This window comes from Miscanthus floridulus, chromosome 13, assembly GCF_019320115.1.
Source record: "Miscanthus floridulus cultivar M001 chromosome 13, ASM1932011v1, whole genome shotgun sequence".
Lineage (NCBI taxonomy): Eukaryota > Viridiplantae > Streptophyta > Magnoliopsida > Poales > Poaceae > Miscanthus > Miscanthus floridulus.
In genome coordinates this window covers 28,787,643-28,931,154 of record NC_089592.1, presented here as the reverse complement: position 1 = coordinate 28,931,154, position 143,512 = coordinate 28,787,643, and the positions used below count along the sequence as shown (strand labels likewise).

Below are 143,512 nucleotides of genomic sequence, written 5' to 3'. Positions count from 1 at the left end.
TTCATTTGTTATGCATGATTCTATGAAGCATGTACTATATGCACTAACCGCATACTAGTAAGGGATGAAATGATCATGCACATTACAATGATACCTTTGCTATGTTGGAGTAGAGGATAGTCATATAGATTCCAATTCATTACTCCAATAACAATGTGAAGTCCAATTATAAGCTTCATGAAGACCAATAGATACCATGTTGAATTCCATTCTTCACCCATATGAAATAAATAACACTTATGATCAAGTGCACTTTCTTATTGTGGTTGGCTTGCTTCATCTTTTGATCAATGCTTGCATGAGAGCATCAATGTGAGAATACCACTTGAAATATTATGACTAGCTCTCTTTTGGGTGTTGCTTGCTTTTCTTGATCAACCCTTTTGATTGCTTCAACTAAGCATCTCAAATGTTCCTTGGATCACCACTTCCATGTTAGCCTTCCAAGTACTACACTTGGTTCACCTACACATAGGCAGTAAGCCCCTACACTAGGGAGAAGTGACCTCTCTCCAAGAATCATTCTTAATACTCACTTGAAATGACTTGATTGATTGATCCAAGTGATGGACTTAACTTGATGAGTAACCTTGATTCCTTCTTTAAGTCCTTTTCTTTCTTCTTGTTTAAGTCCTTTTCTTTCTACCAAATGATTTCCAATAGTCACTAGAACTTAAACTTCAACTTCATCTTGAGTTTGATCTTGATCTTCCAATTTGAGTACCAAATATATGCAAAGTACACTCCACAATCAAATGGCCTTGTACTCTTTTCTTGTCATGATTCTAGATCATCTCAAAACCAAACTTAGGTGCATCAATTACTTATTAACATGTTTCCAACTTGAGGACCTTTCAATCAAAGTGACTCTAGATCAATCCAATATTTGTCACTTTTCTGACAGATTTTGTACCCTTCAAAGGAATAAGCATATTTCCCAAAGTACAAATCCAAATACCACAAAATTTGGTGGAGATGTGCATTACTAAGTTATCTAGTAGCTGTAAAAATTTGAGATTCATTTGACTTCTAGATTGCTACCAGATTTCAATTCTTTCACCACTGCTACATGCTGAAAACAGCTGCACTATAGCTGACAGGATCCACTCCAAAACCAAAGCATTTCTTATCTAATTCTCATGAAAATTGTACAGCATCTTATACCATAAGTCTAGAGCATGTACACCAATTTTTATGCCAATCCAATAAGGTTTGATCACTCAAACATGGTTAGGATCGCATCTAGCTCAGATTTTGCAATATAGGACAGATTTCAACAATTGAGCTATACTTTATCAAATATGAATCAAACTTGAAGCTAACTTATTTGAATACTTTCATAAGACATATATCCATTCAAACCACTTACTAAATGTCATCTTATGAACTTATCCAACATAAATCAATCCAAACTTGACTACTAATCAATTATCCATTCAATCATCTCATAGCAAGCAACATTGCATATTTATCCAATTCAATCAACTCATATGCACCCAAATGAAATGATCAACAAGAGATATACCTTGGTTAGCTCATGATCATCCAACTAGCAAGCTTCAACTCAATTATTTGCAAGTCATCAAATATATCCAATAAATTACCAACAACTTGAATTATAGCACTTGCATGTTGATAGCACTTGGACTTCACTCAATTTTCATTTGGTATTGGGTTTGGATGTGCACTAAGCTTCATAACTTGATTCAACATATGATGAACAATGTGAGATCAATTGAATCAAGTATCCAATGCCGATGGTATCTACAAACAATCATCCACTTTTTGATGGTATCCAAACAAGTTTGGGTCCTCTCAAGTTAGGAGCAACATACTTAGGCAATGCCTTAGTATGAGTAGCGGGATGTTTTGCAATAGCAACCATAGAGGTATCATTACCATCCTTTCTAAGCATATTTTTATCAACAATTGAAATAGGCTTAGAAATGTCACCTAGGGGACATGAATGTGCCATGTGTCCCCTTTCCCGGCATGAGTAGTACTTTCTTTTTGCTTGAGCCTTCTCTTCTTTGCTCATGTGGTGCTTCTCATTGCCTTGCCTCTCATGGATTGCTTGAGCCTTCTTCTCAAGCTTGGTAGGACACTTAGAGGCAAAGTGTCCCACACTTTCACACTTGAAGCACTTGATCTGAGCATGATCTTTCTTCTCATCTTCATTCTTGCTCATCATCTTGGCATCTTGAGTTTGCATTGGATGCCTTGCCCTTCCACCCCTTCTAGTTTTCTTCTTCTTTATCATCAAATCACCATCTTCATGATTGATCTTGATTTGAACTTGGGGTGTCTTTTCTTGCTCAACTTGTGGCTTTGGTTGAGGCTTCACTTGTTGCTTCACCAATTGCTTGGTTGGGCACATTGAGGTAAGATGACCCCAAGTACGGCACTTGAAGCACTTGACATGCTTTAGCCTCTCTTATTCTTTTATATTCTTGAGCTTCTCAATGTTAGGGCAACCATTTGCAAGGTGTCCCGCTTCATGACATCGGTAGCATATGGTATAAGAGAGCTTTCTTTGTTGTAGCTTCTTCATCTTTCTTTCTCTCTTTCTTTCGCCCTTTGTCATCTTCTTCTTGAAGCCAAGGCCACACTTGTCACCATAGTTTCTTTGAGTCTTCAACATATGCTCAAAGGTGACTTTTGAGTTGTAGCACCTCTCTAACTTGTTGCTCAATTTCTTCACTTCACTTTTGAGCTCAATGTTCTCCTTCAAAATGTTAGTCTCACAAGACATAGAAGTAGAACAAGCATCTATATGTGAAGAGCATGTCATATCTAATAAATCATCACAAGAGGTGGATACATGCTTCTTGCCTACATCACAAGGGTTAGCAACATTTTGCAATTTATCATTTGATCCATGTGATGAGCTCTCATTATTTTTAACTTTCTTTGTAAACACTTTAATGAGAGAAGCATGTTGTTCTAATAATTCATCATGAGATGCAAGTAGTGTCTCATGATTCAATTTTAGCTCATCATGTGAAGATTTATAAGCATCAAGTAATTTCTTGTGTTTTTCACAAGAGTTCTTTATAAATGAGTTTTCATTTTCTAATTTCAATGTTTTAGCTTTCTCATTTTCTAAAGACATGGTCATCCTAGCAAGTCTACTAACAAGCTCATTATATGAATCAATATGATCAACCACATTATCATTTATTACCTTGGTGTCACCTTGTGACATGAAGCAATGTGGTGATGTAGTTTGAGAGCTTGTAGTAGCATCTTCATCATGGCTTGAGCATGAACCATCATCACCATAAAGTGTGCATGGGTATCATCATCACTTGCAACACTTGTGGCATCATCATCAACCTTGTCAAGTGAACTTGTAGATTGATCATCATCATCATCACTTGACCATGAGGTGGAGCAATCTTCCACAATCACCAAATTGTGGTTATGCTCAACACACTCATGCGCCTCCTTCTTAGGCTCATCTTCATTATTGGAGATCGTCCCATACTTCTCATTTAGATAACTCCAAATCTCATGGGCGATCTTCATGTCAATGATCTCTCCAAATATACAATCATGCAAAGATCTATACATGATGTTAGTAGCTTGGATGTCGAGATCTAGGCATTTCTCTCGTGCTTGAGTTAGATTATCTTCATCCAACACATGAGAAAAGCCTACATCTACCATCCACCACATTTGAGGACAAATAAACTTAAAATTGCATATCATCCAATTTTTCCATCATATAAAGTGTGTGCCATAAAAAATGTGTGGACAATCAACATCTAGCCCATAAGCTGCCATCCTCTCGGGTCAGTGAAGACCACAAATGAGAGACCTAGCTCTGATACCACTTGTAGGGTTGAGATGGCAGACTAAAGGGGGGTGAATAGTCTTTTCTAAAATTAATCACGTCGGCTAGCCAAAACAAGTGCGGAATTAAAACTATCGGTCTAGCCAAGACTACACCCCTCAGTGCCGGGCAAGCTAAAGCACACCTAACCAATTCTAGGAGCAAGGTCATACAAACCTATGCCACTAGTACTTTAAGCAATAAGAGAGCTCCTACACATGCTAGTAAGCAAAAGCACAAAGCCACCTAATGCTCACTAGCAATGCTCAATAACAAGGCAACCAATGCCAAATTAGAGAGCGCAAATACTTAGTTACACAAACTAAGCAAAGTAACTAACAAGGTTACACAAACCAAATTAGCCACGTAAGGGAGCTACTTCTATGCTACACAAGCAAGAAGTTAACTAGTAAGCTACACAAGCTAACTAATTACAAGAGCAACTACACAAGCACAATGTATATGGAAGTAATTACAAGCTTGTGTAACGAGGATGCAAACCAACGGGAAGAACAAGGTTGACACGGTGATTTTTCTCTCGAGGTTCACATGTTTGCCAACACGCTACGTCCCCATTGTGTTGACCGCTCACTTGGTGGTTCGGAGGCTAATTGGCATCACCCGCCAAGCCCGCATGTCGAGCACCACAAGAACCTACCCCAAAAGTGAGGGTAGCTCAAAGACACGCTCAACTAGAGTTGCTCTTCGTGGCTCCCGCAGGGCGAGCACAATGCCCCTCACAAAGCTCTTCTCCGGAGCACCGCACAAGCTTCTTGCGGGATTCAATGGAGACCACCACCAAGCCATCTAAGAGGTGGCAACCTCCAAGAGTAACAAGCACCACCGGCTTGTAACTCGATCACCTAGTGCCACTCGATGCAACCTCACAATGCAATCGCACTAGAATCGCTTTCTCACACAATTGAATTATCACTATCAAGTATATGTGAGATAGAGGGCCCCCAAGCACTACTACACAAGCCACCAAGGCTCTAGTGTGCTCGGCTACCGGCCCAAGGCCGACCATAGCTTCTATTTATAACCCCACGAATAAATAGAGCTGTTACCCCTTCACTGGGCAAAAGTCGGGACGACCGGACGCTCCGGTCCGATCGACCGGACGTTGGACCACAGCGTCTGGTCGTGCGATGCACGCCACGTGTCCCCTTCTTCAAATACTATTCATCCGATCTCAATGGTCATCTAACGACCAGACGCTCTAGCTTGAACTGATTGGACGTAGCAACCCCAGCATTCAGTCATTTCTAGTAAGGTACCGGACATGATCGGACATGTCTGGTCACTTCCAGCTTCTCTACTCTGCCTATGTCATCACATGTCACCTTGACCGGACGCACCCTGTCAGCGTCCGGTCACTTCCAGCGCCAACGTCCGGTCGATGACCGACGCCTGCCCGCTGACTGCCACTACTGACCGGACGCTGGAACCCAGCGTCCGGTCACTACGTGACCAGTGTCCAGTCCACTCTGTGAGACCCTATCTTTTTGGAACATGGCACCAGTGGCACTGTCATACTGTCCGCACTCTACGGGCAGACACTCCGCCGGTGGAGTTCCTAACCCTTCTCGCCACCGTTTCATCGCCAAGTTGATCCACATCAACTCCAACTCCATCTCCTTTGTAAATATGCCAACACCACCAAGTGTACACCATCATGTGTATGTGTGTTAGCATTTTCACAATCATTTTCCAAAGGATTAGCCACTCAACTTGCCACGCCACTCGATCCTAGCGATGATGCAAAGTTAGATCACTCGAGTGGCACTAGATGACCGATATGCAAACAAGTTTGCCCCTCTTGATAGTACGGCCATCTATCCTAAACCCGGTCATAAACTTCTCTACACACCTATGACCGGTGAAATGAAATGCCCTAGGTTATACCTTTGCCTTGCGCATTCCATTCCATCTCCTCTAATGTCGATGCAACACATGCACCAACACAATCAACAATGATATGATCCACTTCATATCATCATGTGATCATATTGGTTCATTGATCTTGACTTCACTTGCTTTTCACCGTTGCCTTCGTCCATCGGTGCCAAGTCTTGCTTAAGCTTCACCGCCACGCGGTCCATCGCTCCAAAGCCTCCGACTTGCCCTTCACGCTTGCAACCGGTCCATCAAGCCAAGTCTTGTCTTGATCTTCTCCACCTTGATCACATGACTCAATGTCATGTCTCATGTGCAATAAGCTCCTTCATCATCACATGTGTGAGCTTTGCAACATCTCCAAGCCATTTTCACCTTCATGGCATATATTGCTCACACACATGTACCTGTGGACTAATTACCTATGTATCTCACATAAACACAATTAGTCCACCTAGGTTGTTACTCAATTACCAAAACCACATAAGGACCTTTCAGCATCCCTCCTAAGCTTCCACTCAGAGCCAGTGTCTTGGTCAAGAACCCAGACTGCAAGTGTTTGAGATGGCCCCCATATCATCTTTGTGGCTAAATCCTCATGCAATTGATCTAGAGAGTACTCATTGTTCCTATCAATCCATAAGTCATGTTGCTGCTCTGCCATGTCCACTAGCCCGTACTCACCATCAACCACGTATTTAGTAACCTTAACAACTAGTCTAAACGCACTGCCAGGATCGATCCTGACATCATCATAAACAATGAAACACATGAGGAACTACTCTGTTACTCCGCACCAACAGTACTACACGGCTAAGTGGGTTAAGGACTTATCAAGGAGGGCAATCACCGCTAGCCATTACGACACGGGAGAAGGCGACCTACTACATCACAAGCCTATGAAGAAAAGAATCGAGGAAGATGGAGTCAGCGGCCATGAACCCTAACCCTAATCGATGTGGGAACTGGCTCCAAAGGGGGATGCAATGCCACATACCTTTGATCCATCGCGGTGGGTTCAACCGGCGGGCACCAAGGTCACTAGATGCGGTCGTCGTCGTGCTGGGACCATGGGATGGGAACAGGAGGCGGCGACGGGCTGGGGAAGAAGGTGTCGACCACGGGGGAACGAAATGAGAGAGGGAGAAGGCGAGGGTGGGCCTAGCGTGGCGTAGTGAAGAAATGGCCAGGGGTCGCACGTGTCGAGGCGACTGGCGAAGGACGAAGATGAATAGGGTGGGTCAATGGAGCATTGAATCAAGATCCAACAACTGAGATTTGTCGCCTGAATGAAATGAAAAATTATAAGCCTGATATGTAGCAGCTCCCTTATATGTATGTAAAATGGCTGCTATAAAACCTATCCGATATTATAATTTGAACAATGATGAGGCACACGAGTATATCACCTATGGCATCTGACTAGAATATTTTGTGTTGTGCACAAGGTCTTTGTCACCTAGCGTTAAGTTTACCATGCATGCACTCCTCAGTCCTCAGGATAGAGGTTATATATTACTCTCCGTTCCAAATTTAAACTGTTCTGATTTTTTTAAGTATATATATATATATATGTATATATATATATATATGTATATATATATATATATATTATGTCTAGAACATCACTCTTTACTGTGTATCTAGAAAAAAACAAAACAATTTTGAATACAAAAACGTAGAGAGTAATCACTTGTTGCCAACGTACGCACACTGTTAAACATGTAATTATCTAAAGTATGGCATGGCTGTAACATGTAACAACACGTGAGTAGTACTCACGGTTGAACCGTCAGGTATGCATGTCACGGTTGAGTTAGGACTCCTAATTATGGTAGAACCAAATATGGTAGAGATAGACCGTGACTTGCTCCTGAAGTTGTAAACGCCTGGATGTAATCTGTTGTCCTTTGGACTATATATAAACACGAAGCCCAAGCCTCGCCAAGATAGGTTGGCTTGGTTCCCTCCTTTCTTTCATGGTATCAGAGCCAAACCCCTCAAGAAACACATATAATCTGCCATGGCTTCATCCTCATCATTGTCGACAAACCATCTTGGTCCGGCGGTCTCTGAAAAGTTGACAAGGGACAACTACATCTTGTGGAAGGCTCAGGTGTTGCCGCCAATCAGGGGAGCACAATTTCTCGGCATCCTCGATGGTACCACGCCTCCACCAGCAAAGACCATTAAGGCAGAAAAGGGAGACAAAACAGAAGAAGTCCCCAATCCAGCATATGCGACATGGCTGGCACAAGATCAGCAGGTGCTTGCCTTCCTCGTCAACTCCCTGTCACCTACAATTCTGGCGCAGGTAGCAACCTTGACAACATCATCTGAAGTTTGGGCGGCTCTGGAGAACATGTACTCGGCACAATCTCGTGCACGAGTGACAAACCTACGTATGCAACTTGCAAGCCTCAAGAAGGGAAGCATGAACGTTGCTGCGTATTTCGACAAGATGAAGACATTGGGAGATGAAATCGCTGCTGCTGGAAAACCCATCGATAATGATGAGATGGTATCCTTTATTCTGAATGGGTTAGATTTTGAGTATAACCCCATTGTATCTTCTATTCTTGGTCGGACAGATCCAATCAGTATTAATGATCTGTATGCCCAAATCATGGCATTTGAGATGCGTCTTGAGATGTTTGATCAAGGTTCAGGCAGCAAGTATCAATCATCAGCAAACTCGGCTTCTTGTGGAAGAGGTCGTGGCTCATTCAATCCATGGGTTCGTGGCAACAACAGCAACCGTGGGCGCCCTGGAGGCCGCGGGTTTCAAGGAAGAGGCAATGGAAATTTCTCAGGAAATAGGAATTCACAAGGTGGAAATCAATCCAACCGTGCCCCTTGCCAGATTTGTGGAAGAACAAACCACTCGGCCATAGATTCTTACTACAGATTTGAGGAGGACTATCAGCCACCCAACAGCAATAATAGCAGCAAATTCAGCACAGCTGCTTATGGCATTGACACCAATTGGTATATGGATAGTGGAGCATCCGACCATGTTACAAGCGAATTGGAAAAGATGACTATTCGAGAAAAATATGGTGGTCATGATCAAGTTCACACCGCCAGCGGCTCAGGTATGAAAATTAGTGGCATTGGTCATTCAACTTTACATACCCCATCTCGCAATTTTTTGCTTAAGAATATCTTGCATGTGCCTAGTGCTCATAAAAGCCTTGCCTCCGTTCATCATTTTACTTCCGATAATAATGTTTTTCTGGAGTTTCATCCCAATTTTTTTCTCATTAAGGACAAGGCAACGAAGAAAACTCTTCATCGAGGAAAGTGTGAAGGCGGCCTTTATCCCCTTGTTCCTGGCGCAACCAAAGAAAAAAAATCCAGAGTGGTGTTTGGAGTCAATAAGCCGTCTATGTATAGATGGCATAGTCGTTTAGGTCATCCTTCCTTTCCCATTGTTAGGCATGTTTTAAAGAATAATGAGTTATCATTCTTAGATGATGCTAGTGAGAAGTCAGTTTGTGATCCGTGTCAAAGAGCTAAGAGTCATCAATTGCCTTATGCGAATACAAATAATATGTCTACCTATCCTCTCCAGTTAATTCACTCTGATGTGTGGGGGCCTGCTCCTGAGTCCGTTGGTAGACACACCTATTATGTAAGTTTTATAGATGACTATAGCAAGTATACTTGGATCTACCTCCTGCGCAAGAAGTCTGATGTTTTCCATGTTTTCCAAAATTTCCAAAGTCTCGTTGAACGCAAATTCAATAGGAAAATCTTGTCCATGCAAACCGACTGGGGAGGAGAATATGAGAGCCTAAATTCCTTCTTCCAGCAAATTGGAATAGCCCATAGGGTGTCATGTCCTCATGCCCATCAGCAAAATGGCTCGTCTGAGAGAAAGCATCGGCATATTGTAGAAATTGGCCTTGCTCTTTTAGCAAACGCTTCCATGCCTCTCAAGTTCTGGGACGAGGCTTTTCTCACTGCCACATATTTGATTAATCTTTTGCCTAGCAGAGTTATCAATTACAAGACACCGGTCGAGCTTCTGTTCAAAGAGAAACCGAATTATTCTTCCTTGCGTGTCTTTGGATGCGCGTGTTGGCCAAACCTTCGACCTTTCAATCCAAGAAAACTTGCTTTTCGATCCCAGCGATGTGCTTTTCTTGGATATAGTTCTATGCATAAAGGATATAAATGCCTTGATATCTCGACTGGCCGTGTCTACATCTCAAGGGATGTGGTCTTTGATGAATCAGTTTTTCCGTTTGAGAGCCTCCATAAAAATGCCGGTGCTCGCCTTCGCAATGAGATCCTTCTTTTGCCTTCTCATCTTTTGAATAATATGGGGGATGTAAGTTGTAATGCTGATGCTTCTAATGATCATAATCACAATGATGCTTCCAGTGATTCGCCATGTGTGCAGGAGCTTGTTGAAGAAAACCATGCTCAATTTGGTGCTCATTTGACTCCAGAACAACACGCTGCAGAAGGGGTTCCTACTAGTGCAGATATCGAGCCTGATTTGCCTGCCAGCAATGGCTTCGATTCCGCGGAGGATTTTGTGAGCGACAGCAGCGCACCAGCCTTGGACTCCCATTCTTCAACCGCAAATTTGCCGAGCACCAGTCCTGCGTCCGCCTCGCCTCCAAGTGCAGGAGGGCTGCCTCGTGTCAGTACGGCGCACGAGCCCCCGGGAGGATCATCTCGCAGCACTGGGCACGGTATTCTCCAGGCCGGATCCGCCACAGAGGACACAACTGTAGGCGAATCAAGTGCACCTCGACCCAGGACACGTTCTCAAAGCGGTATTAGCAAGCCTAAGATTTTTACTGATGGTACTATTAGATATACATTTTTCTCTTCTACAGGAGAGCCACAGACATTACAAGAAGCTCTTGGGAATCAAAGATGGGCAAATGCAATGCAGGATGAGATCACAGCACTTCACAAAAATAACACGTGGCATCTTGTGCCTCCCTCCAAAGGTAACAATCTTATTGATTGCAAATGGGTATATAAATTGAAAAGGAAGGCTGATGGTAGTATAGATCGCTACAAAGCAAGGTTGGTCGCAAAAGGGTTCAAGCAGCGATACGGTATTGATTATGAAGACACGTTCAGCCCAGTGGTAAAAATTGCCACGATTCGTCTTGTTCTATCAATTGCAGTATCACGTGGATGGTGCCTTCGGCAGTTAGATGTGCAGAACGCGTTTCTTCATGGCGTTCTTGAGGAAGAAGTCTATATGCGACAACCTCCAGGATTTGAAGATGCAAGGTTTCCCAATTATGTTTGCAAGCTTGATAAAGCAATCTATGGATTAAAACAAGCACCAAGAGCGTGGTACTCGAGGCTAAGTTCAAAATTGCTTAGCCTCGGTTTTGTGGCGTTTAAATCAGATACGTCACTCTTTATTTATTCAAAGTCAAATACAGTTATATTTATGCTCATATATGTTGATGACATAATTGTTACCGGGTCTTCTATGGAAGCAATCTCCGCATTATTAAGGGATCTTCGAGCTGATTTTGCGCTGAAAGATTTGGGAAATCTGAATTACTTTCTTGGAATTGAAGTCAAGCCGACACAACATGGTATTGTGCTATCGCAGTCAAAGTATGCGTCGGATATCCTAAAACGGGTTCACATGACGAAGTGCAAACCAGTGTCGACTCCTTTAGCTGCAACCGAGAAGCTATCTGTCAGAGATGGGGCATTGCTATCACTTGAAGACAGTACAAAATATCGTAGTATTGTTGGAGCATTATAATATTTAACACTCACACGTCCTGATTTAGCATTTGTTGTTAATAAGGTGTGCCAGTTTCTGCATGCTCCAACCGTAGCTCATTGGTCGGCAGTAAAAAGGATCTTAAGATTTGTAAAAGGAACTATTGATACGGGATTTAAGATTTGGAGTTCTCATTCAACTTTGCTAAGTGCTTTTTCCGATGCGGATTGGGCTGGTGATATTGATGATAGGCGATCTACAGGAGGATTTGCAGTCTATTTCGGTCCAAATTTGATCTCATGGAGTGCAAAGAAACAGCCAACAGTGTCTCGGTCCAGTACCGAAGCAGAATACAAGGCCTTGGCCAATGTCACTGCTGAAACCGTGTGGGTTCAGAAACTATTGACTGAATTGGGCGTAAGACTGAAGGAGCTGCCGTGTCTGTGGTGTGACAATCTCAGTGCGACATATTTATCAGCAAATCCCGTGTTTCATGCTAGAGCAAAACATATTGAGATTGATTTTCACTTCGTAAGAGAAAGAGTTGCAAGGCGTCAGTTGGAGGTCAGATTTATTCCTTCGAAAGATCAACTCGCTGATGGATTTACAAAAGCATTGCCTAGTCGGGAGTTTGAGAGATTTAGAAACAATCTAAATCTGGTTAAGAAACCAAGTTAAGATTGCAGGAGGGTGTTAAACATGTAATTATCTAAAGTATGGCATGGCTGTAACATGTAACAACACGTGAGTAGTACTCACGGTTGAACCGTCAGGTATGCATGTCACGGTTGAGTTAGGACTCCTAATTATGGTAGAACCAAATATGGTAGAGATAGACCGTGACTTGCTCCTGAAGTTGTAAACGCCTGGATGTAATCTGTTGTCCTTTGGACTATATATAAACACGAAGCCCAAGCCTCACCAAGATAGGTTGGCTTGGTTCCCTCCTTTCTTTCACACACAAGAAGGGGCTGGTATGGAAAAGTCAAATTTGCTGATGTCATGTCTTTTATGAAACTAAACAAATATGTTTATAAACTAAGCATCTAAATCAAATTTTCATTTTACAATATTGTTTTTATAATAAATGCTTTGAAATAAGACCATACTAGACGTATTTAGATAAAATTTTATTAAAAGAATCCCATAAAGATAGGACATTTTATTTTATTTTATTTTGTTATGCACGAATACAGTTCTAGGGTTAATGTTCTACCTTTATAAGAAAAATGGTCTAACTTTAGGCAGAAGAATAATATTCAATAGTTAGGTGAATAAAATTCTAGGTTCAAGTTATTAACATTCCATTGAGTAGTAGAAAAAAATAGACATATCATAGATATCAGGGAAAAAATTGAGATATATGTCAAATATCCCATGAATCTGCACGAACAAGAACAACCTATTGTATGAACAATCGAGAACACACCATAGAACATTTCACAGATACCATACGAACTTTGTAAAATACATAATGTATGGGATATGAATAATGTGAAAAAAGTTTAGAATACGTCACGGAACAACTCAAAAATACCATGCAAATATTTCAGAATTCATCATGGAGTATCTCATAATAAATAATATAAACATAATATGCAACAATTCTGAATGTACCTTATAAATATGATAGCAAAATAGCTAACTTTGATCAAAATATACTTATCTTGGCTACACCTAGCAACAAAAGCACCATACCCATACAGAAAGGATGGTCGACACCTTACTCATGTCCGACTAGTCGAACTCAAAGATTGACAAGAGACACTGGAGCTACGACACACGGATAACACAACACGACTTGCTTGCAGAGCAACTAATAATACTGCAAGTGCACAATTTTATCCTTATTATCGTCTCTGAAAGGCTGAGACTGAGCCGATACTAGTGAAAGATCAACGTCATTAAATCTTTAAATACGTGAATCCACATTAAGTCGAGGACTTAAATCGAGATGAACATGTTCCACCACAAAAAAGAAACTGACCAGCTGAGCTACCATCAATTCACAATGTAACTACACAAAATGTACACAACTCCTGACAAATTCGTGCAACTAGCTAGGTTGGAGAACGTCGTTGTACACAACATGACCAAACTGCGCATGCATGCTACTACGCAAACAAGCAGAGCTACAGAATATCTTCTTTATTTTGCCCTTGAATTGGATTATTACAACGGCCAGTGTACCTAGAACCAAAGACGGCACAGAGGTAGGAAAACGTCGACGACATACACACGGCCATGAACATGATGAAGTTGCACATATATAGCAATTATTTGCACCTAATAATGTTTTACAGCAATGCAAAATGCAATGCAAGTGTGTAAGACTCAGGAGCCGTCTGGTGGGTGGGCACGGGCACGGGCACGGTGCCGTGTTGACACCATGTCGTCATCCACCCCTCTCCGGCATATATATTTATGCGGCTCATGCATTCTAGCAGCTAGGCAGCCGTTCCGTTGGTTGCCCACATTCCCCTCTTGCCTTTAAGCTGCACGGACCACGGTATGGGCCGGGGCAACGCCAATTTCCAGTTCCAACCGCCAGTTTTGTTTTATTTATTTATTTATTTATTTCTTTTTAGGTTTGGTGAATGTCCGCTTCTGAACACCTGGGCTTGCTTCTCATCTCACGTCTGACGATGATTTCTAACCTTCTTTTCTTGGGAGCTAGTACTAATTAATTTAGGTCATTGTAATCCAAAATGCTAGGACTCTGCCAGGAATTCATGTTTCTCTCTCTGTACGAAAAGACAGTATTGATGATGTATATACTTACGAGCACACTCGCTTCTATACTTCCTAAGTTCTTTTTTATATGTCGTATTAGCTTTGTCCTAAGTTAAACATTTTCTTATCTTCAACCATCAATTTAAGAGCGGGTTCAAACTAGAACCATTTCGAACCAGTCATAACCTAGTTAGAACTAGATCAGCATCGATCAACTAGTTTCAACTAGACCCATTTTAAACTAGGCATAACTTAGTTCCAACCATATCTGGTTGATAACAATTTCAACCATGCTAGATCTAGACAAAAACTTCCAACTTCAACCAGAGCCGATTGGAACAAGTCAGAACCTAGTTTCAACAAAGACACAGCAACAACCCGTTCCAACCACACCTAGTTTCAAGTTATAGCAAGTTATTATAGCCAAGATGACAACATGCCAGACCCAAATAAAAAGCAAGGTACTATAGCTCGTTGAATCCGGTTCTGATTGTTGTAATTGTTGAACTCCCATTTTATAGTGTCGACACGATACTATCTCCATATATAACCCACTGTTCCAAAAAAAAGTAAGTTACAGTGAGCTGCAAATAACATCTCCCATATATACACACACTTTTTTCTTTGTAAAACACAATGCAGACTCAAACACTCACATACATCCATGCATGCTTACCTTTATCTTTATGTGCACCTTGGAAAGACTTGGTAGCCGGCAGATCTCGAGATTGATGAAGTCAATACAATCACCTTACTATTAATGGGTACGTCACCTACACTGTTAAACCCTATAATAAATCTAGAAGAATATAAGCACTCACATCAAGCCTAAGATCTTGAACCTAGATGACGAGAGTCTAACATAGGAGTATGTTAAGTACCTAGTTACGGACATGACAGTCCGGTTAACACAACCCCCCCCCCCCCCCCCGACTGATTCTCCAAACCAGCCGGGGCCCAGGGACTACACCCGTCGTGTATGCTCGCACGTACACTCCAGGCCATTTGTAATTGGCTTGGTGGGCCTCTAAGGGACAGTTCCTAAGAAGGCCTCAACTGCCTAGAGACAAGGCCTCGACACCTTGTCCCCGTCTAAAGCCATCTCTTGCTCGGGGGCTCGTCCAAGGAGCGGGGATTCCCGACCTAGCAACACTACTAGAAATATCCACTTCTACGACGAATAGATTTCATCACTAAAGAAGTTAAATTCGTCATAATTTCAGTTGTATGACGAAAACCGGTTTGTCATAGAAGTGTCTTGATCTGTGACGAAAAACAGATTGTCATAGAACTGTTTTGGCATGCGTGGCAGGGGGCTGCCACACTGGTGGGCGCTCCATTGGAGATGCTTTTCACGTGAACATGCTATAGCCGGTTGCATTAGAGATGGTTCGGGTACGTGTCACCTTCTTATTGCACAACATGGCCATCTCTGGTTCTTGCACGTTTCAGGTTCTTAGTGGACCACGTGTTGTTTCCCTATTGTTCCATAGGTCAGTTTTCTACTAGCACACATGTCATGTTGCCGTTGGATCATGTGTCACTTCTTCATTGGACCACGTGTCGTATTTTTATTGGCCCATGTCTTCGTTTCTTATTTGACCACGCGTCATGTCCACGTGTCCTATTTTTATACGTCCATGTGGCTTAGACGATTTCCTTCCATGTGTCGAATTTTTAATAGCCCACGTGTCGTGCCCTAGCCAATTCATATGTCATGCACTGGTTCGTCCACGTGTCGCATTTTTATTTGATCGCATGGCCTGTCCTGGTTCTACCGCGTGGTGTACAATCAATTCGTCATAGAAGTACTTGGAGATCATCACTACTACACAGACTGACTACATAACTATTTAGCCTAGCAATCAAATAACAACAATTTACATTTCGCACATCAGTAGCGATCCACTGACAGAGTATCACACATTAAATAGGCATATGAGTCCACACATTAAACCGGCACATGAGTCCACACATCAAACCATAAATGTTCATTGCATCAAACCGTAGGAGTTGAAGATTGAGAATTACCAAAAGAGCTAAAACACGTGCATAGCTCACGGAGACTGTTGTACTACTCCTGTTGTCGTTTCTTCTATTCCTTAAGCTCTCTTTCAGTCTTTTCTGTCTTCCTCTTCAGTTTATCCACTTGATCAACAATGACAGCGAAACTTTCCTATTCAGCAACAAGTTGTTTCTGAAGCATTCTCTCTATCGATGTCTCTGTTCTGGTGGAGCTTGTCCGGATACTAGCATTCTTCAAAAAAGGTTGTTACCGCTTCCCTAGGAGGGGGCCTTGCCCTGGTGGACGTAGAGGACCTTGCAAACAACATCAGCACTTGTAATTTGTTGTTGCCCATCAGCAATAGGTTCTACTTGCATAGTTTTCATAGCTTCCTATGAAATTCAATCAATAAAAATTAGGTTGCAGATAGTGTAAGAGGACTTCAATTGAAAACCCAAGAGATTGATTCATAACAAGTAATGCATATGTCTTCCTCAGCCTACTGCTGATGGAGATTACATAAGCTTCAGTAGATTTTACTAGATTTCCATAACAAAAGAAGGTCCTGCTACGTTTCCTTCTTTTATGGCAATGGCTTCAGTAGATTTCAAGGGAAGCAAAAGAAGGTACTTACAACTACTACTCTTGCAGCATCACTTAGGCCATTTTTCCTACTGGTATGGAAGTCCCTAAAGATTTCCACAGCATTAACATCTTCATCAGGTGGACCATTTTCTTCTTCAAGTCCTTGATGTTGTTCTGCTGCATTCCTCTTGTTCTCCTTCTATTCACATTACACATGAGTTTCGGTTTATATTTATACAAAGGCAAGAGTAACAATAAAATATAACCATCACTTACAAATTTTTGCATCTAGACAACATAGGAGTGAGGTCCTATAGCCTGGTGGTACTTCACTTTTGCATGGTTTCGCTTATTCTTCTCAGATGTTTCCAATAGCTTCATTTATGTTAGACTGCAGCACAAGTAGACCATAGCAAGACTAGACAGGAAATCGATGGGTTCACACACCTTGTTCTTAGCACTAGACCAAATATTGAAAGTTCACACCACTATGCATCATTCATGGATGAGACAAGAGAGGTCATATGGATTTGATTAGTAGGGACGCCATTGAAGTATGTTCTCTTCAACATGTAGCGTTCATGTCGTACCACAGACTGCATTACATTCCGGTAAGCTTTTTTTGTTGGTGAGTGAGCACCATTAACGCACAGCCTTCCCTGCACACAGTAGTGTGAATGAAAAGTAAATTCGTTAAAGTTGCTCAAAGTAGAGTTGAATGTCAAGAGGGGATACCCATACATACATTTAGCCTTTTCACAAGTCTTGTGCAATGGACAACGTCGGGCTTCTCCCCCTTGTATTCTTTCCAATGCGTCAAAATTGGCACTTCCTTCCTAACTACTACACCTGCCTTTGAGGCAAACTTGGTAGCTTGCACTGGATCATGTGGCCTTCTGTTCCCCTCGACAACAGAGATGCGCATCCTCGCTCCTCCTAGTGATTTGCTCATTTTGTCAAGCATAATTCCACAAGTTTGAGGCCTTGGCTTCCTCGCTCTTCCCGGCAATGGTACTACACAGTTTTCATACATTCATATTGTTAGAAAAGTTACATGGATATTAAATAGCTAGTGCAAATTGATTGATAGACATCTATAAGGTAATACCAACCTAATTAACTTTCATCGTTCTTAGGGTGGGGAGAGACAGGAGTTTGCTAAGAGGGCTCCTCTTCAGCAGGGCTATCATCATTGGGCCATGAGGAGTCTCTCTTAGGGCTAGGTAGGGTGTCGTCCCGACCAATGTCTCCAGTCAATTGATGAACTTGGAATTGATCCCTAGGTCTGGGTGTCGGTTGTGATGGAGAATTATGTTCACCTACTACTCCTACCTCCACCCTTTTGCCAACGGAAGACCTCCGAGTACAAAATCCATGAGTAGACTTTTCTGGTGGTGTTGACCTCACTCGCTTGGAGAGCCTTCGTCTAGGATTCATGGCAGCACGTCCTTTTGTCTTGCTGGCAAAGCCTCCTCTATGGCTTCTTCGACACAGACACTGAAATTGGAGATACAAACTTAAGCAGCAAGCATGTACAAATTCCATTGATATCCAAATAGTAAAGCATTGCATGGCTACCTACCCCCTGGCCCCCTCCCCCTCTGAACTAAATACAAGATAGAACAAGCACCTCATCAATTGATAGGGGCACTGGCTCATCTTCTAAATCTGAATCTGTTTCATCTGTATCATCAAATCCCTCAACTACCTCCCCTGGTTCAGGGATATATTCCAAATCTTCATCGTGTCTACCCTTTGTGCTTGACTTTTTTGCCTTTGGAGACATAGGTTTTAGGCCCACACGTCGTATTCCAAGTTCTTCCATCTTTCTATGATTCCTTGCGATTTGTGCATCCCGTGCTCGTTCATAAGCAGTTAGTGGCTGTTCATCTAGATTACAAATTTATTTATTAACTAAAGCTTTTACGGAATGCCAACATAGCAGAGCAAGAGTATGCAAATAAGCGCCTAACTAGTAACTACATCTTATACGGAAGTCACTAATCCAACAAAGCACATGTCAGCTACACTAAACTATAGGAAATATGTAACCCCATCGCTATCTACATATCCTTGGTTCAGCCACTATAGTAGAACACACATCAAAAAAGGAATTTGGGTACCTCTTCCTCCGTGTTCCATGGCTTTGCTTTGTCATCGGCATCGCCGTCCTGTCATCGCGGTCGCAAAGCTGGTGCGGCTAGTGTTGACGAAGGGGTACTAGATCTAGCTCCGGCTAGGGATCAGATCTGGTCGGTCGTGATAGGTGCCGAGCTAGGTAGGGGATCTAGATCCAGCTTGTACCATCATCAAGGCAGTCCTTCCGTCATCAGCTGATCGACTTGCTGTCGACGAATCAAAGGGGATCCGGCTCTGGCTAGGGTTCAAAAATGTATGAGAAAGGGTGTGGCTGAAGAGTGGAGAGGAAGTCGAGCTGCTGTTCCGATGGCGCCTAGGGTCCAAAGCGGGGTGGCAGAGGGGGCGACTAGAGAGTGGAAAGAGAGGCCATGGGACTAGGATTTGGAGCTGGAGGAGAGATGGTGCAGCTAGAGAATGGAGATGGAGGCGGAGATGATGACTCTTTGCGCTTTTATGTGGCCATCACATTACCACAAATGCCCTTGTCTAAAATCGATGGCGTGGTAAACCTATTTTCCACGCGGAGGGCGAAAGAGAGACATCTAATTTTTGGTGCATGTTGGTGGGACTGCTCGGCGCGGTGTGAAATCAAAATTTCAGGCAAGCAGACCACCCCGTCTACTCAACAGAGACTAGAATTTCAGGTGGGTCTTAGTTGTTGCCTTTTTGTTTTTTTTTTCATAATATAAATAAACATAAAACTAAAAGAAGATGATAATAAACAATTAAAAGATCCATGAATTTAACACCTAAAAATTACCAAAAAAAGAAAAAAAATAAACCTGCTTGCTGCAGCTTATTGCGCTGCAACTGATGATTTTTTGTGTGTGTGACTGCATCTGCGGCTGTTTGAACTAAGGCCTATAATTAGGAAGCAAGGAGAAGGCACGCTTAGGGATGGAAAACCCTCCAAAAAATAAATGGGTTATTCAAATGATATTCCGAAGGATTTCCCACCCTGAAAAAAGTAGTCATGGATTCTAAGATGCTTTGAGTTTCTAGAGAAGAGAAAAAATTAAGGCATCCTCCTAGCTAGCGCTCTTACGATTTGCTGACTCGCTAGTACTCCAGATCGTCCTCCTCCTCGCTAGAGTCACAGTCAGTGCTATAGGACTCCTACGAGATCAAATATACAACGGCCAGACTTTCTCGTTCGTAGTAAAATTCAACAGCAAAACGACCCTGTTGGTTGGTTTTGCCTACAGGTTTCTTTCTGGTTCTCTTTTTGATCTGTAGTATGGTAAACATGTATAACGGAATTCATCTGATCAAGTCTCGTGTCGGTGTAATGCCTAACGGAGGAGCCACATAGCTATTCAAATTTTACAGCACACGCAAGAAAGTTCGAGCATTGTAAATTTGATCGGGCCCGACACATCTTACATTATACTAGAATATTCCTAACTTGTCTAGTATTGGAAACTGTTCGAACAACCCCTAGAATCCAGGATGGCATTTACTAGAAGTCGTCTAAGGTCCTCTACATTCGAAGCGATTCACTTGAAATTGTATCTCGTAACTATCCCCCCCCCCCCGTTCATCCCATAGCTATTTAACACCGGGTTCCCTTTAAATCGTCCTTACTCCAACTCCAAACCAATTCAAATCATAGATACAAACTAAGCCACTAAACCCATGAGCTCCGCCAAAGATCCTACTGCCCAATTTTCCACCTTTCAAACACCACGTCAAGTGTAGAACGACGTCGAAGAACATCTTCACCATCAAGGATCCATCTGGTGGGAGCATTCTTGAAGCATCGTTCTATGTGACCCTAGAATGCACGGTGACCAAGACCCTCAAAGCTGGCGATCACTGGCAGCCGGTGTACCTCCTGTACGAAGGAGGCAGCGCCACCAGGATCTTGAAGGCAAATCAAGCTATGGGAATCGCTGGCTTGATGAGGACATTCACATGGCTACAACAACTCAACCTCACCAACAAGCAGTGGAAGGACATCCTTCCCGAGCCTGAGGTTCCTAAACTCGCGGCCCTGGCACGCGAGGCCTTCCGAGATGGCTGCATCGCCCACACCACGCTTGAGCTTTGGGTCGATGAACAGTTGAAGTTCATCGCATCCAAGGCGCTCTTGACGCTCTACGTGGAGGCGGAGGCGGCGCCAGCAGGGTGTCGAGACAACAGCATCTGCCTAGAGATTGAAACATCTAATCCTATGGGCGGCCTTGCTGTGGAAATGCCTGGCTACAGCCATGCATTCCACCGTAAGTGCATCACCAAGTGGTTCGGCCAGAGATCCACCTGCCCGATGTGCCGACGAGATTTGCATATGTATCTTGACCCGGCAGTGTAGATATTCCTCTCGCACTTCACCGAAGAGGATTATTGATTAAGCTCATTGTTTTATGTTGTATAAAATACTTATTATGCATCATACTCCTCTATATATATTTGGTCAAAATTCAGAATCTTTGAATAAATCTCCGCTCCGTCGCTCTATCCGCCATGATCTCGTCCACAACTCTGCTTGTTTTGTTTCCTACCTTCCTAGAGTTCTCCTATTCCCTCCGTAGATCTAAACCACAAGGAACGTGCGGTTGCCTTCTTGTGCCATCAAGCCAGACACTCAAGGCAACAAAAAAACAAACAGAAACCAACTGATGAAACTTTATCCACTATAGCATCTTCACTATCCAAGGCGTTCAAAAAACGATAGGCGGACCTTCTTGCTTGTTCAGTAACATTTCAACACCAATGGCTCTTCTTTTCTACATTAGATTAAGGCCAGACTTGCTCCTCGGTTCAAGGTTCTGGCAAGTTTAACAAAGTTTGACACAAATATGCAAATAAAACAACATATTATATTAGCAAGGGTTCCTACTACATGAGCTCAACACATACACTACATGACTTTGTGCTATCCCACAAATCCAAGCCAGTCATGGCTACTACTACTAGTACTATTGATACAGGACAACAAACAGTACCCAGAGCACACAAAATCTCAATGTCATCGAATCCGTTTGGTGTTGTTGACATAGTTGAGGTCATAAGGACTTCGATCAAGTTGAGACGGTGAACCGTCCTGAAAATGATGCAGTCTCCACTAATGTCGACACTGTAGTTAGAGAGCCGATGGGCATCCGCAATAGTGCTGCAAAGCACAAAGATTTCTCTAGAATCATGGTCTTCAACAACTTTGGTAATGTGTTGTTGCCCAACAACCGCACGAACAGCAGCTTCAACGATTAGGCTTTGCGTAGCTCGGTCATGTACACGACGCCCCCAAGTCACAAGCAACATGTTTTGTTCTCCTGGCTCCACACCTAGCTACCAAAACACATCATTTGTTGTAGAGTACACATCCGTGGTATGGTAAGTAGTTGCCATCTGTAAACATGATTTTGGTTAGAACAAATGACAATCGAGGAAAGGGAGAAAGCAATGAGGTTAGCAGTCACAATAATAAGTTCATACAAATAATACAGTTTGATATGAAGCACATTACCTTTATCTAGATCCTAAAACCACCAGGGAACGCGATTGGAAACATGCAAACGGGTGAGGGAAGGGGGGGAGAAAGCAGATTGATGCAATGCTATCGGACGAGGGAAGGGGGACGCTCCTTTCATATAGACCTTGCACAGTTAACGAGAGTGAAGTGAATGTGGCAGGAAAGCTGGACACAAGAAGGAATCAAGAAAAGGAGCTTTTAACCACCATGACACGCTTGAGACTTGAATGCCTAGTACGGTTGTGATGGGTCTTTTCTATACTTTTTTACTCCAATCCAAGCAGTCACATCAGTCAAGGGGCAGACTGGTTGCTACGACATTCAAAATTGATGACCCTTTATACTGTGTCCTACAAGATCAAATATACAGTGGTCGGACTTTCTTGCGTTCGCAGTAAAATTCAACAGCTATGTCTCATCCGTTATGCATTAGATCTAAGGTGATACTTGTTGATATGAACTCCTCACTGCATGGTTTTTGCAAGTTCAACAAATTTTATCGAAGACTACTGATACATGTTTGGTTCTTGCAAGATCAAAGGCACTCATGACTACTAGTACTACTGATATGTGTTTGGTTCAACAAACCGAGGCACAAAGCAACCCTTGCGCAGTTGCGATGAGTGAATTGAATGCATGAGGAAAGCCTCTGCAGTTATTTCACTCCAAGCATTCACAGTAGTCAAGGGGCAGACTAAAGAGTGAAGATGAGTTGCTCTTGCTTCCATAAGCAATTTCTCTTGCTTGGTTTTGTAGAGCAGCAGCTAGCTAGAGATGGCTACATGGTTCCATAGGTCCTGATTGTCTGCACTCGCTAGGCTGTGGCTGAAGATGCCGCTTCAAATCCAACTACCTTACTAGTACTTCATTCATGCAGCCATAGCCGGTGTAGTTGTTCTTTGTAGCATAACCGATCTGGCAAAAGTTCTAGTCACAGCTCAGTAGCAGAGTAAAATGTCCAGGTTGGTCAAATTTACACGACTCAGACTATGAGGCGTGCATACGATTTACTAGAAATAGGTAAACATCATTTTGTCAATACTGTACGGAGTACTTGTCTATATATATTTGGTCAACAGAGTTTAACCCACCTAATACAAAGTTCAACAAAAGTCCATTTACATGAATATTATTACAATAAGATAAACTAAACAACATCACAATTCTCTCCAGTGAACATTGAAAACACAAATTAGAACATCAGTGTTATGAGATACTTGAACATCACACCTATTCAAAAACAGAGAACAAGGGCATATCTCTAATGTCATAGATACTAAACGTTAACATCATCAGACCATGTTGCTACTGCTTAGTTGAAAGGAATTGCACAACTCCACCAATCTCTGGATCATTTGGACGGATTGTAAGATAACGGATACGATGAGAAAATACTTCTGCACCACGGAACTCATAGCGGTATGAAAGCAAAGTCCAGAGATCTACATTTGAATAAACTGCAACACATAGGCTCCTAGATGATCCTTAGCAAGACGGTAATTTCGATGGCTAAGAACTTGATGAACAACTACAGAAGCAATGTATCACCTACTGTAAAAGTTAGAATGCACTACAAGCACTACAACCCTTGTTTGTAGGCCATGGCGAACACAAAGCTCGTGGAAGGCATATCAATACACTATCATGTCCCAAGAATGATCATAGTTATCCATGATCTGTGTAAAAAACAAAACAATATGCAGAAAAAAACGAAGAACAAAGATGCCCAGTAGTAGGGTGGAGCAAAAAAGCTTTGGGATGGAACTGAAGTAGGAGCTCTGGAGAGCCTTCCCCTCGCCCCTTGTCTCTATTGTTATATAGTAGTTCGCACCTTCGTGAGTCATGGGGTCAACCACCCCACGAACCACACGCGTGTTGCTGCACGCCCATGACCCCACATATACGGCGCAAGAGTTCACACGATCTGTAATTTGTTGTTTCATCAAAACTATGATCCGGCCTATCAAGATTTCTTTAGTATCGGATTGTCTTAGGCCCTGTTGAACTTGCACGAACCATGCAGCGAGGAGTTTATCTCAACAAGTATCGCCTTAGATCTAATGCATAACGGATGAGACATAGCTGTTGAATTTTACTGCGAATGCAAGAAACTCCGGCCGTTGTATATTTGATCTCTAGGACACGGTATAAAGGGTCGTTAGTTTTGAATGTCGTAGCAACTAGTCTACCCCTCGACTGTTGTGACTGCTTGGATTGGAGTCAAATAAAAGTACAGAAAAGACCCATCACAACCGCACCAAGGATTCAAGTCTCAAGTGTGTCATGGTGGTCAAAAGCTTCTTTTCTCAAGTATGAAGTCATGTTAATCATCTATAGTTAGAACTATTATGTATTGGTAGTAGTTGGATGACATTGAGTACTAGGATTGCACTGCTCTCCTCTTATTTGCATGTATTAGAAAAAAATTGTTGAACTTGCAAGAACCATGCAGCGATGAGTTCATATGAGCAAGTCTCATTTTTTCTCGTTTTCCTGTAATGCTTGTTACTGTGTTGTTTACAATTTTAAGTTTGGGCCTTGTTTTTCAATCTAGGTCGGCACGTAGGATTGTCCAGCCACTGAGAAACAACACGGGCCGGACTTTAGTGCACCATGCAACGTGACATACATCGAATGGAACTTTGTTTACTCCTCTACTAATTTTACAAGAACAAGGGAACATGGAGCCCCTGAACGAGCACCTCGCAAACTTAAAGCACCCCAATCGAGTATGGAGCCCCCTAAATAGAAGAGAACCAGATGATTACAGATCTTCTGTTAACACAAGATTTGTTATGATTCACTTTCCCGAGACACGTTTACATGGACACCTGGAACTCGAGCGATGTGCCGTTTGGTTCCTCGAGAAAGAACCATCGCATTGGACGATTCACTTCCCCGAGACACGTTTACTCGATATACGTGATCCTTCAAGAATGCGGAGTCTCCGCCTACATAAACCATCGGCCCTATTTCCCTAGCGCTCTACGCCTTGTCGTAGTCACGCCTTCGTACTCCGCTCTGACGTCGCATCGACCGTCGTTCATCACGCACGTGCTCTGACTCTGCTTCTTCCTCAGCTATGTCATGATGGACTGGCTCCCGATGGAGTTGGTCGTGGACATCGCTGGCCACGTCACTGAATAGTCATATGCCCCATGGACGAACTTGCCAGCCTATGGGCAACCTACTCGTTCATGCGCAGGGTGTGTGGCACCACCAAAGTTAGCCAGTGCATACCACTACGCCGGGTGCTGCAGAGTCAAGGTTTTTGGGAGCGCCACTGCTACGACGATGACTATCGCGCCCTACTCACCACCAGGCTTGCTAGCGTGGGCAACCTAGAGGCCTGCTTCCTCGCCGACTTGCATCCTGTCTTCGTGGAAGCCCATAGGTCGTTGATGCCACCAATTGAATGGCTTGAGCACTCCACCAAGGCATGCCATAAACTTGGTATGTATGTCTTCACCCTCGTGCTCTATAGGTCTAATACCGGCGACGGCAATGATGACATTGCCCAATGCCTATTAAGGGAGCTCAAAGGTGCTGACGAAGCGGGTCCGGCTGGGTTGCTGGGGAAGAACCAGACCTATACATGGTGCCACAAAGACGTGCACTGGTGGTTGCAGGACATGGTGCCACAGCATGTAGAGCCCATTCTTCACCCCATTCTTCCATGGAACAGGCATTGCACAAGCGACGGCTACGGCGAGCCTGTCGAATTTGAAGAATGGGACTTGTGGGCTAGGTTCTGCAGCGAGGAGTGTAGGATCTCACGGGAGTGCTATAAGTTATTCACATCAGTGTGATAGATTAATTCTGAATTAGTGCATGTTAAGTTGTGTTAAACATCTATGTATATATATCTGAATTCTGTACGAGCATGCACCCCAGCACGCGTAAGAAAATCGGGCCTCTGTACATTTGAACGTGTCGGACAGTATCCTCCGTAGTTTTCCTATTTTTCATGTGATGCTTGTTACTGTGTCGTTTACAATTTTAAGTTTGACTAACTTTATAGGAAATAGTAACAACATTTATGACATAAAAGATCACACCAATTTGAACATAATCTTATCTAATTCGTGTGAATGCAATCACAGGAGTACAATCCAAAACATCACAAAAGATCTCGCCGAATCATACCAATAGAACAACATTTTATACCGAATCTGGCAATGAGCTTAATCAAGAATCTAGATCCGTGAAGTGCTGCTCTATGTATACATAAAGCTAGCATACAGAAGGTCCACCCTGTGTATACATAAAGCCTGGCCTCGCTCCCATTGTTTGATTCCACCTTGCATTGTGCAAAAAACCCTCGCCTCGCCTCGTAAAGTCCCAAACTCCGCCTCCCCATCGCTTGCCACTAAGGCCATGTCCATGAAGCGTTACTCGAGGAAGGGACGCGTGGCTCCGGTCCTCGCTTCCTCCAGTGTACTGGCTCTCCCCGCTTCGGAGGAGGCGGAGTCGATGGTGCGCCCTGCTTCAGTGTTGGCGGAGGCGGCGTCGATGTCTAGTCGTGGGAGGCCGGTGTTCCCGTCACGCTCCCACCTACCATTGCTCTCCCCGTCGTCCTCGACACTGACACTGGCACTAGCGGCACCGGTGGTTCCCTCACCACCGCTACTCCCTGTGCGCTCCATTTCACCGTCGTCGTAGGCTGCGTGGACTCCTCTCTTCTTGCTAGCCACGTCACGAGCGGGTCTCAAGCATCCTCTCGCTCCCGCTCGGCGTCCGCCAAGGACATGTCCGAGCACTCTTTAGGATGCGTTACGATAGACTCAGAGGATGATCGTCGGCATGGGTACGCAACTCCCATCCCCGAGAGCCAGAACATGATGATACGTGCCAGCCGCTATGGCTTGCTGGTCTGCCCCCCTTTGCCTAGAGAGTGCGCCCTATGGTTGGACACAGTCCATCGTCAGGGAGCATGTCCTCGCTTGGGCCAACCATCGCCCACATGGGACGTACGCCTTCGACAAGAAGATTGCCCAGCATCACGCGCTAGCGATGAACCAGGGCTGGATTACCGATGGGAGCAGCCACCGGCGATTCTATGCCATGCGGCACCAGTTAGATTGGTTAATCGATTGCCTTCTAAATCGGATCGCTCTCCCCCTTATCATCTGGTCTTGAACTTGTCTTGCATTGTGCAGTGATTCCACCATGGCGGCGCCGCCCCCTGTCGTGGGGCTTCCCACCGATGGGGACGGAGAGTAATCCCGTCGTGGTTTGCCACCACCAAGCTCGTCTGTCCCTGCACATCCCTCTAGCTCTGAAACGATCTCAATTTTCCACGAAGGGAAAATCCACATATACGAATTATAATATGATAGTCCAGGAGATCGAGCCATCACATTATTAAATAACAGTTGATACCACAATTTATACATAGCGGAAGTACAAGTTTACAAGGCATTACAACACTTGGTTATGCACCTAAATACATCGTTATACTAGCGGAAACGCACACAGGGCTTCATCAGAGTAGACGTGGCGCGTCGGTGGGTGAAGGCTCCTACTTCACAGACCATCATCAGAGTCGATGTGGAGCGTCGATAGATAAAGGCACCTCCTTCACGAGCAATCATCAAAGTAGGCGTAGAACAATAGTGGGCGTAGACTTCATCTTCATCTCCTCAACCAAACTTGAGCGTAGGCATAAGACCATTTAATCCTTCTAATCTCCGTTGTCGTCATTGTAGATGACATCCAAAACCTGTCAAATATCTTTTAGTATGATTTGTACTGACCACTGGCTCCCACCCTATGCTTTGCGTATGCTTTGTGGTAAGTGGAATGGAAGGGTAGAGCAAAAGGCCAATATATGGTTGTAGGTTTCCTATGCAAGTTCATCCATATTTTATAATAGTTCATCAAGTTTTAACCCATCTCATCCACAAGTTCACCCATCCCATCACACACATCTCACCACACTCTCACTCTCTAGGTGGCAAGGACGACTCCCTCTCATACCTTGCCTTATCAGCTAACAGCCGAAGTCCAACAAACCCAGGGGGAGAAGAAGAAAGAACACCTCTCACTAATCAACGAAAGCATAGGTCATAGGAATGTCCATATCCGCGGACGCGGCTATATGTATAGATCAATCAACTCTGTAGAGCGTGTACACCTAGAACCACAAGATCACCATCATCGGCGGTGCGCCCCGCCTAGGATGATACCGACAACCTCCCAACCGGTATGGTGCCATCCTACCACTCAACCCTAGGTCGCCCCGGAGTCAACCAACACGCTAAGACTGTGAGACGTAGTACCAGGCCCCCAGAGGTCACTACGCTGTCTTAAGAGGGTGTGGGCCATATGCCCATACCTCCCTACACTATCCACTTCCAACCTAGCAATAATGGCACCGTCCTAGTTGGTCGGGTAATCGTCCCCCACCCATTCAGGAGCGAGTGGGGTGTACGTAGGGCCTTATGATCCGATTCTCTCGACATACTAGTCCTTAGGGGGACCGGACAGGATATCTTCTCAAAGGGGATAACCAACACCCCATGCCTCGACGACACCTCCATCTCGGGGCTTCATCCCACAAAGACACTCCACCCCCATATCTCCTCATCTCACAAGCACCCGCCATAGGTACCTCTCGTAGGGGAGCCCAGGTCGCACCCCCTCGACATGACTCGTCCAATGACTTGTCGTAAGATCCTGCCCGATCGACTCGACCCTCATCACACACCCAAGACGCACGCTAAGATCTCCCCAAGTTGTTACTAGTTTTAGCGGCACCATGTGCCTTAGCCACTCACAAACAATCCTCCACTAAGCATCACATCACAGATATAATGCGTAGTAGAAGGAAGTAGTTAGTAGTATGCGAGCGTCTATCCTAACAGCGGGTGTGCAGGGGTAAAGGTTGCATCAAGGTAAAGGCTTCAAGCAAATCTACCATGCAACCTATCACAGATCATTTGCATAAGAGTAAAGCACTAGCAGCTACATTGTTGCATGTCTAATAGGATTCTACAAGGTTGGGTGGGATGTGGCACCTATTGATTGGTCATCTCCGAGATCTTCAGTGTACTTGTAGTTGATTTCCTCAAGGTCCTACTGCCATCCGCATTTCCTTCCTCCAACGGGTTCCGACCCGATCAATGTTGTCCTCGATGCAACCACCTCGATAGAGCGACAAGCAAGACAGGAAGCAATCCCTACTTTAAAAAGGCAACAAGACATGGAAGAACAACTACACTGAAAGAACACCAAAGGGAAAACGACTTAGCCCTCTCGACGGATGTCCGATCCCTGGGCCAAAAGAAATAGAAGTGGTTGTTTGCTAAGCACAAGCTTAAGTCTTAGCCTAGCCAGTACTTCCCGGGTCGATCGTGTCGACTTGTATGGCTTTAATAAAAATGGCATAGACCCTAGCTCATCTTAAGCGAACACCACGACTCGCGGTCTTCTGATCCGGGCGTCATGGAGATTGACGGGAATCAAAAAGAGAGGATAAGGGGGAAAGGAAGCAGTTCTGGTCTCTCTCAATCCATACGACGAGAATCAAGAGAAGGGAGGTGGTCTACTTCTTCCAATCCACATGCCATGGCAAGAGACGGGGCATCAAAAAAAGTGACACACAAGAGAACACGAGTGCCCAAACTACTTGTAGGGTACCACGACCTAGGTGCACTAAATCCACTAAGACATCCCTAGGGTTCTTAGCGGTGCGGTTGTCACCGCAAGAACCAAAGAAATGCTACGGTCTAAATAGGTACAAGCATACAAGGGCTTATGCATGACAGAACCAAAAGAGGGGGACACGGGATTCAGCTTCCTTTGATCTACTTGCCATAGCATACGACGGGAATCAAGAGAGCAATAAACACCAAACAAGCGAAGGGCTCAATCCACATCTTACTGGATTGACGGGGATTGATATAGGGGGAGAGAGAGAAGAGAGAAGGACGGTCTCCGTATTCTCTCGACCAACACGCCATGGGAACGGGCAAGGGTTGAAAGAATAGAGACACAAAACCCCGCGGACTCTCGATCCACACCAACTCGTAGTGCTCCACGACCTAGGTGCAACTAAATTGGCACAAGGCTATTCCCATGGTCCATAGCGATGCGGTTGTCACCGCGAGAACCAAGGAAATGCCATGGTCTAGGTGGCACAAGCATACGAGGTGGATAGGAAGGAACAAAATAGCAAAAGAGAGGTAGAGCCCGATGGTCATGGCGAGGCGAACCCACGGCCACAGGCTATACCTAACGAGTTGGCTTCCGTACTTCTACATTCGTCGTCCCCTAATCCTCCCACTAGACTAGGTTGCGGAGGGCACGAGAGGGTGTGGGTAAGAACCGCGTCGATATCGGCATCGAGTCCCCAATAGCCTCGTCTTAGGGCCGAAGATAGGAGCCAACGCTCGTAGTTCAACGGAGACAACTAAAACACGAGAGAACGAGTCACGCTTGGCATCACGGCTACGACGGGACCAACCCACGACCGAAATGGTCAAACGAACTACAATTCCCTCAACCAGCTCGAAGGCACGGTCCACAAGCAAACAACACGAACACACAAGAGAACAAGAACTAAACCGACACAGCAACCGCTAAGTGGAGTAACACATTCCATAGCACAAGGGATAAATAGATAGGTGGGTAGACTGGCGCGAAGGCACGACACAGGCATTCATAGATATTGATATCATGTAGACGATCATGAATCAAGTATGAGAGATCAAGGAAAATGAAAAACAAGGGTCTTGTCGACGTCGAGGATGGCGTCGACGAAGTTCAATAGTTCGACCTTGATGGTGAAGGGCGGCTACGGCGCACTCCAGCAGGATGCGGCCCGCTGCTGCTGCACTCAGTGGGCTGCTGCTTGCTGTCGGCCAGCTGTGGCTTGCCACGGCTTGGCCGCGGATTGCTTCAGCTTGGCCATGGCTTGCTGCAGGTGGCCGGGGTTGGCTGCTGTCGCCAGGAAAGGGGCAGCAGGCGGCCAGGACAGGGCAGCAGGTGGCCGGAGGGGCGACGGAGTCAGCGAAGGGTGCTGCAAGGTCGGCTGCTTCCCTGCGGCAGTGAGGAACAGCAGCATGAAGGCCGGTTCAGCAAGGGTAAAGGCAGGAAGGGGAAAAAGGAGGAGACTTGGGCTGCTGGTGGCTCACCCGAGGGGAAGGGGAGGTGGTCGCCCGCGGCGGGGTAGGCGCTGACGTCCGGCAGCTGCTGCTCCTAGCGGGCGTCCAAGGTGGAGGTCACAGAGACGCCGCGAAACGGCAGCTTGGAGCAGAGGCACGCCGTGGTCGAGGGGTGGAGGTGCGCCTTTCCTGCGGCAGCAAGGAACGACGGCACAGAGGCCGGGCTCAGGCGAGAACAGTGGCGGGGAAGGGAAAAAGGAAGGAGCTTGGCCTTGGGAGCTCACCGGCGGCAGGGTAGAAGCTCCGGCGAGGAAGAAGAGGTGGACGCGGTGGCGGAGCTCCTGCTCGGTGTGGTCGCAGAGGACGACACCGCGGTGGCGAGGCACAGCGTCAGCGAGGAGGAGCACGGCGAAGCTTGCTGCTCCAGTTCGCGGTGCAGCTCGGTGGCGAGGAAAAGCACCGATGGCGTCGCGGTCCATGGAAGAAGACGGCGCCACGGTGTTAGCTCGTCGAGGTGGATGGCGCGATGGTGGAGGCTCGACGCCGCGGCTTCCTAGTGACGGCGGGAAGAGGTGGCCGCGGCGAAGGCGTCGCAGCTCGGCGGCGTGGCTCGACGGCGAGGCGGAGTGGAGCTCGCGGTCGGCGCCGACGCGGACAGGGTCGAGGGGGCTCCGGTGGCTTGGTGGAGACGGCAGACACGGAGGCGCTGCCGTGGCGGCTCGGGGTCGCGGTGGCGCTGCACGGCGAGGCGAGCTGCGGTGGTGGCAAGCGAGGAAGAGGAGGAAGGGAGCAGTGGAGTGCGGCGGCGGCAGCTGTGGTACTTATAGGCCTGCAGGCTAGGGTTCCCGAGGGCACCGGTGATCCTCGTCGTCCGTGCGAGGGCAGGGACACGCGGCGTGCATCCCTCAGCTCCTGGTACGGAAGCCGAGGCAGGGGATGGGACGGGCGCGGCGCCGGTGCGCGTGGTCGGGCGGCGGCGGCGTCGCGAGGGCGGTCGGGAGGGCAGGCGCGCGTGGCCGATAGGGTTAGGAGGGGCGCGGGTGGATGGGCCGGCGGGGACCGACGCGTGGGCCGCGGGGGCCGCGGCATGGACGTGCCGCGGGGGCCGGCGTGGGCCGCGGTTTTAGCTGGGCCAGCGCGGGAGGCCGAGGCCTGGCGGCGGGAAGGGGAGGAAAGGCCGAATGGGCCAGGGAGGCGACCTTCTCGGCAGCTGGGCTAAGAGGCGGGTGGGCCGGCGGAAAAAGGGAGGAAGAGAGGAGAGATGGGCCGCGGGTAGGAAGAAAGGGAGGGTGTTGGCCCAAGAGAAAAGAAGAGGATTTCCCAATTATGACTAAGGGTTTTTTAGATGGAACAAGGAATTCGAGAGGGAGTTTAAAAAGGGGATTTGAGAAGTAATTCAAGAGAGATTGGGAGGAACTCTTGCTATGAATTTGTGCACTCCAAACTCTAACAAGACTCAAACACAGAACAAACTCGAGAGCAGTGGCACACTTCTATAAACAAATCTAAATAGATGCAACGATTTGTTAGCAGGTTAGACTCGGGTTTGACCTAGAAGCTACATGCTTCACACATTTGCAGAATTTTTTTTTAAAAAAAGCTCACATTTTTTGATGCTCGAAAACTTGGGTTGTTACATGAAGTGGGCGAATCTTCAGGCGACGAAAAATATCGTAAGTTATTGAAGCATTACCACGAGGTCCAAGCGTTGTTGTGTGCGTCCAGGCTGCACGCCGACATGCTGCTCGGTAACTTGGTGGCCACACGCGCCACACTTGTCGTGGCCCAGTAGGAAGCCGCCTAGGCGTGAGAAGACAAGGCGACCGTGGTGTTCGAAGCCATTCGTCAAGCGGCTGCCACGGCGCTAGCCGCTGCCCAGCTTCAGTTTGGTGAGGCGGTGAACATCCGGGTGGTGGAGCAGGGTTTTTTGTCAGGATTGGACGACAATGAGATCGATGATCTCATTGAGAGCCTCTGGCCAGCCACCAACGGCATCTTAGCGAAGCTAAACGTGGAGCAGATCATGCATGCCCGCCTTGACCTTTGATCTGTGGGACGTATCAGTAGTTAGAACTAGTATGAAGTCATGTTAATCATCTGTAGTTAGAACTAGTATGTCTTGGTAGTAGTTGGATGGCATTGAGTAGTGGGATGGCACTGCTCTCCTCTTATTTGCATGCATTAGATAAAATTTGTTAAACTTGTAAGAACCATGGCAGCGACAAGGTCATACGAGCAAGTCTCATTTTTTCCTCGTTTTCCTATGATGTTGTTACTATGTCGTTTACAATTTTAAGTTTGGGCCCTATTTTTAAATCTGGGTCAGCACGTAGGATTATCCGGCCACTGAGAAACAACACGGGCTGGACTTTACCGAATGGCAAGGGCAGGGATGACATGAACTTTTCTGCTGTCCATGTGTATATGCGATGATGGTTCTTGTTGAATATTATTAGATTAATTACAAAATATCTCGCTTGAATCTTGCAAAATATATTTTCATTATTTATGATATCAAATAAATATCATTAGATTAATTACAAAATATCTTTGTTGAACTTGCAAGAACCTTGCAGCGAGGAGCAAGTGTCGCCTCAATCTAATGCGGAACAGAGGAGCCACTGATACAAACAGGTATGGACAAATAACACAACTAATTGGCTAATTATTAGAAACTCTTGGAGATGCTCTAAGCGCCCAATCCTGAAGAACGAGCACCTCGCAAACTTAAAGCACCCCCAATCGAGTATGGAGCCCTTGAACAGGAGAGAACTAAATGATTACAGATCTTTTGATAACACAAGATCTGCAATCATTTAGGTCAAGCTCCTGTTCAACGGCTGCACCTCTAAAAAGTCCTAATGGCTAGAGGGGGTGAATAGCCTATTAAAAATTTCTACAACAACACTTAGTAAACCGGTTAGACAATTATGAGGCGAAGCAAGTGTTGCGCTAGCCTACTAAAATTTCAAGCCACCTACCACAACTCTAGTTTCTATAGTCTTTATCCATAGAATGGCTATGTAACTACACTAAGTTAGTGTGCTCTCAAAGGCTAACTAAAGAGCCACACTAATCAAACTAACAAGCTCTCACGACTAGCTACACTAAAGAGCTTGACAACAAGTTTGCGGTAATGTAAAGAGATAGGGCAAGATGGATATACCGCCGAGTCGAGGAATGAACCAATCAATCACAATGATGAATACCAATGAATATCAATCACCTCAGAATCAAATGATGACATAATGATTTTTTACCGATGTTCACTTGCTTGCCGACAAGCTAGTCCTCGTTGTGGCGATTTACTCACTTGGAGGTTCACGAGCTGATTGGCATCACCCACCAAACCCTCAATAGAGTGCCGCACAACCAACATAAGATGAGGATCACACAAGCCATGAGCAATTTACTAGAGTACCTTTTGGCTCTCCACCGAGGAAAGGTCAAGAACCCCTCACAATCACCATAACCGGAGCCAAAGACAATCACCAACCTCCGCTCGACGATCCTCGCTACTCCAAGCCATTTAGGTGGCGGCAACCACCAAGAGTAACAAGTGAATCTTGCAGCGAAACATGAACACCAAGTGCCTCTAGATGCAAACACTCAAGCAATGCACTTGGATTCTCTTCCAATCTCACAAAGATGATGAATCAATGATGGAGATGAGTGGGAGGGCTTTGGCTAAGCTCACAAGGTTGCTATGTCAATGCAAATAGCTAAGAGAGTGAGCTAGAGCTAGCCAAACGGTATTTATAGACACCCCCAAATAATAGAGCCATTGGCTCAATTATTAGGCTGACTGCGGGATGATCGGACGCACTGGTCGTGTGCATTGGATGTGTTCGGCCAGTGACCGGACGTGTCCGGTCGTTGCCTGACTACCACGTGTCCCATTTAAACAAAGTAGCCATTGCTGCCACGAGTACCACACTCAACTACGACCAAACGAGTCCGGTGTGGACGACCAAACGAGTCCGGTGTGGACGACCAGACATAGGAGGGGCAGCGTCTGGTTGAGTCTAGAGAGCTCCTAGAGCCGCTCTGGGCCGACCAAATGCATCTAGTCACACTAGACCGGACGCTCCCAGAGTTCGATCAATTATAGCGCTAAAACCTGAGAGTTGCTCGTTCACACCGGACGCGTCCGGTGTGGCGACCGGACGCATCCGGTCGCTTCTCTGCAAACCTGAACCGAGCTAACTCACATTGATCGGATGCTGGACAGTAACTCCTTAGCGTCCGATCACTCCGCTGAGCCAGAGTTTGGTCGTTAATACCGGACGCATCCGGTCACTCTGTGACCAACACAACTAACTCCTTTTCAACTCTATCTTCTTCACCCTTCCTCAAATGTGCCAACCACCAAGTGTATCACCTTGTGCACATGTGTTAGCATATTTTCATAATCATTTTCAAGGGTATTAGCACTCCACTAGATCCTAAATGCATATGCAATGAGTTAGAGCATCTAGTGGCACTTTGATAATCGCATTTCGATACGAGTTTCACTCCTCTTAATAGTACGACTGTCGAACCTAAATGTGATCATACTCACTAAGTGTCTTGATCACCGAAACAAAATGGCTCCTACTACTTATACCTTTGCCTTGAGCCTTTTATTTTTCTCTTTCTTCTTTTCAAGTCCAAGCACTTGATCATCACCATGGCATCACCATCATCATGTCATGATCTTCTGCTTCACCACTTGAAATGTGCTACCTATCTCATGATCACTTTGATAAACTAGGTTAGCACTTAGGGTTTCATCAATTCACCAAAACCAAAATCAAACTAGAGCTTTCAATCTCACCCTTTTTGGTAATTGATAACAACCCTTACACAAAGATATGAATTGAAATTTAATTGAATTCATGTTACTTGCCCAAGCATATTTACCATGTGTAAAAGGATATGGACAAGTTTTATGAACTCCATATGGTAGCAATTGCTCCCCCTACATATGTGCTAAGAGTTTGTATTGTAGCTTGCAGATATGCTTAGATAGGATATATAGGAGACAATGTCTACCAAATGATGCTAAGGTATAAAAGATGGACCTTTGAAGCGTGATACTAATCGGAGTGCACCAATATATCATCCTTAGCACCATTAGTAACTAGACATACACAAAAACTATAATACCCCATGAGATCAACATTAGAAGTAAGGGTCTAGTTTTCATAATGTGAGCATGAGTCTAGTTACTTAACCTATGCTTGCTAGTTTTTCATTTCATCATTCAAACCTACAACTAGCATACACCACACAAGCAAGGATATTGAAATTTAAAACTTGTGTCATGCAAGTAAATATATGAATGCACATTCAAATGCACCATACAAGTTCATGAGCTTGCTCCCCCTACTTGTGTGCTCAAAATTTTGATTGATCCCCTTTCTTTGTCATGTCTCTCCCCCTATGTTAAATTCTCTCTTGTTGTCTTTTCACTATCTTAGTATACTATTTCTCCCCTTAACACTTATATCTTTGTTTTTCTCCCCCTTTGTCATCATTGACCACAAATGTTTAAAATGTAGATAGATTGAGATTATCAATGTCAATCAATGGGGTGAGGATCATTTTCCCAAATTTGGTCCAATCTAGATCATTTGCCAAAGATATTTAACTCGGTTTGATCCAAAGACAAGTTTCTTCACACCTCCAAATAAGGGTTATCTTGTACCATGTTGAGTTAAACATTTAGAGCTCATTTTCTAGATCAAAACACTAGGTTTACAAGCCCACAAACATGTCATATGCTACCACTAGACCAAATCAAGCATAGAAGCAATAGTGGTACCATACAACCATCAAAATAATTTGATTTTCATGAATGAGCCTATTTAATGTGAGAGATGACTATATGCACTAAACATGTTCTTAGCAAGGATGTATGCCATGGCAATCAACTTTTACCTAGGATTGCTCGAAGGAGAGGCATGTCATATGAGTGGGGGTGCATCAACATATATTTGAGAAATTCAATATGTTCAACTCATTCCTTAGCTTGTAAAATCTTTTCTCATCCAATGGCTTGGTGAGTATATCGGCAAGTTGATCTTCGGTGCTTACACTCTCAATGCAAATGTCCCCTTTTTGTTGGTGATCTCTTATGAAATGGTGGCGGACATCAATGTGCTTTGTTCTTGCATGTTGAACCGGATTGTTGGTCAACTTGATTGCACTCTCATTGTCACATAGCAATGGCACTTTCTTGAACTTGATTCCAAAGTCACTCAAAGTGGTCTTCATCTAAAGTATTTGTGCACAACAACTACCGATAGATATGTATTCGGCTTCGGCGGTTGATAATGCAACACTATTTTGCTTCTTTGATGACTATGAAACAAGTGATCTTCCCTATAATTGACATGTGCACGAGGTGCTCTTCCTTTCAACCTTGCATCCTGCATAATCCGAGTCAGAGTAACCAACTAGCTTAAACTTTGCTCCTTTGGGATACCACAAACCAACATTTTGTGTATGCTTCAAGTACCTCAATATTCTCTTTGTAGCCTTCAAATGACTTTCTCTTGGTGAGACTTGAAATCTTGCACACATGCATACACTAAACATGGCATCTGGTCTTGATGCGGTCATATAGAGTAGGCTTCCAATCGTAGACCGATATAATTTTTGATCCACCATATTTCCACTTGCATCGCTATCCAAGTCGTCATTTGTTCCCATTGATGTACTAATGGCTTTGCTATCACTCATGCCAAACTTTTTGATCATGTCTTTGATATATTTGCCTTGACTCACAACTGTACCATTCTTCAATTGCTTGATTTGAAGACCAAGGAAGTAACTTAACTCTCCAATCATTGACATCTCAAACTCATTAGCCATTATCTTTCCAAACTCTTCACAAAAATCTTGATTGGTTGATCCAAATATGATGTCATCAACATAGATTTGCAACACAAATAAATCTTTTCTAATCTTCTTAATGAAAAGAGTGGTGTCAACCTTGCCCATCATGAACCTTTTAGAGAGTAGAAAGTCTATCAATCTCTCATACCATGCTCTAGGTGCTTGCTTCAAGCCATACAATGCCTTCTTCAACTTGTACACATGGTCGGGCTTCTCTTCATCTTCAAAACTGGGAGGTTGCTCAATATATACTTCTTCATTTATGTGACCATTGAGAAATGCACTATTGACATCCATTTGATAGAGCTTGATGTTGTGGGCACTAGCATAGGCTATCAAGATTCTAATTGCTTCCAATCTAGCAACTGGAGCATATGTTTCTCCAAAGTCAAGACCTTCAACTTGTGTATATCCTTTGCTACTAATCTTGCTTTGTTCCTTACTACTATCCCATCTTGATCTTGCTTTTTTCTAAAGACTTATTTGGTTCCAATCATATTGTGTCCCTTTGGTCCCTCTACCAATTTCCATACTTGATTTCTTATGAAGTTATTCAATTCTTCATGCATAGCATTCACCCAATCAACATTCTTCAATGCTTTATCTATCTTTTTTGATTCAATAGATGACACAAATGAGAAATGCTTACAAAATGAAGCCAATCTTGTTCTTGTTTGTACACCTCTCAAAATATCTTCAATTATAGTGTCTAATGGATGATCACTTGCAATATTGGTTGGTTGGAGTATTGAAAGTTGATTGCTTGCACTTGCTTGATAATTGGGTTGAGATGATGTACTAGCCACTTGATCTTATTCATTATCATGAGAGCCACTTATACTAGCTTGAATTGTATCATCTTGCACATTTGAGTTAGAGAGCACTTGTACTTGATCATCTTCATCATCATTCACTTGCCTAGGCCTCAATTCACCAACATCCATGTTCTTCATGGCATTTGAAAGTTGAATGCCTCTAACATCTTCTAAGTTCTCATTCTCTTCTTGTGAACCCTTGGTTTCATCAAATTCAACATCATGAGCTTCCTCAAGAGTACCACTATTTAAATTCCAAACTCTATATGCTTTGCTAGTAGTTGAGTATCCAAGTAGGAATCCTTCATCACATTTCTTGTCAAACTTGCCCAATCTAGTGCCTTTCTTCAAGATATAGCATTTGCAACTAAAGACCCGAAAATATGCAATGTTGAGTTTTCTACCATTCAAGAGCTCATATGGTGTCTTCTCTTTCAATGGGTGACAATAGAGGCGGTTGCTACAATAGCAAGTCATGTTGATAGCTTTGGCCCAAAAAGGTTGACTCACATTGTACTCACTAAGCATAGACCTTGCCATATCAATGAGTGTTATATTCTTCCTCTCAACAAGGTCATTTGATTATAGAGTGTACTTGGCCGAGAATTGATGTCTAATTCTAAATTCATCACACAACTCGTCAATTCTAGTATTCTTGAACTCACTACCATTGTCACTTCTAACTCTCTTGATGGTTGTTTCAAACTCATTATCAATACCCTTGATAAATGATTTGAATGTTGCAAACACATCACTTTTGTCCACTAGAAAGAATACCCAAGTGTATCTAGTATAATCATCCACTATCACAAAGCCATATTTGTTACCACCAATGCTAGTGTATTGAGTTGGCCCAAACAAATCCATGTGCAATAACTCAAATGCTTTACTAGTGCTCATCATGCTTTTCTTAGGATGGGTGTTTCCAACTTGTCTGCTGGCTTGACAAGAGCTACAAAGCTTATCCTTCTCAAACACAACATCTTTCAAGCCTCTAACCAAGTCATGCTTAACTAATCTATTCAATTGTTTTATTCCAATATGACCAAGCCTTTTATACCATAACCAACCCATGCTAGACTTAGTGAACAAACATGTAGATAATTTAGCTTTACTAGCATTGAAATCAACCAAGTATAGATTCTCATATCTAAAGCCTTTGAAGATCAAGTTAGAGCCATCTACACTTATGATCTCTACATCATCTACCCCAAATATGCATTTGAATCCAAGATCACACAATTGAGCCACGGATAGCAAATTGAAGTTCAAGCTCTCTACTAGAAACACATTGGATATGCTCATGTCATTGGATATTGCAATCTTACCAAGCCCTTTGACCTTGCCTTTGCCATTGTCACCAAATGTGATACTTTCATAATCATCATTGCCATTGGTGTTGATTGAGTTGAACATTCTTGCATCACCGGTCATGTGTTGAGTACACCCACTATCAAGAACTCAATGCCTTTCTCTATCTTTGTAATTGACCTATAAAAGAAGATCAATTTGTTTTAGGTACCTAAATTTGCTTGGGTCCTTGAAGGTTAGTCACTAAGCTCTTTGGTACCCAAATGGATTTCTTCTTTGAGCCCATCCATGGTGCACTAATGAACTTAACCTTCACACCATTTGTACCCTTAGTAAGCACATAGAAAGAATTAATCTTAATTAAGGATACATTAGCATTTTTGCTTTTGTTCTTGCAATCATGCTCTTTGTGACCAACTTACTTACAACTAGTGCAAAATCGACCATTGTTCTTCACAAAACTAGTCTTGTGAGGAGCAAAGGCCGTCTTGCCTTTCTTGGGGATATAGCCCAATCTCTCTTTGTAGAGAGAGGCTCTTTGGCTACCTAAGCACATAAGCAAGCGGTCCTCACCACCATAGGCCTTAGCCAAGGTGTGAGTGAGCTCATTGACCTCCTTCTTGAGAGTCTCATTCTCAATCATTAGTGAGGCATCACAAGTGAAACCATCACTACTAGATGAGGTGGAAGTAGAAGTGCTACAAGAAGGGTTAGTGGGAGCAACAATGATAGGCATAGATGATGATTCATCAATTAGGTCACAAGTTAAGCCTACATTACAAGTCTCAACATGCTTCTTCTTATTTTGTTCATTAAGCAAAGAAGAATGAGCTTTTTTAAGCTTCTTGTGAGCCTTGCTAAGCTTCTCATGGGCTTCCTCTAGCCTCTCATGAGTTGCTTTGAGCTCATCAAGGGCTTGCTTAAGGGCTTTTACTTCCTTATTCAAGCTCTTGCATTCCCTTCTCTTAATGTCAAAGTATTCTTTAGCATCTCTAGCATGTCAAATAGTTCATCCTTAGTTGGTTCATCATCATCACTATCACTTTCATTTTCATTATCATGTTTCTCATCACTTCCATCATCACAAGTTTATACCTTAGTGACCTTAGCCATGAAGCATGATGGAGTGTCGAAGAGAGAAGGCTTCTCATTGATAGCAATGATTGCAAGTGCCTTCTTCTTGGTGGTCTTGTCATCATCACTATCATAATTACTTGAGGAAGCATCACTATCCCAAGTGACCACATATGAACCACCCTTCTTCTTCTTGAAGATCATCTTGTCCTTCTTCTCTTTCTTTTCTTTCTTGTCCTTCTTCTTATTCTTCTTGTCATCATCATTATCACTATTGTATGGGCATTGAGCAACACGATGATCCTTGCTACCACACTTGAAGCATGTCATTGTTTCATCCTTGTTCTTTGATGATGACTTCTTCCTTCTTGCACGATAGCCCTTCTTCACCATGAATTTGCCAAATCTCTTCACAAAGAGAGCCATCTTCTCATCATGACTTAATGATTCTTGCTTTGCCTTGCCCTTGGATGATGTGGCCTTGAATGCCACACTCTTCTTCTTCTCATCCTTCTTTTCATCTTTCTTCTCCTTCTTTTCTTCCTTTCATCATCATCTCTATAAGCATCATCGGTCATGATATCTCCCAAGATTTGGTTTGGTGATATTGTGTCTAAACCGGTCCTCACTAGCAAGGTGACCAACATGCCAAATCTTATGGGTAAGCATCTCAAGAACTTATAAGAGAAGTTTTTATCCTCCACCTTCTCACTGAGTGCTTTGAGATCATTGACAAGCACTTCCATCCAATGTAACATGTCTGGCACACTCTCATCTTCCTTCATCTTGAAGCTAGCAAATTTCTCCTTAAGAATATATGCCTTTGCACCCTTTATTGCCTTGGTGCCCTCGAATGATTCTTCCAACTTCTTCTAAGCCTTATGAGCCATCTCAATGTTCTTGATTTTCTCAAATATTCTCTCATCAATTGCATCATGAATGGCACTTAGAGCAATGTCATTATTTTGAAGAAGCACTTCTTTGGCCATGGTGGGATTTTCTAGATCATCAATCTCAATTTTAGTTTCTACCACCTTCCACACCCTTCTATTGATTGAATTGATATGTGTGGTCATCTTTGATTTCCAATATGGATAATCTATGCCACTAAATTGGGGTGGCTTCTTGGTGTTGTTGATTTGAGCCATTTTTACACCGAATGTTGTTAAGCCTCAAATCATGGTGACCTCGGCTCCGATACCACTTGAAAGGTCCTAATGGCTAGAGGGGGTGAATAGCTTATTAAAAATTTCTACAACAACACTTAGCAAACCGGTTAGACAATATGTGGCGAAGCAAGTGTTGCGCTAGCCTACTAAAATTGCAAGCCACCTACCATAACTCTAGTTTCTATAGTATTTATCCACACAATGGCTATGTAACTACACTAAGTTAGTGTGCTCTTAAAGGCTAACTAAAGAGCCACACTAACTAAACTAACAAGCTCTCACTACTAGCTACACTAAAGAGCTTAACAACTAGTTTGCGATAATGTAAAGAGATAGAGCAAGATGGATATACCACCGAGTCGAAGAATGAACCAATCAATCACAAGGATGAATACCAATGAATAACACTCACCTTAGAATCAAATGATGACACAATGATTTTTTACCGAGGTTCACTTGCTTGCCAGCAAGCTAGTCCTCGTTGTGGTGATTCACTCACTTGGAGGTTCACGAGCTGATTGGCATCACCCACCAAACCCTCAATAGGGTGCTGCACAACCAACACAAGATGAGGATCACACAAGCCATGAGCAATTTACTAGAGTATGTTTTGGCTCTCCGACAGGGAAAGGTCCAGAACCCCTCACAATCACCATGATCGGAGCCAGAGACAATCACCAACCTTCGCTCGACGATCCTTGCTGCTCCAAGCCATCTAGGTGGCAGCAACCACCAAGAGTAACAAGCAAACCCCACAGCAAAACATGAACACCAAGTGCCTCTAGATGCAAACACTTAAGCAATGCACTTGGATTCTCTCCCAATCTCACAAAGATGATGAATCAATGATGGAGATGAGTGGGGGGCTTTGGCTAAGCTCACAAGGTTGCTATGTCAATACAAATGGCCAAGAGAGTGAGATAGAGTCGGCCAAACAGTATTTAAGACACCCCCAAACAATAGAGCCATTGGCTCAATTATTGGGCTGACTGCGGGATGACCAGACGCACCAATCGCCTGCGTCCAGTCGCTGCCTAACTGCCATGTGTCCTATTCAAATAAAGTAGCCATTGCTACCATGAATACCACACTCAACTACAACTAGACGTGTCTGGTGTGGATGACCGGACATAGGAGGGGTAGCGTCCGGTCGAGTCTAGAAAGCTCCCAGAGCCGCTCTAGGCCGACCGGACGCGTCCGAACACACCAGACTGGATGCAGAAGACTCAGCATCCAGTTGAGTCCAAAGAGCTCCTAGAGCTGCTCTAGGCTGACCGAACATGTCCGGTCACACCGAACCAGATGCTCCCAGAGTCTGATCAATTATAGCGCTAAAACCTGAGAGTTGCTGGTTCACACCAGATGCGTCCGGTCGCTTCTCTACAAACCTAAACCAAGCTAACTCACATTGACCGGATGCTAAATAGTAACTCCTTAGTGCCTGGTTGCTCCATTGAGCCAGAGTCTAGTCATTAATATTGGACGCGTCCGGTCGCCATACCGGACGCGTCCGGTCACTCTGTGACCAGCGCGACTAACTCCTTTTCAACTCTATCTTCTTCACCCTTGCTCAAATGTGCCAACCACCAAGTGTATCACCTTGTGCACATGTGTTAGCATATTTTCACAATCATTTTCATGGGTGTTAGTACTCCACTAAATCCTAAATGCATATGCAACGAGTTAGAGCATCTAGTGGCACTTTGATAACCGCATTTTGATATGAGTTTCACTCCTCTTAATAGTATGGCTATCGAACCTAAATGTGATCACACTCGCTAAGTGTCTTGATCACTGAAACAAAATGGCTCCTACTACTTATACCTTTGCCTTGAGCCTTTTGTTTTTCTCTTTCTTCTTTTCAAGTCCAAGCACTTGATCATCACCATGGCATCACCATCATCATGTTATGATCTTCATTTGCTTCACCACTTGAAATGTGCTACCCATCTCATGATCACTTTGATAAACTAGGTTAGCACTTAGGGTTTCATCAATTCACCAAAACCAAAACCAAACTAGAGTTTTCAACCTCGCAAAGGTTGGAGAAGGAGCACCTCGCAAAACTTGCACTAGCTCTTCTAGGCGATGAAGAAAGGTGATTGGCTCACGAGTGTGTGGATTTAAGAGTGTGTGGATTGAGCCCAAGAGGTGCATCCAGACCTAGGTTAAATAGGCCAGCCGAAGATGGAGAAGTGCAAGTAATGGTGATGCAAGTACTAGTAGTTGGGAATTAACTCACTCTGACTTTATCGCCGATAGACCAAATCTGACCGAGCTGATAGACCAAATCTGACCGAGCTAGGCACATATCACTCTTCACTCTTTAGTCTGCCCCTCGACTGTTGTGACTGCTTGGATTGGAATCAAATAAGTACAGAAAAGACCTATCACAACTCCACTAGGCATTCAAGTCTCAAGCATGTCAGAAGCTCTTTTTCTCGATTCACTTCTTGTGTCTAGCTTTCCTACCGCATTCACTTCACTCTAATAATTTACTACGCTTGTAAGAAAGTCCGATGCAGCATATTTCATCTCGTCGGACACAATATAGTGTAGAGCTGTGAGTAAAACTATTGCCTACAGAGTGGCTTTGATCTATATTGAACCCAACTCATCTTATTTTCGTGTATTTGATAAGATTTGAACTTGGAAGAACCATGCATCAAAGATTATTTTTATTCAGAATTTTTATACTTCATAGGACCACACAAGGTTTGGCCGTCTGAAATCTTGACTACTCGGATGACGTGGTCCTGCATTCTCATGTAGGCGCGTGTGTGGATGGCGTCAGCAGCCTGTTATAGCAAGGGATGTCGCTTTTGGCCCATCACATTGACATGACAGGGCGAAGCCCCACCGCCCACCCACACAAACGTCTCGGGCGTGGGGTGGTTGACGGCCCCCAAACTAGAGCAGTAGAGACAAGGGCGAGAGGGAAGGTTATACACCTGTTGTCTTCTCTCTCCAGAGCTCCTGATTTCATCCCAAAGCTTTTGCCTTCCACCCTACTGCGCTGCCGACGCCTCCTGCCAGGCATTCTAGTCTCAAGCGTGTCATGATGCTCAAAAGCTCTTTTTCTCGATTCACTTCTTGTGTCCATCTTTTCTATCACATTCGTTTCATTGTTATATTTTACTGCACTTGTAAGAAAGTCTGAATGTGGCACATTTGATCTCGTCAGACACTATACGGTACAGAGCTATGAGTAAAACTATTGCGTATGGAGTGCACTCGGTCACAACATTCGTATCAGTAGTAGTAGTAGTAATCATGAGTGGCTTTCCCCTTTAGTCGATTGACACTAACTGAAATCATGCTTACAGATGCTAACTAGTTACCATACCATAGATGTGTACTCTACAACAAATGATCACAACTTTTCCCCCGACCATGTCCCTCTAGTATATTCGATGAAATGATGTTTATCTATTTCTTGTAAACCGTTTGCTTGACTGATAGTCCGAGTAGCATAATTTGAATGGGCCGGATATGTAACTAGTTTCAATTTTATTTATTTTTTATTAGGGATTCAATGAATGTATTCGTACGAAATAGGTTACCCTGTATAACATGAGATATGTCCGACCCGATCAAATTTACGATGCTCGGACTTTATTACATGTGCTGTAAAATTTGAATAGCTATGTGACACCTCCATTAGGCATTACATCGATGCGAGACTTGATCAGATGAATTCCATTATGCATGTTTACCATACTATAGATCAAAAAGAGTACCAGAAAGAAACCTGCAGGCAAAACCAACCAACAGGGGCTAAAAACCGACTACCAATTGACCAAAGGACCTGATCTACACCATGGTCAACAGAGTTTAACCCACCTAATACAAAAGTTCAACAAAAGTAAACACAGACATGCAAATCAGACTTCACAAATCAAAACCTCTATACATTTGAACATGTCTGACATAAAATGCAAGGGAAGATACATAAGGAATAGTAACAACATAAGGAAAGAGTAACAACATGTACTCCATCTGTACTCCCAACATAAAGAAGATACATCAAATGCAATGTGAGATACATCAAATGGAACTTTATTTACCCCTCTACTCATCATTGGTATCACTATCCTCGTCCTCGTCCTCGTCGTTGGTATCAATGTCATCGTCCTCCTCCTCTATAGCCATGAGGCCCTTTTGCTCATTAGCGGTGATGCGGTTGGCCACCTGCTCAGCATCGGCATGAACCAGGTTGCGCCAGTGCTTCTCGGTGTTGTGGACGGTGCTGATTCCCTATGTCACGATGCTAGTGTCGAAGCCATCTAAAAGGATCAAGATGCCCAAGAGGGGGGGTGAATTGGGCTAATTCTAAATTTCTTTGCAATAATTAAATCATATGGTTAGCCCAATTAACCCCTTGTGCCTAGAAAGTGTTCCTAATTGTTCTACCACACAAAAGACTTGCAACCTAAGTTCCAATCCTACTCTAGCATGGCAATTCTAAGAATGTAGAGACATGAAATGAATTGCTCAAAGTAAATGCTCAAAGTAAATAGAGAGGAAGGAACGTGGCGATGTTTTGCCGAGGTATCGGAGAGTCGCCACTCCCCACTAGTCCTTGTTGGAGCACCCGCGCAAGGGTGTAGCTCCCCCTTGATCCGTGCAAGGATCAAGTGCTCTCTACGGGTTGATTCTTCGACACTCTGTCGCGGTCACCCATAACCGCTCACAACTTGAGTTGGGTCACCCACAAGCTCCGTCGGGTGATCACCGAACTCCCAATCACCACCAAGCCATCTAGGTGATGGCGATCACCAAGAGTAACAAGCATGAAGTCTCACTTGACCACGACAAGCCTAATGAGAAGGTGGATGCACACGTTGCTACTCTTGATCTTCACTAATGAGGACTCTCTTTTGGATTCTCAAATCTCAATCACCTCACTAGGACCTTGCTCTTCTTGGCACTCTCTAAGGTGTTTCTCAGCTGTCGAAATGAGCAAAAGTACCCCCACACATGAGTGGAGGTGGTATTTATAACACCAGCTGAAAAACGAATCGTTATGTGCCTCTGCGGGGTGACCGGACGCTCCAGTCAGTATACCCCGAACTCTAGTGTTTACAGTGTGACCGGACGCGTCCGGTCATGATTTTCCCTCTCTAGAACCTTACTGGAGTCGACCAGACGCTGGCCCTCAGCGTCCGGTACCACGACCTAGCTGCGTTCGGTCACTTCTAGATGCTTTCACCTTAGTCAAATGAACTGACCGGACCCTGAGCCAGCGTCCGGTCACACCGGAGCCAACGTCCGGTCAGTATTTGACCCTCCATTCACTTCCAACTCTCGAACATATGTGAATGAAGTTTGCTCCATTGGATCATAGGGCTATTGTGGAGCTACCTAGTGCTAGTTTTAACAAGTGTGCACCACACCTAACTCACTAGACTCACCTAGGTCAAGCTACCCATTCATACCCCCCTTAATAGTACTGGCCAAAGAAAAAACAAAGTCCTAAACTACTCTAAGTGTCTCTCCATCTAATCGACACTTAGAACTCATCCATCCTTAACCTTGTCATCCATCCTTTGAAAACCAAAACGATTTCCATCGTAGGGGCATGACAACTATGATTGCCCAATCGATCTCTGTTACCATGACCTAACTCAATTGTTTCTGCAAAACACACGTTAGTCAAAGTAATCACGTATTGTCATTAATCACCAAAACCCAACTAGGGGCCTAGATGTTTTCAATCTCCCCCTTTTTAGTGATTGATGACAATACTACCTCAAGTATGTGAAAGAGATGAGGTTTTTAACATGCTTGGTTCATATAAGCTTTAGGCAATAAGAACAAAGGTGTTAGACAAGCTTATATGATCCAAGCCAACATGATGTACTCAAAAGATATAAAATAAGCATGAGTACAAGTAATAAAGCTCATTTGCATCGGAGTATAACACGGAAGCAAAGGCAAATGAGCAACACACAAGTGATATGACATACAAAGAATTCAAAGTAGAGAGCACATATTTCATATATCACGATCATGTAGATATCACTGTCACATAAATATAGTAAACATGAATGCATAATGTATCTCACACATAAAAAACTCCAAATGTAAATAGATAAGCTAATATAATAACTAAGCTCCCCCTAGATAGGTAGCTCCCCCTAAGCCTAACATACTCGAACCCTCTCCCCCTTTGGCATCAAACACCAAAACCTATGGGTCGATCGGCGGGGCTGCAGCGGACGAGCTGGGCGCTGAGGTACGAGGAGCAAGGTGGAATTGGGTGCCATCATCGTCTGATCCTGAGCTCTGGGCTATCTGACCCTCTAAAGCTAGAAGTGAGGCTAAAGCAGTCTAGGTCAGATCAGGAACTGGTGCTGCTATAGACTAAGCTGGTAAAACTAAAACAGTTGGCTCTGATGATGCCACTAAGGAGGGGAGTGTCTCTGTTGTCGCTGTGATAGGTGCAGCCATAGGAAGACCTAGAACATGCAGGTATGGATGAGTGGGCTACCCTATCAACTCACTAAAGGAGGCTCCAAGACTCCTAGAGACTAAAGTGTCTGGCTCAAGTAGCGACGATGTCTCAGTCGGTGTGAAGCCCGTACGAAATAGTGTAAACTACGGGGCTAGCACTGACATAGCAAACCACTAGGACACCTATTCTGTAGGAGAAGCAAACTATGCTGGTGGTTGTCCCTGACTCTAAAGCCCACTAGGCTATAATGCTGGAGTCGTGGAAGTGGTGGCAGGCTGACCAAGCTGGGGCATAGGCTGTGGCGGTGGAGCCCCAATAGTTGTCACTACATGCTGCATAAATCCAAGAAGCTGCTGCTGCATGAGGAGCTGCTGCTGATGCATGGCCTGCTACTGCTGATGTAGTGCATGTGTTTGCTGCTGAATGACTAGCTGCTGGCGCTGGAACTCATCCTGCTGAGTCTAGAACTATGCAAGTGTAGCAGCTGTCTCCTGAGCCTCTCTGGCCTAGTCCTGCCTCATCCGCTCAAGTATAGCCAGAAGAGCGGGGTCAGTCTGTGGGGCAGGTGGTGCTGAACTGGAGCTACTGGCCTCAGCATCATGTCATCGTGGAGGCATCTGTGGAATGGGCTGGTAATCATCATCAGAACTGTCACTGGGCTCGCTAGTGACCAACCCCTCCTGCTGAGCAAGCTCCTCCTCTATAGCTGTAATACCCTTGATGATATCATCCTACTGGGCTACAGTCTCAGGCACCTCTAGATGACAGTGTGGCTGACTCAGTGCCTGTGGTGTACTATGTCAAATCATTTGAGACAGGTTATAAGTAGGGAACTCTATCGTGGCACCATTGTACTCAGCAATCATCTCAGGCAACTTAATAGAAATAGCTCTATGGATAAGAAAAGTGACCCAGTGAGCATAGGGTAGCTGCTTGTGACCTCTGAAGCCCTTAGCTATAGTATCCTCCATCTCTAACAGAAGGAGATCCTAGATGTCGAAGACTGTCTGCTGCATCAGAGAGTTGAGAAGCCATAGCTAAATCTGAGTCAATCCCTCTCTGTATCCCATTCTCAAGAGTAAAGTCCTCATCATAACAGCCTCAAGCATGCGAGCAGTGGGCATGAGATCATTAGGGTTCCTCCTCGAACCCTCACCAAAAAGCTTAGTGAAGTAGTGACGTACCAAGTCTGTAGGGGGTACCATGCCACCATGAGGACGTCTAGGGGGTGCAGTCTGTCCATAGCACACCTCATGGAGCCTGACTAGCTGCTCCTGAAGCCTGAGAATCTCCCTGACCCTGGTGCTCGTCAACTGATAGTCTCTGCCACCAAATGCAAAGTGAATAAACCTATGGTGGGGGTCAATCCAAAGAGATGCATACAATTGACGAACCCAAGATGGAACATATAATATGGTCCATCCAATCAGATCTGTCAGCCCCAGCAGATATGCAAGGTAGGGGCGAATATGCTCTCCAGCTACTACAACAATAGACTCAATGTTGCATACTCTCTGAGGTCTGAAGACTGCTCTGCTGTTCTGATAAGCATTATAGAAGTCCTCCTATAGGGGTGTATAGAATTTCTCTACTACTCTCTCATCCCTTCTAGGTGGAAACCATACCTTAAAGTCAACAAATCACAGCTGCTGCACCTGCTTGGCCATGGCGGCCCTTAGGTCAAGGTGGGTCACTGGAGGAGGACCCTGTGGTCGAGGCGGTGGATGGGAACCCCTCCGCTGAGTGACTAGCCTCGGTGAAACTAGGACACGAGTATGACCAGAGTGACGTAACTATGGCTATGGTGCCGTCTCTGTCTCCTCGGCCTGCTGGACCTACTCACCCTCCTGAGACTGCTGTGACGGCTGTGCCTCCTGAGTCTGCTCTACTGGCGGTGCCTGCTGCTGTGACTCCTCTTGAGGCTGAATCTCATCAATAGTATGACGCCATCCTGCAACCATGACGGTCCTAGGTGGACCACCATGAAGGCGCTCAACACGCTCAATTCCCTCCATCGCTCCTGGTGGAAGTGGATCTACAATAACAACTCCACTGTGTGCACCTCCTCTCTCGGCACGCTCTGTGGCCTCTGCAACTACTGCTACTCTCGTTGTCTCTGCATCTGGGTATTTGCGCTTCTAGGTTGCTAGCTTCTTCGTCGCCTTGCCTTTAGGATCTATAGGCTGGCGAGGCGGGGCCTCCGATCCTCATCACCGGGACCACCACCGACATTCTTCACGCAAGCCATCTGATAATCTGAAGAAAAACTATCACTGACAAAGAATAACTAACAAACTGTCGCTTCCGAGGCTTGGCCTCGATCCATACTTGTGAGCTTGGCCCTGAGTTAACTGACAACTGCCACATGATCTCAACGGTACCGACTCGCTGCACGATGGAATAGATAGGATATACAAATAAATACAATGTATCTAATCAATGCGAAACCCTAGGAAGCAAGCAATTTAGATATGAAATTGAAATGACGGGCTTTCTACCTAACGAAACGGCAAAGCGGCGAGAGGAGGAAGGGATTGGGGGACACCGAATCGGCTAGGGTTCCTAGTCGGCGAGGATCGGCAATGCAATGAATCAACGACTGAGGGTTCGTAGTGCCAAAGTTAGGGGTAACTAGGGGTGATGGATCTAGGGCACTATTGGGGTGATTGCAGCCGGTGGCGCTGTTGGGCGGTAGTGAAGAGCAAGGAGGCGTGGGAGGCGCTGTAGGTGGCGGTGAGGCACAAGGTGGCGCAGCAAGCTACGGGCAGCGACGACGCATGGTGCTGCTGTGGCGGCGGGGCGGCGACGCATAGGCGAGCGGCGGCGGCATGCGGGCGAGCAGTGGCACACGGATGAGCGGCGGTGGCGCATGGATCCAGCGACTAGGGCGCAGCTGTCGCGGCAGTGGAGGTGAGCTAGGCAGATTAGGGCTCATGGGCACGCACGTGGATTATATGAGGGTCCCCCTTCGAATCAGAAAAGGAAATAGGAAAAGAGACCTGATGTCACACGAAAACTACTGACCGGATCCTCCAATGGCAGCGACCGGACGCTGCCACCTAGCGTCCAATCGATTCTAGAGAGGTCCAAATCCTCTGGAATCATGATCGGACGCGTTCGGTAGACACTGACCGGACACAGCCAGAGTTCGGTCACCTAGCCTTGATGTCTTCATCATCGACCGGACGCTGAAGCTCCTTCTGACCGGACGCTGGAAAAACACTATTTCAGCGTTCGATCATTCCTTTAGCAGCAAGTTCACCTCCTATGAACTGACCGAACGTTGGACATCAGAGTCCGGTACAGCGTCCAGTCACTCCTTCTTCAGCGAATCCTCAAATTCATTCATGCTGCCTGTTCCCAATCAAGTCCCAACTTGAATAAGATCCAAATAAACACCAATTGGGACTGATATGAGTGACCTCTCTCAAACCCTCAAATTTTTCAAAATATTTTGCCTTAGGCTATAAATCTTTTTAAGAAAATAGGCAATAAGAGGGCGATTTAAGATAAACGACAAAACAACATTCATGCATATGCAATACTTGAATGTAAATCTAGTTGCTTGTCAAGTTTGATCCAAGGTTAAGCTTCTTCACACGCTTTACGGTGGTTATCTTAACCATGTTAGACAAGCCCTATATGCATTATAAGGCATTAAACATGTTGTATTTTACAATGCAATGCAAGGGACAACACAAGCTCAATTTTTAGTGAAGTTACTAAAATCAAGCACATTGAGCTCATTCCGCAATCTACAAAATATTGCCTCATCTAGCGGCTTAGTGAAGATATCCGCCAATTGATCCTCGGTTCTTACACCTTCTAGTGATATATCATTTTTAGCAACATGATCTCTAAGAAAGTGATGGCGGATATCTATGTGCTTGGTGTGAGAGTGTTGAACCGGATTATTTGCAAGTTTTACCGCACTTTCATTGTCGCACAAAAGAGGTACTTTATCTAGAACTACACCATAGTCTAGCAAAGTTTGTTTCATGTAAAGTATTTGTGCACAACAAGCACCCGCGGTAATGTATTCCGCTTCGGCGGTGGACAAAGCCACACTATTTTGTTTCTTGGAGGACCAAGACACAAGTGATCTACCAAGCAAATGGCACCCTCCGGATGTGCTTTTCTATCAACTTTGCACCCAGCATAATCCGAATCGGAATAGCCAATTAATTCAAATCTAGCTTCTTTGGGATACCAAAGGCCAATGCTTGGTGTGTGCTTAAGATACCTAAGGATTCTTTTTATGGCAATTAAATGAGTTTCCTTAGGATTAGCTTGAAACCTAGCACATATACACACACTAAACATGATGTCAGGCCTAGATGCGATCAAATATAATAAGCTACCAATCATAGAGTGGTAGAGAGTTTGATTAACTAGGTTACCTCCCTCTTCTAGGTCGAGATGTCTATTGGTTGGCATTGGAGTCTTGATTGGCTTACATTCATCCATCTTGAATTTCTTGAGAAGATCATTAGTATATTTCTCTTGAGAGATAAAAATCCCTTCTCTCATTTGTTTGACTTGAAAACCAAGAAAGAATGTAAGCTCTCCAATCATTGACATCTCGAACTCCTTCGATATCAATTCACCAAATTCTTTGCATGAATTTTCATTTGATGATCCAAAGATGATATCATCAACATACACTTGACAAATGAAGATATGCCCATCAAGCTTCTTGGTGAATAGTGTGGTGTTGACCTTCCCAATGATGATGCCCTTCTCAATGAGGAAGTCCCAAAGGCGCTCATACCAAGCTCTTAGGGCTTGCTTAAGCCCATATAGTGCCTTGGACAATCTATAAACATGATTAGGATATCTAAGGTCTTCCAACCTAGGAGGTTGATCAACATAGACTAGTTCATTTATAAAGCCATTTAAAAATGCACTTTTTACATCCATTTGATAAAGTTTTATTTCATGATGTGATGCATATGCAAGGAGGATACGAATGGCTTCTAATCTTGCAACCGGGGCAAAGGTCTCTCCAAAATCTAACCCTTCAACTTGAGAGAACCCCTTTACAACTAGTCTTGCCTTGTTCCTCACAACAACACTTTGATCATCTTGCTTGTTTTAGAACACTCACTTTGTTCCAATGACTCTTGCACCTTTTGGCCGCTCTTCAAGAGTCCAAACTTCATTGCGAGTGAAGTTGTTCAACTCTTCATGCATGGCATTTATCCAATCCAGATGTTGAAGAGCTTCTTCTACCTTAGTAGGCTCAAAGCAAGAGACAAAAGAGTGATGAGCAATAAATGAAGCAAGTTTTTAAGATCGAGTCATTACACCCTTTGATGGACTCCCTATGATGAGATCATGTGGATGATCTTGAAGTAGAGGTGTATTTCTTCTATTGACCACTTGAGGGGGAGGTTGTGGAGCATCAACATCTTATGCTTGTACCACCATTTGTTCATGGGAGACATGGGTATCTTCATTTTCTACTCTCCCATCTTTTTCATCATCTTGTGGCACACTTGATGAAGAAGGTGGATCAATCACTTGTACATCATCTTCATCATCTTTAGGCTTGATATCTCCAACTAGAATGTTTTTGATGGCCTCCCACAATGGTTCATCACCTACATCATCAAGATTCTCATGTGCTCCTTGGGAGCCGTTAGATTCATCAAATTCCACATCATATGTTTCTTCAACCAAGCCAGTGGCATGATTAAATACTCTATATGCTTTGGACTTTGATGAGTAACCAACAAGAAAGCTAATATCACAACGTCTTTGGAACTTCCCTAGGTGTTGCCGCTTCTTATAGATGTAGCATTTGCAACCAAATACCCTAAAGAAGGAGACGCCCGGCTTCTTCCCATTGAGCAACTCATAAGGTGTCTTACCAAGGAACTTTTGAAGGAATAGGTGGTTGGATGCATAGCATGCGGTGTTGATTGCTTCCGTCCATAGAGCTTCGGGGGTGTTGTTCTCATCAAGCATTGTTCTTGCAAGAGTGATTAATGTCCGGTTCTTCCTCTCAACTACACCATTTTGTTGAGGAGTATATGTTGTGGAGACTTCATGTTTGATTCCAACTTCATCACAATAAGCTTCTATGTTTGTGTTGTCAAATTCTTTCCCATTGTCACTTCTTATCTTCTTGAGCTTCACTTCAAATTCATTTTGTGCTCTCTTGGCAAACTTCTTGAAGCAAGATGCAACTTTGGATTTGTCATGAAGGAAGAATGCCCATGTATACCTTGAATAATCATCAATAATCACAAGACAATAAAGATTTCCTCCCAAACTCTTGTATGTTGTTGGTCCAAATAAATCTATGTGAAGAAGTTCTAGCACTCTTGCGGTTGACATGAAAGCTTTTGTTGGATGGGTATTTGCAACTTGCTTGCCGACTTGACATGCACAACAAAGCTTGTCCTTCTCAAATTTCACATCCTTCAACCCTCTCATCAAATCATTCTTCATAAGCTTCTTGAGTGAGCTCATCCCAACATGAGCAAGTCTTCTATGCCATAGCCACCCAAGTGTTGTTTTGGTGAATAGGCATGTCTTCAAGTTTGCATCTTTGGAGATGAAGTCCACTAGATATAGGTTGTTGTATCTAAATCCTTTGAATATCACATGATCATCATCCTTCTTGGATACAACAACCTCCTTCTCTGTAAACAAGCATTAGAAGCCAAGATCACACAATTGTCCAACAGATAGCAAGTTAAAACTCAATGAAGCAACATATAGCACATTGGAGATGGAATGATCATTTGATATTGCCACTTTGCCCAATCCTTTGACCTTGCCCTTTGAGTTATCTCCAAATGTGATTCTTTCTTGCCCATCTACTTCTTCATCAAGTGAGGTGAACATACGAGGATCACCAGTCATATGTTGTGTGCAACCACTATCAATAACCCAATGACTTCCATCGGTCTTGTAGTTCACCTACACACAAGAGATCAAGCTTTAGGAACCCAAACTTGTTGAGGGCCCTTCACCTTCTCAACAAGTGACTTTGCAACCCAAATTTTCTTAGGCCTATTCTTATTTGGAGGTCCTAAGAACATCACTTTCATCTTTCCACTAGAATCCTTTCTAAGCATGTAGTGAGCATTGAAAGCAAAGGGTCTAGCATGCTTGGGCAAGGGTTGTGGTCATGGAGTTTGGCACTCATGAGCAAAGTGGCCTTCTTGTCCACACTCAAAGCATCTCTTTAGCTTTGGCTTTGATTGTTGTTGTTGAGCTTGAGCCTTCTTCTCTTTGTTTGCCATGTACCCAATGCCACTTCTATCCATCTTCATAACAGTATTCATTAGAAGCTCACTTTGAAGATACTTGCCTCTAGTGAACTTGCCCAATCCAATCTTAAGATGCTCTTTCTCCAACTTGAGCTTCTTGTTTTCTTCCTTGAGTGCATCACTACTTTTATCTTCCTTGAGTGCAACCTTGTTTCTTTCTTCCTTGAGTTTCTTGTTTTCTTCTTTTAGCTTCTCATTCTCAAGAATCAAGTTGCCATCATGATCAAGAGTTTCTAGCACAATGGTGTTATGGGTTTTGAACTCTTCAAACTCTTTCTTTAGCTTTTCATTGTCATGCTTGAGCTTGACATACTCATCATAGGCATTGCACTCAACCACTTGCTTGCCTTTGCCACTAGATCCTTGCTCAATGCTCTCATCAATTAGATCATCACATGATGTAGCTATATCAATCTTAACAACATCATTAGTGGCATCATGTGGCTCATTGGGTAAAAATTCTTGAGTAATAACAAGGGTATCATGATTAACCTTAAGAGTGGTATATTCATCCTTTAGCTTGTTATGGCTAGTGATGAGATCTTTGTGCACCCACTCAAGTTTATCATGTTTATCTTTGAGCTCTTTCTTAGAAGATTTGAGCTCCTTGAGTTTGGATGACATAGCATCATTTGCTTCTCTAAGCTCAACACTAGCCTTTTCGACTATCTCACATTTAGCTAAAAGAGAATCATTCTTAATCTCAAGCTTTTCATTTTTAGCTCTAGTCTTTATAATGATCTTAGTGTATTTCTTTAGTAATTTAGCAAGATCATCATAAGTAGGTGACTCATATTCATCATCGCTATCACTATCACTATCATCATTATGAGCATGATCATCACCACTACTATCATCATCATGTGATACCTTTCATTCACCTTTGGCCATAAGGCATAGGTGTGTAGAGGATGATGGCGGTGGTGGCGGTGAAGATGATGAGTCAATAGCAATGGCGGCCACCTTCTCGTTGTCACTTTCATCATCGGATGATCCACTAGATGAATCAATGTCCGTGAGCCAATCACCGATGATGTAAACCTTTCCACTCTTCTTCTTCTTGTGGAAGTTCTTCTTCTTGCCATCTCTCTTCTTGTATGGCTTGTTCTTTTTCTTCTCACCTTCATCTTCATTGCTTGAGTCATCTTTCTTGCCCTTGTTCTTGTTCTTGAACTTGTCTTTCTTGGGCTTTATGCATTGATGAGCTAGATGACCAAGTTCTCCACAATTGTAGCAATCCATCTCGGAGATTGGCTTCCTTCTAGAGCTTGTGAAGAACTTCTTCTTCTTGCCATCAAACTTGATGCCACTTTTGTTGAGCTTCTTTAGCATCTTGGTGGTCTTCTTCACCATGAGAGCAAGACTTTCATCATCAACTTCATCTTCACTTGAGCTCTCATACTCAAGTCTTGCTTTGCCCTTCTCTTGGCTAGCCTTGAATGCTAAATCTTTTTCTTTATTCTTTGTAGAGGATGAGCCATCTTGAGGTGTGATGTGCATATACATCTCATGAGCATTGATCTTCCCCAAGATTTGTGTCGGTGTAGCGGTGGAAAGATCACCTTAGTGTAGCATGGTCACAATATGCCCATATTTGTCAATGGGGAGGACACTCAAGATATTTCTTACAACATCGGATGGTTGCATTTGAGTAAGTCCAAGCCCATTGACTTCCTCTACAAGAACATTCAAACATGAATACATTTCATTAGCACATTCTTTAGGAAGCATTTCAAAAGAGTTGAGCTTTTTCATGACAAGATGATAGCGTTCCTCACGCTCGCTCTTAGTTCCCTCATGGAGCGCACAAACGTCCGACCATAGTGCATAGGTGTCTTTGTGGTTCCTCACCCGATTAAACATATCTTTGCAAAGGCCTCTAAAGATGGTGTTTCGAGCCTTTGCATTCCACTTCTCATAATTAACCTCATCGCTTTGTAGGTTAGTAGCATCTTGAGGTTTTGGGAAGCCTTGTGAGGCAGCTCTAAGTATACCAACATCTAGAGCCTCTAGATACGCCTCCATGTGCATTTTCCAATAAGGAAAGTCATCTCCCTCAAAGATAGGAGGAGGTCCATCCCCGTGAGACATCTTGCTCTAGGCGGTTAAGCCTAAATACATGAGCACGAGGCTCTGGTACCAATTGAAAGGATCAAGATGCCCAAGAGGGGGGCTAAATTGGGCTAATTCTAAATTTCTTTGCAATAATTAAATCCTATGGTTAGCCCAATTAACCCCTTGTGCCTAGAAAGTGTTCCTAATTGTTCTACCACACAAAAGACTTGCAACCTAAGTTCCAATCCTACTCTAGCATGGCAATTCTAAGAATGTAGAGACATGAAATGAATTGCTCAAAGTAAATGCTCAAAGTAAATAGAGAGGAAGGAACGCGGCGATGTTTTGCCGAGGTATCGGAGAGTCGCCACTCCCCACTAGTCCTCGTTGGAGCACCCGCACAAGGGTGTAGCTCCCCCTTGATCCACGCAAGGATCAAGTGCTCTCTATGGGTTGATTCTTCGACACTCCATCACGGTGAATCACCCATAACCGCTCACAACTTGAGTTGGGTCACCCACAAGCTCCGTCGGGTGATCACCGAACTCCCAATCATCACCAAGCCATCTAGGTGATGGCGATCACCAAGAGTAACAAGCACGAACTCTCACTTGACCACAACAAGCCTAATGAGAAGGTGGATGCACACTTTGCTACTCTTGATCTTCACTAATGAGGACTCTCTTTTGGATTCTCAAATCTTAATCACCTCACTAGGACCTTGCTCTTCTTGGCACTCTCTAAGGTGTTTCTCAGCTATTGGAATGAGCAAAAGTATCCCCACACACGAGTGGAGGTGGTATTTATAACACCAACTGAAAAATGAACTGTTATGTGCCTCTGCAGGGTGATCGGATGCTCCGATCAATATACCCCGAACTCCAGTGTTTACAGTGTGACCGGACGCTAGCCAACGTCCGGTCAGCACTGACCAAACACGTCTGGTCATGATTTTCCCTCTCTGGAACCTTACTGGAGTCGATCGAACACTGGCCCTCAGTGTCCGGTACCATGACCTAGCAGCGTCCAGTCACTTCCAGATGCTTTCACCTTGGTCAAATGAACTGACCGGACCCTGAACCAGCGTTCGGTCACACCGGAGCTAACGTCCGGTCAGTATTTGACCCTCCATTCACTTCCAACTCTCGAACATATGTGAATGAAGTTTGCTCCATTGCATCATAGGGCTATTGTGGAGCTACCTAGTGCTAGTTTTAACAAGTGTGCACCACACCTAACTCACTAGACTCACCTAGGTCAAGCTACCCGTTCATACCCCCCTTAATAGTACGTCCAAAGGAAAAACAAAGTCCTAAACTACTCTAAGTGTCTCTCCAACTCCAATCGACACTTAGAACTAGTCCATCCTTAACCTTGTCGTCCATCCTTTGAAAACTGAAATGATTTCCATCGTAGGGGCATGACAACCATGATTGCCCAATCGATCTCCATTATTGTGACCTAACTCAATTGTTTCTGCAAAACACATGTTAGTCACAGTAATCACGTATTGTCATTAATCACCGAAACCCATCTAGGGGCCTAGATGCTTTCACCATCTATCTAGCTTTGGTAGTAGGCAAGGATGTACTCCACATTGTCTGTGTGATTCTTGTTTAGGTAGGCTGATAGTTCTTCTAGGACATCGGTGAGTTGGTGAAAAATGAAGACGTAACTGCTCACCTTTTCCTCCCGAGGTAGGTTGAGGGTGCCCACCCCGGTGTTCTATAGCACATGTCTAATCTTCAAGAAAGCCTTACTCATGACGCCAACGGCCCAATCATCTCTATCTCCAAAGGGATCCACCAGAGCTTCATCTTGATTCACCATGGGCACGGCGTCATCCCCCTCCCATGTGCGCTTCGTAGAAGGCTCGCCCTTCACCATGGCAGTGGTTAAGAGTGAAGTAGGTTTGGAGAATGCAACCACACATTCCTGGTGATTTTAGATCTGCAGTGGGAATGGGAGGGCTCGGGGAAGGAAGAAAAACAAGTGAAGTTGCGGAAGAGATCATGGCGGTTAATATATCACTACTACAGAAGAGCCATTGGTGTTTATTTGGGAAAACAAAGAGGAGCCATTAGTGTTGAAATGTTACTGCACATGCAAGAAAGTCCGACCTCTGTACGTTTGAACGCGTCTGACACACTGCACATGCATTAGCTTACATTACAAACAAGTTAAAGTTGTTGCAAAATAATGACAACATCCATCCAAGAGGAAATTAACATGGCCATAGTCAATCAAACAACATTGATCCATTTAAACATGTCATGATAGAGAGATACATCAAATGTAGCTTTATTTACTACTTTGCTAATGACTCCAAGTCCGAGAACAAGGGAACATAGGGAAGATAGTAAGGTATGCCGATGATTTCTGGTAGGATGTCACGTCTACCATATGGAATGTAATGTGTAGGGATGAAATGAACTTTTCTGTTGCCATGTTATATGCGATGATGGCTCTTTTCACCCCAAGCCCAACAAAGAAAACCAAATTCCATTCTAGGTGAACTATAACCGTTGTGTAGCATGACTCAAAATCAAAGTAACCCATTAGTTTCTTAGTCTTTCCAAACAACTTACGCAAGCTGATAGTATGCTTAAATGTCCATTTATTATTAGTACCATAGTCATCAAGGATCTAGATCAAAAGCTTGGACATATTGTGACCACCAATAGTTCATTGATACAAGTGACCCTGAGCTTGATGGATGGAGTGTGAAAAACCACGCGGCCAGTTAGGAATTTTTCTCCATGCCTTTCCCTCCATATCCATAGCAAGTAAATGATGGTAACCCTCACAGAACCCAATATAGTGTAGACAACCGTTAAGAAACACAGTTACTGATTTTGACAATGTTCACTCAACCTCCTCGCCCCATTTAGATTCCTTAAAGATCCATGCTATAGTTTTAGATGAGTAGATGTCCACACCCACGCACTGACCATCCTCCTCAATATATTCAAACACATGAAAGTGCGAGGAGACTGTCGAATCGAACCCTAATCGAGCCTCACCAACAGAATGGATTCTAGGCGGCAGTACCTTCAACTCCTAGGTTGCCAGATTGCAGACACATAGCGGTATCCATCAGTCCCAAGGCACCAGCATAGGATAAGGCCGTTGTAGCAATCTGAGATATCTACATTGTTCATGGTGAAGGGCGAGAACAACAAGGAGGGGTAAACACCGGTGATGCCGGTGAAGTTTCTTTGGCCACAGATTCCATCACAGAAGAAGCAGGCCACAGTCTAGGCATCAACTTATGGTTGTCCGAGATGAGGCATCTCCAGGAGCGATAGACACATTTGTAGCAGAACAAGGAGCAGGTGGGGAGGTGGCGAAGGATCTCGACAAAGACATCGTCCATGAGACAGGCTAGTGCGTTCCTCTTGTTGGAGTCCTCCTCCATTTCGTCATGTGCATGTAGTAGGATGAGAGCTTGCTCAGTAATGAGATCATTGAGGAGGAAAATAATCTAATAAAGATCCATCAGTGAAGTCCACAACTCATACCAAAGTGCAACTTTAACAACCATTAACAATTTTCATGGTACGATCTCATCTAAATTTAGAGTAGCACCACATAGATATATATAACTCAAACTAGGGTAGCAGTTAATAGAGTTGTAACCATTACAATTTTAGCTAAATTAAGTCTAACCATCACACTTACAATCAATACATGAGCTCAGAGCTTCTTCTGTAGGAGACAGACAAAGATTAAGAGGACTACAATTACAACAGTTTTGAAGGACGAAGAGGGTGGAGTAGCTATTGGGTTTTGAAGATAGAAGTCATCATCATGAGCTAAGGCTAGATTTGAGTTGGTTCTTGACTTGAAGGCAGCAATTCCTTCTCCATGAAACCTATGAACTTGTCTATGGTAGTCAGGCTAGTTGTAGTAAACTCCTAGCTCATGGCCATTGGACACAACATAGCAGGGATGACTCATCTCAAATCTACACAACCCAAATAGGCTGCCTAAGTTTTCACAAGTAGAATGTCAGTGAATAAGTGGTAGTGATCATCATTGGCATCGGTAGCAACATGTGTAGCCTAGACATTAATTAGTGGCCTTAGTCATGTGAATGATGGACAAAAAACATTGATTTGCTTTCGATGCCTTCATCTTGTTTGGAACCAAATGGATAACTTGGTTGTCAACAAGGAGAAGACACAAAAAGCAAACATATGAGTTGCATCCTAATACATCCAACAGTCATATAGACATCATTGGCACAAAAATGTGGCCTCAGATATGTTACAAGTTCAAAATACCATAGGACTCATTGGTGGCACTGGAGCATACAAAACATAAATGTAGAATCAAGCAAGCACTGGACAGAAAAAATAGTTTAAGGCAGAAGCAAAGGGCCTATTTGTTTGCCTAGATAGATCTACAAGTGACACGTGTCGGCAGAAAACCAACTAGTGCCACCTCCTAGTTCTTTTCATCATCATTGGACTAACCAGATCTGAAATGCTACAATGTTTCTTGTATACCTCATGTTCAACCAAGGACCAAAATAGTGAAGCGAATAGGAAAAGGCGAGAAAGGAGACCTGTGGATCGGATCTGTCACCTCTGCCGTGGCACACAATAGACATGGACGCCAATGCCACTGTGCTCCACCAGGAAGACCCACCGCCTAACCTCCAAAAGGAAGCCTAAGCCACCACAACACACTGGGGATCCTCCATTGCCGCTGCCGCCGACGTTATCATCGCAAGTCCAACAGGCACAGATTTGTTTCCACTTACAGGGGATAGGGACATATCCAATATATAAGTTAACCTATCCACACAGAGAACATATACTACTCCAAAGACATATCAACACAACCAAGCATCTAGCGCAATGGTGAAGACGGTTTATTCCTTGCTCTGGGTCTCGGGTTTGACTCCCAGGTCTCATGGTTTTTTTGAGTTTGAATTTATTAAACCCTGGCAACAACAAGTGGCACGCAAGCCATAGGGTACCACAGTTTGGATGGAGATGGAGAAAGGTCCCATAGGTATACATGACACGTAAGCCATTGGGTCCCAAAGGTCGGATGGTCTCACAGGTACACATAACACGCAAACCACCGGGTCCCACAGGTTGGATGGAGATGGAGAAAGGTGTCATCGGGTCCCACAAGTCAGATGGAGAAGGGTCCACAAGCACAAGTGACATGCAAGCTATTAGATCCCACAGGTTGGATGGACATGGAGAAAGGCCCCACAAGTTCGAGTCCCATAGGTCGGATGGAGAAGGGTTCCACAAGTACACGTCGTATGGAGAAAGGATCGAGCGAAGACTTTTATGATGAACTGTAAGCGTCACGAATGAGTAACTATAGGTCCCATAGGTACACGTCGGATGGAGAAGGTACCGTGTGGAGATCTATGACGAAGCATTGTCCTTACAGATCAAATATTGTTCATCACACATCAGTAATTAATTCAATGATGACACCTATTCATCACAGTTCTGAATAAGATCGTCACAGATGAGCAGGAACAGTCACGCAAGTGATCTATGACAAAATCATGTGCTATTCTATGACATTTTTTGTGACGATACCCGATTTCATCATAGATAAGGGGGTTCGAGGTTTGTCACGGTGATCTATGATGAAACCAAAATTTTTGTCATAAAAAGTGATTTTTATGACGGTTTTGTATTCGTTATTAAAATTTTCATCATAGAAGTGGATATTCCTAGTAGTGCAAGGACTCGGCTAAGCCAAGACCCCTGCAATTGTCCCCAACCTTGGCTAAGGGTGAACGATCGCCCCGAACAAAGCCGGAAGCCAGCTCCGGAATCTACCAGGCGCTCAGAGCCTGACAGTCGCAGAAGCACCACACCGCTACCCCATCCCACAACCATGAGGCACTGTTGGCTACTCCCTCAGTAGGGTCATGTCTGAGCCTACTTGGTAGCCCCTTTGAGCAAGGGGAGGAACCTAGCTTGCAAATGAAGACAGGAGAAGGCTCACCCAAACAAGACGCCACTATGCAGATAACACCTGGCTGTCAGCACTAGGCTATAGCAACAAAGGTGTCAGGGAGTGGTTGTGGTTTTGTGACCCCCCCCCCAACTACAAGACAAATGAGGACCCGACAACGCCAACATGAAGAAGAAGACTGGAGCCTAGGGCGAGAAGCCCTAGATGAAACCTCCCGATTTGTACCCCGATCGCCTTCCTGACATATAAGGGAATGCATGGGCTCCTGTAGAAAGGATCTATCAATTGAATTGATCGGAACCCTAGGCTAGCATAGTGCTTCTAAAAAGTCCTTGTTTGGTTTTAATAATTGAGTGATAACCTTAGGTGGACTAATATGTGGTTGAGTGAGACACACAGGTGATTAGTCCACAGGTACTTGTGTGAGCAACTCATGACATGAAGTGAGGTGGCTCAGAGATGTTGCAAAGGCTCACACTTGTGATGAAGGAGCTCATTGCATATGAGACATGACATGGAGTCATGTGATCAAGGTGGAGAAGATCAAGACAAGACTTGGCTCGATGGACCGATTACAAGTGTGAAGGGCAAGTTGAGTGATGACTTGGCACCAATGGACCGAGGCAATGGTGAAGAATAAGTGAAGTCAAGATCAATGAACCAATACGGTCACGTGATGATATGAAGTGGATCATATCATTTGGTGATTGGTTGGTGCATGTGTTCCATCGACATCGAAGATATAACCTAGGGCATTTCATTTCACCGGTCAAAGGTTGTGTAGAGAAGTGCATGACCGGGTTTAGGATAAATGATCGTACTATGAAGAGGAGCAAACTTGTTTGCATATCGGTCATCTAGTGCCACTTGAGCGATCTAACCTTGCATATGTGTTAGGATCGAGTGGCGTGGTGAATTGAATGACTAATCCTTTAGGAAATGTTTGTGAAAAGCTAACACACTGCACAAGTTGGTGAACACTTGGTGGTGTTAGCACATTTGCAAATGTGTTGAAAAAGGGGAAGAAATGGAGGCAAAACCGAGCTCGGGGTGCTGCCCTGGGGGCACCGACACCCCCTGTCTGGTGCACCACCACCCCTGTGGCGGTGATCGGCTGAGGAGGCCAAGAGCAGCAAGTTGAGCCTGGCACCACCACTAGTGGTCTGGTGGCACTACCACCCCTACGGCAGTGCCCACCTGGACTTGGCTGAGAAGGGCAGCTTGGGCGCGGTCACTGGAGTGTCTGGTGTGCATCGCCACGACGAGGGCGGTGCAGTGCCTGGTCACCGCCGCTAGTGGGGCGGTGCCACCGCCCCTTTATTCTAGAGAGGGGATATTTTGGCTGACTGGTTGGGTGGTCACTGCCCTCCCTAGGGTGGTGCCACCACCACTGTGTCTGGTGCCCCTGCGCTAGTCAAACTAGCCATTGGGGTGACCATTGGGGGGCACCGTCACCCCTAGGGCGGTGCCACCACCGCCATGTCCGGTGCCCTCATAGAAAGAAGAACTTTGCTCCAATGGCTCTATTTGGCTTAGGGGCTATAAATAGAGGTGAAGCTCGGGCATTTAGCTGGTTGAGCACCCTTGGGACTGAGTGTCCATGCTTGGGGAGTGTTGGGAGCCCTCTAACTCACTTGAGATTGATAGTGATCATCCGATCGAGTGAGTGAGTGATTCTAGTGTGATTGCATCGTGTGGCACTAGGTGATCGAGTTGTAAGCTGGTGGTGCTTGTTACTCTTGGAGGTTGTCACCTCCTAGATGTCTTGGTGGCTTGTGACTCCGTTGAAGCACGCGAGAAGATTGTGCGGTGCTCTGGAGGAGGATTTGTGAGGGGGATTATGCTCACCCCGCGGGGATCGCGAAGAGCAACTCTAGTTGAGTATGTCATTGAGCTACCCTCACTTTCGTGGTAGGTTCTTGCGGTGCCTGACGTGCGGGCTTGGCGAGTGATGCTAATTAGCCGCCAAACCATCAAGTGAGCGGTCGACATAACGGAGACGTAGCTTGGTGGCAACCAAGTGAACCTCGAGAGAAAATCACTGTGTCAACATTGTCTTTATCATCTTCTCGGTGGTTTGCATTCCGCGCAACACAAGCTTGTACTTACATTTCATACATTGTACTTGTGTAGTTGCTCTTGTAATTAGTTAGCTTGTGTAGCTTGCTAGTTACCTTCTTGCTTATGTAGCATAGAAGTAGCTCCCTTGCTTGACTAATTCAGGTTGAGTAACCTTGTTAGTCGCATTGCTTAGTTTGTGTAGCTAAGTAATTCGCGCTCTCTAATTTGGCTTGTGTAGCCTTGTTATTGAGCATTGCTAGTGAGCTTATGTGGCTTTGTGCTTTTGCTTACTAGATTGTGTAGGAGCTCCCTCGGTTGTGTGAAGTACTAGTTGCATAGGTTTATATGACCTTGTAAGCTAGAATTGTTAGGTGAGCTCTTGCTAGCCCGACACCTTTGATTCCTATTTAGGATCTTTGTAAGGTGCTTGAGAACTTCGATAGAGGGGTGTAGTCTTGGCTAGACTGATAGTTTTAAATTTCGCATTCGTTTTGGTTAGCCGGTGCGATTAAATTTAGAAAGGACTATTCACCCCTTTAGTCCGCCATCTTGACGCTACAGCTTTCCCTACCCCTCTCTCTCTCTCTCTCTATTCCTCCATGGTAAGAACTCTTATTTTGAGCATTATTAACACGAAGAACATTGTTGTTATACGTAGAGTTCAGAAGCCCAAACTAGGATAAATCCCACGTGTTTTGAGTGCTCGAGGCCACTAGGCACACTCATTGACCCACGCCGAACAACCCGATGACTATTGTGGTTACGAATCCATGATACCTGATAAACAGGTTTCACCATAAGAAACCAAACGGGTTGACTTATGCTTAGTTTGCATACATATACACTCTTACTCTAAAGCGACATAGCATTTAGATAGAAACATGCAGCCTGTTCGGCTGGTGCTGATACGACCGTATACGATCGTGGATTATTACTGCTGGCTGGTTTGGTGAGAGAAAAATATTATTCTGGCTAGAAATTTACGATCGTTTACGACCAAGCGAACAGGCTGATGAGTAATTATGTAAGAGTATACATCACAGAGACAAGACACTTTCAATTACAGAAGTTTCCCCTGACGTACTTATTATTATTGTAACGGCCAAAGTATAAATTTATGCTTAGTTTCCATCAACAGTTAGTTCATAAGCAACAACATGATTTGTTCTCGTCGTAGAAATAAAACTAGAGATCGAGTATCAAGCTTGTGCGGGTTTGTCTGTGTCCCCCTTTGTCTTTACACATACTGCTTGGTGATGATACTTTCTTTCCTATAGCGAGGATAGTTGGCTTAGCCTAATCATTCATAAAAAAATATGCATATTAATCACTACACACCCTCATGTAAATATACCGGATGGTGGAGACAAACTAACAGGTAGTTTTCTACCTAGTAATAAGGGCAATCCTATGTCTGACGCTAATAAATACTCCCTTCGTTCTAAATTATAAGATATATTTATAGTTTTTACTATGTACTTAAATATACATTATGTTTAGATACATATTAAAATTAATGTATTTAGAAAAGTCAAAAGTCTTATAATTTGAAATGGAGAGAGTAGTTTTCATATCATGTCACATCATATGGAAATCACTCTGGAAATTAGTGTTCTCAGTGTAGTTAGGGTCTGTTTGGATCATCTAAAACTAAAGTTTATAGATGGACTAAAGTTTAATCCAAGATACATAGACTAAAAGCAAGTAGCTTTCTTATATAGACTCATATAATAGTCCATATCAGCTCACATTTGTCAATTAATGAACTAATTGCTAGTTGGGTTGAAAACTAAAAACTAGTCCACTTTTAGGTGAGATTTAACTACTGGAGCAGAAGATTAAAGTTCAAGTTGTTTCGTATACAAGTCAAAGTTCAAAGTAGAGTTCTGCCATTAGTCTTGAGTATATATGTTCGTATCAGTAATCAGTGCAAGTTTGTTTAGGTCTCTCTGGCAATGCAAATTGCTGTTGCTGCTGTCCGGTGGTTGGCTTGGCTCTGTGGCAAACAGTGAATCTTATTTGATGAAATAGCGTGTAGACTCTTTTTAGGCCATATAATGGTGGCGTGCCCCTGTTTTTGTGTTTCTTATTGGCACTAAGTTAAAAGTTTGCATGTTAATGACCTTCGAAAGCATCAAAAGGTGAGAGATTATTTTTGAAGGGAAACTATGCGTTTTTGGGACCTTGTGCTCCGTGGTTAGAACCTCTAAGGGCACATTCAACAGTTTAGACGGCTGCCGTCTGCAAGCACGGGTTATGTCACATAGAGACAGCAATACAGACAAATTATACAATGAGTTGTCTTTTAGGCTATCTGCAAGATAATTAATTCTTGTACAGACTCATCAATTAAGGTGATCAAAAATGGCTTGGGAGCACGAGCCCCCGTCGTACAACGGTGCTGAAGCGGGCGATATAGCTTGGGAGCACGAGCCCTCGTCGTCTCTTCGCGAAGAGACGGCACACCCGTCTATTGGCTGAGTCGAGGAGTTTTTTTTAGAAATGACATCTCCCAGACAGCAAAAAGACGTTGTACGTGCCCTAAGGGCAGTCCCAATAAAAAAACTAGTAGTTTCTATAACATAGGATACCGCACCAAAAAAGTACTGCTTTCAAACCCATGGTTTCTATGAGTAATAATTATTTTCTCTTTCTCTCTCCCAACTCTATCTTCTTCCTCCAATGAGAGTGCGGCACGAACCCCCTGAAAACTGGTGGTTTCTCCCCAATGGCGATTTCATGGTTTCTTAGTGCATTGAGAAGACCTGATTTCTTCATGAGGAAACCATTTCTAGAATTTTTGCTCTCTTTCTTCATTAATTACGTTGTCATGTCAGCGTTTTGCCTACATAGCAAGTCATTTAATGAGGTTAATGAGGATAGAAACTATCATCAATACACCATTGGGACTGCCCTAAGGGACCCAACGGTTTGGACTTGAGTTGGTTGAAAAAAGACATCCAACTTTGACAACAACGACGTTCAGCAGAATATATGACCCATGCTCCTTTTAGACTCTTTAAATTCCATGGGTGGCGTAGCTACCAAGATCAATGCTGCGACATCTAGCTCGTTCTCTTCCTGATTTAGAATGATTGCTCGATCTTAAGTGTACTTTAATTATTTCTTCTGTTCTGGGGGTATACCCTATGAAGAGCTGCTGCTGCTGCTGGAACATGCTCCTTTGAAGCAACAGCTTGGTCAGATCACGCATAGATTCTGACAATGACCTGAAAAGGATTTTTCATCAGCTATTAAATGCTGTGGTTGTGTAGGCTGACGTCTTAACCTTGAAGAAAGGAGATAGATTGTTTGCAAGGCATGCAATTCAAGCTGCTTGGTGCAGTGCATTTCATTTCATCATGTTAAAAGACCCCCAAAATCCAACGATCGAATAGGGAATCCAGTTCATCTGTGCAGATGAGCGCCAAGATCAATGGGGCAGCAGCAGCAGCTGCTGCATTTCTGCTCTTCTACACTCACCTGTACTTCCCAACCACTGCTCATCTCTACTCCTCAACCACTCCATTGCTTGCAGCCCTCGTTAATCTTACAACGCCTTCCCTTCCATTATATCCACTTTCGGTTGATTCCACCTCTACCCATCATCAGTATGACTGTAAATACAACCCGCTATGCGATGACTTCCCACCGGATTTCCCCCCGCCCGACACATCAGTAGTGTCCATCTTCTGTGTCGACCCCAATGGCTGTTGTGAATTCACAACCGTGCAGGCGGCGGTCGATGCAGTTCCAAACCACAGCAGCAAGAGGAATGTTGTGTGGATCAACAAGGGCATCTACTTGTAAGCAGTTCTCCTTGCTCAGGCTTTTAGATAGAGATTTCCTTCCCAGAATTCAGCATTGCGCTGTTACTGAGTGTACTGCTACTGAAGCTGCAGTATTGTTACAGTGAGAAGGTGACAGTCCCAGCATCCAAGCCCAACATCACATTCCAAGGGCAGGGGTTCGACCTGACAGCGATCGCGTGGAACGATACTGCCAAATCGGCGAACGGCATGTTCTATAGTGCCTCAGTCTCTGTTTTCGCATCAGGATTCATTGCGAAGAACATAAGCTTCATTGTAACTGCCTAGATGCTGCACAATGTATTCAGCTAGGTTGGAGGCTTCACCATGGGTTATATTGATAAATCTCTTGATCATTTGACACCAGAATGTAGCACCAATCCCAAGGCCTGGCGCTGTCGATGCACAGGCAGTGGCGATCAGGATCAATGGTGACCAAGCAGCGTTCTGGGGTTGTGGCTTCTTTGGAGCGCAAGACACACTCCATGATGACAGAGGCCGGCATTACTTCAAGGAATGTTTCATCCAGGGCTCTATTGACTTTATCTTTGGAGATGCTAGGTCACTCTATGAAGTGAGTGAAGAAATACTTAAATGGATTGCAAAATAATGTATTGAAGTTACCAACTGCTCTCTTACCTTTTTGCTCTCCAGAATTGCAGATTGATATCCATTGCAGATCCAGTGCCTTCAGGGCAAAGATCAATTACTGGTTCAGTCACTGCACATGCCCGGGTATCAGAAAATGACAACACTGGCTACTCATTTGTCAATTGTAGCATAGGTGGCACTGGTTGGATATGGCTTGGACGAGCATGGAGACCATATTCTCGGGTCGTCTTTGCCTACACGTCAATGTCAGACATCATAGCTTCTGAAGGATGGAATGACTGGAATGATCACACAAGAGATCAGTATGCGTCCTCCAATGTTAGTTTTTATTCTTATCTGCAAAACAGAAAGTACATTGACATCAGCTTTTGTGCAATTTGAATTTTCAGGACTGTATTTTATGGAGAGTACAAGTGTACAGGTGATGGTGCAAACCTGGCAGATAGAGTGCCTTATGCTCAGAACCTTAGTGATGTGCAAGTGTTACCTTACCTAAACACGTCTTTCATTGATGGAGATCAATGGCTGAAACCATACTGTGACTCACTAATATCTGCTTGAAGCAATTCTAGGCAAAGAGCTGGGTCACAGACTTGAAACAGGGAAAATAGAACACCTCATTGTTTGATTTTTCTCATATCATAGTTCATAGAATCAAGAATTGCAATTGTGCAAAGATAATAAATATTTGGTACATATGGTGTTTTCAACAAATATTACACAAAAGCATATCATAATCTACATTTGAACAGCACATGAGAATGCAAAACGCATTAATGCTAGGGGAGAAAGGAGGCAACTTCAGGCGTTGCATTACAATATTTGATCCTTGCATAACATACAATAGTTGACTAATATCAACATCCTTTTTGCAAGAGTAGTTATGTTGTAATCAAAATTGGGGAGATCTCATCTTCCTGTATTCAGATTGCTTCCAACAACTACTATGCCTAGAATGAAATCTCACTTGGTGCATGGAATGTTCTTCCTCTGCATATGGCTTCCAGATTCTCTCCAGTATAAGAGCAAAGCGGAGAAACTTCAACTCCTGGAAGTACAGGCAATGTTTTAACAACAATCAATGAGTTCCTATATAAAATTCTTACTTTGTTGACAGATTCCAAAACACATATACTAGGGCTGCAATTACCTGTCATGTACAAGGGCACAGAATGAGTCAAGAAGCCACCTGCAGTAACCACCCATCGGCTATGAAGCCGAAGCAGCATTAATCTGGCACTGTCAGGAGTGTCATAAGTTGCACCATTAGCATTCTTCACTGGAGCAAATTCCTCCTCACGCAAAACCTGTAAATTTAGGTGTGAACAAGCTCTGATAAAATATTTCCAAGTGATAACTACTATGTGCTTTCAGAAATGAGATTAAGAACAACACGGCTTTATTTTGAGCAATAGTTCATAAGAAATCAAACCTCAAAAAGAGCTGTTGAAGGAGAATAGTTGAACACATCAAATATAAATTGTTCAAGCTTTAAGCCTGATGTGTACCCATGGACTGAAGGAATTCTCTTCTCGGCTAGATGGTAACTGCACACAAACAATGGATAAAATTGTAAGCCAACATTCTATTATTAATTGCTGGTTTAAGGTCGACAGAAATTACAGGTTCTCCAAAAAAAATGCAGCAATTACATTATATATTAAATAAAGGATTAATGCAACATGAATGGATAAAAGTGCAAGAATAAGGGGGGAAAAAGGAATACTCACATGCTATCCTTTTCAAGACTGTTTGTCACTTGGTTCAGAAAATCCAAAGTGAACATATGCAAGCAGACCTATGAAATAAAAGAAATACACAATTGTTGGTGCATATATAGTGGGGGAGGGGAGGGGTGTAGGAATTATACATTGCTCCAGCAATAACGAAGGCGGCCAGTAGTTTGATTGATTTCAGTTGTCATAGCTGCATCCATTTCACTGTATTCAACTACAGAGAGGGGTCCACCCTTTCCACGCTGAACAAATACTCCAACTTTCTCTTGTGGATATGCCTGAACAGCACAGCACGTAATGTAAACACTCATTGAGATACATATTTCAAGCAAACTGCCAATCTATTAGGCGTGGGAAATCAATGGCCCTACCTTCCTGACAACCTTAGCAGCAGCAGATGCACCTCTGTCAATGAAGTATCCTAGGAATGTTGGATCTGCAACACGGACCTGTATCAAATAAATTAATTATTTAATGACAATAAAAAAGGAAGGCTCCATGAAATAAACTGTATAAAAAACATACTTACCAATACATTATCAACTCCATAGCAATCTACATACTTAACACCTTTTGCAGCCATATCATCGAGCAACCTTTTAGATTTTAGAGCTGGGTGCAGCCAAAGAAAAAAAAAACAGAAAGTCATGACTAACATTAATAGCATACATTTACGATTTACCGCATCATGATTTAGGGGATTACCAGCATATACTCCGCCATTGCCATCGGGAGCCTTTGCTACCTGGTTTTCAGCATAATGTTGCAAAAGAAAGATGACATTACTACAGAGATCCACAATCTGGAATCGTTGCTAGTTCAACCCATTTAGTGTAATGGATTGATGCCATAACATTACACTCTAAATTAATTTCTCTTAAATAAACAGAAACAAGAGGTACCTTATATGGTGTCTCCATAATAAATCTTCCATCATGAGATACACATGGAACAGTACCCTGCTGGAAAAATGTCACCTGCGAAGACACGAATAAAATCAGCTGTAATTCTTATAGTAGTATTTAGGAAATTCATGTATCGAAGTCAAAGAATCTCTGATCAAAACAAAGAATCATGTAATTATTCTTACTTGATTAGGCTCTAAACCAAAATATCTGTGGGTTTCAAAGAACTTTCGGGTCGCTTCATCGGTAAAGGGACTAGTCATTATATACCAGTGAATTGGCACTGTGCTACCTGGGGCTGCAAGTAGTTAAGAACAGTTTTAGCAAAAGAATGTTTAACGAAATCAGACATAAATAAACTAGTAAAAAAGCGATTAAAACTAATTTACCGTCAGTGCATTGAGCAGCCAACTTCTGAATACACAAAATCCGTTCAGCTTGTAGTTGGAAAAGTGACTTCCTAGATGGAAGCCCGATACCTAAGCGGCAAAGGGAAAGGAAATGAACACTATGAATATTGATTAATAAAAGACTTATGGAGTTTTAGGTGTTCCTCAAAAAGTGATACCATATTCTGGTAGCTAAGTGAACAAACAAATGCAGATGACACATGCAAAATTATTATCCTCACATCGATCACAAGGAATAGAGAACATGGGATGGTATAGTATTGTTGTTCTATGTATAATCTACAACGAGAATAAAAGAAATCTGTAAAGTAGACATTCACCCAAAAAAAATATGTCCCTTTTAGGTCTAATATCATAGCACTAGTTGAAGAAAGCAAAAGTAAGATTCAATGGCTTGGGTAGAAAGACTTACTGAAACATCCCTTAGGGTCAGAACTGCCAAGCCTAGTCCCCTGTCCACAATTGATATAAAAAACAAATTGCAAAGTATATGAGTGTTTTCCACCATACTGTAGTACGTAACATGGACAACCACATAGCAATCTAAGAGCAACTCCAAGAGACTCTTTATATCCTTCCTAATTTAAAGGAATAGAGATTTTGGTGAAAAATACGCTCCAACAGCCTCTTTAATTGGATCTCCAAATATAGACATCCTCTATTCCGGATTCTTTCTAGCCAAAGATCGAAAGCAAGAATGGCTCTCTAGAGTGCGCAAAAGATATAGAAAAACTGTTGGAGGATACAAAGATATAGAAAGCGATTTATACTCAAATGACTCTCCAAATGATGATTTAGATAGTAAATTTTACAAAGCCTCTTGGAGATGCTCATCTTTCTAAAACTCACTCTCTATATCATCATTTGGAGATCCATTTGCATAAAAATCGTTTTCTGTCTTTCCACTCTCTAACAAATTTTCTATATCTTGTGCGCACTCTAGAGAGCCATTCTCATTCTCTATCTTTGGCTAGCGAGAAATCCGAAATATAGGATGACTATACTTGGATAACCAATTAAAGAAGTTGTTGAAGAGTATTTTTTCACCAGAATCTCTATTCCTAGCAATTAGGAACGATATAGAGTCTCTTGGAGTTGAACTAAGTGAGTCCTAGAATACCTGGCCACCAGCCAACAAAACAACGGCCAACTTCCCCTCTGAAATGGCTCTCAAGCCTCTCCTCCACCACCTTTCTTTGTCCTCAGGAGTTCTGTCGTCCACCGTCGAGACACTTGACTCTGGCACAGGCTCAAAGGTCGGTACAGGAGCACCTGTACTTGCATTAAAACGCTATCAAATATTTGAGCACTCACTGGAACTTATATTGCATACTGAAGCACGCTAAGTGAAAGCTCACCTTGTGATCTAAGTGAGCATCGAATGATCCGATCAATCCTAGGAAGATCTAGGCTCTGAAATTTGAATCATAAAGGGAAGTCAGCCGCAGTCAATCAGGCAAGTTCAGTGACATCATCGCATTCGCTTCGCATATGAAATAACAATTGAGATCAGTGTCCATTGCTCAAGGGCAACATCAGCTCGATTATGAACATTAGGAGCCAAGGATCACACTCCTGCTACATCAAAACAGCTTGCCTTTTCATTTATTTCATTCACTATTTCATATGTGACATAAGTTGCATCCTAAATCCTGTCACAACTGCAACGCCAAAATGAATTGTGCCCTCTGGATCAGATTTCAACAGAAAGAACAGATTTTTACAACGAGTCCTTGTTTAAAAACCAAGTTTTTGTGATGAGTCCTTGTTTCAACAGAAAGAAGAAATCTTTAGGCAGGCCAAATCTTTATGTGGCTGCTCACCTCAATGTCCCGGATGAGGTGGTCGCGCTCCTCGGGCGCGAGCTCATCCCAGAAGGCGAAGGCGCCCTCCTGGCCGTAGTCCTTGAGCCTCTCCAGCAGCTCCTGCGGCGGCGCCGCGCCCCACCTCCCCGCCGCCGGGGCCGGCGCCCGAGCCGCCACCACCATCTCCGTCATCTCTCAAGCCGCAGCAGCAACCCCACCGAGGAAGAGAGATCACGAGATCTACGACACGACTGGGCAGTGATGATCTACGGCGGGTACGATCCGATCTCGGGGCCGCCGATTAATTAGGACGAGGCTGACTGATTAGCGTCGTGACTCGTGATTGGATCGTGTCAGCGTGGGATGAGGAGACAGGAGAGGTGCTCTGCACTCTGCAGTCTGCAGTGCAGTTCGGCGGTCGGCGTGGCCGGCAGCGGCAGATGCCCATATTCCGTTCCAGAGAATTTTCGAGACGGGTGCATCTGCTTAGGGGCAAAAGGGTCAAACCACCTCTGTGAAGACCACTTGCTCCCGTAGAAAATTACACCTATGGGCTATGGATCAGATTTTGTCGCAAAATGTAAACACGAGTATAGACTTAGTTTCTTCGTCTAAAGTTTATTCTCTATCTAATCAAATATTTAGACATATATATATATATGAAGTATTAAATATAGACTAAAAAATAATTAATTACATAGTTTATGACTAATTTACAAAATGAATCTTTTAAGCCTAATTAGTCCATGATTTGACAATGTGGTGCTACAGTAACACATGTGCTAGTAACGGATTAATTAGGCTTAATAAATTTGTCTCGTGGATTACTAACGGATTCTGTAATTTGTTTTTTTATTAGTATCCGAACACCCAATACAACACCTGATGTCACACTCCAAAAACTTTACACCTTAGATTTAAACAAGGCCTATGATAATATTTTATTACAATGAAGTCACTGAATCAAAGGCGCGAAATTGAGCTCACATATCACCTTATAAGTATAAATATAGATTAGATTATAAAAGCAAAATAAATTGTTTAAAAGATGTAAAATACTCGTATGCATTTGCATGTGATGTTTTTATCATGTGGAGCATGAAATAAGTGAGAATATCTATTATAAAAGTTCACACGACCACGGTACAAAAGAGTTCCTTTAAGAAAAAATAAAACATCGAGTTACTTAATGTAAAAACAAGAAAAGGAAACGGAAAAAAAAAAAGAACCAAAGAGAACAACCAAGTCCATTTATCGATGAAGAAGCTCTTGACACCACACGGGAAACTCAAGCATCTTGAAGATGAAGAAGCTCTTGACACCACACGGGAAACTCAAGCATCTTGAAAACAGTTGAAACCCAAGTAGACACCTTCTCCATGATGGGCTAAGAGAGGGCAACCGGCTCCAAGGTGAAGCACCCAGTTGTTCTACTCCTAGAAGTTCTAAGTGGCCAAGACAAATAATGTGTCCAACATTTTTCTAAGAAATTTTCTAAAGCATTTGGGACCAACAAGCTACCAACCGCAACGGTGCCATCAGTAGTCATTAGCACGAGATAAGTGATAAGCTGAAGTGATCTAGGGAGCAGAACCAAGTCTCCTGACCGTAGACACAACCGTACCCTCAAGCAAGTGGTTGATAGTATATGGATCTTGTTCATATAGGGTGAAGGTATTATCATCTTACATGTCATGCATCTACAATCTCTTTAACATCCAAAGGCGACCTAAGAGAGCCAGCCAAATGAAGAAATAACGCTTTTTGGGTGCCCATGTCTTCTGAAGAAATTTGATCCCTTAAACCTCCAAGCTCCATAGGCCAAAGAAGAGGGAAATTCTTCATAGAAGGCCACTTCCAACGGAAAGTATCCCCTTCTTCGCGATAGTTGGATGTGTTTGAGTCTCCCCTGAATCTGCATGTATTTTAACAATCCTTAAAGTGACAGAGCATGACTATTTTCTTTGATCCAATGCTAATCAGTCAAGGTTTGTAGATATTTTGGTTGTCCCTAAATTTCAGTAGAATCAAGTTGTGCAAGGCTAGGGTTGTTCCCAGCAATGATGCTCCATCAAACTAACAATCTGACCAAGCACACTCTCCATCCCTAACATCATGGAGATCAAGGCTCAAACATGGCCTTTGTTGACATCTATCTTGACAAGTAGCACCACCCATGTACACAACTTATCGGTGCAGGCCAGTCACAGCCATCCCATATGTAAAAGCCTAGTTGGGCACCCTGAGATTGGAAATACCCCGGGCCCAACCCTAAGCTCTTTTAGCCAGCATGCCCTTGTTCAAGCGACCTCACGTTTGCCCTAGAAACAATGTCGTAGTCCAAAGGAACACTTGTAAAAGAAAATGGAGTCGACCACCCGAGGAGAAGGGCCAATGGCAATACCGAGGTAACACGAGGATTGAAAAGAGGTTGGTTGCACGAGGATAAGCCTACCCTCTAATTGAGCAGGCGACCTTTCCATCCTAGAATTCAACTGGTGACTTTATCAACCAGATGCTGGAAGTCATCATTAGAGAGCTTGTGAATTGAAAGGGTCCCCTCCTAGGTATTTGCAACAGAAATATGCAACCACATGAGGAAAAATCTCCTTAGCCAATTGAATGTTCCAGTACGAACAGTGGATTGAAAAGAGCAGCGTGATATTGGTTGCCGACCTCCAGGTTCCCTCAAAAAGGAGAAAATTTTCCTTAACGAGGGACGTCATGACTAACAACCTAAGCATCTTCAAGAAGACCAATGTCATCGATGTAGAGAGACACCCAATGGTGGACCCTATGAAGCTATGACAATCTGGTGGTACAACATATCCGCTATGGAGAGCTAAGCTAAGGCATTACATCACTAAGAGTAAGGGCATAGGGGACAGCAAGTCCTCCTACCGAAGGCTGCGACCATGGCAGATGCGACGACCGAGGGCACCATTGATGAGGACATTTGATGCTGGTTGTGGACAAAAATGATAAAAAAAATCTAGTCTTTTCAAGCCCCTAGGAACCATGTATTGAAGGATGTCCAACAGATTTTTTTTTAAAAAAAAAACAAGAAACGAAGTTGAACGCCTTGGCCGATCTATCTTTAGGAGCAGTCGAGTCGACCATTTGGCATAGAGCGCTTAATGGCATCTTGCAATATCTAAAGTTTACTTTGGTAGGGACCAACCAAGATTGGGAGCGAAGGTGTCAATCTATTAACGAGAATTTTGGAGAAGAATTTTCCAAAGCTATGTTCTATAAACGAGGTTGATAGGTCTATAATCTCCAAGCTCCTTTGGCTCGTCCCTTTTAGGAAGAAAGTTTTTTTTTTTTTTTTTTGGTGGTGGTGGTGGTGGTGGTGTGTGTGTGGGGTGGGGGTGGGGGTGGGGGTGGGGGTGGCTTTCATAATTCAAGTTGAGTAAGGCCTCAATGATTCAAGTGATGAATGCATATTCAGTCATGTTTTCCTAACATATCATTGTAACCTTTCGAAACTATATGAAACAAAGGGTACTAATGTTTGCAATATAATAGCAGTTGGAATGGCTTTACACCTCCAGGATTAAAAAGATGATAAACACATTATCTCTTTTTTTCTGTTTATTGTGTTTTATAAGTCTATAATACAACGTGCCCTTGACCATTACCTTTTACGTATTCATTGTTCACAGTTATTTAAAATACTCATTTGAAAGTCATTGTCATGACAAATTTACCAAATGTTATTTTCATGTGACAGTCTTAATAATTTGTATATACGTTGGTCGACGTTTACAAAGCTTCACTAAATGTAGTAAACACCATTCTCTTAGTAACGGAGGGCTATTCAGTAAAATATCAGGTGTTTATTATGGATCGGGAGGGTGCTATTGCTACCCACTAGTACACAAAGCTGGAACACAGCTTCGTGTATAATACGTGCAAGTTCTCAGGCTTCGCGTTGTACTACTATGTACTATCTCTGGCTATGAAGCATCTACCATTTTTTGTCTAATCTTTCGACACACTCCAGCCAGCAACGACATATAAGAACAAGGTGCATCATAACTGCAAGCCAAGCCAAAAATAAAATAAAAAACACTGATTTAAGTAGCCAACCACGAGCCTCAAGATTCAGCAAACACCACACAAACAGCGGATTAGCGCTTCGCAATTCCGCTGAAACATAACTCAACTGTGACAGTGAGGCTACTACATTTGCGTGCTCAAAATGTCCAGAAGAACAGTTCATTTGCACAATAATTAGAGCCACATAGGCCCTAAGGGAGCCTTTTAAGTTAGAAGTAGCTAGTTTACAACCAATGGGTTTATTAGGCAACTGCACAGAAGCAACATATGGAAAACATGATCCAGATCAGCTACTCGACAGTCTCTGTGAAGCCTCGTTGATGGAACCGGACATCATTCAGTCGAGTGTATTAACAGTCTAATAAGGCTAAGAAGCTACTGTCTTTTTACAAAATGTCCCCTCTCGGATTACACATTCAGATCAGAACGCTAACAAGTGTGCACGACTATTGCTTTGGGTTTTGGCCACTAGCCTTTCCCTCCGATTTGCCTTTTCACAGGTACAAAATGCTATTGCATTTTTTTTTTCTCCCTACACTGAATTCATTGGGGAGGGAACCAACTGCCATTGTAGAAATCATCCGGAGTCGGTGGTGGAAGGTTGACATCGACTTGTGTGTGGTACCACAGCAGCAAGAGGAATGTTGTGTGGATCAACAAGGGCATCTACTTGTAAGCAGTTCTCCTTGCTCAGGCTTTTAGATAGAGATTTCCTTCCCAGAATTCAGCATTGCGCTGTTACTGAGTGTACTGCTACTGAAGCTGCAGTATTGTTACAGTGAGAAGGTGACAGTCCCAGCATCCAAGCCCAACATCACATTCCAAGGGCAGGGGTTCGACCTGACAGCGATCGCGTGGAACGATACTGCCAAATCGGCGAACGGCATGTTCTATAGTGCCTCAGTCTCTGTTTTCGCATCAGGATTCATTGCGAAGAACATAAGCTTCATTGTAACTGCCTAGATGCTGCACAATGTATTCAGCTAGGTTGGAGGCTTCACCATGGGTTATATTGATAAATCTCTTGATCATTTGACACCAGAATGTAGCACCAATCCCAAGGCCTGGCGCTGTCGATGCACAGGCAGTGGCGATCAGGATCAATGGTGACCAAGCAGCGTTCTGGGGTTGTGGCTTCTTTGGAGCGCAAGACACACTCCATGATGACAGAGGCCGGCATTACTTCAAGGAATGTTTCATCCAGGGCTCTATTGACTTTATCTTTGGAGATGCTAGGTCACTCTATGAAGTGAGTGAAGAAATACTTAAATGGATTGCAAAATAATGTATTGAAGTTACCAACTGCTCTCTTACCTTTTTGCTCTCCAGAATTGCAGATTGATATCCATTGCAGATCCAGTGCCTTCAGGGCAAAGATCAATTACTGGTTCAGTCACTGCACATGCCCGGGTATCAGAAAATGACAACACTGGCTACTCATTTGTCAATTGTAGCATAGGTGGCACTGGTTGGATATGGCTTGGACGAGCATGGAGACCATATTCTCGGGTCGTCTTTGCCTACACGTCAATGTCAGACATCATAGCTTCTGAAGGATGGAATGACTGGAATGATCACACAAGAGATCAGTATGCGTCCTCCAATGTTAGTTTTTATTCTTATCTGCAAAACAGAAAGTACATTGACATCAGCTTTTGTGCAATTTGAATTTTCAGGACTGTATTTTATGGAGAGTACAAGTGTACAGGTGATGGTGCAAACCTGGCAGATAGAGTGCCTTATGCTCAGAACCTTAGTGATGTGCAAGTGTTACCTTACCTAAACACGTCTTTCATTGATGGAGATCAATGGCTGAAACCATACTGTGACTCACTAATATCTGCTTGAAGCAATTCTAGGCAAAGAGCTGGGTCACAGACTTGAAACAGGGAAAATAGAACACCTCATTGTTTGATTTTTCTCATATCATAGTTCATAGAATCAAGAATTGCAATTGTGCAAAGATAATAAATATTTGGTACATATGGTGTTTTCAACAAATATTACACAAAAGCATATCATAATCTACATTTGAACAGCACATGAGAATGCAAAACGCATTAATGCTAGGGGAGAAAGGAGGCAACTTCAGGCGTTGCATTACAATATTTGATCCTTGCATAACATACAATAGTTGACTAATATCAACATCCTTTTTGCAAGAGTAGTTATGTTGTAATCAAAATTGGGGAGATCTCATCTTCCTGTATTCAGATTGCTTCCAACAACTACTATGCCTAGAATGAAATCTCACTTGGTGCATGGAATGTTCTTCCTCTGCATATGGCTTCCAGATTCTCTCCAGTATAAGAGCAAAGCGGAGAAACTTCAACTCCTGGAAGTACAGGCAATGTTTTAACAACAATCAATGAGTTCCTATATAAAATTCTTACTTTGTTGACAGATTCCAAAACACATATACTAGGGCTGCAATTACCTGTCATGTACAAGGGCACAGAATGAGTCAAGAAGCCACCTGCAGTAACCACCCATCGGCTATGAAGCCGAAGCAGCATTAATCTGGCACTGTCAGGAGTGTCATAAGTTGCACCATTAGCATTCTTCACTGGAGCAAATTCCTCCTCACGCAAAACCTGTAAATTTAGGTGTGAACAAGCTCTGATAAAATATTTCCAAGTGATAACTACTATGTGCTTTCAGAAATGAGATTAAGAACAACACGGCTTTATTTTGAGCAATAGTTCATAAGAAATCAAACCTCAAAAAGAGCTGTTGAAGGAGAATAGTTGAACACATCAAATATAAATTGTTCAAGCTTTAAGCCTGATGTGTACCCATGGACTGAAGGAATTCTCTTCTCGGCTAGATGGTAACTGCACACAAACAATGGATAAAATTGTAAGCCAACATTCTATTATTAATTGCTGGTTTAAGGTCGACAGAAATTACAGGTTCTCCAAAAAAAATGCAGCAATTACATTATATATTAAATAAAGGATTAATGCAACATGAATGGATAAAAGTGCAAGAATAAGGGGGGAAAAAGGAATACTCACATGCTATCCTTTTCAAGACTGTTTGTCACTTGGTTCAGAAAATCCAAAGTGAACATATGCAAGCAGACCTATGAAATAAAAGAAATACACAATTGTTGGTGCATATATAGTGGGGGAGGGGAGGGGTGTAGGAATTATACATTGCTCCAGCAATAACGAAGGCGGCCAGTAGTTTGATTGATTTCAGTTGTCATAGCTGCATCCATTTCACTGTATTCAACTACAGAGAGGGGTCCACCCTTTCCACGCTGAACAAATACTCCAACTTTCTCTTGTGGATATGCCTGAACAGCACAGCACGTAATGTAAACACTCATTGAGATACATATTTCAAGCAAACTGCCAATCTATTAGGCGTGGGAAATCAATGGCCCTACCTTCCTGACAACCTTAGCAGCAGCAGATGCACCTCTGTCAATGAAGTATCCTAGGAATGTTGGATCTGCAACACGGACCTGTATCAAATAAATTAATTATTTAATGACAATAAAAAAGGAAGGCTCCATGAAATAAACTGTATAAAAAACATACTTACCAATACATTATCAACTCCATAGCAATCTACATACTTAACACCTTTTGCAGCCATATCATCGAGCAACCTTTTAGATTTTAGAGCTGGGTGCAGCCAAAGAAAAAAAAAACAGAAAGTCATGACTAACATTAATAGCATACATTTACGATTTACCGCATCATGATTTAGGGGATTACCAGCATATACTCCGCCATTGCCATCGGGAGCCTTTGCTACCTGGTTTTCAGCATAATGTTGCAAAAGAAAGATGACATTACTACAGAGATCCACAATCTGGAATCGTTGCTAGTTCAACCCATTTAGTGTAATGGATTGATGCCATAACATTACACTCTAAATTAATTTCTCTTAAATAAACAGAAACAAGAGGTACCTTATATGGTGTCTCCATAATAAATCTTCCATCATGAGATACACATGGAACAGTACCCTGCTGGAAAAATGTCACCTGCGAAGACACGAATAAAATCAGCTGTAATTCTTATAGTAGTATTTAGGAAATTCATGTATCGAAGTCAAAGAATCTCTGATCAAAACAAAGAATCATGTAATTATTCTTACTTGATTAGGCTCTAAACCAAAATATCTGTGGGTTTCAAAGAACTTTCGGGTCGCTTCATCGGTAAAGGGACTAGTCATTATATACCAGTGAATTGGCACTGTGCTACCTGGGGCTGCAAGTAGTTAAGAACAGTTTTAGCAAAAGAATGTTTAACGAAATCAGACATAAATAAACTAGTAAAAAAGCGATTAAAACTAATTTACCGTCAGTGCATTGAGCAGCCAACTTCTGAATACACAAAATCCGTTCAGCTTGTAGTTGGAAAAGTGACTTCCTAGATGGAAGCCCGATACCTAAGCGGCAAAGGGAAAGGAAATGAACACTATGAATATTGATTAATAAAAGACTTATGGAGTTTTAGGTGTTCCTCAAAAAGTGATACCATATTCTGGTAGCTAAGTGAACAAACAAATGCAGATGACACATGCAAAATTATTATCCTCACATCGATCACAAGGAATAGAGAACATGGGATGGTATAGTATTGTTGTTCTATGTATAATCTACAACGAGAATAAAAGAAATCTGTAAAGTAGACATTCACCCAAAAAAAATATGTCCCTTTTAGGTCTAATATCATAGCACTAGTTGAAGAAAGCAAAAGTAAGATTCAATGGCTTGGGTAGAAAGACTTACTGAAACATCCCTTAGGGTCAGAACTGCCAAGCCTAGTCCCCTGTCCACAATTGATATAAAAAACAAATTGCAAAGTATATGAGTGTTTTCCACCATACTGTAGTACGTAACATGGACAACCACATAGCAATCTAAGAGCAACTCCAAGAGACTCTTTATATCCTTCCTAATTTAAAGGAATAGAGATTTTGGTGAAAAATACGCTCCAACAGCCTCTTTAATTGGATCTCCAAATATAGACATCCTCTATTCCGGATTCTTTCTAGCCAAAGATCGAAAGCAAGAATGGCTCTCTAGAGTGCGCAAAAGATATAGAAAAACTGTTGGAGGATACAAAGATATAGAAAGCGATTTATACTCAAATGACTCTCCAAATGATGATTTAGATAGTAAATTTTACAAAGCCTCTTGGAGATGCTCATCTTTCTAAAACTCACTCTCTATATCATCATTTGGAGATCCATTTGCATAAAAATCGTTTTCTGTCTTTCCACTCTCTAACAAATTTTCTATATCTTGTGCGCACTCTAGAGAGCCATTCTCATTCTCTATCTTTGGCTAGCGAGAAATCCGAAATATAGGATGACTATACTTGGATAACCAATTAAAGAAGTTGTTGAAGAGTATTTTTTCACCAGAATCTCTATTCCTAGCAATTAGGAACGATATAGAGTCTCTTGGAGTTGAACTAAGTGAGTCCTAGAATACCTGGCCACCAGCCAACAAAACAACGGCCAACTTCCCCTCTGAAATGGCTCTCAAGCCTCTCCTCCACCACCTTTCTTTGTCCTCAGGAGTTCTGTCGTCCACCGTCGAGACACTTGACTCTGGCACAGGCTCAAAGGTCGGTACAGGAGCACCTGTACTTGCATTAAAACGCTATCAAATATTTGAGCACTCACTGGAACTTATATTGCATACTGAAGCACGCTAAGTGAAAGCTCACCTTGTGATCTAAGTGAGCATCGAATGATCCGATCAATCCTAGGAAGATCTAGGCTCTGAAATTTGAATCATAAAGGGAAGTCAGCCGCAGTCAATCAGGCAAGTTCAGTGACATCATCGCATTCGCTTCGCATATGAAATAACAATTGAGATCAGTGTCCATTGCTCAAGGGCAACATCAGCTCGATTATGAACATTAGGAGCCAAGGATCACACTCCTGCTACATCAAAACAGCTTGCCTTTTCATTTATTTCATTCACTATTTCATATGTGACATAAGTTGCATCCTAAATCCTGTCACAACTGCAACGCCAAAATGAATTGTGCCCTCTGGATCAGATTTCAACAGAAAGAACAGATTTTTACAACGAGTCCTTGTTTAAAAACCAAGTTTTTGTGATGAGTCCTTGTTTCAACAGAAAGAAGAAATCTTTAGGCAGGCCAAATCTTTATGTGGCTGCTCACCTCAATGTCCCGGATGAGGTGGTCGCGCTCCTCGGGCGCGAGCTCATCCCAGAAGGCGAAGGCGCCCTCCTGGCCGTAGTCCTTGAGCCTCTCCAGCAGCTCCTGCGGCGGCGCCGCGCCCCACCTCCCCGCCGCCGGGGCCGGCGCCCGAGCCGCCACCACCATCTCCGTCATCTCTCAAGCCGCAGCAGCAACCCCACCGAGGAAGAGAGATCACGAGATCTACGACACGACTGGGCAGTGATGATCTACGGCGGGTACGATCCGATCTCGGGGCCGCCGATTAATTAGGACGAGGCTGACTGATTAGCGTCGTGACTCGTGATTGGATCGTGTCAGCGTGGGATGAGGAGACAGGAGAGGTGCTCTGCACTCTGCAGTCTGCAGTGCAGTTCGGCGGTCGGCGTGGCCGGCAGCGGCAGATGCCCATATTCCGTTCCAGAGAATTTTCGAGACGGGTGCATCTGCTTAGGGGCAAAAGGGTCAAACCACCTCTGTGAAGACCACTTGCTCCCGTAGAAAATTACACCTATGGGCTATGGATCAGATTTTGTCGCAAAATGTAAACACGAGTATAGACTTAGTTTCTTCGTCTAAAGTTTATTCTCTATCTAATCAAATATTTAGACATATATATATATATGAAGTATTAAATATAGACTAAAAAATAATTAATTACATAGTTTATGACTAATTTACAAAATGAATCTTTTAAGCCTAATTAGTCCATGATTTGACAATGTGGTGCTACAGTAACACATGTGCTAGTAACGGATTAATTAGGCTTAATAAATTTGTCTCGTGGATTACTAACGGATTCTGTAATTTGTTTTTTTATTAGTATCCGAACACCCAATACAACACCTGATGTCACACTCCAAAAACTTTACACCTTAGATTTAAACAAGGCCTATGATAATATTTTATTACAATGAAGTCACTGAATCAAAGGCGCGAAATTGAGCTCACATATCACCTTATAAGTATAAATATAGATTAGATTATAAAAGCAAAATAAATTGTTTAAAAGATGTAAAATACTCGTATGCATTTGCATGTGATGTTTTTATCATGTGGAGCATGAAATAAGTGAGAATATCTATTATAAAAGTTCACACGACCACGGTACAAAAGAGTTCCTTTAAGAAAAAATAAAACATCGAGTTACTTAATGTAAAAACAAGAAAAGGAAACGGAAAAAAAAAAAGAACCAAAGAGAACAACCAAGTCCATTTATCGATGAAGAAGCTCTTGACACCACACGGGAAACTCAAGCATCTTGAAGATGAAGAAGCTCTTGACACCACACGGGAAACTCAAGCATCTTGAAAACAGTTGAAACCCAAGTAGACACCTTCTCCATGATGGGCTAAGAGAGGGCAACCGGCTCCAAGGTGAAGCACCCAGTTGTTCTACTCCTAGAAGTTCTAAGTGGCCAAGACAAATAATGTGTCCAACATTTTTCTAAGAAATTTTCTAAAGCATTTGGGACCAACAAGCTACCAACCGCAACGGTGCCATCAGTAGTCATTAGCACGAGATAAGTGATAAGCTGAAGTGATCTAGGGAGCAGAACCAAGTCTCCTGACCGTAGACACAACCGTACCCTCAAGCAAGTGGTTGATAGTATATGGATCTTGTTCATATAGGGTGAAGGTATTATCATCTTACATGTCATGCATCTACAATCTCTTTAACATCCAAAGGCGACCTAAGAGAGCCAGCCAAATGAAGAAATAACGCTTTTTGGGTGCCCATGTCTTCTGAAGAAATTTGATCCCTTAAACCTCCAAGCTCCATAGGCCAAAGAAGAGGGAAATTCTTCATAGAAGGCCACTTCCAACGGAAAGTATCCCCTTCTTCGCGATAGTTGGATGTGTTTGAGTCTCCCCTGAATCTGCATGTATTTTAACAATCCTTAAAGTGACAGAGCATGACTATTTTCTTTGATCCAATGCTAATCAGTCAAGGTTTGTAGATATTTTGGTTGTCCCTAAATTTCAGTAGAATCAAGTTGTGCAAGGCTAGGGTTGTTCCCAGCAATGATGCTCCATCAAACTAACAATCTGACCAAGCACACTCTCCATCCCTAACATCATGGAGATCAAGGCTCAAACATGGCCTTTGTTGACATCTATCTTGACAAGTAGCACCACCCATGTACACAACTTATCGGTGCAGGCCAGTCACAGCCATCCCATATGTAAAAGCCTAGTTGGGCACCCTGAGATTGGAAATACCCCGGGCCCAACCCTAAGCTCTTTTAGCCAGCATGCCCTTGTTCAAGCGACCTCACGTTTGCCCTAGAAACAATGTCGTAGTCCAAAGGAACACTTGTAAAAGAAAATGGAGTCGACCACCCGAGGAGAAGGGCCAATGGCAATACCGAGGTAACACGAGGATTGAAAAGAGGTTGGTTGCACGAGGATAAGCCTACCCTCTAATTGAGCAGGCGACCTTTCCATCCTAGAATTCAACTGGTGACTTTATCAACCAGATGCTGGAAGTCATCATTAGAGAGCTTGTGAATTGAAAGGGTCCCCTCCTAGGTATTTGCAACAGAAATATGCAACCACATGAGGAAAAATCTCCTTAGCCAATTGAATGTTCCAGTACGAACAGTGGATTGAAAAGAGCAGCGTGATATTGGTTGCCGACCTCCAGGTTCCCTCAAAAAGGAGAAAATTTTCCTTAACGAGGGACGTCATGACTAACAACCTAAGCATCTTCAAGAAGACCAATGTCATCGATGTAGAGAGACACCCAATGGTGGACCCTATGAAGCTATGACAATCTGGTGGTACAACATATCCGCTATGGAGAGCTAAGCTAAGGCATTACATCACTAAGAGTAAGGGCATAGGGGACAGCAAGTCCTCCTACCGAAGGCTGCGACCATGGCAGATGCGACGACCGAGGGCACCATTGATGAGGACATTTGATGCTGGTTGTGGACAAAAATGATAAAAAAAATCTAGTCTTTTCAAGCCCCTAGGAACCATGTATTGAAGGATGTCCAACAGATTTTTTTTTAAAAAAAAAACAAGAAACGAAGTTGAACGCCTTGGCCGATCTATCTTTAGGAGCAGTCGAGTCGACCATTTGGCATAGAGCGCTTAATGGCATCTTGCAATATCTAAAGTTTACTTTGGTAGGGACCAACCAAGATTGGGAGCGAAGGTGTCAATCTATTAACGAGAATTTTGGAGAAGAATTTTCCAAAGCTATGTTCTATAAACGAGGTTGATAGGTCTATAATCTCCAAGCTCCTTTGGCTCGTCCCTTTTAGGAAGAAAGTTTTTTTTTTTTTTTTTTGGTGGTGGTGGTGGTGGTGGTGTGTGTGTGGGGTGGGGGTGGGGGTGGGGGTGGGGGTGGCTTTCATAATTCAAGTTGAGTAAGGCCTCAATGATTCAAGTGATGAATGCATATTCAGTCATGTTTTCCTAACATATCATTGTAACCTTTCGAAACTATATGAAACAAAGGGTACTAATGTTTGCAATATAATAGCAGTTGGAATGGCTTTACACCTCCAGGATTAAAAAGATGATAAACACATTATCTCTTTTTTTCTGTTTATTGTGTTTTATAAGTCTATAATACAACGTGCCCTTGACCATTACCTTTTACGTATTCATTGTTCACAGTTATTTAAAATACTCATTTGAAAGTCATTGTCATGACAAATTTACCAAATGTTATTTTCATGTGACAGTCTTAATAATTTGTATATACGTTGGTCGACGTTTACAAAGCTTCACTAAATGTAGTAAACACCATTCTCTTAGTAACGGAGGGCTATTCAGTAAAATATCAGGTGTTTATTATGGATCGGGAGGGTGCTATTGCTACCCACTAGTACACAAAGCTGGAACACAGCTTCGTGTATAATACGTGCAAGTTCTCAGGCTTCGCGTTGTACTACTATGTACTATCTCTGGCTATGAAGCATCTACCATTTTTTGTCTAATCTTTCGACACACTCCAGCCAGCAACGACATATAAGAACAAGGTGCATCATAACTGCAAGCCAAGCCAAAAATAAAATAAAAAACACTGATTTAAGTAGCCAACCACGAGCCTCAAGATTCAGCAAACACCACACAAACAGCGGATTAGCGCTTCGCAATTCCGCTGAAACATAACTCAACTGTGACAGTGAGGCTACTACATTTGCGTGCTCAAAATGTCCAGAAGAACAGTTCATTTGCACAATAATTAGAGCCACATAGGCCCTAAGGGAGCCTTTTAAGTTAGAAGTAGCTAGTTTACAACCAATGGGTTTATTAGGCAACTGCACAGAAGCAACATATGGAAAACATGATCCAGATCAGCTACTCGACAGTCTCTGTGAAGCCTCGTTGATGGAACCGGACATCATTCAGTCGAGTGTATTAACAGTCTAATAAGGCTAAGAAGCTACTGTCTTTTTACAAAATGTCCCCTCTCGGATTACACATTCAGATCAGAACGCTAACAAGTGTGCACGACTATTGCTTTGGGTTTTGGCCACTAGCCTTTCCCTCCGATTTGCCTTTTCACAGGTACAAAATGCTATTGCATTTTTTTTTTCTCCCTACACTGAATTCATTGGGGAGGGAACCAACTGCCATTGTAGAAATCATCCGGAGTCGGTGGTGGAAGGTTGACATCGACTTGTGTGTGGTTTCTGGAATTATTATCAAATACAGAACCTGCACAATTTGGTGCTTGGCCTTTGTTCAAGTCTTGTTGCTCTGGGAAGTAGTCTGTGACAGCCGTTGTGTCATCCAGAACAGGAATGTCACCTGTAAGGGTCTTAAAAGCAAACTCAATGCAAGGATCTGACCAGATGTTTCCGAAAAGGGATTGAAAGGCCAATCCAGACTGATCAGAACCTGTTTCAGTTGTAGCAACCTGTGGTGGCAAAGCAGGTTCTGCTGCTGCTGCATTGTGGAATCTAACATTTGCTGGAAAGCTTGCAACAGGTACTTCATTTATTGGCATGGAAACCGATGAGGCCTGACTTTCAACATTTTTCCAGAAATCTGTAATAGGGGCTCCGCCATTCTGTTCAGGAGCCCAAGAGAAACCAGATTGCAGCATAGAATTTTCATCATAGTTTGGTTGCAAGTGATTGGTAGTGCTTTCCAGATCAATTTGTATTCGATCCCCAGTTCCTGATTGGCTCAGCTGAGGTTGCTTGGACAAATTTTCCTCAATTATCTGCATTTGAGTGGCACAGTCTACTTGACTTAAATATAAGTGATCATCAGTGTTTTCCTGATTGGCCTGTATTTGATTTGTAATGTCAGCTTTACTAATATGTGAATAATCAGTTGTGTATTCCTCAATACCTTGTACTGGAATGACTGTGTCTGTTAGGCTCGATTGTACTTGATCAGCAATGTATTCCTGATTGGCCTGTGTTTGATTTGTAGTGTCAGCTTTGCTCAGCTGTGAATAACCAGTAGCATATTCCTGAATAGCCGGTACCGGAATGACTGTGTCTGCTAGGCTCAACTGTACTTGATTGGCAGTGTTTTCCTCATTGGCCTGAATTTGGCCTGTAGTGTCAGTATTGCTTGGCTGTGAGTGACACGCTGTGCATTCTTCAATATCCCCTAATGAGATAACTGTGTCAGCTGGTAGGCTCGACTGGAATTGATTCCCAGTGAATTCCTGATCTGTGTGTACATGATCTATGTCTGGCTGGCTTGGCTGATCTATAGTGCATTCCTGTGTGATTTGTTTTGGAATCAAAGAATCTGTGAGCACCGATTGTAGCTGATTGGCACTGTTTTCCTGCTTTTTCTGTGTAGGATTCAGAGTATCCAATTGGCTTGGTTGTGAATGAATGGTAGTGTTTTCCTGTATAGTCTGCATTCCATTAGCGGTGTCTGCTTGGCTCAACTGTAACTGACTGAAAGTGCTTTCCAGATTACCATGTATCTGATCAATGGAGCCTGATTGGCTTTTCTGTGTCTGATCGATGGCGCTCTCTTCTATAGTCTGTACCCGATCCACATGATTTATGCTAACTATTTCATCTTCATGTTCGATGCTTACTTCAAGCTGCACATTCAATGCAGCTAAGCGGGGTGACGCTCGAACAGGAGTCACAGCGGAACTGGTTTTGCGCTTCTTGGATTTCACCTCTGCATTTGGTTCTTTCCTTTTAACAGATTTGGTTTGCCTTGAACCATTATGCGCAGAAACCGGTTGAACACTCATGTGTTCCGAAGTGTCAAGCTTGTTGCCATACCCTTGACTTGCTTTCAAGCTCTCAGGCTCTGGTAACACGGTATGTTCAGTATCATTACCATTATATGGAGTAATTAGTTCCTCCCATGGCACCATGATACCATCCGAAGTTAATATTTCACACTGAATACCCTTATCCGCAGTACCAGGCCTCGTGTGTTGCGATGATGCACTTGTCTGATTCCACAAAATTATGTAATAGTAATCAGCGAACTTGAGGGGAAAAAACAAGCAGGCAGACATAAACAAAAAGAACTCTATCCAATCACCTATAGTTTCGTACATGGTATGTAAATTGAAATCATATTCAGAAATCACAAGGCATCTGAATCATGTGATCTGGTTACACCACAGGTGCATCCAAAGTAAAAACTCCAATTCTTCACAGGTGGCACAAAGAAAAACATGCACTTGCAATATCCTATTTTCCAAGGGGATAGTGTGGTCACCAGGATATGAGCAGTCACCAAAAGGCTGGTTTGCATGGCGTAGAAGACATCATAACTATGATACGACTCAACTCCCGAATACCCATCATGAACAGATACGTGCAACTTGAGGTGTGCATCAGAGTTATGCTTCCTAGAATTTGTTTCTCTAATGTTTCTGATGGATGAATATATAGTAGTCAGACAAGGAAAGCTGCAAGGAACTCACATGAGTTTGACTTTCTGTTATATGAACTTCGAGGGTGGTGCTCTTCTTTGGTCTCACGGCGCATTGTCTAATATCTCCAGTTTCAAGATAGCGGTGCACATCCTTCAAAGAGCGAAATTCATATCCACTGACTGGATCAATGTAGTACTGCACAGATAAAAAAATTAGAGGCCAAAAGAGCCAGTTCACTGAAAAATAAACAAAGCAATGTGAAGCAAAATAAGATTTATGGAAGACATTCTATAACATAGCAAACACAACGGTATGTAGTACCCGCAGTAGTAGCTATCTTTAGGTTTCTTTTAAAATAGACACCATCACTCATAAACTAAAACCTTTATCTAAGTAAACCATTGTTATTGTTATGGAACATGGAAGAAAGAAATATTGAAGTTCATCTATGTTTTCCTCTCTTTCAAAAGGGAGACGATTTGTTATTTTAATATACAATAAGTACAAGGTATTTTTATTTCTTAATACTCAATTTCTATTCCAAATGAACATTGGTAATGACTTATATATGTTGTTTAGATAAAGGAAAAAACACGAGGAAAACGGTCGTGACACCATACCAGATCCTGAAATGAACTGCTCTTCCTTGGCCTGTATTCTTTTCGCCATCCATCAGGCAAACCCTCAACGACTCTTTCGTCCTCGCTTACAGTCTACAAACAACAGATAAGTGAAATGCCTAAATAAGTGTTTTTTTTTTTTTGGGGGGGGGGGGGGGGTTAGGTTTAGGTTTTCGGTTAGAAACTTGCTTGCCTTGGCAGCCAATCTTCCACTGCCAAGGCCACTCCGTGTTCCAGCAACCTTGTCATTTTTCATCCATCCATCAGGCTGCCCCTTTGTGACTAGTTCAGCCTTGATTGGAACCTAGAAGAAACAAAAAGAGGTAATTTCTCAAAGTCCTTGTCATATTGCATTATTAGATCACATGAAAAGGGGTGATTAGCTACAAATATCCATGCCTTGGCAGCAAGGCTTCCTCTAACAAGGCCACTTCGAGTTCCAAGAGGCGTGTCTTCCTTCAGCGACCCCTCAGCCAGCCCCTTAATGACTGATTTATCCTTGCTTAGAGTCTTGTAATGGAACAAAAGATGGCAATTTTTCACAAGATGGCAATTTTTCACAATACTAGTCAAGCTGCACTCCTAAGTAAGATAAATAAAAGGGCAAACAAGAAAAATACGCATGCGATGCAGAATCGACAGACTTGTTACCCTGCACTGACATTAAATAGAGGGTGACGGAGGGTTTTGAATTTTTTGTACCTTAACAGTAGGGCTTCTTCTGACAAGTCCACTTCGCGTTCTAGAAGGCATATCTTCACTCAAACATCCATTGGGAAGCACCCTCGTGCCTGATTCGTCAGCCTAGTATAGAATATGACAGGAAACTCTGACAAACATATAATAATGCACGAAAAACAAACAAAAATTGAGAAGTTGAAAAGTAGCATGCCTTGTCAGCAGAGCTCTGTCTAACAAGCCCATTTTGAGTTCTAGCAGGCATCTCTTCTTTCATCAATCCATCAGGAGACTCCTTTAAGACTGCTTCATCATTTATTATAGCCTAGCATGTAGGATACAAAAGTGTAAAATTCTAACATACTTGTCATGGTGCAGTCAACAATTTTGCGGTGGCTTCATACTGAATCAGAAACTTTTGTACCTCAACAATAGGAGGGCTACCTCTTACATGGTCACTTTGTGACCTCGAACATGAACCATCACGGGACTCCACAAATCTCTTTATCCTTAGAAGCCCACTTCGAGTTCTAGAACTCGAAACATCACTGGAATCCACAAAGCTCTTTACTCTTAGAAGCCCACTTCGAGTTCTTGAACATGAAGCTCTACTGAGAGCAAAAATGCCTTTTTTCCTTACAAGCCCACTTCGTGTTCTAGAGCATGAACTTTTGTCAGAACCCATAATGCAGTTTACCCTGACAACCCCACCCTGAGTTTTAGGACATTGTCTCTCATCGCAGGGCATAACACCACTTTTCCAAGCTACTTCAATTCAGAAAGACCTGCTCAATTACACCAAAACAACAAATGTCCTAAAAGCTGCATATGGAGACTATAAATTCATGATGACAAAATGCAGGACAGAAAAAGGCTTGTACTGAAACGTGAAATATATTATTCATGAAAATAGTTGCAATTAGTAACGGCAAATGGGTGATAATGTTCTCAGATCCTCGACAAGAGGAAATTAGAGTAAACCAGAGGGTAGGTAATTCAATTGTTAACGGAGTGGTTGATGCAACTATGTGCTTTTACTGTTTGATAAGAAACTTCAAGTAATAAACAAGAAATGACAAGTTTAGGATTGACTTATTACACAATAGATCTATTGGGAATCGTTTACAACTGTACTCAAATTTTTCCAATGCACGTGTTCATAGAATGCAGTAAATCAAGGATAAAAGCATTGGCCATTAGTCAAAGTTTTGTTAAGTGGGCCTAAACAGACCTGAAGGCCGGATTTCATCATACAGCCCCCATGCTCAGTTCATCTCTGCCCATCCACATTCCATCCATCCAGAGCACTACTTATTATAGTTACAGTTCTACTTCTACAAACCAAAAAAATTAGACATTTTGAAGTTTGAACCCAAATTTCACGCGAACAGCTAATCACATGGTCCAGCAGGCACTAGCCATTACTAATCATCCTGACGTAAAGTTCTAATTTTCTATTCCTACACTGCCTATTGCACCAAATTGTGGCTCTGTTCTCAGATCCTCAACAGGACGAAATCAGAGTAAAGCAGAGGGCAGATAATTCATCAATTGTTATCGGAGGGAGTGGTTGAGGCTGCTGTGTGCTTTCAATGTTTATGATAAGAAGCTTTTCTACAGCGTCAATTTTCTCACAAAAGTCCATCTATATATCATGTTAGTGTTTTTTTCATAAGTAAACTTTGGTAGGATTCAAGAGTTTTATGAAACAAAGCAAGTAATAATAATAATAAACAAGAAAGGACCAAGTTAAATCCATGGAGAGTCATATATACCACCGAGCCAAGAAATGTGGCAGAAAAAGTGTTCACAGAATGACCATTAGTTAGGCAAAACAAAAGCCAAAAGTTTAGGTCAGGTGGGCTTAAAACCGGCCTGAAGGCAGAATTTCGCCATAGGAACAGCATGATGCTTACCTCACCACATCTCCCTTCATCCATCCATCCATTACTCCGCCCACCCACTGGTTATACTTTTATATAAACGCTATAAAAACTGGGCATCTCCAAACCCAAAATTTCACCCCGAACAGCAAATCACGTAGTCCTAGTCCACTACGCAGTAGCCTATAACCCAAAAAATGGAACTTGAATTGCTACTCATCCCGACCTAAAGTTACGATTTTTCTCGTACGCCACTGCTTACCGCACCGAATCTCTGCTCTAGCACCCCCCGGAAAATCAATCTTCTTCCCAGCCCGAAAATCCACTCCCCGAACACAACCGCACCCAGAAGCGCCAAGCCCCAATTCCCCAAACCACTCTCCCCATACACATCGAACCCCAATAAAAAGAACACAATGAATCCCGCACCAAACTGCCCAACCGAAACACACCGAACCTCCCGGTCCCGGAGGCCACCGAATCCCATCGCGTCCCAGCGTACGGCCACGCCCTCTCCACCCGTCACCCGAGAGCTCCGGAGGAGAGAAGGGACTGGGGAGGAAGGAGCGATAGAGGAGGGAGAGAGAGCACGGATGACTCACCGTCCCATCGGTACGGCGCGGCGGGTGGAGCTCCCGCGGCTAGGGTTAGGGTTCCGGCGGGGTGGGGGAGGCGAATCGGTCGAGCCGTCGAGGCAGTGGAAGAAGAGTTTTTTTTTTCTGTGCGTGTAGAGAGTAATGGAAGGGAGAGAGAGATGCGAAGGAGGAGTTGGGGACGGCAGCGGCAGGCACGCACGCGTCACTCGTCAGCTGGCTCTACTCGCCTTTCCCTTCTTTTACCCGAATTTTTTACATTTTAGTATTTTTTTTAGTTTCTCACAAATAGACCCCTGGATAAAAGATTTTAGAATATGGACCCTTAGCTCGACGCCATAGGAAAGATTTCATGGACCCTTAGCTCGGCGTCATTGGTGCTAGCGCCGAGCTAACACGTCTCGGCGTCAGCGTTCCTAGCGCCGAGATCTTGGGCTCGACGCTGACGTGGCGCTGATTTGGCAGGCATCTCGGTGCCATAGATGTTGGCGTCAAGTCTCCTTTCATCTCCCTCTCTCGCTATGCTGGTACTTTATTGCGCGTAGTTTTTTCGGCAACAGGATGGCCGAACGGCGGGTGGAAGAGTACTGTGCAGAAGTTGGAGCAGTTATCGTGGCTCGTGGGATGGGTATGTATGTACGATTACGTGCCTGCGTGTTTGGATTTTTTATTGTCTGTACAGGTTGCGTCATGTCAATGCCACTACCCACTCCGTCCTGTGCGAGCGGTGTTCGACTACCCACACCACGCGACAAGATCGCCGCTATAGTGGACGGAAGGAGGGAGGGGGACGTGTGATAGGACAGGATGAGACTGCGAGACCACCGCTATAGTGGACAACATTAGTTGTTGCGTTGTACTTTCTCCGTTTAAAAAAACTTGATAAAGAAAGTTTGATTGCTAGCGAGAGAAAGTCGCTGATGCTTTGTACTTCCTTTGCCCAAAAAACTCTGGGATTTAAAAATTATCCTAAAAAAACTTAATATTTTTGCTTAGACAATATATTTGGACAAATCTTAAGTAAGGGATTTATTCCTTAATTAGCATAGTTTACCTTCAATAAATAGGGGTATATTGGTATTTTCGTTGAGCACTAATCTATCCTAAAATCATAGAACATCAAGTTTTTTTTGACGGAGGTAGAGTATGTAGTGGTTCTTAGAATTATAGCTAAAAGCTAGGTAGATCTCTAAATCCATGGGTAAGTCACTATAATAATGATTCCGCCTGTATAGAATGATTGAAGTGAATTGAAGAAGACCACTAGCGAGCATACATATATAATAGCAAACATATTGGCCCCGCTCGATTAACCTAACAACTTATAGCTCAGAGATTTACGTAATTGTTGGATTATCTATTTCAATACGTATATGAGTATGGTTCTAACTTATAAGAGCAAGGTTGTGAGTCCGTGTCACGTATAAGACAGAAAGGGGCGCAAGAGCATTGTAGAAAGGGAAAAACAGACAGATGGAATAACCATTCTGTTCGCTTGACTTATAAGCTATACTTTTTTAGCTAACGAACAATATTTTTCTCTCACAACAAATCAGCCAACAGTACTTTCAGTCATGACTTATAAGCCAAGCGAACAAGGCAAATCATTTTACTCTTCTTTTACTTTTCGAACTATCGTCGCGTTCTCCATATCTCGTATTTGATCTGGATTATGACACATGTTCATATGAGTTAGAATAACTTATGTCTAATAACGATGGCACAAAGTCCTATTCTAAACTACAGTATATTAGGTTCCGTGTAACTTGATAGTTAATATTAGGTAGGTTTGCGTCAGCCTAAACGTAGCACAACAGAGTCCTATTCTAAAATACAGTATATTAGGTTTCGTGTAACTTGCTAATTAGTACTAGGTAAGGTTTACGTCGGCCTAAACATAGCACGATAACATACACGTAAGCACAAATGACGAACAACTTACAAGAGGCGAGAGAAAGCAAGAGAGGAAAGAGGCAAAACACACGTAAAAGGTGGAACCGTGGAAGGGGTATAGAGACAAGCTTATAGCAGAGGTACATGCAAAACGTAAAACGATAGCATGCCCGGCGCCAAACAGGAGAGACTAGCACCAACAGAAAAGGGCAACAGTAATGTCAACGAGAGCGAACAACTATTTCACCATCCACTATAGTGAACAACTATTTCACCGTCCACTATAGCGAACAACTATTTCACCATCCAACAGGAAATGGCAGCAGTAACGATAGCATGCCCGACGCCAAGCAGGTCCTCGCAGTCTCGCCCTGTCCCATCACACATCCCCCTCCCTCCTCCCATCCACTATAGTGGTGGTCTTGTCGCGTGGTGTGGGTAGTCAAGCACCGCTCGCGCGGGACAGAGTGGGTAGAGTGGCATTGACATGACGTAACCTGTACAAACAATAAAAAATCTAAACACGTAGGGACGTAGTAATCGTATGTACATACCCATCCCACGAGCCACGATAACTCCTCCAACTTCTGCATAGTACTCTTCCACCCGTCGTCTGACCATCCTGTTGCTGAAAAAGCTACGCGCAATAAAGTACCAGCATAGCGAGGGAGGGAGAGGAAAGGAGGCTTGGCGCCAGTGCCCACAGCGCCGAGCTCGGCTCCAGGAGCTACGGCGCCGAGCTCGGCGTCAGCGTCTATGGTGCCGAGCTACCTACCAAATCAGCGCCACGTCAACGTCAAGCCTAAGATCTCGACGCTAGGGATGCTGGCGCCGAGACATGTTAGCTCAGCGCTAACACCAATGGCGCCGAGCTAAGGGGCCATATTCTGAAATCTTTCTACCAGGGGTCTATTTATGAGAAACTTTCAAAAAAGGGCTAAAATGTAAAAAAATCAGTTCTTTTACCAAAACAGCGCACGCAAGCACACACTCTGGGCGTGATTGGTTGCCTGAACCGGGCCGTCATATGGCTCATCCCACACCCTTTGGTGTATTTGTCTATGTTTAGTGACCCTACTCACATGTTTCTCCTGCTTCCTCTTGTGCAGATTTTCTCCTCCATCCCAAATGGCGTTGTCTTCTCGATCCCCACTTCACTCTCGGTGCAGGCTCGCTCGGTGCTTGGCGGGAACCTTTTGCGGAGAGCACAGAAGATGAGGCCATCCTGGCGATAAAAGCACGCGCGTGGGTCACGGCTAGGGTTACCAACCTCACTATTCGCCTCTCCTTCCACTATAGCTCTGGTGCGAACTCCCCTCTAGGTCCCCCTCGACCTCGGTAGCCCTACTGAGGTGACCACCGTCGGTGGATTTCTCTCGGTCCTCCGGCGCTTCGACGGTATATGCCACCTGCGCTCTTCCTCTCCTCCTTCTTCAGTGTTGATTTTGTTGATTTATTTATGGATTTTGCTTGCAATGCCAAGAAATTAGGGTTCTTGGTTTGACATCCTCAAATCTATGCGATGTTATACCTGATTTACCTGTTTCTATCTCAAATCTATACATGATGCTTCGTATTTGGTGTATACCTTATGTTTTGTGTAGACCTTGTACATGCTGATGCCTACTTTGTTGTACACGCTGAGCAAAGTGCCTAGAGGTCAGTGATTGTGGGGGTATGGCCCACAGTATCCACAAGACACGACATGGGCCGCACCATCAAAGGTGGCCTAGCCCACAAGATCAAGGCTTGCACGGCGCTGCTCGGCGTGCACCTCAAGATATTGTATAGTACTAAATATGCTACTTTCCTTGTAACTCTACCCCTCCAAAGTATATAAGGAGAGGCAGGGGTCCCCTAGTGAACGATCGATGTATCTCATACTCAATACAATACACCAAAGACATAGGACGTAGGGTATTACGTCGATCAGACGACCCGAACTTGTCTAAATCGCTGTCCCTGCGCCTTGTGTCACCATCCGGTTCCTGATCACGCGCACCTCCATCGATCAATCTACCATCGCGGGATACCCCTCGGTGGACTGCCGACGATATTCTGTCGACAGTGATGTTGATTGTGTAATAGTATACGCTTAGGAGCACCCTTTGGTGTGGCAGCCACGTCTTTCATAGTTCATTTTATCTGATTTTTTGCTTGCTAAGTAGTACACACCAATGTTGCATGCTCCCTTTCTAATGTTGCCCTCCATCCTGTTGGTAGACATGGCCTTTGAAGCTAGGCGCAGGGCTACCGCTGCTGTGGTTGTTGCAGTGTCTGCTTGGTTTTTCATGTGGTTTAGGAGGAGAGTTGAAGATTCGCGCTTAGTCACCTATGGTCCCATGGCTGAGAGGGACAAACAGAGGATAAACAACCTTAGATACATCTATGAATCTGATGATGTTGTTTACACCAAAATTAGAAAGGAGAGTTACATGGACCCAGAAGCTCTCAGGATCGTATCATCAAAGGATCAGTTGCGGGTAGATCAGAAACAGCTGATTTAAATGTAAAATCTAGGAATCGGCTTTCTTCAGACAGCGCCAGTAGATAACGACAGAGGCTACGCTCGACGCTAGGAAGAAAACGTGTCAGACTCTACAAAAAAGAGAAAGATTAGAGTCCAAGTTATCTTAAATTAGGAATGTTTTCATTATGCCAAAGATTGTATTGAGTCGTACTCGAGTATGGTTCGTTTTTAGACTCCGGGTATAAATACCAAACCCTGGCTATTGTAAAGGACATCAACCAATCAATTAAATACAAGTCAAATACTTTTTTGGCTCTAGCCACCCCTTAGGAGTAGGAGTAGAGTAGATCTCGATGAGTTCTTCGACAAGTACGGCTACATCGATCTGGTCGACCTCCACTGCTTGTTGTAAGTACCGTCATGGTTTATATCGCTGTTCGTATGGCTGCATCGATCCAGTCGACCCCCACTATGGCTCTGGTATGAGCTAGTTATCGACTCTTGCCTAATTCAAGTATGGTCTATGTGATTCTGCCTCACACCCCACTGCTTGAATTGGATCAAGGTCAAGTTATCGGCTCTATCTTAGAGTGGCAGTCTTTGGTAGATTCATTAAGTTACTGATATTGCTTATTGCTTTCATTGTTTATCTAATTACAGCAATATCACTCTGCCCGATTGAGATTGATTTGGATCGGCCTTATATCTTGTTTAACTCACCGTTTGCTAATCTAAAACTGATCTAATCTACACCTTAAACGATGAGTTATGTTTTTATCGGCTGTTTTGCGTCAATCTTAACTGTGCATAGCGTGCGGTTAAGACATGTTCGATCTTGAGTAAATCTATTAGTTAATGAAAACCGTTCCATGGCCCGTCATCACGGCCTGTGGGATTCTGCCTCTCACCCCACTATTGGCACCGTGCAGTGAGGATCGTTGGTTGGTAGACCCATTCTTAAGGAGGCATGACCTTAACTGTGTGCTATGTAGGGTTATAAAAACTCAAGACTAGAAAGTTGTAGATCTCGTCGAGATCTATAATTTTCATATAAAATTTATTTTCATTTAATTCCCCAAAAAATTATGATTTGATATGATTAATATATCTTAGAAAAATCATCATTTTTTGCGAAATTAAATGAAAATAAATTTTACATGAAAATTATAGATCTCGACGAGATCTATAACTTTCTAGTTTTGAGTTTTTTCATTTGAAGTCGTTAAGATGCTCAAAAATAATTAATAACATATTTAGACTTAAGGGTATTTTCGTCTTTTCACACCTACAGTTTGACGGCGTTAGAGCCCAAACTGACGGAAGTGGCATGGAGGACACGAAAAAGTTGGAGTAGTGACGCTAAAGACCGCTGAATTTTTCCAGGGGCACACAGGGGATTGCGATCTTTTATAATGGCACACAGGGAAAAGTCTCACACGACAGACAGAGAGGGAGATGCACGTGACGGTGAGGCACCACGACGCTCGCCTCGCCGGTGCGTGCGTGCGGCAGAGTCGCGCGTGGCTCCGTCGAGCTCGGCCCCGGGTGCCCTGATGCCGGAGCAGAAGAACCAGCAGCAGGTGGCTGCACGCCTCACAGGCTGCAACTAATGGTGCGGCGTCGGCGGCGGCCGGCCCCTGAGGGCACAAGCACGGCGGCGGCGGCCCCCGCCTTCATCTGCGCGGTGGCGGCCCCATGGGCGCACGCGCAGCCGCGGCTGAGCGCCCCTGAGGCCCGTGGCAGCGCTCTCATCTCAGGGCGCGGCGGTGGCGACCCGGCCTGAGGACGCCGGGTACGAGCCACTCTCGTGCGCAGCTTGGCGCGGCACGGCAGCGGCGACCCGGCCTATAACCCGGTACGAGCCACTCTAATCCCAGAGCGGCGACCCGATCTGGAAACCGGGTACGAGCCGCACAGGTGCAATCTCAATCTCTGATGCTTAATCTTAGGGTTAGAATTCTTGATTTTGGGGAAAAGGTGGGGATCTTTGATATTTTAATCGGGTTTTGCCCAAATCACCTTCTTCTCAGTGCTTAATCAAGATCTAAAAATATCACTGATCGCTTAATCCGAGGCTAATAGTGGTAATCAGTAAAACCCTAATCCTAATTGCTTAGTCTAATCATGAACATAAACTCAGATCGGATCTAATAAAAATCTGATCTCATACTGACAACTTAAAACGAATCTAATTCGGCACCTGCATAGCATAGATATATATCACAGAGGCTAAACATGCATGTACCATATAAGATCGATCTTAATTTAAACTTAATTGCATCTAATCTGACTTAGCTGAAACTAATCTAATATATAAAAGAGGCATAAAAAACAAAACTGACTCTGGCCTAGGATCATGTTAGGTCTAAGCAGGCTCTTGATACCGATTGTTAGAATTTAGCATAAACAGGATCTTAGCATAAACATGATCACTGGCTCATCTTAATGCGGAAACTAATGTTAGATACTAACCAGAGCCTGAGGACGCTATCTATGTCTCATCTTAATGCGGAAACTAATGTTAGATACTAACCAGAGCCTGTGGACGCTATCTACGTTGCTGGAGATGCGATGAAGGTCGTCGATGTAGCAGATGATTTGAGTTCACCACCTGAGGACTTGAATGTCCTCTGAATGTCCTCCGTTGGTGAAGAACGTGAGGAGCCAGGTAGCGGTGGCCTTCTGGATGCCGCCAAGATGTACCTGGACGAGATGACGTGGGAGAAGACCTTCCTAGACCCTCCAACGCCTAATTGACTGTTTGTGTGATTTGTTTCACGTGGATGGAGTCGTCAGGGGTGTTGTGGCCCAGGGGGGCTGAACCCTAGAATATCTGCCCTAGAATATCTACCGTCGATCGCGGTAGATCTTATTTAGTTGGAAATAAATGACAGATGAAAAAAAACATAATACTTAATTAATCTTGTAATTAAGTTTGGAATTAGCCGAACCGATCACATTCCAACAAAACACAGCACTTTATCGATAGGGATTCATCATCCCCTGTGCGATCCCGCCACGGACGACCTCAAGGTGCTTCCATATGAGGTTTCGTTCGAGTCACCCGCCTCCGGGTCCTGGCTCCGCATCTGGCCGGGATTGACGCAGCCTAGCATCTCAGGCGGTGGAGGGCAAATAACCACGAATTTGTAAGGGTTATAATGGTACCGGCCAAATCATCGGTTTGGCATGGCATGTTTTCCAGCAAAATTTGCCTAGTTTCTTTTAGTTGTGTGTGTATATATATAGAGAGAGAAGAAAGAGAGATAATACTGCATGCATGTTTTATTGTCACGATGTAATCACCATCAAAGCGTGGCACATGGGTGGACGCAGCTTTGAGGATACTTACATAGAACGACAGAAGACGTACAATGACCGTGCTGCCGCGTCCACAGCTCGGCGCGTACATACATGTACTAGCTATGTACCCATGTATGTATGCATGCATACAGGGTCGCCTAGCGTAGCTTAAAGCCGCCGCTAGCTAGATGGAGCTAGCACTGCCTGATGCACTTGCACTGGCGCAGGATGCCGTCGCAGTTGCCGCCGCCCCAGCCCTCCTGCAAGCACACCTGCGCGCAGTTGTGGTCCGACATGCAGACCCCCTTGAAGCCCGCGCTCCGGCGCCGGCACACGCGCGCCTCCGCCAACGGCACCGCCGCCTCCTCTGCAAGCACGTACGTACGGATTACATATGATGAATATGAATGTTGTCCACTCAAATTGAGAGATCCTGCAGCTTAATGATAATGTTGTAGTTGTAGCTAGCAGGCTGACGTACGTGCAACGACGATGAGGAGCAGGAGGAGGACGGCCACCTGCGTCGCCACCTTCCTCATCGTCCACATGCTGGCTGTCGGTCGGCTGCTTGTTGATGGATCGGAATGGCTCCTAGGATGACGGATAGATGAGCGTGTTCGTTCAAAGGCGATGCCAGATGCTGGCTGACCTGCCTGCTGGCCCGCAGATATATAGGCGCGGTCGCTCGGCGTGCGGTGGACGGCGCATGCAAGAGCGGCGCCGCGTGGCGAGCTCCGGCGGCCGTGCAGGTGCACGTGGCTGCCCGCACGGGCTGCATGTGCGCCAGGTCAGGGTAAAACAGAGCGGCGCATCATCACTCAGTAGTCATCAGTAGTGCCGGACGCGTGCCACCGCCGACTTGCCGAGTTTGTGCAGTAAGTAGTGTCGACGACACGGCGCCAGTCATGCCGCAGCTAATTCTAAGTGTATCCGTTGCCTGTCTGGCACGCACGGGAGGGGCTTGACGTCGACGAGCACCGCTGGCCCATGGCGGTAGCGGCGCCGTGGCAGCAGGGGGCAGGGGCCGAGCCGCCACGTGCCGCTGCCACGTGACTATAAGTACCTCCTCTCCTGGCTCTCGCCTTCACTCTCACTGTCATCGATCCATCGATCGATCACCTGCGACCTGTGCTCAACATCTGATAGGTAGTAATCAAGACGTAGCCGTCTCCCGTCCGTAACTAATCCAATCCACAGTCGCCGCCGCCTGCGATGGAGCTCAAGTCGAGGGCGACCGTGTGCGCGCTCTTCCTGATGCTGCTCCTGCTCTCACGTAACAATAATAACATAATAATTTGTCCATCGGCTTAATGTATTTTTTTTTTCTGTCGTCGATCTGCCTCGTTCATCGATTCTTCTTTCTTCATTCACAGACGACGGCAACAATGGCAGCGGGACGGCGATGGTGGCGGAGGCCCGGGTGTGCATGGGCAAGAGCCAGCACCACTCGTTCCCCTGCATCTCGGACCGCCTCTGCAGCAACGAGTGCGTCAAGGAGGAGGGCGGGTGGACCGCCGGCTACTGCCACCTCCGCTACTGCAGGTGCCAGAAGGCATGCTAATAAGCTACCTCCTACCTGGTGAAATGAAATACCCTTGGCCTTGGCTTGGCAGAAATGTAATAATACGTACTACGTCGAAGTGCTTGCTTGCCCCTGCACAACCATCAGTTGTAAAAAAAAGGTGATGTTATGTGATGTAACAGCAGTAATAACAGGGCATGTCGTAGCCTTGCAATGTTCCGAGTAACAGATTGTACGTTTCCACCATCAGTCAGCGAACGATTCCAACACTCAATTCATTCACTGCGAAGTTTTAAAGCTCAATCGACCTCTTGCCATGCTGCGGTATACAAACTGGGACCCACCGATTCATCCTCTCAAAAAGAGAAGACCTTTGGTTGCATCAGAATCATCTCTCTTTTCGGGTTATACCTTCATTATCAAGTTTTCAACTAAAACCCACAGAGACTAACATCAGAATCTCCCTAGCCAAGCAATGCCATCAAGCATCAGCCCTGGGAAACAGCAGATTCTTCCTTCCAGCCAGCGTGCAGCCATCAGCCCAGGTCGAGGTAGTTAGGTCCCTTCCATCAGTGACAGTCTCTGCTGCACCCTCGCCGTCGTCGGCGGCTTCTTCAGTGACCATCCATCAGTGTTTGAAGTGCCGGACGCCTGTGAAGACAAGGGCCACCCCGTATTTGTTGCAGCAGTCCACGGCATCCTGGTCCCGGATGCTGCCGCCAGGCTCCGCGATCACCCCGATGCCGCTCTGGCACGCCTCCTCCACCGCATCGTTCCAAGCTGCATCATGCGCGGGTTCAGCAGCACAGTAATTAACTAGTAATAACAAACCATGTTTTTAGTGTTCTTTGTTCCAAGCTTCTACGTATAAAAATTGATTGAAATCAACTACTCGGTAAATGCTTGAATTCCAATTTTAAAGCAAGCGCTTTTAGATTTCCTTTTCTCTTACCGAAAGGGAAGAAGGCATCGCTGGCCAAAGCAGCTCCCTTGGCCTCCTTTCCTGCCTTCTTGAAAGCAATCCTCAGGCTCTCCCGCCGGTTCGGCTGGCCACTGCCCATGCCCAGCATGCAATTGTTCTGAAGCGACCAGCCATCATCAGGCACAGAATCAACAAAAAACCTGTACAGCTAGCGATTTCGCGCTCTCCACATAACCTAACAGACGAGAGGCATGCATGCGTGCACTACTGACCTTGGCTATAACAATGGCGTTGCTCTTAACGTGCTTGACGCAGAGGCACGCGAATTTCGCGTCCGAAAGCTCACTGTCCTCGGGAGTCCTCTCGGACATCTTTGTGAAGGTGATGTCTTCCGGGGTCAGATCGTCAGACTCTTGAGCCAACCAGCCGCCAGTCACCTGTCGCAACGACAGCATGCCTTTCCCACTCCTCTTCGCCTCTAGTATCCTCAGCGTCTTGGATTTCCCTTTCAGGACCTCCAGGCCCTTCTCTGTGTACCCAGGCGCGACAATAATCTCATAGAACATCCTTGTCTCGCTGTCCGTGGGGCTCCTGAACTCACGGATTTCCCTCGCAAGATCCTAAACATGTCAGTCAGTCAATGTGTCAACAATAATGCATTATGCATAGTGGGGCGACGCAGTTAGAAGATCTGCAGCTTTTGTGTAGGAACATGGTGCTGGGTTGACAAAATACCTCATCGATCGTCGTATTGAAGGCAACTATGCCGCCGAATGCACTGACAGGGTCTCCCTTCACAGCCAACCTGTATGCTTCAAGGATGTCCGGTCGAGACGCTACGCCACACGGATTTGTGTGCTTAACCACAACACAAGTCGGGCTCTCAAACTCTGAGACACAGTTCCATGCAGCATCCGCATCCAAATAATTGTTATAAGACATTTCCTGTATAAGAAGGTGACGTGTGTAAAGTTGCAAACCCCTGAAAATAAACATCAATGTACTGGTATGGTACTCACAAAGATTGAGAATATCTAGAAACAAGTTATCTGCTTATATGTACCCAATAAAAGGAATAATGAAGTTACAAAAGACCATGGAAGCAAAACATAGATACTCATCAATGAGTTAATTGATTTTGTGTCCCATTTTAGTGTAGCAGTAATAACTAAAGGAAACCTGCTTGTCTTACCTTTCCATGATGTTGAATTGCTGTTGCAATACCGCCGGCATTTACTAGAGAAAGACTCTTGTCACCATAAAAGGCAGCCTTTTGATGAGGATTTTCACCATAACGAAGTGTAGACTTCACTGTGAGGGGCACAGTAAAGCTGGGAGGAAATGTATCTGCTGCACAAGATCATGATACTGCCATATGTGAAAATTGGCTGACAAAACTATTAGACAAGCATCACATTTACCAAAAAAATAACCAATACCTTTATTTGATTGCTTCCACAACCACTCTGAGACAGCTGAATCGTAAGAAGCAACATGTTGGAAAGCTTTCCATGCAAGTGTCCTGCGGAAATCAGGGTCATCTTGTTTCCCTTCTAGATATTCCAATAGAGCAGGATAATCTTTATGATCGACAACGACAAGAACGTCCTTGTGATTCTATCAGCCATAAGAAATAGATAACAATGTAAGCAAACTGCAAGCCCACAACTATTTTTATCAAAATGTATTACTGCTACATAAATTTTGCATGCATAAATGAGTGGAAGATCAACATGTAATGTATTAGCATGTATGATACATTGTAAAATGAAATCAACTTTGCATGAATCCAGTGCACTCCTTTGTAAGTATTAAGTATTTCAAATCACTAATATTCCAATACAGCTACCTTGGCAGCAGCTCGGATCAATGTAGGCCCACCAATATCAATATTCTCAATGCCATCCTCAAAAGATATTGCACCTGAGGTGACCTTATCATAGAATGGGTACAAATTGACTACAACCACATCGAATGTCCCTGTGAACAAAGAAAAGGTCCTAGTCAACTTACAATAACACCCTTCAATGATTGTCACCTCATCGCATGAAACTTGACATGTCATAACATTATTACAATATTTAATAGATGATTGCATGATGAACTTAAGAACTCACCAATGCCATGTTCTTTCAGTGCTTTCAGATGATGCTCCTGGTCTCTTCGCGCAAGAATACCACCATGTATACTGGGGTGCAATGTTTTTACTCTCCCATCAAGCTGAAACGACCAAAAGAGTTAGTGCATATGGAAATGTGCAATTTATACTGTTACTAAAAGCTCTCAGCATGATAGTCGACCCAGAAACACGTTTTTTTCCGTTTTAAACAATCAGTGAAAGGGATAAAGGTTAGATTCAAATGACCAGGAACATCTAGTAAGCATGGAATTACAAAGTTGGAATTATGCAGTATTCTGACCAGTTATTCAGACAACCACTTTGAGAATACTTTTGAAAAATAGCAAGAGTAAAAGAGTTACATCTATTACATGTTTTAAGAACCATTACAAGTAATGCATTTTGCAAAATTTCCAACAAACTTTGTTCAGGCATCACTAAACTGACTGTGATAACTGATAACAATGTTTGTAATAAATATATATTTTCAAAAATGCTGCAAAATTAGCATGAATTAGGCTTTACCATTTCAGGAAAGTGTGTAATTTCTTCAACTTTTGTAACATTAACTCCAGATGCTTCCAAACTTGATGCCGTGCCACCGGTGGAAATAATAGAAAACCTACAGGAGCAAAATCTTTATATGAGTATAATAAAAAATATCAAAATAAAGACAAATCTGAATCCATGTTTAATCTAATATAAACCCATACTTTGCTAAATATTTTACTAAATGCAATATCCATATATGAACTGTTAACCAATGAAAAACATGCACGTGGAGAGAGAAACTATCATAAGGAAAAATACTTTGTGAAAGGGTTGAGATAAGTTAGGGATTACTTCGCAATAATTTATCATGATGAATGATTATATAATGACACAATAATAAATAAAACACAGAAATACTTGCAGCCAACAAATCTAACACGAGCTCAAAAAACATGCAACCGATTGTGGATTATACAATTCAAAGTAACGGCGCATTAAATGACCAGAAGATAAAAGGGTTACCCCAAACGCTGAAGACCATTTCCAAGATTAGCCAGGTCTGTTTTATCTGACAACGATATCAGTGCTTGCTTCACTCCTGTAGATGTAGAAACTTATATTTAGTCCATAGTTTTTTTCAGAATTGATTACTAATCCATAATACAAAATTTATCTGTTGATTTACGAATGAGGTAAGTGGGAGAGAGTACATAAAATTTTATGGAACGTAAGTATGTAATGGATCTGAATCTATTTCTTCAAAGTGCAAACACTAGAATCCTTAATAAGACAAAAAATTCTGGATGGAACTCAAACAACAAGAACAAAAGGATATCATGAATACAAAGTGATTGACTATCATGTTCAACATAGAGTGATGAATATTCAAGTTTGCATATATGTGTTTGAACTTTAGACTGCACCACCAAGGGGCCATTTAATCCTGAACGAGTAATGGCGCTGCATAAACATGAGACCTTGGAGCAGCAAAACTCTATATGACATTTGACATTCTGATGGTCTTCAGCACATAGGTTCTATACAAACAGAACAGAACTCTGACTGCCGGATGCTCTTAATTAAGGAAGAAAATCACACATAGATTGTGTCATGACTAAGGCCCTGTTTGGCAACCCCTAGGTTGGTAGATTATATAATCTGATAATCTACCCCAGGCAGCTTATGAGATTATATAACCTACATCTATAATCTGTCTTGTTTGGTTACCACCTAGATTACCAGCTGAATTTTTAAAATAGCAGGTACAACTTCCCAACAAGCTGAACTTGTAGCTGCTAGAACCATAGTACTGAATCATTTCCAAACGCTTGCACATTAAGGACTGGGAAGGGTTGGAGTGATCCCAAAGACCCAAACATATATGGGCAAAAGTTTAGCCCTATCACATCGAATCTTTGGATACCAATTAGGAGTATTAAACATAGGCTAATTACAAAACTAATTACACAGATTGAGGCTAATTTACGAGACGAATCTACTAAGTCTAATTAGTCCATGATTTGACAATATGGTGCTATGAATTAATTAGGCTTAATAGATTTGTCTCGCTAATTAGTCTACTCCTGTGCAATTAGTTTTATAATTAACTCATGTTTAATACTCCTAATTAGCATTCAAACGTCCGATGTGACACTGCAAAACTTTAGCCTCTGGAGCCGCCATTCGCCACTCGATCTTTCAGAGGGAAATAAACTGGAGCAAGTGCAACAGCGACCTAAACCAATATCGTACAAACTGCAAAGACATTTGGTTGGAAGTCAGGAAAAGCATATTCCTAATGATCGCCACATTCCCTCTAAACTAATGAAGAGAGAACCGAATCTTTCTGCTTGTGCACCAATCCAGCTATCCACCAAGGCAGCAGTGCCAAACCACTAAACCAGGAGGCATAAGCACCCACCTCTGAGCCTCGAATCGGTCGCCGTGGACGCTCCGGCCTCCGCAGCAGCCATGGCGCGCCCTGCCGGGTACTCGGCGGCCGAAGACAGCAGGGGGGCGCGGCGGCTCTGTGAGAAACCAAAGCTCGGCCCGCTCACGAATCAGTAAGTAGAAAGAAGGAAGCTCAAAAACAGCAGAGGGAGAGAGAGAGAGAGTACGGGGCGGTGGGAAGCACGGAAGAGGAGCTGGCGCCGCCGGTGCGGGGGTGCGTGTGGGCCTCCTGCGGCGAGCTTGGCGGCGGCGGGAGAGGAGACGAGATAAATCGGCATCCTCGTAGTTTATTGGCACCTTTTTCCATCGCTTTTTCTTTTTTTTTTTATTAGAAACCCTTTCTGTCGTTTTTTCTAATGGGGATGATGATTTTTGAGGGCTAATAAAGCGAGGAACTCATCTTTCAGATGGGCCAAATATGGCTGGGCTCCGTAGGGCCCAAAAGAAATGTACTGGTCGAGTGGCCCTGCTAGGCTGCAGCCACTGGGCTGTCAACGAGCCAAGAAGTGACATTTTGGCCTCTGCTCAACGCAGGGTTTTTTTTGGCAAGGAGCTGGACGCAGAAATTCGATAGAAATCGTGCATAGTAAATTTTACTGGGATTTATTCAATTTTATTAAGAAAATATAGGATTTTTTAAAAAGCATGCATTCCAATGAGACGATAATGATTTACTTCGTAACATCTCAAATCGAGTTTGCCTCGAGTGTGTCCCTAACCGAGTTTGGTTCATCAAGGGCACACCGCACATGCACACACACAGAAAGGATATTAACTTTGGGTTCCTCCAATAAAGTTTACTTCCTATTTTATCAAATGTTTGGACATATGCATAGAGTATTAAATATAGACTAAAAAATAATTAATTGTACAATTTGTGACTAATTTGCTAGACGAATCTTTTAAACATAATTAGTCCATGATTTGACAATGTGGTGCCACAGTAACACTCATGCTAATGACGGATTAATTAGGCTTAATAAATTTGTCTCGCGGATTACTGACGGATTTTGTAGTTTTTTTATTAGTATCCGAATACCCCATGTAACACCCTAAAACTCTACACCCTAAATTTAAACAAGGCCTTAGTTGGGTTTTAAGTTTGGCTCGATTGTAGTTCAAGTTGATTCCAAAACAACGAGACTAATAGATGAGCAAGCACTAACTCTACATTTTTTAACACCCCTAAGGGCCTCTTTGGCGGCGCTCCTACGTGCTCCGGCTCTATCACTGTTCACACACTGTAGCCGGAGCCGCAGGAGCCAGAAAAACGAGCTCCGCCGGCTCCGTGAACAGTGCTCCATAAACAGTGAGACAAAAAGGTAGGAGAGAGAAAAACGATTTCAGTGAACAATGCTGCTACAGTGTAGGAGGGGAGAGAAACGGCTCCATAAATAGTGACGGTGTCAGTGGAAGCCGGAGCCGCGAGAGCCGAAACAAACGGGCCCTAAATTTCATGACGATAATGTGGTGGGTAATGGCTAGCAACAAACCGGTAATTTGACAACTTGATGAGGAATGCTTTAAACGTGGATTTGTAAACTGGCCCATCAAATCAATCAATGAATAATCTAGCCCTTTGAATTCATGGATTTCGTTGGACCAGGAGTGTTTTGAAATGGAGTTAGGCCATGTTCGCCTGTCCTATGAGCCATACTATTTCAGCGAACAAACAGTGTTTTTCTCTCACAACAAATCAACAAACAGTGGTTTTTCAATGCAAGGACATACTACGGGTTTGTTTTGTTAATCCTTAAACAAAAATCTCCTTCAATCCCTCTTGGTTTTTCAGATTAATTGAACAAGGCCTAATAAAAAGAGGAATTCTTTGGTTTCATTCTCCTCCCGGTCTAATTGAAAATTGGAAGTCGATACGTGCTTCGATATCATACTACTACTGTTGAGCTATGATCCAAATTCAAGCTTGAGCCGAAGCGAAGCGGCCCATTAGCGTTAAGAGGGACTACACCATCTATTAGTTCTGTATTGCTAATAGACGAGGGTGTGGGATTTTTCCTCTCTATATATACGGACCACCTCCCTCATGAAAGGAGGCATCATAGACTTGTATATGGGAAGGCCCCTAGGTTAGGGTATCCCCAAGTTATAAATCTCCGGCGTTTGTAACCTCACCCGATATAGTGAAGATTTACTAACTGGTGCCCATGGTTTTTTCCCTTTCACCTTGGGAGGGTTTTTCACGTTAAAATCTCGTATCTCCTGTATTTGATCTACTATTCTTCATCGTTTATATTGCCTATCATTTATAACAAGTGGTATCAGAGCTTGGTTTGACCTTAGGGTTTTTGCGATGGCATCAATGAAGTTTGATCTACCGCTGCTGGATTACAAGACAAGATTTGCACTGTGGCAAGTCAAGATGCGGGCGATTCTGGCACAATCTTCGGATCTTGATGAGGCGCTGGACGGTTTTGGAGGAAAATGGCAGAAGTCATGGACCGCTGAAGAGAAGCGAAAGGATCGTAAGGCTCTGTCTCTGATTCAACTTCATCTATATAATGATATTTTGTAAGAAGTGCTGCAGGAGAAAACTGCCGCAGAACTTTGGCTTAAGCTGAAATCGATCTGTATGTCCAAGGATCTAACCAGTAAGATGCACGTGAAGATGAAGTTGTTCACGCACAAGCTGCAAGAAGGTGGTTCGGTGATGAATCACTTATCGATCTTTAAGGAGATCATTGCCGACCTAGTATAGATGGAGGTAAAATATGATGATAAAGATTTAGCTCTTCTACTGTTATGCTCACTGCCTACTTTGTTTGTAAATTTCCAAGATACCATACTATTAAGCAATGATGAACTAACTCTTGTGGAAGTATATGAGGCCCTCCAGATGAGGGAGAAGATGAAAGGTATGGTTCAGTCTGATGTGTCGTCCTCCAAGGGTGAAGTGTTGTAGGTTAGAGGCAGGCCCGAGCAGAAAACCTACAACAACAACAATAATTGAAATAAGAGCAAGAATGGTAAAGGCCGTTCTAAGTCCAGAGGCAGGGATAAGTTCTGCAGGTATTGTAAGAAAGATACTCATATCATTGAGGATTATTGGAAGCTGCAGAATAAGGAGAAAAGAAACGGTACGTATAAACCGAAAAACAAATCCGATGGTAATGGTAAGGCCTCTGTTGTCTCCGCTGTTGATACTTCTGATTCAGGAGACGTTCTGGTTGTTTTTGCTGGTTGTGTTGCTGGTCGTGATGAATGGATACTTGATTCTGCATGCTCGTTTCATATATGCTCTAACAGAGATTGGTTCAATTCTTATGAGTCTGTGTAGAGTGGAGATGTTGTGCATATGGGAGATAACAACCCAGTGAGATTGTGGGCATTGGCTCCGTTTAGATCAAGATGCATGATGGCATGATACGCACACTGAAAGATGTGAGACACATACCAGGGATGGCCAGAAATCTTATCTCCCTCAGCACACTTGATGCCGAGGGATACAGACACTCCGGTTCAGGTGGAGTGTATAAGGTATCAAAAGGTTCTCTCATTCATATGATAGGTGATATGAATTCTGTAAAGTTATATGTTCTTAGAGGAAGTACTTTACATGGTTCCGTCACTGCTGCTGCTGTTTCTAATGATGAACCAAGTAAAACTAATCTCTGGCATATGCGTCTTGGGCATATGAGTGAACTTGGTATGACAGAATTGATCAAGAGAGACCTGCTGGATGGCTGCACTGTGGGTAAGATGAAGTTCTATGAGCACTGTGTTTTTGGTAAGCACAAGAGGATAAAATTCAATGCATCTGTTCATATCACTAAAGGTACACTTGATTATGTATATGCTGATTTGTGGGGACCGTCTTGTAAGCCCTCTTATGGTGGTGCTCGTTACATGCTTACCATTATTGATGATTACTCTAGAAAAGTGTGGCCTTACTTTCTGAAAAATAAAGATGATACTTTTGCTGCTTTTAAAGAGTGGAAAGTTATGATAGAAAGGTAAACTAAAAAGAAGGTAAAATTATTTCGTACTGACAATGGCGGTGAATTCTGTTCGGATGCTTTTAATGATTACTGCAGGGAAGAAGGCATTGTCAGGCACCACACCATCTCGTACACTCCTCAGTAGAATGGTGTGGCTGAGTGCATGAACTAAACCATCATCTCGAGGGCTCGTTGCATGCTGTCCAATGCTCGTATGAACAGGCATTTTTGGGCTGAGGCTGCTAACACTGCCTGTTAGTTGATCAACCGGTCACCTTCTATCTCACTTAATAAGAAAACTCCCATTGAGGTATGGTCTGGTATGCCTACTGATTATTCATAGTTGAGAGTTTTGGTTGCACTGCTTATGCTCATGTTGATAATGGAAAGCTAGAACCTAGAGCCATTAAGTGTCTATTTCTTGGTTATGGTTCTGGAGTTAAAGGATATAAGTTATGGAATCCTGAAACTAAAAAGACTTTCATGAGCAGGAACGTTGTTTTTAATGAATCTATTATGTTTAACGATAGCTTGTCCACAGATGTTTCACCAGTTGGTTCTGATGAGGAGCAGGAACATGTTAGCGTGCAGGTGGAGCACGTAGATGATCAGAAAACTAAAATGGTTGATAAAAATGTTCATGATATTGTTCAGCACTCACCTCCTGTTTTGCAGCCTCAAAACCAGTCTATTGCAGATCGCAGAACAAAGAGGAGTTGTGGACCTCGTCCATGTTTAATTGAGGAATGTGATATTGTTCATTATACCTTTAGTTGTGCTGAACAGGTTGGGAACATTAATGAGCCGACTACGTACGCTGAAGCTGTTGCTTCTGGTGACCGCGAGAAGTAGATTTTCGCTATGCAAGAAGAGATGCAGTCACTTGAGAAAAATGGCACATGGGATGTTGTGCGCTTGCCTAAACATAAGAAGGCCGTTCGTTGCAAATGGATCTTCAAGAGAAAGGAGGGTTTGTCTCCTAGTGAGCCTCCAAGATTTAAGGCAAGGTTAGTAGCAAAAGTGTCGCGGAACCGACCAATTTATAAGAATATAAGTATAATGGCAATCCGCAAGCGGTCGCACTGTCGTACTTGAACTCATATAAACCCGGTAGTCCGTCGAGTACCACGATGGGTCTCGATAAACGATTTACAACAACCAAGATCGCATAGGATTCAACATACATGCCACATATTACATATGGTTCGCAGATACTTTTCATCATCAGAGTACGAATAAAAAGTTATTACAAACTGAGTTTGATAAACAAAGTGGAAGCAAATAAGTTCGAAGATAAAGTTTCCAACATAGTTTGATACAGTGCCAAGCCAGATCACGGTCCACAAAAGCAAGGATAGGAATTACTAAATAAGCCTGCCCAGGGCTTACTCCTCATCCACAGCGGGATAGAAGCAACTCTTGCAATAACCATGATACACAGTGCCATCTGCAACAATGGGAAAATAAACCCTGAGTACGAGAAGGTACTCAGCTAGACTTACCCATCATGAACTAGAAATAAAATGACTCCAAGGATTATGCAAGGCTGTATAAGTGGACGTAACTTGACAACATTTTGCGAAAAAGGCAATTGACCGTTGTACAATTGTGATTCTTTTATCAAGTTAATTATAACTATCCATTTCTAGATTAGCAACTATCCTATGCCAAACATGTGGTATATTATTTAGAATAATACAATAGTAACCATAGCAGGTATTGTAATTCCATATTCATTTGAACCATCATGTTTCATAATATAGTTGCTATGATGTTGGGACTAGCCAAGTTTCTCACTATCCGGGAGAGACGACGATTCGAATCGATTTCAACCAGCTGGGAATTTATTCCTAACACAAACCCAGATCTATCAGCCATGATAGTCTTAGGTCACCTTTGGTACAACTCAGGTACACATTTCGTGGGTCTGTACCGCGCCGCACAATCTGGAACACCAGATGCCAGGATGCTCAGGCCAAGCCTGCCCTTGGGCTCAGTCTGATCGTTCCCCGGAAGGAGCGCACAACAGAACGGTTCCCGGCCTGAGTTGAATTACTCAGCTTCGCGGTCGGAACGAGTTATCTGGCCAGCTAAGTGAGAGGCATGTGTTCAATCTTGTCAGAAGCGCCAACAACGGTACGGTCCTTAATTGACACAGACGGGGATAAATCCACACCCAATACCTCCATGTCTTGTTGCTTCTCTATCGACTTCCCGTCCGATCTCAATTTATTTTTACCACATGGTTCTGTTCCACGATAGCAGATATAGCCAACCGTGCTCCGGTATCCACCTATCTCTCGCAGGTGACAGGATATCACCCGACTTCTACTGGTCTAAGCATGGCTAAGCATATATTCGATCCTGGACCTATACCGATTAAAGGGTTAATATCTGGACAAGGAATGTACATGCATCAAGTGGTTTCATTCAACTCTTATACCTAATGCATCAATCATAAATACGTAAGTAAACATTTGTAAATTACTGGGAGACTTATAATGCTCCGGGGCTTGCCTCGCAGAAAGGAAGTAGGGCGGTGGTCAGGACACTCCGAAAGCTCTTCAGGGTTCTGCTCCACGCCTTCGGGAGCGGGGGCTTGCGGATTCTCCTGCGGGTTCCCTTCCCCTGCTTCTTCGAATTCCAGCAACGTGATCTCTTCCTCTGATCCTAGATGCATGAGTATGGTATGAGTATTACGAATGCATAATGTTAACAAGTGCATCGCGTTGTTTGAGTAGGTGCATATCTCTTCTCGATTACTACTTAACTATTTCTACAATGCATCGACTACACCACAACCAGTAGCTACTTGTTTCACTCATAACTAGAGTTCTACAAATTCAAAAACAGTGATCCTGGACTTTCTGGAAAGCTTATCAAATTCTGTACAACTTTGTTATTAACCATTTTTACAGTCTACATCAGCTTCAATATGCAACTCATCATATTCTAGAATCAGTCCGGAAATGATTTAACATGCAATATAAAGTAAGAATGCTTCTACTTCAGGTAATTATTCAAAATTTGACAACCTAGAACCTACCAACAGTTTCAGCATACCAAATACAGTTAAGATGATATAATGGTGAAGACCAAACTATTTAGTAAATTGCCTTTATTATTTTATTTAGATATCTAGGTTAAATAATAAATATATAGCAGATGTGCTTAATAAATTCTCAAAAATTTACAGAGCCTTACTAATGCTATCAAAAGACTACTATAAAAATTTCATGTCATTTTACTAAGTAGAACATTCTATACAAAAATGATAAGGAAGCAAGGCTTGAAATAGCATAAATGGAAAATCCTATTGAAAAGTGTCAAGCAACAGATTTCTTATTTTTCCTAACATCCATATGGTACTAGTATCACCTCCAACAAATTTCATGAATTTTGGACTCATAATTAATTTATAAAAATTCATGCAAGGATTAACTATTTATAAAAGAAAAATCTATAACTATAGATCTACACATGCACTGGTCCTCAAATTTTTACCCAAGCTCATGTATGACAAGAATAGCCTACCACAAAAATTTCATAATTTTTGGAGCACAGGAACTCTAGATATAAAATAAACAAATTTAAATACATTCAAAAGCACATTTCAAATCCTGATTTAAATCTCCATAAATTTCCACTGTTGAAGCTAGGAACATATTTTTCTTAAATACTACATTTCCTAAGGAACACTCACAAATTTATGTCACAATTTTTGGAGCTATCAAACTAAAGATACAAAAATAACAAAACATACTTGAATCTAGAATTTTTGAACTATCCCTAAAACCTAGAGTCGCTGACAGCAGGGACCCACTCGTCGGATGGACCCACCGGTCAGCGAGACCAAAACAGAGCTGGCGGCGCTGCTCGGCTGACGCGGCGAGAACTCGACGGCGGCGAGTTCGCCGGCGGTGACATCATCACCATACGACCTACATGACCTAGCGCGTTGATTGGTACACTTGGCCAGCCCTATCGTCGCCACCCGCGACGACGGCGGCGGCCATGGCGGAACGGCGGGGCTGGGCCATGAAAAAACGCCGGTGACGACCTTAGTGGCCCGATCTAAGGCTCGGACGAGCACCGGTGTACTACGGAGGACCTAGCGCACCAGCTATCGCGGGGAATGGTAGGCTACAACGGTGTGGCCACTACGACGGGACACGGCGGCAAACTCCAGCAAGAGCGTGCGCGTTGCTGCGGCTTACCAAGCTTGGTCAGCGAGCACGGGAGGGAGCAGTGGGTCGCTGAGGGGACGGAGGAGCTATGGTGGTGGTGCTGGAGTGGCTAGGCGCGGGCTACGCGCGGCTATGGCGACGGCGGAGCTGCGGGCGCTCGGTGGCTGCTGCTGGCGCTGCGACGAGGAGGAAGGCCGAGGAAAAATGAAATGGGGTGCACGGGAGGGAGCGGGCGAGTGCGGGGGAGCTAAAGCCGTGCTCTGGCCTGGCCGAGCCACACACGGCGAGGCGCCGGTGACGCGCGGCCGTCACGGACTCCACGCGGCGCGCGATGTCTGAAGCCGGTCGGCCATCGAGCTGGGCGATTCAGTTCGTTCAGACACGATCGGAACAGCCTGACAGCGAGTTTTGGTGATGACTTAACTTCCAATCCATGACGAATTAGCGCTAGGTTACTACACCGACTTTGTAGACCTAAGTACCAGTTACAATTGTTGTTCAATGATCGGGTTCCAATTCTTATCGTAAACCGAGTAAAATCATGATCAAAGTCGGCTCGTCAGGCTGTCAGGGTTCCTGACTTAGAAAAAAAATCGTTAAGTGTTGAAAACTGGGTTTTGCTGGTTTTTGTGGGACCCATTCAAGCATGTTAGAAGCTAAATCAGCCCATGACCCAAAAATAAAAGTTGTTCCTTATGTCAAACACTACAACTTTGCTTTAGTGAACTCCTCCATGCAAGGTCCCTAACACCTAGTTCAACTTTAGTCAAACATGTCACTTTGAAATCATGATACACATTCAAACCATGGCTAAATGACCAAACTAGCCCTAGCACTAAATACTAAAGTTGTTCCTAATGATATCCTAAGCATGTTAAAACAATTTGCAAGGTCATTTAAGCATTTCATGTAGTAGTCACTCATATAGCTATTCAGGTCAACACATGAAATATCACTTAAGTGCTGGATCATGAAATGTGGCCTTCATGAACAAGGTTCCTTTTGTTAACCTAAGTATAGCTAAGGTGTTTTAGTGACCAACATTACCCACTTGCATCCATTTGCACATGATCACATGCATATGTTCTAAGAAACACGCGATAACAAGTAATGTTTCATATGTTTCGATCAAATGTTTCAGTTGTAATTGATGATTTATGAATGCTTGATGCTCATGCTCATGTTATGCAAGTCAAGTTATGCAAGGCTAACACCCGAGGTGTTACAGCCCCTCCCCCTTATAAAAATCTCGTCCCAAGATTTGCAAGGCCTACCATTCTTGGAAAAAAGCGGGATAAACTTCTTGCAGATAATCTTCTCTTTCCTATGTAGCATCTTGTTCACTATGATTGTTCCACACCACCTTATAAAACTTAATGATCTTACTCCTTGTTACTCTCTCCATCACTTCTAATACTCGAATTGGCTTTTCTTCATAAGTCAAATCCGATTGAAGTTGCACGTTGGTGGGTGCAATAGCTTCTTCCGGTACTCGAAGACATTTCTTTAGCTGAGAAACATGGAACACATCAAAGATTGCACTCATCTCTGGTGGTAGTTGTAGCTTATACGCAACATTTCCTTTTCGTTCCAAAATTTTGTATGGCCCTACATATCTTGGTGAAAGCTTCTTTTTCATCCCAAATCTCTTCACACCTTTCATGGGTGATACTCTTAAGTACACATAGTCACCTACTTCAAAAGTTAGTGGTCTTCTTCTTCTATCGGCATAACTCTTCTGTCTTGATTGAGCTGCCTTCATGTATTGTTGGATGATACGTACTTGTTCTTCGGCTTCATTGACAAAATCAATACCAAAATATCTCCTTTCACCGGGCTCAATCCAATTCAATGGAGTTCTACACTTTCTGCCATACAAGGCTTCAAATGGAGCCATTTTGATACTCGCTTGATAACTGTTGTTATAGGAGAATTCAGCTAAAGGTAACCATTTCTCCCATGACCCTTTTGAAGATATAATACAAGCTCTAAGTAAATCTTCTAAGATTTGGTTTACTCTCTCTGTCTGCCCTGAAGTTTGCGGATGATAAGCTGAACTCCTGATTAGCTTGGTTCCCAAAGCTTGGTGTAAGTGTTCCTAGAAACGAGCTATGAACTGCGGCCCTCTATCCGAGATTATGGTCCGGGGTACTCCATGCAACTTCACGATCTGGGATACGTATATCTCAGCGTATTTCCCAACTATATACCTCGTGTTCACGGGTATAAAGTGTGCTGACTTGGTAAGATGATCAACAATGACCCAGATTGAGTCATGACCTTGTGGCGTTGTTGGAAGGCCTGTAATAAAGTCCATACTGATCTCTTCCCATTTCCATCCTGGAATAGGCAGTGGCTGAAGTAATCCAGCGGTTTTCATATGGACGGCTTTCACTCTACTGCAGTTATCACACCTTGCAACATAGGCTGCGATCTCTTTCTTCATCTTAGTCCACCAAAAACGGGTTTTCAAATCTTGATACATCTTACTACTACCCGGGTGGATAGACAATTTGGACGAGTGAGCTTCTTCTAAGATTTGATTCCTTAGCTCACGGTCTTTTGGCACCACTAGTCGGTCCTCAAACCATAATACACCTCTTTCGTCCAATCTAAAATGTTTGGTTTCTTGCTCTAGCATTTTTCTCTTGATGTGACTTATTCCTACATCTGTCTGCTGTAGCTCTATGATTCTGCCCTCAAGCGAACAACTGATGGTGATATTGTGGAGTACAGCAGGATGTAGCAAGTTGAATCCATCTTCCAATAGTGCTTCCATAGTGTTACAATGGGACTTCCGACTAAGTGCATCAGCTACTACATTTGCTTTGCCTGGATGGTAATGCACTTCCAAATTATAGTCCTTAATCAATTCCAACCATCTACGTTGTCTCATGTTTAGTTCTGGCTGGGTAAAGATATACTTGAGGCTTTTGTGGTCAGTATAGATATGACATACATTGCCCAACAAGTAATGTCTCCATATCTTTAATGCATGGACAACGGCTGCTAGTTCCAAATCATGTGTAGGATAGTTGACTTCATGTTTCCTCAATTGCCGAGAGGCATATGCAATTACTCTCCCTTCTTGCATAAGTACACATCCCAAACCTATTCCTGATGCATCACAAAATACATCAAAAGGCTTTTCAATGTCTGGTTGTGCTAGCACAGGTGCTGTAGTCAACAAAGTTCTGAGGGTGTGAAAAGCGGTTTCACATTCTGGTGTCCATTTGTATTTCTCATCCTTCTGAAGTAGTCTGGTCATAGGCTTAGCTATTTTTGAGAAATCTGGAATAAATCGACGATAGTATCCTGCTAACCCTAGAAAACTCCGAACTTCATGAACCGAAGTTGGGGCTTTCCACTCCATGACCTCTTGTACTTTTGATGGGTCTACTGAGATTCCATCTCTCGATAAAATGTGACCTAGGAAAGGTACTTTGCTCATCCAAAATTCACATTTGCTAAACTTGGCATATAGCTTATGCTCCCTCAATCTGGATAGGACAATCCTCAGATGTTCTTCATGATCTGACTCATTTTCTGAATAAATCAATATGTCATCGATAAACACGACCACAAACTTATCCAGTTCGGGCATGAATACCGAGTTCATTAGGTACATAAAATAGGCTGGGGCATTTGTTAGTCCGAAAGACATAACCAAATACTCGTATAAGTCGTACCTAGTAGAGAAAGCGGTTTTAGGTATATCCTCCGGTCTGATCTTTATTTGATGGTACCCTGATCTCAAGTCAATTTTGGAGAATACCTTTGCTTTCGCTAGTTGATCGAACAAGATGTCAATGCGGGGCAATGGGTATTTGTTCTTGATGGTCACAGCATTGAGTGGTCTGTAATCTACACACATTCTTAGTGACTTATCCTTCTTTTTCACAAACAATGCTGGGCATCCCCACGGAGATGAGCTAGGTTGGATAAGACCTTTGTCCAATAGATCTTGCAATTGAACTTTGAGTTCTGCTAACTCATTGGGTGGCATTCTATAGGGCCTTCTGGATATGGGTGCGGTACCTGGCACTAATTCAATCTTAAATTCCACGTCCCTATCCGGTGGTAGACCTAGTAATTCCTCTGGAAATACATCCGGAAACTCACAAACCACTGGAATATCACATATGGTGGTGGTTTGGATAGCACAGGCTAAATGTTGGGGTTTGAAATCGCGGGAGAGTGGAACTAGACAAGCATTCCCTCCCGTGGGTTCTCTCAACATAATAGTATGGGTGCTAGTGTCAATAAGAACACCATGATCCTTCATCCAATTCATGCCTAAGATTACACTTATCGACAACCCCGGCAATATTATCAAATCTGTTGTGTACTCTCTCCCTTGTATCAAGATGAGTACGTTTTTGACTATCTTTTTGGTAGTAACAGTACCCCCTGCTGAACTTATGTTAAAACCCCCTTTACTTACTTCTATTATTTCTTGATCATGTCTAGATGCAAATGCTTGACTCATAAATGAATGAGAAGCTCCCGAATCAAATAAAACAACAGCGGGATGCTTGTTGACAAGAAACATACCAGCCGTGACAACTTCTCCGGCGGGCACTTCCTCCACAGCGGTATAATGTACTTGTCCTTGACGTGCCCTGGCATTCACCTACCTCTGATTGTTCTGATTTGAGTTACTATTCCTCTTGGGGTGGGGGCACTCCTTGGACCAATGACCCAGTTGGTTGCAGTTGAAACAAGGTTGATTACTTTTGAATCCGGTGGAGCTGTCCTGATTGCCATTTCCTTTTGGTAAGGCAATAGTGAACGCCTTACGAAATGGTTTCTGTGGCCTGTTATTCTGAGCTTTTGGTGGTGGAGGCCTGAACTTGGATGCAGGTGGACGGAATGGTGGCCTAGCTGCGATAGGCGCTTTTGACTAGAAAGATCCGGATGCACTGGCCTCATATGCCCTCTTGCGACCCTTAGCAACCGCATGCAGGTTGTTGTGGTTTTCTTGGGTCAAGGCATCACTAATAAACTCATTATACGTGGCACATCTAGAATTTGCCATGGTCTTCATTAATTTGGTACCCAAACCTCGCTTGAAACTCTTAATCTTTTTCTCTTCAGTATCCACAAAACTTGGAGCATATCTTGACAAGTTGTTGAATGCGTGCATATATTCTGTGAGTGACTTGGTTCCCTGAGTGAGCCTCATAAATTCGGCTGCTTTCATGCGCATCAGGCCCGGGGGAATATGGTGTCCCCTAAAAGCCAGCTTGAACTGATCCCAGGTCACTCTCGCATCAGCAGGTAGAGACGACAGGAAGTGCGTCCACCAGATTCCTGCTGGTCCTTGCAGCTGATGAGAAGCATATTCAGCTTTTAGGTGCTCTATGACCCTTAGCAGACGAAATTTCTGCTCGATGGTATTCAGCCACTCATCGGCCTGCAGTGGTTCCTCAGCCACCTTGAAGATCGGAGGCTTCGTGTCCAGAAACTCCTTGAATGAACTATGTTGATTTGGCTCGGCCCCTGGTTGCTGTGGGTGGCCACGAGCAGTGTTTTGTGCGATAAGGCACAAGGCTTCCTCCATTGTCCTTTGGCTCCCTAGGAACTGGGTAAAGAATTCCTGAGCAGATGGTGGCGGTGGGGGTGGCAAGTCATCCTGGTTGCCATCCTGGCTGCTACTAGCTCTAGCACGGGTGCGCGTCATCTGCGAAGTTGCAACAATAAGCGATTATTGGTTGATGCCAAGAGATTGCAGATGAATTAGGTACTCATGCCAAACTGAAATTACTGGAGAAAATTCTCAAAAGCACAATAAAAACAGAGGCATAATAATTCATTCTCGCAACATGACATCGCCAATTTGACCACTTATCGTGCTCATAACGCGTGTAAATTTAAAGCGTGATTACCGTCAAGAACTGGAATTGCATTGGCGTTCAACCAAACGTGCGATTAACATTACATGATAGTCTGGTTACTAATGCCAACTTGGAACTACAGGTCCATTACAGAATAAAGGTGATACACGAGTCCTACTAAGTGCTAAGCGACCTAATCCTCATCATGATCACTATCGAGGTCAGACGCAGAATCACCTCCTTCCTCAGGTTCTACTTCTTCTTCAGGTGCCACTTCTTCTTCTTCGTACCCTTCTAGATCCATTTCTGCGGCTCCAGGTGGGACATAAGGGTGGAGCTGATTGTGCAGTAGATGAACCTCTTCATGCAGATTATCGTTGTATTCTTCCGCATTGGCCAGCTGCTGTCCTAGCTCAAACTATCGAGCCCTCAGGACATCTTCCCTGGACCAAGCTGCATTTCGCTGGTGAGTTAACCGAGTCATTTCTTCAGTGAGCCTCTCTATCTCGGCGTCGTGCTCCCTCTGAAGCTGACGTCGGTCTTCACGGGCATGACCAAGAGCACCAGACACACGTCTGAGGCTACCTTCAACTCCCTCTAACATTCTCATCACTGCGAACATGGCGCTCATGGCAGGGTTATCGCTGTTCTGCCCTTCTGCTGCACCAATCTCCAAAGATCTTCCTCTTGCCTGCTGCCATGAGTCAGTGGAGGGATTACCTCTTGGAAAGACTCCAACCATAGCGGCTGCCAGCTCCTGAGGAAAACGATCCATGATATCCCTCAGGATCCCAAAGGCTGCCCTGCCAGCTGCTTCTTCAGCAGTCCTGCCAGTCGACTCATAACACCAACCTATCCACTCAGAATCATCACCTCAGGGACGGACAATGGCCTCCACTGTAACTAAGAGACCTTCTCCCAATCGCTCATTCGCCTAGAAGTAGCGGGGTTCCATTCCATCGGGATAACCTACATAGCTGAGCACTCTCCACAAGAGTGTAGGCATCCCAAACTCTCCAAGGAACGTGTGACGTTGACGGGTACGTGGAGCAAGCTGACGGCTAGGAGCTCTGCCTCCGGTGGACTTGCGAGCAGTCTGCTTGGTGCGTGCCATCTGCACCATCAACATGTACCCTTTTGTGAGACAATGCCATAATGGATAAGAGTTACATAACCGAGTAAGAATTTTATAAGGGGAGGAACCATGTAGTTTTGTGAATGGTAATTTAACATGATGCATGCTCGTTCCGTATGTCCTTACAAACTTAGGAAAAATTTTGTTTCTAACGGTAGACACGGTGGCATACATACGTTCTCTCATATAGATCGTAACTAGTCGAACTACACGTTTCGTTGTTAGTGTACCTGCATAAAATTTCATTTCAGCCCTAAACCCATAATGAAATATGCAGAATGTAATTGTAAATACTTTCATATATGTATCCCCATACATATACTTCCGTATCAATCTACCCAACAATAATTTAAACCCACAATTAAATACGTACCATGTACACATGCAAGCATGCATACATAGCCGTACCAAAGCTAACTCTTCCCGACCGCACGCTCACATCTTGCGGTCATACACTCATCTTACCTTGGCGTAGAGGCATTTGATCCATACATTGCCACTCAAGTGAATGGCATCCATACTATAGCACGCCGTATGGACGACGAAGTAAAAACCCCCATGTTAGTACTTAAATAGCCACCTAATAGTCCTTAATCTGGGCATAAGGAAAGTGATCATTGGCACACTTTAGATTTCAAATACCTATTAATTACTATTAGTTGCTAGAAAAGGGTTTTGGAACACAAAAACTTTTGTTTTAAATACACTTGTGACAATTAACGTTGAATCCTGCTCTGATACCAGCTGTCGCGGAACCGACCAATTTATAAGAATACAAGTATAATGGCAATCCGCAAGCGGTCGCATTGTCGTACTTGAACTCATATAAACCCGATAGTCCGTCGAGTACCACGACGGGTCTCGATAAACGATTTACAACAACCAAGATCGTACAGGATTCAACATACATGCCACATATTACATACGGTTCGCAGATACTTTTCATCATCAGAGTACGAATAAAAAGTTATTACAAACTAAGTTTGATAAACAAAGCGGAAGCAAATAAGTTCGAAGATAAAGTTTCCAACATAGTTTGATACAGTGCCAAGCCAGATCACGGTCCACAAAAGCAAGGATAGGAATTACTAAATAAGCCTGCCCAGGGCTTACTCCTCATCCACAGCGGGATAGAAGCAACTCTTGCAATAACCATGATACACAGTGCCATCTGCAACAATGGGAAAATAAACCCTGAGTACGAGAAGGTACTCAGCTAGACTTACCCATCATGAACTAGAAATAAAATGACTCCAAGGATTATACAAGGCTGTATAAGTGGACGTAACTTGACAACATTTTGCGAAAAAGGCAATTGACCGTTGTACAATTGTGATTCTTTTATCAAGTTAATTATAACTATCCATTTCTAGATTAGCAACTATCATATGCCAAACATGTGGTATATTATTTAGAATCATACAATAGTAACCATAGCAGGTATTGTAATTCCATATTCATTTGAACCATCATGTTTCATAATATAGTTGCTACGATGTTGGGACTAGCCAAGTTTCTCACTATCCGGGAGAGACGGCGATTCGAATCGATTTCAACCAGCTGGGAATTTATTCCTAACACAAACCCAGATCTATCAGCCACGATAGTCTTAGGTCACCTTTGGTACAACTCAGGTACACATTTCGCGGGTCCATACCGCACCGCACAATCTGGAACACCAGATGCCAGGATGCTCAGGCCAAGCCTGCCCTTGGGCTCAGTCTGATCGTTCCCCGGAAGGAGCGCACAACAGAACGGTTCCTGGCCTGAGTTGAATTACTCGGCTTCGCGGTCGAAACGAGTTATCCGGCCAGCTAAGTGAGAGGCATGCATTCAATCTTGTCAGAAGCGCCAACAATGGTACGATCCTTAATCGACATAGATGGGGATAAATCCACACCCAAGACCTCCATGTCTTGTTGCTTCTCTATCGACTTCCCGTCCGGTCTCAATTTATTTTTACCACATGGTTCTGTTCCATGATAGCAGATATAGCCAACCGTGCTCCGGTATCCACCTATCTCTCGCAGGTGATAGGACATCACCCGACTTCTACCGGTCTAAGCATGGCTAAGCATATATTCGATCCTGGACCTATACCGGTTAAAGGGTTAATATCTGGACAAGGAATGTACATGCATCAAGTGGTTTCATTCAACTCTTATACCTAATGCATCAATCATAAATACGTAAGTAAACATTTGTAAATTACTGGGAGACTTATAATGCTCCGGGGCTTGCCTCGCAGAAAGGAAGTAGGGCGGTGGTCAGGACACTCCGGAAGCTCTTCAGGGTTCTGCTCCACGCCTTCGGGAGCGGGGGCTTGCGGATTCTCCTGCGGGTTCCCTTCCTCTGCTTCTTCGAATTCCAGCAACGTGATCTCTTCCTCCGATCCTAGATGCATGAGTATGGTATGAGTATTACGAATGCATAATGTTAACAAGTGCATCGCGTTGTTTGAGTAGGTGCATATCTCTTCTCGATTACTACTTAACTATTTCTACAATGCATCGACTACACCACAACTAGCAGCTACTTGTTTCACTCATAACTGGAGTTCTACAAATTCAAAAACAGTGATCCTGGACTTTCTGGAAAGCTTATCAAATTCTGTACAACTTTGTTATTAACCATTTTTACAGTCTACATCAGTTTCAACATGCAACTCATCATATTCTAGAATCAGTCCGGAAATGATTTAACATGCAATATAAAGTAAGAATGCTTCTACTTCAGGTAATTATTCAAAATTTGACAACCTAGAACCTACCAACAGTTTCAGCATACCAAATACAGTTAAGATGATATAATGGTGAAGACCAAACTATTTAGTAAATTGCCTTTATTATTTTATTTAGATATCTAGGTTAAATAATAAATATATAGCAGATGTGCTTAATAAATTCTCAAAAATTTACAGAGCCTTACTAATGCTATCAAAGGACTGCTATAAAAATTTCATGTCATTTTACTAAGTAGAACATTCTATACAAAAATAATAAGGAAGCAAGGCTTGAAATAGCATAAATGGAAAATCCTATTGAAAAGTGTCAAGCAACAGATTTCTTATTTTTCCTAACATCCATATGGTACTAGTATCACCTCCAACAAATTTCATGAATTTTGGACTCATAATTAATTTATAAAAATTCATGCAAGGATTAACTATTTATAAAAGAAAAATCTATAACTATAGATCTACACATGCACTGGTCCTCCAATTTTTACCCAAGCTCATGTATGACAAGAATAGCCTACCACAAAAATTTCATAATTTTTGGAGCACAGGAACTCTAGATATAAAATAAATAAATTTAAATACATTCAAAAGCACATTTCAAATCCTGATTTAAATCTCCATAAATTTCCACTGTTGAAGCTAGGAACATATTTTTCTTAAATACTACATTTCCTAAGGAACACTCACAAATTTATGTCACAATTTTTGGAGCTATCAAACTAAAGATACAAAAATAACAAAACATACTTGAATCTGGAATTTTTGAACTATCCCTAAAACCTAGAGTCGCTGACAGCAGGGACCCACTCGCCGGATGGATCCACCGGTCAGCGAGACCAAAACAGAGCTGGCGGCGCTGCTCAGCTGACGCGGCGAGAACTCGACGGCGGCGAGTTCGCCGGCGGTGACATCATCACCATACGACCTACATGACCTAGCGCGTTGATTGGTATACTTGGCCGGCCCTATCGTCGCCACCCGCGACGACGGCGGCGGCCATGGCGGAACGGCGGGGCTGGGCCACGGCAAAACGCCGGTGACGACCTCGGTGGCCCGATCTAAGGCTCTGACGAGCACCGGTGTACTACGGAGGACCTAGCGCACCAGCTATCGCGGGGAATGGTAGGCTACAACGGTGTGGCCACTACGACGGGACACGGCGGCGAACTCCGGCGAGAGCGTGCGCGTTGCTGTGGCTTACCAAGCTTGGTCAGCGAGCACGGGAGGGAGCAGTGGGTCGCTGAGGGGGCGGAGGAGCTATGGTGGTGGTGCTGGAGTGGCTAGGCGCGGGCTGCGCGCGGCTATGGCGATGACGGAGCTGCGGGCGCTCGGCGGCTGCTGCTGGCGCTGCGACGAGGAGGAAGGCCGAGGAAAAATGAAATGGGGAGCACGGGAGGGAGCGGGCGAGTGCGGGGGAGCTAAAGCCGTGCTCTGGCCTGGCCGAGCCACACGCGGCGAGGCGCCGGTGACGCGCAGCCGTCGCGGACTCCACGCGACGCGCGATGTCTGAAGCCGGTCGGCCATCGAGCTGGGCGATTCAGTTCGTTCAGACACGATCGGAACAGCCTGACAGCGAGTTTTGGTGATGACTTAACTTCCAATCCGTGACGAATTAGCGCTAGGTTACTACACCGACTTTGTAGACCTAAGTACCAGTTACAATTGTTGTTCAATGATCGGGTTCCAATTCTTATCGTAAACCGAGTAAAATCATGATCAAAGTCGGCTCGTCAGGCTGTCAGGGTTCCTGACTTAGAAAAAAATCGTTAAGTGTTGAAAACTGGGTTTTGCTGGTTTTTGTGGGACCCATTCAAGCATGTTAGAAGCTAAATTAGCCCATGACCCAAAAATAAAAGTTGTTCCTTATGTCAAACACTACAACTTTGCTTTAGTGAACTCCTCCATGCAAGGTCCCTAACACCTAGTTCAACTTTAGTCAAACATGTCACTTTGAAATCATGATACACATTCAAACCATGGCTAAATGACCAAACTAGCCCTAGCACTAAAAACAATTTGCAAGGTCATTTAAGCATTTCATGTAGTAGTCACTCATATAGCTATTCAGGTCAACACATGAAATATCACTTAAGTGCTGGATCATGAAATGTGGCCTTCATGAACAAGGTTCCTTTTGTTAACCTAAGTATAGCTAAGGTGTTTTAGTGACCAACATTACCCACTTGCATCCATTTGCACATGATCACATGCATATGTTCTAAGAAACACGCGATAACAAGTAATGTTTCATATGTTTCGATCAAATGTTTCAGTTGTAATTGATGATTTATGAATGCTTGATGCTCATGCTCATGTTATGCAAGTCAAGTTATGCAAGGCTAACACCCGAGGTGTTACAAAAAGGTTTCAGTCAGATTCCTGGTGTTGATTATAATGATGTGTTCTCTCTAGTTGTAAAGCATAGTTCAATTCGTACATTTTTCGGTATTGTTGCTATGCGAGATCTTGAGCTTGAGTAGTTAGATGTAAAGACCGCGTTTCTATATGGAGAGCTCGAGGAGGAGATATACATGGACCAACCAGAAGGGTTCATAGTACCTGGTAGAGGATCATGTTTGCAAATTAAAGAGGTCCTTATATGGTTTGAAACAGTCTCCTCGTTAATGGTATAAAAGGTTCGATTCTTTTATGATATCACATGGTTTTAAGAGGTCTGAATTTGATAGTTGTGTGTACATTAAATTTGTTGATGGATCACCTATATACTTGCTGTTATATGTTGATGATATGTTGATTGCTGCCAAGAGCAAGAAAGAAATCACTACGTTAAAGAAACTATTGAGTTGTGAGTTTGAGATGAAGGATCTTGGTGCTGCTAAGAAGATTCTAGGTATGGAAATTACAAGAGACAGAAATTCTGGTTTGTTATTTCTTAGTCAGCAAAGTTACATTAAAAAAGTTCTTCATCGTTTCAACATGTATGATGCAAAGTCTGCTAGTACTCCTATTGCTCCTCATTTCAAATTATCAGCTTTACAATGTGCTAGTACGGATGAGGATTTTGAGTACATGTCAAGAGTTCCATATTCTAGTGCTGTTGGTTCTTTGATGTATGCCATGGTTTGCTCTCATCTTGATTTATTATATGCTATGAGTTTGGTTAGTAGATACATGGCTAATCCTAGTAAAGAACATTGGAAGGCTGTTCAGTGGATTTTTAGGTACCTTCGTGGTACAACAAATACCTGTTTGAAGTTTGGCAGGACTGATAAGGGACTCACTGGCTACGTGGATTCAGATTTTGCTGCTGATTTGGATAAGAGGAGATCTCTCACAGGTTATATGTTCACTATTGGTGGTTGTGCTGTGAGTTGGAGGGCAACATTGCAGCCCGTTGTTGCCCTGTCTACCACTGAAGCAGAATACATAGCTATTGCTGAAGCATGTAAAGAATCCGTTTAGTTGAAAGGTTTGTTTGCTGAGCTTTGTGGAGATGATTCTTGCATTAATTTAATTTGTGACAGTCAAAGTGCTATATGTCTCACTAAAGATCAGATGTTCCATGAGAGAACGAAGCACATTGATGTCAAATACCATTATGTTCGCGATGTGGTCGCGCAAGGTAAGCTGAAGGTATGCAAGATAAGCACACATGATAATCCTGCTGATATGTTGACAAAGCCAGTTCCTGTTGCTAAGTTTGAGCTTTGCTCAAGCTTAGTTGGTATAACTGTTTAGCCCAAGAGGCTATTTGGCACCGGAAAGTATTTCTTTGTCGTTTCAGGGTGAAGGTTCGTTTAATGCTACAAGAAGGAATTTGTCTCAAGGTGGAATTTGTTGAGCTATGATCCAAATTCAGCTTTGGCCAAAGCGAAGCGGCCCATTAGCGTTAAGAGGGATTACACCATCTATTAGTTCCGTATTGCTAATAGATGAGGGTGTGGGGTTTTTCCTCCCTATATATACGGACCACCTCCCTCATGAAAGGGGGCATCATAGACTTGTATACGGGAAGGCCCCTAGGTTAGGGTATCCTTAAGTTGTAAATCTCCGGCGTTTGTAACCTCACCCAATATAGTGAAGATTTGCTGGCTGGTGTCCGTGGTTTTTTTCCTTCCACCTTGAGAGGATTTTTCCACGTTAAAATTTCGTTTATATTGTCTATCGTTTATAAAACTGCAGTAATTCGGTATGGACTATGGACTTTGTTACCACAACTGCCCCCCGGGGCCATCTGCCAGCCGAGCCTTGGATTGGATCCCTCCAAAGCAGACACGTGCGGCGTCCAAGGTGTGGCGAGGTGAGGTCTTGCCGTGTCCTAGGTCTCCTCCGCCTCGGCAGGCTAGGTGTCGTGCGTGTTGCATGCCCATCGTCAACCGGCATCATCATCGGCCTCCCTCCGAGGTACGTGGTGTGCTGTGCTGTGCTGTGCAACAACAGATCGCCTTATGGCCACTGTTGGAGAAAGTAACGAGGACATGGAATAGTCAGTGGAAAACAACGGTGTTGAAGGGGGTATGACTAAGTGGGCTGTGTGGTGGCCCAGCTAAAAGAAGCATGTGGTCAAGTAGCACTCGCAAACAGCAGATTGGCCCCACATGATTTTCTGGCACGCTCCGCCACTGACCATCATCACCTTATTATAACAATGTAAAAGAATGAGCATATGTATTTTTATGTTCATGCAATACATTATAACTTGCATTGGCTCTGTTGTTACCTCTTCATATAATTTTTGTTTCTTTCTTAACCGTGTTCTGAAGTTCTCTTACTGGGGACAATTTTGTGTCAATGTATACCAACCTATACGATTCTATGAAATAAAACAATGCTAGCATCATCAGTTCATAACAGCTCTGATTTGGAAGTTACACTGAAGACTGAACTGACCGTGTATAATCTTCTCCAAATGACAGGTCCGACAGTAGCAGCTGCGCACCGATCAGTGTGTGCGAGGTGCATTTTGGACGACATGGATCAAACCTCACAGGCCAAGGCAAACGAAGGTGCCACGAATGGTGGTGACACTGATGACAGCGCAGCTTCATATGCTCTAACAACATACGACGACCAGCAACCTGTACCACTGGCTTCAGTGCCTCCTCCATCGCCAGCCGGCAGCGTCGCCTTTGTTCCGCTCCCAGCCTCCCTGCAGGCCAGCGGCGCTGCAGCCTACCCAGCCACCATTCCGCCGCCGCCGTTCTCAAATCCACACGAGATCGCGTTCCAGCAGCAGCAGCACCGCCAGGAGGAGCAGCTGCAGGCATTCTGGGCGGGCCAGCTCGCCGAGGCCGAGCAGCAGGCGGAGGCGGGCGAGGTCAAGCTCAAGGTCCACCACAGCCTCCCGCTGGCGCGGATCAAGAAGATCATGAAGGCCGACGCGGACGTCAAGATGGTCGCGGCCGAGGCTCCCGCGGTGTTCGCCAGGGCCTGCGCGAGATGTTCATCCTCGAGCTCACGCTGCGGGCGTGGCTACACGCCGAGGGCGCCAGGCGCCGGACGCTGCAGCGGGGCGACGTCACCGCCGCGATCCACAGCACCGAGACCTACGATGTCCTCACCGACATCGTGCCGGAGGAGGAACGCTTGTGGTCCAGGGGGGACGGCGTGCGCCAGCGACGACGACGGCCGTGCCAGTCATTGTGCCGCCACTGCCAGCCTACGGCCTGGCTCCGGTGACGTCGTCCGTCCCTTTTGCAACGTGCCACTTCTGCGGTGCGTACACCGTCATATCATAGCGCTGGGAAGACCCTGCAACCGAGGACGACGAGGATGACGGTGACTACCCCGGGCTTCCGCAGACAGCACGACCAGTGGCATGATTGGCCGCAGGATGAGATCGGCATGTCTCAGCTAGATGGTGCCCCGCTTGGAGGAGCCTACTAACAAAGGTAGTTTCTTTAAATACGTATGCTCCATGAACTAACGATCATAAAGAATTATAAGTAATCGTGCGTATCATATACTTGCAGGGTACGAGTCGTACGCACCGTCGACAAGACCATACCGACGTTGGCTACACTCCCAATGTGTTGCCAACAAATCCGAAGAGACAGGGTCTTAGTTTGTTAGGTCAAACGAATATTGACGTCCGAAACTTTCGGGTTATTTGGTTATGTTATGTCAAACCAATGAAAATGTTATGCGGTCAACTTGCGCACGGACTTCATTTATTTGCTTCATATTCGTTTCTATGCGTCGCGGCAGCACTGCCGGCAAGATTAAGTAGCAACTAGTTCGGGAACCGACAGTCCCGTCGTATCTCGACGCCAGTGGCCGGCGTCTTGCGCGAGGGGTCGAGGAAGCCGGGGTCCATTGTCGCGTCGCCGCCGATCCTACAATACGAGGCAAAAAAGCCAAAGAAACAAGTTCCCTTAAAAAAATATTCGTTTCAATCCGATCCAATTTTTCATCAAGTACTACTTAAAATAACTCCTACTATCGGCGCGACGCGTTCTGATTAAACCGTCCAGGTACCACGGGGCGGGCGGTGGGCGCGGCGGTCAAGTGGGCTTGCTGCTCGGGCAGGCGGGACTGGCCGCGGGGTTTTATTCGGCTCTGCCACGCCACGGGTCAAGGCGCGGCACTGCTGCGCCAAGCTCGGTGGCGCGGCAGAGCCCTGCCACGTCACCGGTCAGCGATTCCGGTCACCGCCACGTCAGCCCTCTGCCGCGCCACCATGCATAGCGCGGCACAGGTATTTGGCCGCGCCAGGGCAATAGGCGCGGGCAAAAGTGTTAGTTTTTTAAAAAAAACCGAGCACGTTAGATTTAAAATTAGTTTTCAAAAAGTGTTAAAATTAAAAAAAATGTATGCCGAGGATATATTCCTTAATCAGGATTAGCAGTAGACTTATATTAAAGACAACCAGGTTAACTATATATTGTCATATTATAATATACGCCGTACAATTCAGTGCAAATAGTTTTGTACTTATATATGCAAACGACTGTTTGGATCGAAATACAAAAGTTCTGACGCGTACGTATGAGCAGCCGGACAGACCCATAATTATGTATAAGCAGTATGCTAGTAGTTTATTAAAGAACTGATCTTTTTTTTTTTTTTGCGAACGGGAGAGTTTTATTGGAACAAATTACGGAAAGTCATTACAAACCTGGTCCTTAATCCAACGGTCTGGGATCATGCATTCGAGCGACCTACGATCATTTGACGTGGCTATAGCCAGCGGATGGCACGTCGTTGGAATGCATGATCCCGTTCAATTTGCCTTTAGCTCTCCTTGGAAAGGAGGAGATTCAACTTTCTTTTTGCTTTCGATAAAAGGCACATGTCGTATATATATATATATGCAGCATTGCAGCAGGACCGCAAGGTGCAGACTTTTGCTTCGTGGGCCACATATATATATGGCTATGAGTATGAACCTATCTATATCTTGGCGCTGGTTTAGTTTCACCCTAACTTTTAAAAAGTTGCTACAGTACCTGTCACATCGAATGTTTGCGGCACGTGCATAGAGCATTAAATATAGACGAAAAGAAAAACTAATTGCACAGTTTGGTGGAAAATTGTGAGACGAACGTTTTGAGCCTAATTAGTCCATGTTCGAACACTATTTGCCAAATAAAAACGAACGTAGTAGCCCCCAAAATTCAAATTCCTACGACTACACAAGGGCTTGGTTGAGCAATTGAGCTCTCTGGACCTATGGACGTGCTAGCTGCAGAGCGTCGGCCCATCAAGCGCGAATTAATTGCAATTGATTAAGCATGTTTGGTCCGATCTGGTACCTTAGCTACAGTGCTACACACCTGATATCGAGCAAGATTCGTTCCTCACACCTTACCGTAGTACTCCGATCAGACAACAATGCGTTGGATTGAGTAAATTTCTAGCTGAAGGGAATCTCTTCGTTTTGACACACAAACAATAGACAAGCCAAGTGTTCACGAGCTATTTTACTAGCTTTGATTTGCCCATTTTCATTTGAAGGTCTTCAGTAGGATTAGTAAGGAAATGCAGTGCTTTGGTGTGCATATATTCACACCAATCTGTTGCACGTGCTTTACTGTACATATATTCTTCTTCTGTGAAATCTAAAAGACTGGACCAGGTGCCCCCACTTTAAGTGATTAGAATAGGGGTGTTTGGATCCAGCTAAAAAAAAAATTAGGAGGTGTGTTGGAAGCATGTTGCATGTGATGTTCGGATACTAATAAAAAATAAATTACATAATCCGTCAGTACTTCATGAGATGAATTTTTTAAGCATAATTAATCCATCATTAGCATATGTTTACTGTAGCAAAACATTGTCAAATAATAAATTAATTAGGCTTAAAAGATTCGTCTCTCAAATTAGTTGTAAACTATGTAATTAATTTCATAATTAGTCTATATTTAATACTCCATGCATATATCAAATATCTGATGAGACAGCGACTAAAATTTAGAAGGAACAACAACACCCCCTAGATGTAGCTGTCCCGAAGCTGGACTTGTCGGTACGCATGGCAATGCTGTTGGGTCGGCCTAGGTCCATCACAGGTCACAGCTGGGTATATTCTGCTGCATATTCTTTTCGTTCCGAATCTAGCCAATCACTTTCCTGACTTATGAGAATGTCTTGGAAATAAAACCAAATTACATAGGCCCTGCTCAGTGACACTATTCTCTTTATACAACTATTACCTTTATAAAATTATCATGCAATATGTTGATGACTCTATTCTCTTTATAAAATTACCTGCGTTGGCAACAGAGAAGTTGGCATTTGAACTTGGGAATCAAATACAAGCCAAAAACATTAAATTCAGGCCAATTTGGAATAAGTTAAGCAAATCCTAGAAAAACCGACCTAGGCTGGTTTCTTGACGATCGGACCTTCCACGTAAAAACCGGCCTGGGATAGTTTTGTCAGCCTTTTTGCCATCTCGATCTGTATAAACCGGCCTAGGCTTTTCCCAAGCCGTCCTAACCCGATTTTGTCTATTGAAATCTATTTTAAGCCAAATTCGATGTAAACTCCTCTGATCTCATGAGAAACTTGCATATTATTATGTTTTAGGAAGATTTTCTATTAGGATAAGACCACCCATCTCTATATATATCAAAGGATCACGGCCGATTAAGGTTAAACATACATAACTGAACAAAAACCAATCTAATCTATAACTTTTTGTCCTAATCTCTTCCAACCTCCTTGTTGTTCATTGCTTGATCTGACAACCAAGGATGACACCCTAGCTTTCCGATCTAGGGAAACTCACTGACGTCCTTATCCCGACGGGGTTCCTCCTGGACGAGAACTTCAGTGGCTTCTTTGCTAATTTGTTGGAAAACTAGTTGTTCTTTGTCCGTAAGCGCAATAGCTATCCTTTGCTGGTTTGCTTGAAAACCTTGTCGCTCTTCACTGCAAATGCTTGTTGGTTATCCACAACGTTCTTCGGTCCGTTTGCAACCCAAGTGTTCTTGTGACCGATCTTTATGTCCATTGTTCACCTACACAGTCATTTAACCCACCATGTAAATGCTACATAATGGCTTGACGTGTCCGTTTAATTAGTTGTTTATCCCATTTAATCACCATTTAGTCTGTTTAAAAGGCTATTTAGCCCGAATAAATAGCTAAACGATAGGTGACCGTTTGGTCTGTTTAAACATTTATACTAACATTGTTTACCTCAACACACTTTTGGGTGACTTCATTGGGGGAATGATTCATTTTGGCTCTACCTTGCAACCAAATTTAATCTTCCCTAGCCAAATTTTTTATTGATCTATCCTTCCTGTGTTCGTCATCACTGTTGCATCTTACCCAAAAGGTCAAGTGCATATGTTATTAATCACCTGCAACTTTGCTTGCTGCGTGATCCTTGGACTCACCTCAATGAGGACTAGGTTGCCAACAAGAAACCAAACTTCGGAGAAAAATCATTGTGTCAACTTTTTCCCTTGGTTTGCTCCCTACTACACCTGCTCATTTACTTGTGCAATCTTTTGCTTGCCTTTTGTAGCTCGACTAGTTAAGTAGTGTATTTTGAGTAGCTTGAGTGCTCTAGTAGTATGTTGTTGTTTTAGCTTCCCACTAGAATTGTGTAAGAGTGCTTGCTTTGCTTGCTAGGCTAGACACATAGTGCTTATTAGGATCACCTTTGTTACTAACACTTATGCCTAGTGTTTGTGTGGTCTGTAGATTTTTAAATAGGCTATTCACCCCCTCTTGCTATCCTACCGGTCCTTACACCTTGGCTGGGTCCTCATCAAGAATGTTGCCACCACCGAGCTGCCATGCCCTCGGATGAAACACCACCACCGTCATGCCCTCAGCTAGGCAACCTCCAATGCACCCTTCGCCATTTCACCGTGCGCTGCAAGCACCGTCAATGGGACAGGAGAGATCAAGAGGCACTAGTGAGATTGAGAGATAGAGGACATCGACTGAGTCATGTGAGGAGGAGGAGGAGGAGGAGGGAGTTGGAGAGAGAAAAGGCTAAGTGAGAAAGATAGAGCGCAATATTTATTTTTAGAGGTCTGCCACTGAAAATGAATTTTACATTTTTAGAGGTGGACCTTGTAAGATGCCTATTTATTTTAATAAATTTTTTATATGGTTATTATCGAAAAATCTTCGTAAAATTAACCACCTCTCAAATTTACAAGATATTTCGGGAGAAGGTGCTAGTTTTATGAACACCGCTGCAAATAATATGGCTTGTCTCTTAAAATCGATTTGTGCTAGCGTGTACTCATTCTAATTACCAGACATTAACGCACCCGGTATTGTTATTTATTGTCACTACCTCTCCGTGTCAGAATTGGGTAATTTGCGCGCTTGCTGCCTTTCTTGGATGTGGTAGCCATTTCTCAGGCTCCCTCTCCATAATCAAACCCTAATTCTCTATCACCCATCACCACCATGGTAGGCCCCTATCCTACCATCGATAGTTGATAGGTTAGAAATTTGAATGATGCGTTGCCGGCACGAGGGCCGTGCGATCCATGAAGTTATCATGAATCATGGGATGAGCGAGTAGAGCCCGTGTCAGCCTTTTATCTATTAAATGCGCCCCTGCCAGAAGTTAGGGTTTGTTGCACGTATTAGCTCTAGAATTACTATGGTTATCCGAGTAGCACGTACTATCAAACAAACTATAACTGATTTAATGAACCATTCGTAGTTTCACAGTTCCAATTAGTTAATACTTGGACATGCATGGCTTAATCTTCGAGACAAGCATATGACTATTGGTAGGATCAACCAGCATCCTCATCGACGAGCCGGTGCCAGCCTCCACATGAGGCATTGGCTAGGCTGGCTATCATTGTTTCCAAACGGACAGGATTTTTAGGCATGGGAGGCCAACGCCCTCTGGCCTTCAGCGTAAGCCGCATCCACGACCAAAAGCGCAAGCGAGGTGTACTTGGTGGTGCCGACCTAGGCGAATGGGTGGATAATAAGTTCAACACTATCATCACACTTCTTGATATGGAAACCGTAGAAAGACGACTACACAGGCCGTCGATAGAATATCATCGGCAGTCCTCCGAGGGGTATCCTAGGAAGGTAGATTGATCGGCAGAGGAGCGTGAGATCAAGAACAAGAAGGCAACAGAGACACACGAGTTAGACAGGTTCAGGCCATCAGTATAACGTAATACCCTACTCCTGTGGTCTGTTGGTTTGTATTAGCTATCGTATGATGTTGCGTGAGTTTGGAGGGGGTCCCTGCCCGCCTTATATAGTCCGGAGAGCAGGGTTACAAGTCGGTTAGATCTAAGAGATAACCGAAAAGTAATAACTGATTACAGGAATATTGGGATCATACATATCCTAACAGATCTCGTAGTATCTTTAGGATATCTTTCCGGTGTCTTGCGGGAGGTGCCGAGCAGAGTCGTGCCCCGCAAGGCTTCGTCTTATGGGCTAGGCCACCCTAGGGGGCGCAGCCCATGTGGTCTGCCATGGGTATCCGGGGTCATACCCCCCACAGCTAGTCCCCGAGCGCCTTGTAGCCATTGTGCAACGCTGTCTTGAGATCGTCCGAAGCAGGTATGAATAAAGTCGAGCAATCAAACTCATGGTCCAACCACCATGATGAGTTGCCGAGCAGCGTGAATCGTCGCCGAGCAGCGCGAACCTTTGCCAAACAGTGTGAACCATCACTGAGCAGCGTGACCTGTCGCTGAGCAGTGTGAACCGTCGCCGAACAATGTGAACCATCGCCGAGCAGTGTGACCTATCATCGAGCAGCATGACCCAAGTACGACTTGCCATAAGGGTGTAAGGAGCTCAAGTTCTGAATCAAAAATTCCTTCGCAGTGGACCAAGTGTGCCCACTTCAAGTCCGACCACGGTAGTAGGAGTCAATCTTCTTCTATAGTCGTGTAGTATTCGAGAAAAAATCCCGCACATTCACCACGAGGTGAAGTGTGCCCACTTAGTCCCCGAGCCTAACAGTAGATGATGCAGTCATGTGGTGTCAGGGTCAAAAAGTAGAAGAAACATAGAAAACCAGCCGAATAGGCAGCTAGTCCCCGGGCGTGACCCAAAAAGAGACAAAGCACATTCACCGCAAGGTGAAGTGTGCCCACTTAGTCCCCGAGCCTGATAGTAGGTGACACAGTCACGTGGTGCCAGGGTTAGAAATAGAAAATCAGTAAAAAAACTAGCCGAGTAGGCAGCCAGCCCCCAAGCTGCCAACGGAGATATCAGGGAAATTAAACCATGGAGAAGAAATCGGGGTAATGGTTGTATAGTGTTGGTTACTGAGCCTCAATAAATGGTGGAGAAGTCGGCAATTATTCGGCGAGTAGCAACTGACGGCGTTGATAAATGGGCAACGTGGGCTGCGGTTGCACAAAAGCCCACATTACGGCCCACCTTGCTGTAGTGGAGGATTTGGAGAAATGCAAATTGCAGGAACGGTTTCCCAAAAACCCTCGACTGCAAAGAGGTGGGGAAAATGCTTTTATAACAGCACCGCCGCACCCCGCGCTCCCACCTTTGCCACTTCATCTTCCTCCAAAGCTCTCGCATTTCCAGATTCACATCCATAGTAACCTCCGCCGCCAAACCCTAATCGACTCTGAGGGATGGCGCTGAAGTAGGGAAACACCAAATCAAAGAAGACGAGCCCGAAGAAAGTGAGAACCGAAGCATGGCATGACGAAGAGTGGGTGCCATCGCATACGAGAGAAGCAGAGTTGAACAGATTGGTGGAAGCCGGCGTTCTCCCTGACCGCGTAACCGCCGGATGGCGGCCAGCCCTTGGTGAGCCCTTCCCAATGCCTAACACCGATGAAGTTGTAGTCTTTGAAGATTATTTCTGGCGTGGGTTGGGATTTCCTGTTCACCCATTCCTTAGGGATTTGATAGATCTTTGGGTGGTCTGTTTGTGCAATCTCCACCCAAATACCATATTGCACATCTCAATCTTTATCCATTTCTGTGAGTCATTTCTAGGGGTTCTACCGCATTTCAACCTCTTCAGACACCTATTTTGGTTGAAGAAGAAAGACGATGGTGGCTCCAAGGTGGTCGGTGGTGTCTACTTGCATCTCTGGGATGGAATGGCCAACGAGTATATCAACATACCGCTGAACACTTCTCTAAAAGGGTGGAATTCCAAATGGTTCTACATGAAATAGAGCCACCCTACAATCTGCTGCGACGTCCACCATATCCCGAAGAACCAGAGAAGCTGGTCAGAGAAACCGAACAGTGCTGAAATGGAACAAGTGATGGAGCTCCTCGACCTGATTAGAGGCGTGGAAATTAGAGGCGAACTGGTGGCAGCAAGCTTCATAGTGCGCCGCGTCCAGCCCTACAAGGAGAGGGCCCACCCCGGTTTTGACTACAGAGGTGATGACGATGGGACCCGGGAGAGGACGGAACGACTAACGAAGAAGGATGTCATGGGGTGGGCCGCAGAGCTATTCACTCCCAACATTTTGTTCATCTGGCCAAAGCAAACTAGGGCCTTCAATTGCTCATATCCACCCCCGGAGGTAATCATCTCGATTTTTATTCCCAAGACTTTTAATCCTAAAACATCGACGAGCTGTGAACTAATTTACTTATGCAAAGATCCATTTGCAGGAGAGAGAAGTGTACTTCTCTGGTGTCCCGAGGGTTGATTGGCCAAGGGGAGTAGATGCCCGGCGATCAGCTCGGTCTGAAGAAGATGCGACTAGCACCTCATCAGAATCCGGAGGCACCGACACTGGCTAGACGGAGACTTCACCCCTGGTGACAGAAAAAGTTTGGGGAAAGAGGGCAGCGGTAGACGAGCTGGCCCAGAAGAAGAGAAAAACAGCGGCTGCCGCTCCCCGCAAACGGGGTGGCATCTCGCTTGGTGGCGACCAGACCACTCGACCGCGA

General features: G+C 43.8%; 8 protein-coding genes, 1 long non-coding RNA gene, 1 other non-coding gene and 1 pseudogene across 13 annotated transcripts; 5 read left to right on the top strand and 6 right to left on the bottom strand.

The window, feature by feature from the left end:
* Positions 1-8,231: 8,231 nt before the first annotated feature.
* On the top strand, positions 8,232-8,370 carry LOC136502397 (small nucleolar RNA Z247). The gene has a single exon (XR_010770543.1). It is a non-coding gene; the product is annotated as a small nucleolar RNA Z247 (small nucleolar RNA).
* A 19,336-nt stretch (positions 8,371-27,706) lies between these two features.
* LOC136500487 (uncharacterized) lies at positions 27,707-32,495 on the bottom strand. Of its 2 annotated transcripts, XR_010770052.1 has the most exons (4): positions 31,773-32,495; positions 31,519-31,677; positions 29,401-31,423; positions 27,707-28,103 (listed from the first exon to the last, which is right to left on the bottom strand). It is a non-coding gene; the product is annotated as an uncharacterized lncRNA (long non-coding RNA). The 2 variants fall into 2 exon arrangements; XR_010770051.1 differs by lacking the exon at positions 27,707-28,103 and having other exon boundaries at positions 28,113-31,423; positions 31,773-32,482.
* A 37,161-nt stretch (positions 32,496-69,656) lies between these two features.
* Positions 69,657-71,577, top strand: LOC136500747 (probable pectinesterase 8). 2 transcript variants are annotated; one of them, XM_066496168.1, is made up of 5 exons: positions 69,657-70,359; positions 70,467-70,638; positions 70,730-70,936; positions 71,017-71,276; positions 71,364-71,577. In XM_066496168.1, the coding sequence occupies exons 1-5, from the start codon at positions 69,974-69,976 to the stop codon at positions 71,533-71,535; spliced, it is 1,197 nt and encodes a 398-aa protein (XP_066352265.1). In that variant the 5' UTR covers positions 69,657-69,973; the 3' UTR covers positions 71,536-71,577. The 2 variants fall into 2 exon arrangements, with proteins under 2 accessions (XP_066352265.1, XP_066352266.1); XM_066496169.1 differs by having other exon boundaries at positions 71,017-71,292; positions 71,364-71,525.
* A 64-nt stretch (positions 71,578-71,641) lies between these two features.
* On the bottom strand, positions 71,642-76,294 carry LOC136500745 (UDP-N-acetylglucosamine diphosphorylase 1-like). Its single transcript, XM_066496167.1, has 15 exons — positions 75,849-76,294; positions 75,384-75,438; positions 75,146-75,297; positions 74,438-74,477; positions 74,005-74,094; positions 73,801-73,913; positions 73,613-73,687; positions 73,416-73,455; positions 73,240-73,322; positions 73,082-73,159; positions 72,845-72,988; positions 72,705-72,772; positions 72,407-72,521; positions 72,125-72,281; positions 71,642-72,022 (listed from the first exon to the last, which is right to left on the bottom strand). The coding sequence occupies exons 1-15, from the start codon at positions 76,020-76,022 to the stop codon at positions 71,925-71,927; spliced, it is 1,482 nt and encodes a 493-aa protein (XP_066352264.1). The 5' UTR covers positions 76,023-76,294; the 3' UTR covers positions 71,642-71,924.
* A 3,831-nt stretch (positions 76,295-80,125) lies between these two features.
* On the top strand, positions 80,126-81,782 carry LOC136499655 (probable pectinesterase 8). Its single transcript, XM_066495233.1, has 6 exons — positions 80,126-80,239; positions 80,467-80,564; positions 80,672-80,843; positions 80,935-81,141; positions 81,222-81,481; positions 81,569-81,782. Exons 1-6 carry the CDS (start codon positions 80,126-80,128, stop codon positions 81,738-81,740), a joined length of 1,023 nt encoding a protein of 340 aa, XP_066351330.1. The 3' UTR covers positions 81,741-81,782.
* A 64-nt stretch (positions 81,783-81,846) lies between these two features.
* LOC136500451 (UDP-N-acetylglucosamine diphosphorylase 1-like) lies at positions 81,847-86,499 on the bottom strand. The gene is made up of 15 exons (XM_066495801.1): positions 86,054-86,499; positions 85,589-85,643; positions 85,351-85,502; positions 84,643-84,682; positions 84,210-84,299; positions 84,006-84,118; positions 83,818-83,892; positions 83,621-83,660; positions 83,445-83,527; positions 83,287-83,364; positions 83,050-83,193; positions 82,910-82,977; positions 82,612-82,726; positions 82,330-82,486; positions 81,847-82,227 (listed from the first exon to the last, which is right to left on the bottom strand). The coding sequence occupies exons 1-15, from the start codon at positions 86,225-86,227 to the stop codon at positions 82,130-82,132; spliced, it is 1,482 nt and encodes a 493-aa protein (XP_066351898.1). The 5' UTR covers positions 86,228-86,499; the 3' UTR covers positions 81,847-82,129.
* Positions 86,500-90,242: 3,743 nt separating this feature from the next.
* On the bottom strand, positions 90,243-96,873 carry LOC136499059 (methyl-CpG-binding domain-containing protein 13-like). Its single transcript, XM_066494758.1, has 9 exons — positions 96,689-96,873; positions 94,628-94,988; positions 94,418-94,528; positions 94,228-94,329; positions 93,925-94,035; positions 93,719-93,829; positions 93,526-93,618; positions 92,954-93,100; positions 90,243-92,473 (listed from the first exon to the last, which is right to left on the bottom strand). Exons 2-9 carry the CDS (start codon positions 94,949-94,951, stop codon positions 90,641-90,643), a joined length of 2,832 nt encoding a protein of 943 aa, XP_066350855.1. The 5' UTR covers positions 94,952-94,988; positions 96,689-96,873; the 3' UTR covers positions 90,243-90,640.
* Positions 96,874-104,350: 7,477 nt separating this feature from the next.
* On the bottom strand, positions 104,351-104,959 carry LOC136499034 (defensin-like protein 3). The gene is made up of 2 exons (XM_066494740.1): positions 104,827-104,959; positions 104,351-104,712 (listed from the first exon to the last, which is right to left on the bottom strand). Exons 1-2 carry the CDS (start codon positions 104,891-104,893, stop codon positions 104,540-104,542), a joined length of 240 nt encoding a protein of 79 aa, XP_066350837.1. The 5' UTR covers positions 104,894-104,959; the 3' UTR covers positions 104,351-104,539.
* Positions 104,960-105,461: 502 nt separating this feature from the next.
* LOC136500803 (defensin-like protein 1) lies at positions 105,462-106,045 on the top strand. The gene is made up of 2 exons (XM_066496240.1): positions 105,462-105,618; positions 105,719-106,045. Exons 1-2 carry the CDS (start codon positions 105,558-105,560, stop codon positions 105,904-105,906), a joined length of 249 nt encoding a protein of 82 aa, XP_066352337.1. The 5' UTR covers positions 105,462-105,557; the 3' UTR covers positions 105,907-106,045.
* A 70-nt stretch (positions 106,046-106,115) lies between these two features.
* Positions 106,116-111,666, bottom strand: LOC136500802 (uncharacterized). Of its 2 annotated transcripts, none has more exons than XM_066496238.1 (12): positions 111,518-111,666; positions 111,322-111,427; positions 109,923-109,998; positions 109,434-109,530; positions 108,907-109,009; positions 108,639-108,769; positions 108,229-108,406; positions 107,982-108,139; positions 107,525-107,734; positions 107,062-107,409; positions 106,820-106,946; positions 106,116-106,647 (listed from the first exon to the last, which is right to left on the bottom strand). In XM_066496238.1, the coding sequence occupies exons 1-12, from the start codon at positions 111,626-111,628 to the stop codon at positions 106,496-106,498; spliced, it is 1,797 nt and encodes a 598-aa protein (XP_066352335.1). In that variant the 5' UTR covers positions 111,629-111,666; the 3' UTR covers positions 106,116-106,495. The 2 variants fall into 2 exon arrangements, with proteins under 2 accessions (XP_066352335.1, XP_066352336.1); XM_066496239.1 differs by having other exon boundaries at positions 107,982-108,136.
* A 22,472-nt stretch (positions 111,667-134,138) lies between these two features.
* LOC136499654 (nuclear transcription factor Y subunit C-6-like) lies at positions 134,139-134,845 on the top strand (annotated as a pseudogene).
* Positions 134,846-143,512: the final 8,667 nt, after the last annotated feature.

Excerpts from the sequence above, each read along its gene's own strand:
- LOC136500747 (XM_066496168.1), top strand. The coding sequence starts at position 69,974 with ATGAGCGCCAAGATCAATGGGGCAGCAGCAGCAGCTGCTGCATTTCTG. Across the intron at positions 70,360-70,466 it reads ATCAACAAGGGCATCTACTT|TGAGAAGGTGACAGTCCCAG; the intron begins GTAAGCAGTTCT and ends GTATTGTTACAG. Across the intron at positions 71,277-71,363 it reads AATGATCACACAAGAGATCA|GACTGTATTTTATGGAGAGT; the intron begins GTATGCGTCCTC and ends TTGAATTTTCAG.
- LOC136500745 (XM_066496167.1), bottom strand. The coding sequence starts at position 76,022 with ATGACGGAGATGGTGGTGGCGGCTCGGGCGCCGGCCCCGGCGGCGGGG. Across the intron at positions 73,914-74,004 it reads GGCTGCTCAATGCACTGACG|CCCCAGGTAGCACAGTGCCA; the intron begins GTAAATTAGTTT and ends AACTACTTGCAG. Across the intron at positions 73,160-73,239 it reads ATGGAGTTGATAATGTATTG|GTCCGTGTTGCAGATCCAAC; the intron begins GTAAGTATGTTT and ends TATTTGATACAG.
- LOC136499655 (XM_066495233.1), top strand. The coding sequence starts at position 80,126 with ATGGGTTTATTAGGCAACTGCACAGAAGCAACATATGGAAAACATGAT. Across the intron at positions 80,844-80,934 it reads CGAAGAACATAAGCTTCATT|AATGTAGCACCAATCCCAAG; the intron begins GTAACTGCCTAG and ends ATTTGACACCAG. Across the intron at positions 81,142-81,221 it reads ATGCTAGGTCACTCTATGAA|AATTGCAGATTGATATCCAT; the intron begins GTGAGTGAAGAA and ends TTTGCTCTCCAG.
- LOC136500451 (XM_066495801.1), bottom strand. The coding sequence starts at position 86,227 with ATGACGGAGATGGTGGTGGCGGCTCGGGCGCCGGCCCCGGCGGCGGGG. Across the intron at positions 85,644-86,053 it reads ACCTCATCCGGGACATTGAG|AGCCTAGATCTTCCTAGGAT; the intron begins GTGAGCAGCCAC and ends TTCAAATTTCAG. Across the intron at positions 82,978-83,049 it reads TTCGTTATTGCTGGAGCAAT|GTCTGCTTGCATATGTTCAC; the intron begins GTATAATTCCTA and ends TTTATTTCATAG.
- LOC136499059 (XM_066494758.1), bottom strand. The coding sequence starts at position 94,951 with ATGCCCTGCGATGAGAGACAATGTCCTAAAACTCAGGGTGGGGTTGTC. Across the intron at positions 94,036-94,227 it reads GAAGAAGCCCTACTGTTAAG|ACTCTAAGCAAGGATAAATC; the intron begins GTACAAAAAATT and ends TTCCATTACAAG. Across the intron at positions 93,101-93,525 it reads GCAGTTCATTTCAGGATCTG|TACTACATTGATCCAGTCAG; the intron begins GTATGGTGTCAC and ends TTATCTGTGCAG.
- LOC136499034 (XM_066494740.1), bottom strand. The coding sequence starts at position 104,893 with ATGTGGACGATGAGGAAGGTGGCGACGCAGGTGGCCGTCCTCCTCCTG. Across the intron at positions 104,713-104,826 it reads GCTCCTCATCGTCGTTGCAC|AGGAGGCGGCGGTGCCGTTG; the intron begins GTACGTCAGCCT and ends ACGTGCTTGCAG.
- LOC136500803 (XM_066496240.1), top strand. The coding sequence starts at position 105,558 with ATGGAGCTCAAGTCGAGGGCGACCGTGTGCGCGCTCTTCCTGATGCTG. Across the intron at positions 105,619-105,718 it reads GATGCTGCTCCTGCTCTCAC|ACGACGGCAACAATGGCAGC; the intron begins GTAACAATAATA and ends CTTCATTCACAG.
- LOC136500802 (XM_066496238.1), bottom strand. The coding sequence starts at position 111,628 with ATGCCGATTTATCTCGTCTCCTCTCCCGCCGCCGCCAAGCTCGCCGCA. Across the intron at positions 111,428-111,517 it reads TCCGTGCTTCCCACCGCCCC|AGCCGCCGCGCCCCCCTGCT; the intron begins GTACTCTCTCTC and ends GGTTTCTCACAG. Across the intron at positions 106,947-107,061 it reads ACGCCATTGTTATAGCCAAG|AACAATTGCATGCTGGGCAT; the intron begins GTCAGTAGTGCA and ends TGGTCGCTTCAG.